The sequence below is a fragment of the Mytilus californianus genome, unplaced genomic scaffold (genome assembly GCF_021869535.1).
Source record: "Mytilus californianus isolate M0D057914Y unplaced genomic scaffold, xbMytCali1.0.p SCAF_7, whole genome shotgun sequence".
Classification (NCBI taxonomy): domain Eukaryota; kingdom Metazoa; phylum Mollusca; class Bivalvia; order Mytilida; family Mytilidae; genus Mytilus; species Mytilus californianus.
Window position 1 is genome coordinate 39140930 of NW_026262723.1, and position 144179 is coordinate 39285108.

General features: G+C 32.2%; 1 protein-coding gene across 11 annotated transcripts; it reads right to left on the reverse strand.

Annotated features, from left to right (window-relative positions):
* Nucleotides 1-7088: 7088 nt before the first annotated feature.
* Nucleotides 7089-53622, reverse strand: LOC127707990 (RNA binding protein fox-1 homolog 1-like). Of its 11 annotated transcripts, XM_052212777.1 has the most exons (13): nt 53219-53349; nt 49883-49909; nt 29804-30205; nt 27494-27559; nt 24759-24914; nt 21962-22015; nt 18707-18799; nt 15884-15947; nt 14660-14813; nt 14045-14108; nt 12788-12894; nt 12123-12189; nt 7089-11813 (listed from the first exon to the last, which is right to left on the reverse strand). In XM_052212777.1, exons 2-13 carry the CDS (start codon nt 49883-49885, stop codon nt 11769-11771), a joined length of 1275 nt encoding a protein of 424 aa, XP_052068737.1. In that variant the 5' UTR covers nt 49886-49909; nt 53219-53349; the 3' UTR covers nt 7089-11768. The 11 variants fall into 11 exon arrangements, with proteins under 11 accessions (XP_052068737.1, XP_052068729.1, XP_052068728.1 ...); XM_052212769.1 differs by lacking the exon at nt 49883-49909 and having other exon boundaries at nt 29825-30205; nt 53219-53622; XM_052212768.1 differs by lacking the exon at nt 49883-49909 and having other exon boundaries at nt 21962-22012; nt 53219-53622.
* Nucleotides 53623-144179: the final 90557 nt, after the last annotated feature.

The window sequence follows — 144179 nt, forward strand, 5'->3', positions numbered from 1 at the left end:
GTAGGCCGTACAAAAAATATGTAGCATTTGAAAATAATGCTGAACTAACAATTAGTTGCACACGTACATGTCTCGTCTGTTGTAATATCAGTTGATTAACCCCCAAAAATATTGAACTCTCAAGCTGAGTGTGGCCATTCCAATTTTCTAATAAAACATGTTAGATGCATGTATATAGTCATGTTATTTATTCACGTGCCGAATATTTTCAACCTATTATGTACAATTTCCGAGCTAAGCACTTAAATGTCAACTCGAAATGATACCAAGGTCGTATTGCAAATATCAGGCGGACAAAATACTCATTCAAACCAATCCATATACCTATTATAATTGACATGTCTCATCCTGATCAATGAAGCTTGAAATTGAGGTCAAGACAAAATGACATGCATTTTCAAGATCTAATGTAATTATGGAGAAATTGCGGTATATTTCTAGTAACTATGACCTTGACCTTTGAGGTATTGATCTCAATATCAATAGGGATTTTCCTCTCTTTACATGTTACTATATATATCAATGTAAGATTTCAATCTCATATGTATTTGATTTAGCATCCAGAAACCACTTTCTGTACAAATTATGGTCTATTTTAAGTATTTATGACGTTGATCTTTGACTTGGTGACCTCAAACTCAGTAGGAATCTTCCTCTCATTTTATGTGAACTCCTCACAACCAAACCACCTGAAAAATTTTGTGATCATCGAGGATTAAATTTCAACCTTAAAACTTGAACACTGCATGGAGTGTAAAATTGATGTCAAGGCCAAATGACGGAATATTCTCCTGGCAATCGAATCAAATAATATACCAAATGAGGAATAGAGAGTATCCGGCATACTCAGTCCTCTCACTAAAACGTGAAATTGAGCTAACATATTGACACGTAACAGTCAACAAATTGAAACATAATCCTAGCATCAATCTATATATTTAGTATTGCTACACTATCCTGTTAAAGAACAGAAGGTCTCATTCAGAAAACTTTCCCCAACCACTGATGTGTGCAATTGAAGTTATGGTCATTATGTCATATAACAGACGTACAAACATTCCTTGCAACCAATCTACATGCTAAAACGTGTTGACCCTCCGTGTATAGCTACTGAAGAACAGTCCTTATCCTGAAAACTGAACCGGACCACGTGAAGTATAGACCAATTACATTAATTTTGTCAGACGGATATATATACTCCTCACAACCAAAAATGTTGACCTAATATTTTAGTTCCTATATAAAAACAAGAAGATGTGATATGATTGTCAATGAAACAACTCTCCACCAGAGACCAAATGACATAGAATTTTACAACTTTAGGTCACCGTACGGCCTTCAACAATGACCAAAACCCATACCGCATAGTCAGCTATAAAAGGCCCCGAACTGACTAAAATAAAAACAATTCAGACGAGAAAACTAACGGCCTGGTTTATATACAAAACAATGAACGAAAAACAAATATGATGTACAGCAACAAACGACAACCACTGAATTACAGGCTCCTAACTTGGGACAGGCCAAACCCTCCCCCTAACCTGGGACACGTCACAGTGTAGTAACATTTCAACATAAGAACAAACTATAAAAATCAGTTGAAAAGGGCTTAACTTACCAGATCGATACAAAGCAGAACAAAATGTAACAAAAACACAAACCGGACGTGACAGGCTATTTATACATCCCCACAACAAAAAAGGCTCAAAGTACAGATTTGAGAGTAGTCGCAGTTACTGCCAGCTAGTTCCAAGCCAATAACAACTAATAAAACAAGAGGGCACACGCTGAAATGTCTCGCCTGTTTTACTTATTGAATTCATGTTGAAAGTCTGTGATATGAAAATAAGGTCACGGTGAGATGAACCATGCCAGACAGACATGTACACCTTACAATCATTCCATACACCAAATATAGTTGACCTATTGCTTATAGTATCTGAGGTGCGGACTTGACCACTGATCCATGGAATAAGGTCGAGGTCAGATGAACCCTACCTGACTGACATGTAGATGTTGCAAGGAACCCATATACCAAATATATTTTCCTATTACTCATAAGCAATGAGTATTTCACTTAACAAAAAATTGTAATTTTGTTCAAGCAGTCACTGAACCATGAAAATGAGGTCAATGACAATGGACATATGACAGACGGAAACTACGTAACATAAGGTATCCACACACAAAGCATGAAGAATCAATGTCTTCTACCTTCTGAAATATAAAAGCGTTAACCAAAAAGTCTACTGCTGCCAGATTGTAGTACATACGTCTCGCATACTGCAACTTCCGTCGCAGGCGAGACAGAAATCATACATCTAAGACTATGCATGGACAAGACCCTCCTGAAACCATGAGGTCAAAGTCACAAGCAGGCGAGACAAAACTCATTTTAACAGAATTAGGCTGTAGTAACAATGAAATGTACCAGTTGGAAGAACATATGCCTCTTAAAAACTTCCTGGTCTATCATGGATTGTTATGGAGAAACAACCATAACCTTCTAATGAACAATGAAAGAGGTCATGGTAATGTCACACCAACTGATGGACAGATACTACATTCAAGCAAGATTATGGTGCAATTTCCTGACAAAAACATACTCCATTTACAGCAAACTCATAACCTTAATAAAGAAAGGTTTTCAATTTATTGAGAAATAAACCTTCCTTTAACAAGAGAGCACATGCTGAAATGGATCGCTTGCTTTACTGTACATATCGAACGTTTTCAGATGAAGGTTTTACGTGTATCTCATAATCTTAACATTATCAAAGATCCCTGTAATTGAGATCAAAGTCGGATGAATCCTGCCAGACATAAATCTTTCAATATACCAAATACAGTTGACACATTGCTTATTGTATCTGATAAACAGACCTAACCACGAATACTTAGCATCGAGCAATGTACCATAAAAATGAGGTAAGATCAGTTGAACCCGTCAGACCCAACCACAAATACTTTGCATCGACCACTGTACCATGAAAATGAGGTCAAGGTCAGATGAACCCTGACAGACAGATATAAACACTTTACAATCATTCCTTACCCCAAATTTAGGTGAATTTTTGCTTATGGTATCGGAGATATGGACCAAAACCTAACTTTGATCACTGATCCATTTAACGAGGTCAAGTGAGGTGAACATGGTCTGGCAGACATGCAAACCTTGCAAAGATCCAATACACAAAATATAGTTACTAGTAGTTATCCAATTACTCATAAGCGAGAATCCATGCAATACAATAAAATATTGACACAAAGAGATGTCTCACCTGTATGCAATTTCGCTTAACCATGACTGAAGGTTTGTGGTCAAATCTCTGTCGAATTGAGATGTGCCAAAAATGCTTACACAATCGCATACCAAATATCACGGACTTATCATAACTGGTTCCCCTTAAACTGACCTCATCAAACTTTACATGTAGACTATACTAAAGTTCCCAAGTCAGTGATCTCTATGAAATGAGCTGTGGTAATGCTAATTCAATTGCATACCAAATACCATTAGTGGTTCATCTCAACTCACCTTATAACAAACATTTAAACTAAGCTAAAGTTTCAGACAATGACTTAGGGGACAAGGTAAAATAATCTCCATGGATGAGAGATGTGGTAGTGCTTATACAATTGCATACCAAATATCACAATGGTGGTTCATCTTAAACTGACCCAATCACTTAACCATTCAAATTAAGCAAGTTTCAAAATCGATTGACCATGTCTTATGGAAAGGGACAAAACAATTTCCATTGAAGTATGCAACTGCAGTTCAAATATCACCGACTTACCATTGGTGGTTCCCCTTAAAATATCCTAATCACAAACTATGCAAAAGTTTCAAAGTCAATAGACCAATACAAAGGGGATGAGACCAAACAATCTAAATGAAAATGAGATGTGCAAATGCTAATAAACCGCAAACCAAATTCATAAACTTTTCTTTACTTGTTTATCTTAAACTGACCTAATCACAAACATTTAGTTATAACAAAAGTTTCAGTCGATATACCATGACGGATGGGACAGGGCCAAATAATCTTCATTGATATGAGATGAAATGATCACTCATACAACTTAATACCAAATATCATTGAATTACCATAAGCAGTTCCATTTAAACTAATCAAATCACAAACTTTACCAAATGTCAATGCTGCATACAACAACAGCACACGTCTTGCCTCACGACTGTCTAGGGGAGACAAAAACTATAGTTTTCTTAGCAGTGGCTATACCATGCAAATGATGTAAAGGACAATGGGACAGACATAAACATCAGATCATAAGGCATCTGTATTACAAGGTATGAAGTATGAAGGTCTATCTTCAAAAATATAAAGCTTTGTAACAAAGTTGATGCCGCAGCTGACAGTGGATAAGCAACCACATGTCTCATAATTCTGCAAGTGAGACTAACATTGCTTACGTTATGCAAAACTAATCAGTGATTAGATATCCTCATCAGCAATTCTCAAACCGAATCCAAAACAATTTATAGGAACCACTTGTGTGTCAATATTTAGGTTATGAACACATTGTAACTGTCCAAAGATCATTTCAAATATTGTAAAGAGGTCAATTTTCCCCCAACTTTAAGGGCAAAACCTGATGGCAAGGTGCATTTTCACGCTTTTCCTGTCCTTGTTTCTGTTTTCCTTAAGAGATCATATGTACATTGAGGATGAATTTTTAGTGATTTCATTTGAATCGCAAAATATTTCCATTACGAAAATTTCAGACTTACCGTTATCTGACCACTGGAACATGACCGAGGTTAGACATCAATGAAAGATAACCAAATTCACAGAATTGCAAAATTTTGATGACTTAGATGGATGAACTGATCAAATATATGCAATTATTGCTGTTATCTTTGCTGTTACAGAACAACTTTTATTCATGTCTCACTTCTGAAACATTTATAGCAGGGCAAATCAAAAATATCTGTGTTTTGTTTTTTTAATGTCGTAATTACTTTTTAGAAGTTGTTTCTTAGTCTTGTTAGGAGGAGTAGATTGTTTTAAATGTTGGTGGAATCTTCACATAAAATGCATCCCCTTTCAGTTTTATGTTTTAAGCATTGAGGTTTTTCTATGACTGTCTTCTCAATGCTTATAATATTTTTTAAAGATTCACATGTTAGGTACCTGGTATGTTTGATTTGTTTTTTTCAGTCAGTTGAATATTTGGAGGCCGCCAAACAAAATTGACAACATGATGCAGTTAAAAAAAGCCATCACCACTGGAGCATGAAACCATGCAAACAGACCATGCTCACACTGCTATGGAACATGCCATTCTAGATAAAGCTCCACAAACTTATGCTGAAAAGTGCATTTATATATTACTGTACCTCTTCATGTCTATCATTAGCTTATCTTTGATCTTAAGTTGGATAATATGTATATCAACAAATTAAAAGGTCAAATTTCAAATAATTAATTTTAGAGGACTTTTTAAATGCGTCATATCTTGCCATGAAAGAAACAATTATTTTTTATCATTCGTACCTACATAATAAAAATTTTAATCAATAACTTTAAATCTTTTGGATCTAAAATGAAGATTTTTCTTTACTTCTTGATATTACAAGACTGGGTCAATTTATAGAAATACTAGGCAGGGGAAGTTAAGAACTGGTTTCCGATTTCAAAACACATTTGTTCCATCAACTTTATACAGTATCATTTTATGCAATTAAAAACTATTCCTATGTCAATTGCGCACCCAAAGTTTCCAGTAGTATTTGTGAATTACTTCTATATAATTAAGAGGGGAGCTGGTATGAAATCCATGTATTCTAATGTATGGTGCTTTCATCTATTTAAAACAGATGGAAAAAAAAAAAGAATCTTCTGACTTAAAAATGAATGCATCCAAAAATATCTACTTGCAAATCATAAGATTGACTTTTTTTATTATTTAACAGGACTTGAGATTGTTTATTTTTATTGTCAAACAAGACTTGCCCTGAAATTTCAGTATATTTTAATCTAGATCTTAATTAATCATGTAGATTTTTTTGACTACACATTAAAGTAAGCAAATTGAAAAATACTGTTTACCTAAGCCAAACTGCTTGGTGTTACTCTTGTATAAATCACTTGAATTTTTGTAAAACTTCAAGGAAAACTTAAAGAATATATATATTTTTTTAAAGTTTATATGTAATGATTAAATTCATTTTTATAAAATGAGAATTGTCCAGAAATACTAAAACATTAATTATTTCTCTTGGTGAAATGAAAACCTACAAAACTTCACTTTTGCTTGATTCCTAAATCGTTAATTATATTTGTTTGTTTCAACTACAATTCCAAAAGATTTTCATTATCTGATATATCTATTTTTATTTCCAATTTAGTTGTAGATTTGCAATATTAAACTTGAGTGTATTATAATCTAGAGGTTACAAATATAATTATTTATCCATTTGTTATAATTTTCTTGTTATTTTCTCTAATCAATCCTACAACATTGACACTAAGAGGTACTAATATATACATAAACACACATGCAACAGCAAAAGAAAGAATTCCAATATAAGCAGAGTTACTTTATCTAGAACAGCATTGTTCATTATAGCAGATTATAAATGGGAGTACTGCAAGGGGAGTTATTAAATGCATGCATCATTAATTCAATCTGATATAAACAGATTTCTCTTGTCAGTTTACTACAATAAAGATAAAATGCAAGATTGGTCTACTATTTTATGGTTCTTCAACTTAAATGTTTTGTTAAGCTAATTTTGTTAAACTTGATGACCTAGAATTCAAAGCAATGTACCAATGTACCATTTTTCCAAATTTTTAGGGGTAGTTGATGTTTCAAATGAAATATGGTCTAAATATGAAAAATAAAAGATTAGAGATCTTGACAATGAAATGAAGTCTACTTTTCTTTTTACATGAAAGTATTGACGAAATCATACATCTGTATGTGTTTTAATGCATAAGTACAAGTTCCAAAATGTATTTTTCCAAACACACGTAAATAAAGATTTTGTAAGTCTAAAGAACCATAACTCTATGATGACCGTAAGTCCATGCATTAGCAATGAGAATGCAGTGAGATAAATACACATAATGACAGTTTATTTGCATCTGGAAAAAAATCAAGGTCACACACAATGTTGTTAGACACAAAAACTGTTCAAAAGGTGGCAAAGAGGTTAAATATATATGTATATACATATACAGAATATCCATAGTGCACGAAAGAAGCTCTAAATCATATCTGTATTACAATATATAAGTGTGTGGATCAATTAACTTGAAGCTTGTGTGTACTATAATATCAATATTAACAAAATGCAAGAAAAAATGCCCTCAATATTATTCCTGTATGTATTCCATTCATGCAGGGCTCTGAGGCAACTCCACTCATTATATCAAGATTTGTCAATATTAATTTCTTTCATCAAGAAACGCTTACTGTAAAAATTTTGAAACGAAAAAAAAAAAAATTGGAAAATTATTTGTTCTTAAAATTCCATCAAACTGGTTAAATGTGTGAAGTACTCAAATCATATTTATACTTTACAAGCAAATTTATTGTCATTTTCTTTAACTTCCTTTAGCCATTAATTTTTTTTGTTGAAAACTAACTAGTTAACTAATACATTAAATATCATATACAAGTAAACTAAAAGCTATAACTTATTGCATTTATAAAATTTAATGAGTGTATTTCAAATTTCAAAATCACCTGGAAATTTATCAACTAAAAAGATAATGCTGACTTGTTGTGACTTCCATTTCTTGATAAAAAGAATTCAACACTCTTGATATAAGTTACACTGTGTATAAAAATACAATTGACAGTTCAAATATTTGATTACAGCTCATCATGCGTAGTTGTATTTCTTACTAGTAATCTCCCCTTAAGCCTACAAGTTTTTCTATTGATGGCAATTTATTGGCAGATGTGCTTGTATTTTATCAAGCTCAAAGGAACAAATCTAATCAATTATAGATAGTTTATTGATGGTGTTTAATGCCACTTTCTACTTTCAGCACACTTAGCTATATCATATATTGTGGAGGAAGCCAAGAGTACCAAGGGAAAACCGCAGACCTTCAGTGGGAAAACTAATTACAGATGATATACAAAAGTGTTGAATCATACTGTTGGAACACTTAATCCGATTTTGAACTCTCAATAGCATTTTTAAACATAGTGTAAAAAGTTAGTCAATTTCTTATATTACATAAACATCAATCATCAATAAATACTACATATATAAACTAAACAATAAACTGATAAATTTACACAAAAAAGACACAAAATGAATTTCAAATACAAGAGAGAAAACACACATGTCCTATAAAGAAAGTTATATAAAGAAGTAAACATACAATGGAAAATAAAGTGTTGGAATGTTACATCTAAATTCTGGTTATTTCATAGCTACAGAGAATAACTATCTCACGTCTAAATATGCGAAGGTTAAGTTAAAAAGATTTCATGCCAGAGAAAGATCAGTTCTCAGGTATAGGGATAGAAGCACAATCATACATTCATAATAACATGCTTATTAAATCTCACTGTAATCATTCCTTTATTCATGCTCAATCCCATCATGCCCCTGGACATGCCTGTAAGTACACAGGGGGCAGCAGCATCGGTTGTCTGCTGCCACAACAAGACATCAATAAAGTTAATAAAAAGAGACAAAACGGATATTAGACTATTATGAAAGGACATGACAAAAATTAGGAAAAAAAAGCAACATACATTCACACAAAGTATATATATATATAATGAGGAGTTAATGAATTGGGGCTTGCTAACTAGCACTTATCTGTTTGTGAGGTGGCTACATATGTGTTTCTGTTTATTTACATTTTTTTGCATCTTTGGGATAAATTGCGTGTGAGGGAAGGGAAATGAACAACTCAAAAACATTTTTAATTATGTTAAAAATTTTGCTGTATTTTGACATTTGCAGATAATATTTTGATTATCAATAAAAATTTGAACAATACTTCCAAGAGTCAAATGACCTTGTTAAGTGTAGCTCTATAAACAACATATGTAAAAATAAATCCAACAACATTATGAAACTGGAAGTACATACAAGTAAAATATAAATCATCCCAAAAAACAAGAGATTGCATTTAAAAACAAATAATATCAGATCGAGGGAAGGCTGTAAAAAGACAAGAAATGCTGTTAAAGGAAGTACCTACAATTGCGTTCGTTTTAAACAAAATTTGTTTTCTATTTTGTAAATTCTTGAAAGCTACTAAATAAACAGGATATTTTAAAAGAGGAACCTATAAAATAAATAAGGATCTGTAGTAAGATAATTGCGTATTTAGACTGTATTGCACATTTCTTTTGTATTATGCCAAAAAAACAAAAAATTGCTAATTATCATTTTTAATATGACATGCAATGCTTTTTTCTAAATTAAAAGTCCATCATCCCTGAGTCTTTTATTTTTCCCTATAAAAAAGTTTTGGATTTTTTACTGAAGCCTGAGCAAAAAAATTGTGTAAAGTAACTTTAAACTGTTTTTGCATGGTCTGAAAATTTTTAAAAAATGCCTTAAGTTGTACTATTAAAGTGGTTCCTTTGTTATATTTTTATTATATATAGTCACCACGTAATTAAAACATTCCAAATAATTTTATTTATTTATATCTATTCACCATGTTATTATAGAACACCAAATAATCTTTTTATCTATTTATATTTAATGACAACCTGTTCTCCACATAATTGGAAAATACCAAATAATTCAAAATGTGGTAGAACTCTTAAATGTTGTTTTCATCAATGTAAAACTGTGAAGTAAGAATACTGAAACTGTCTGTTATGGACCCTTAGTAGCACTTCCTGAACCCTGGGGAGATTCATGAACTATGACACAAAAAAATCAATAACCAATAATATAAGGGCAAGAGCATTTTGGCAAGTTCATTAACATGTTAAATATTAACTTTAAAGTGAACAATTTTTTAAATTATGATTTTTCAACATTTGAACGATTAAGAGACTAGCTTTCACTTTATAATACTCAGACATCACAGATTAACAAACCATTTATACATATACATCTCAGAACATTTATTCATCATACAAACTCACAAAGAAAAAATCTCATTCTCTCATTGGAAGAATTAATGAATTTAATTTCAACAAAATGAAGTATGACTTCTACCTCCTCAGTACTTTGAGAATTCTTCCAAACCCACATTTCAAACATTATAATATACCTTTTCATAAAGGTACAGTATATCTAAACAAAAAAAGTTATAATGAAAAATAGAACAACATAAAAAAATAAATTGCACAATAAATATGGTAAAATAAAGCACCTATATGACCTAGATCAGATCAAATCTACCAGTGACTTTTGAAAACAAACTGTCAACAAAGTGTGAAATGTGATGTTCTTGTTAACCAAATATAAGCAGCTATAAAACAATATGATTTATTTTCATACTTTGCTTTGAATCAAAATAGATTCATATCATAATGAAAGGTTTTCAAACTACAACAAAATTTTATCATTTTTAAAGAATCCATCATTTTAATTCAATTAATTCCATATCCAATAATTTCTCTATTCAAAATTTCAAATTGATTTTTCAAGTTTTAAAAAAAATATTCTAGCTTGTAAATTGAATATAAGACACATCACAGACTTCACAGTAAGCTGACAAAGACTAGGTGACTAATTATCAATATTTTATTGTAACCATCATTCGACCTGAACAACACCATGATGGAAGACAAATCTGTTTCATTTGATACCTTGTGACAAAAGTCTTAAAATATGGCTAGCTCCTCCCTCAGCTGCCATCATTTCAATTCTCAGTAATTTCATTAAGCTTAAGGAAATGACAGCAAGCAATGAATATTCAGTGCACTCAATTGATCTAATCAACTACTAAAAATGAAAAGTAAGCAATCCAAGATGGGGGATTGGGGCATAAAAATGAGTTCCTATATTACTTACAATATGAATAATGTCCAAATGTTTCAACAGTGATAAAACTATCCTCTCGTGACTTTATGAATCATCACTGCCCTCAGTTGTTTTATCAATGGTTGTAGACTAGAATCAAAGGATACAGGCAGTTGTGAAATTACTGAGAATTGAAACACATCAATATAATTCATGGATGAGGTAACATTGTGAAAATTGACTAGACATTTGTTCAAAATAAAGCTCACCACATGAGTATTTTTATACAGTGTCATTATGACTCAAATATTAATTCTGTGGCATGGGTAGTATATTTTGCGATTCTATGTAAATAACTGGAAAACAATTAAGTTCAACAACTCCTTTTTTGGAGCCAAATTTTGAATTAGAAACTATAACATAAAAGTTACAAAAAATATAAAGTATCAAATGTATGCTTTCTAAAGAACAAAACAGTTCAAAAGCTGCGTAGTTTTACTGAATCATTAAATTGCGTAGGGTCTTCATTCAGCACATTATTATTTATTACACCACATTTGTACTTGGTAATTAATGTAGCTGTTGTTCTCAATTTCTCTGCATGTCCCGATATCTACACAGAATCACAAATACAAAATGGAAGGTGAAATATAACATTGGCAGCATATGAGAATCTCAACAGTGCTTCAAGTTTCTTCAATAAATAAGTTAAACAATTGCAGAAAGCACCAATTCAGCACTGAAATATTAGCATTGCACTTCTCTGTATAATGGCTGTCCATTAACAATACTGTAAAAATCACCACAGAATATCCTCTTCATATGACGAGCCTTATCAGTAAGGAGCAAATCGCTGGTATGCTCCTCGATACACTGTTGCCTAAAGAAGAAAAAAAAACATAACATGTATTATTATCCAAGTTAGTTGGAACAAATATTTTCATCTATTTGTTGGGTATCTTGCTTTTCTCTGGAGTTACTTCCCTTCCACTTCTACAAATGTTTAACAATGAAAAATAAAAATAGGATGCAGCTTTTGTGTATTTGGATAGAGTTACTAAACACCCTCAAACACTCAAGTTTAATGCCTTTAACTGTGTACAACTGGCTTAAAGTAATTTTGAATAGTTGCTATATTTTTTTTTATATGAAACTTTAAAAATATGTTCTGTTGTTAATTTGTCCTTACCCCATAACCTGCTACTGGTCCAATACTGTGTCCCAAATATGGATCTGCATATTCTCTGCCTGTCAATCTACAAATGCAAACATTTTATATTCAAATATCATTTAACAGTTGATCTACTAGAAACATATTTGACAAGAATATTTGTTTTAAGGGGGGGGGGGGGGGGCAACCAGCTTGTTCTAAGATGTCATCCATCCATCAATCAATATATATTTTTTTTCAAATATATAAACAATTTTTGTCCTGTTATATTGTTTTCCTATTTGAATTTGTCAGTCATGTACATAGGTCAGAACCAAATAATTCAACTTGTTATTGTTTTTAAAGTCTATCAGGCAGTACATTTTTTTTTAGAAAATGAGATTATTTTTTTAAATAGTGTAATTTGATGCAAGACTGAACATAAACAATCAACTCTTTTACAGGTACTAAGGCGTGTATATTTGCCTGCATATTCTAGTCCTTGCAAAAGTTACCCATAAAGGTCTTCAAAATATCGTTGTACAATCAAACAGTCAGACTTCTTTTCTTAGTATTTTTGTCCTTTAAATATCATAAAAAAAAATTTCTATGCATGTAGATTATATGCAATGGTCAGTGATTAACATTGAACAACAGTAACTATTCTCCATAAATGTAAGATTTCTATTATTAAAATAAATTACCCAGGTATTGAAGCTGCAGTATATGTATTTCCTCCTAACATTTGAGCTGTTGCCATTTGTGGGATAGCTATCCTTGCACCCATTGGGTAGGGCTGTGTAGATATTATCTGAAATGTAATACAAAATTATTTTAGAGTTTGTTGTTAGAGGTTATTTTTCATTTTAGAATCTGTTGTAAGAGGATAATTTTTCATTTTAGAATCTGTTGTAAGAGGATAATTTTTCATTTTAGAATCTGTTGTAAGAGGATAATTTTTCATTTTAGAATCTGTTGTAAGAGGATAATTTTTCATTTTAGAGTTTGTTGTAAGAGGATAATTTTTAATTTTAGAATTTGTTCCTGCTTTGTCACATTGAACTGAAAAAAAAATAAAGTTAGTAAATTAGACAGAATTTATCTTGTAAAACAATCAAGTCAATAACAGAATTGTGAACAGATATATCATGTTAAGGAGGGGTATTTGCGAAAAATACCAGTCCAGAGAATGTTAAATTTCGCGAGCCGTAATGCGAGGGAAATTCATTCTCAAGACTGGTATTTTTAGCAAATACCCCTCAAGAACATGCTATATCTGTTTAATTACACCGAATGTTAACGTTCAAAAACGCATTGATGATCGTGACGTTACAAGCGTCCAGCCGGATAGAGTATTTTTTGGCAAATACCACGGCAGAGAGGGTAAAAAAGGCATATCCTTTTTGCATATACCCCGGCGGCATTAAAAAATGAACGATATTCATTTGATAACAGTAAATTGGTGAAAAATTCACTGGCTATCAACCAATCAAAACCCAGGATTCTTACATAAGGTGTAATTATGATGTAAATAAGATTTTATTCAATAATCATTTGAACAATATAAAATAAATATTACTAATATCAAATAGATGTTCTTTAAACAATTCTGACCAGTTGTGTATTGTTAAATATGTCTGCAGTGCCAGTAAGACATTTGAAATCTATCCATGTTTTAGGGACTTGGTGACTAATGGAAAATATTTGTTAACATTTTTCTCAAGAAATATTTATTCATATCCTTTATGACAAGAGATGACTTAGTTTTTTTTCTAAATATTTTGATGGGGTTGTTGAAATCTAGAAAGATTGAGTGAAGATAAACACTAGCAATTTTGGCAAAGTAACCAAACTGAATCACAAAGATTATAAACATCTGTCTAAATTGATAAGATTGGGAAATTTGGTAATTATGGACAAAGAAGAGATAAAGTAACTCCATGATATATGAGTGGACTCACCTGGTACCCTCTTTCAGCTGCTTGTGCGTATGTGGCTGCCAAATATGGATCTTGAATAAGTCCTCTGGAATTTAAGATCAATTTACTGATTATTACTTTTCAAAAAGACCTACATCCATTTTTAATACATGACCATCTTATTTCATAAATAATATACTGGGTACTGTAAATTAAGTAACTAATTCATGCATCTATTATTGCAATTTCTGTTAAATGTACAAAAATGTTAGATTTATCAATTTTGCTTTCAGAAAATGCTGCCAACAGTTAATGCAATACTTATTTAAAACGTCAGTTCTTATTAATGCCGTAATTTTTGTAACAATTGAAAAATTGCACAAATTTCTAAAATAACAGTACTAGTATAAACATGATAAAAAATAATAGAAGGAAATAGATAGTAAAGTTTTAAAGGCAAAGAAAAAATTTAAGATACTGTGATTATGGAGGAATTCTTCAATTTAATAAAATTTTAGACACTGAATCTGAAGAATTTTTTTAAACAAAGATTGTGTGAATCTTTTTCTTAATCTATGGGATACAAATTGCCAAAAGCTTTCCTATTTTATCAAAAACTAATTGAGTATTTGGTGCCATGGTTGTTGTTATACTTACCCAGCAAAAGGTAATGCTGTGGCAGCTGTTGCTAATTGTTGTGGCCGCACGGCGGCAGCAGCAGCTAGTGCCGCAGCACTATAAACCCCTCGATTGGCTATTGCTGCTGCTGCAGCCCTCCCTCTCGTTAATGCTACTCCCCGGAGTGCAGCAGCTGAAATATTGTTAATTCACATAAAAACAGTGTGATGGAGAAACAAAATAAAGAGCATGCTAGTATTGGTATGTGCATTTCATGTGTAAAAGAAATACAATATGCAGTCTTGATGACATCTATGCAAGAAACTCTCTATTTAGATTCAGGCATTACACATTATCAATCACAATGCTGCAATTTGCAACATGTTGAAACATACCGATGCAACAATCAAAAGTTGATAAAAAATTAAAATAGTTTATATACTACAGACATCAAAACACGTAGTTAAATGGAAATGGTAGCAAGATCTACAGGGAATTTTTATTTGTAAGAAAATGAGGCACATATGGGATAAGTTCAAAAAGTCTCCTATATCAGTGCACAAAGACTACAAGAAACATACTGGAAGTTCGTCTCTGCCAAACACAAAGTTTGAACTTAAAGGGGTCATTCTTGATGCATTGCTTTTAAAGTTAGTGTATTTCTGCACGATGCAGACTGGGGGTATAAAATGCAAAATTTCACAAATAATTTGTGGATGCAGTTTTTAGAAATTGTTGATACCCTTCTTATTCCAGACATGCCTTGTTATTTGTTTCCATACATAATCGTACCCACATTAATATGAACATACCCATCCCATGCCGGCCTCCTCGACTTAACACAATGTACCAGCATTATAAATTCCAAGCTAAAATTACTCTCATAATGCAGCATGCAATTACAGCAACACTTTACAAGATAATAAATAAAAGAAATAAAATAATACTGCCCACATTCATACACATTATATTTTCATGAAAATGTCCCAATTTATTTTTGTAATATCTGTAACTGGCTGAAATTTTAATAAAATAAACCATTATCATTTGCTGAACTGCATACTGCTTGAGGATTTGAACCTTTGGGCCTTGACGACTACATTTGTTTTGTAATAATTTTCTTTTTACATTTCCCATAAAGTTTACCCATTTTCATCTTTAATAATTTATCTGATATTTTTTTTCTTTCACACAAACTCAATCAGATATATATTTTTGAAGTCAAGGCCCAAAGTATAACATACTATATTTAGGGTATCTTACCATTTGGGATTGTGGGTGCAGCAACTGATTTTTTGGTCAAGACTCGGGCAGTGGCATTGTTAACCTAATTCATAAAATGGCAACACTTTAGAAAGCAGGTTGGATTATATTGACAAGCATAAACATTTTCATACAATATGTGAACATCTTCCAAATTGAACAAAAATCAATTTACAATGTTTTTAATCAAATTTCATTAAAAGATATCTTTTTATAACAGCTTTTGAACAGAATACACTTAGATAGATGAAAAAGTAAATTTCAATATCTTTCCTTTAAAATCTGCACTCAATGTCAATTTGGAAGATTATCTTGGCCTTTTTGTAATCCTAAATCAAATTCTATTTATCCAAGTAATCCCTTTAAAACAGACTTTTAAGTCTTTATTTGTTATCAATCGATCAATAAAAATAGAAACAGTCTATCTTAAGATAAACAATTGCTCATTTCGCTTTCAGATATATAATCTAAGACCTATTACATGTGATGAACAATTTTGATGAAACATTAACTAAACTTGATTGTTTTGATAAGTATAAAGTAAACAAAACATGTCCTTAACTTCATAACACTTCCCTTATATCAGAGAATTAGAGGCTTAAGTTTTCTACCTCAAGAAATTAAAAGTATATTGCGGGTGGCAAGACACAAAACGTTTCATGAAATTCACAATTACCATAAAAGGCCAAGATTCAGTTCACACTAAAAGAATAATAAAAAAAATAATACATAAAACTCTTTGACAGATCAAACTGCTGTTTTCTCAACATTTTAGTACTGTAGGAAATCATGATCTACCAAAATTTGAACAAAATAAGCTGTACACTAACCATTTAATAATTTTCATATAATTCTCAAAAAAAATGTTCTGCAAAACAGCAATTTAGAGACTCATGACAGATTTTTGGGCAAATCATATGTCTATGAACAAAACATCTGGTTAATAAAATATAAAATTATTACTCTTTTATTACAGCAGTATATCAGACTTGTTTTCAATCATGCATTCTTTTTGTTTAATTTAATGAATAATTAATGATTCTCTATTACAATCATTTCCCCAAAGGATTGAAAACCAGATATTTTGTTTTGCCAAAGCAATATTACATTTTTTAATACAAGTATAAATTTACAATGCCTAATTGGATTTTTACAGTTTTTTAAAAAGGGATTTTGTTCTTTCTTTTCTTTTTTTTATATAGAAACTCAACATCTGTAAACTTGATTAAAATAATGAACATCTGAAGATTACTGGTACTTCTATACTGACTAAAATTCAAACTTTCAAAGCAGATGTTGAATCTTTATATAACTACAGTCACATTGAGTGTGTGTGTATGTGTGTTTCTGTATTTATACATAAATTTGCATATATGCTAATAGGACATAGAGCTTGTTCAAGATGAACTTCAATTAACTGGTACGGCACCAAGTCAGGTTTTATGTTGAACATCATAAATAGGCATGACTCGATTCTGAAGAGAATGTTATACTGTATTTTTTTTTTAATTAAATTTTACTAATCAACAGTTTTTTGAAAGCAACCAATCCTTAATAAGAAATTTCCTTTTACTTGAAAATTTAATATATCTTTACAACATCTGAACCAAACATTTGCTCATGGAAATTGCTTTTGGATATGCAGAAATTTGTTTTGGTGTTAAAAAATTATAAAAATATTTACAAAATGAATGTTTTTCAGCGTTAGTAAGAAAAAGATGGTGAAACTTCCAGTTAGAAACCGAAAAAAAACCATCTGTTTGTTTAAGGATACTTAAGCAGTATTTCCAAAGTTACACACAATTATTTTATATCACATCTGCAATTTCCTTGTTTGAGGTCCTAAATGGTGAAAAGGGATATTACAGAGACATTTACAGTACAAAATTCCCTTCTTCATCAGATTTTATATAATTTGCTTAGACTATAGCAATGAGGTGTTCACCTACCTACCACCTATCAAGGAACACCAAATCTTTATCAAAGACCCCTATGGTTTGTAAAGCTATCAAGAATGAATAGTTCATAGTTTAGATTTGCTGTTTTTTGTAAGGGAATTAATATAGTTTTTAAGTATAATTAATAAAATAATATACAAATAAAACAGCATGAAGAAATGCCATATAGTGATTTCAGACCATGTTCTAAATAGCTAACAAACAAACGTAACATAGAACAGAGAGGCAAAACCGAACTTAAAAAGATAATAATAATAGAATACACACTCTGTGATCTGAATAGTACGGAGAGTATATTTGTAGCTACACGTTCCTTGCCAAAATGCAACGATTTAAAACACTGCCCGGGTGATACGATATCAAGAGAGCAACATTTCAACATTTTTAAGATATAAAGAAACAGAAATAAAAAATCCTTTGCATTTTACAGCCAAATTCTTATCTTTTTATTTAACATGGATTATTTTAGCTCTAATGGAAGATTTTTTTCTTTAAACATCAAATTTATACATATTTTTTCCTGAAATTTCCTTTCAGAAAACTTATTACGACTTTTGTTCATTCAATCATTATACCAAAGCATATTTTCTTTCCAAAATCATGGAAGAAAGAATATTGAAATGAATCCTGCAAAGAGAGTTCTAAATATGCAATCATGCAGTTTGGTGCACATTCTGTTGCTAATGAAGAAATTTGACATAAAAAGCATAAAAATTGTGGCTGTTGAAAAATGAAATGGTTTGTAAAGTATCACAAGATTAAACATTAATATAGACGGGCATTTCTTTATACTGAACAATAATTAAATCATTAAGACTTAGCAGTTTGTGTTGTGCTACCACATAATTGGACTATGGACATGCACCTCAATCTTTCGTCCCTCAACCACAGTGCCGTTCATTTTCTCTCGTGCTCTGTCTGCTTCTGCGCTACTTTCGAAAGTTACAAAACCAAATCCCTGCATGCATGAGGAAAATAAGGAGCATGCATTAAATTCGTGCAAAACAACATAATTTATGGCATCAATTAATTATCATAATTTTTTCATAATAATAAAATAAAACATGCATGACTTGAATAATAATCAATAATAGTATCATCTTAATGTATGAAGAACGATCTGTCCTGGGAGGGACATGCTAAATTTCTACAAAGCACTGACATGCCGTCATGCCGCGAAAGCGGACGACACCATTTGATAAAATTTACAATGGACACTTACATATATGACAAACAAACAAATAGTATCATGAAATTTTCTTAATAATAACTAACCAGTTGTGAAATTTATAGCAAGTTCCAATCTATGGTTAAGTAATGCTTGTTCTTGAGTTTCCATAAGATGCATTTATTTATTATACATATTACAGATATCTTATTAATGAATTATAATCCTGTGATTAATTTAAGACTGAAGTCCATACAAATTCAAAGGTCTAAAAGCAAAAATAATGCCCTTCTTTCTACAATACATGCATAACCTAAGTTTTGCTACTTAGAATTTATCCCTTTTTTAAAAGCCGGGGTCATTTTTAACAAGATTTCAGTAATTAGACACGTAAATAATCATTTTGTAGACAATAAATCAATCAGTTATATAAAATAATAGACCAAATCCTACAGTTCTGAAGTATACATGCCAGATTTGTGTTGGCTTGATGAAGATTTCGCTAGACAATTTATTCATAAAGGTCTTTTGTCTACTGGTGTGCATTGATTAAACCCAAGCCAAAATGATTTACTGATAAAATGTAACATCCCAGGATCAAAGGCTAAATATATATTCTCATTCCCTCAAGTTATTTCCATCTTATACAGATAACCAGCAGAAATATATTACAAATATTTTGTTTACAAGAAAAATAATCATAGATTGGAACGCTGCCATAGCTATATCACAACAGGTTGATTAAAGTTATATCAAAGCTGAGGAAACCTTGCCAAAATTTCTAACATCTTCTCTAATTTCTGATAAAATAATCTAAGATTCAAGTTCACTTCCCAAAACATAAGATATGATCAAATGTGCCTTGGATATCTTTCAAATAAGTTCCAAGATATTTTTCAAATGAATTTACCAAAAAAATACAATACTAAGTGATAATAGCTGTACGAATGAAAAAATGAAACATCTTAACACACGATTCATGTCAAATAAGTTGTTTTTCTGAATATGGCAAGTTTTCGCTCAACTCTTTTTGTTTTGCTTCAAGGACTTGTTTTCTAAAATATATATAGTTATACATATATCCAAATTAAAGCATTACATGTTACATAAATGTAGCTATATATCATAAATTTATATATTTTTGTGAGAAAACAATTACCTAGCAAGTCCTTCAGGCAATTTTAACTGTGCATCCTAACAAATCTTAATAATGATCTTAAAAGATATGAAATGAAATGACAGCATATACCTGTTAAAGTACGACAGACCTAAAAGTTTTAATTCTATTTTTATACTCTTTGGGAAAAAAAACAAGAGATTTCATGAGAATTTTTTGTTTGAAGTTTACTGTCTGTCATTTCATTTATATCAAATAACTTAATTGTGTTGAAGATGCATACCAAAAATCAACATTTTGTGGTCATGAATTCAATGTATAATTATTTTTGCAGTTATAAACAAAATTATCACATAGTGTTTAACATTATTTTTTGTATGTGTCTGTTTTTTTACAAGTCTGATGAAGACAACAATTTAAAAGATATATTTGTTTATGGTTTGTACAGCTGTCAAGATGATGTTTTATAAATATTTTAAGATCAGTAGAGCTGAAATGCTATTTTTTTCTTTGGTAAATGTATAAACATTCCAACAAAGACCATGAAAGTGAAAATATCAATCTATTCGTCATAAGTTCAAACTATTTTCTAATTTTTAACTTTTTCCCCCTTGCTTTTTAAAACATTTTTTTGTTAGTAAACTTTTTACCCTTCATAACATCATTCAAATATAGTACCTAAAAACCTCACTTAGTAAGCTAAATCTAGACAATTCTACAATGACGCAGACATACACAGGAAAGCCGGACCATAGGATACGTTTCTGGAGTACGGAGTAAAGAGGCATGCAGTGTTCATGTTTACCTGTCTTCATACACACTGGTCGGAGATTAATGGTCAAATTAAAAGTATCAATATTTCTAGTTTCAACTTTAAGGTATACAAAAATAAGAAAAGAGAAAATGATAAATATATATACATATATATATATTCACTGAATATTGTGCAGGTGTCTTATTCAAGTCTTTTTTGTCAGATTGAGGTATTCTTGACTTTTTTCTTTTTTTTCACATATATGAAAGCATTTTTTCTTTGTTTCTTGACTGCTTCTTTTGTTTTGCTGCACATACATAATTATCTTTATTTCATATCGGTGAAATGAAATATTTGTGTTCTTGACTAGCCATATCCTGTCAACTACAACTGTCTCTACCCTCTTTTTATCACCCCCCCCCCTCTAAATAAATGAAAAAATTTAAAAGGTTCTCTTTAATTGACAGACATTAAGTGGCAGTGAATATAGTAAATATAGCTAGTCTAATACTGTATATATATTTCTTTTTGTATGAGAAACCCTCTCAAAAGAATTTGAATAGAACCCACTACTTTCAGAAAGACTAGTAATTTAGAATGCTTCTGTAAATATCTGCAAAATTTCCGTAATGAGCATTGAAATATCAAATGGATGCTTGATTCCAAATCTTTTCCTGATAATTACATGATTGTGGGTCTATTACAACAATTCTTTTGAAAGGGCAGGAAACATAGATATGCATCTTCAACTAATTCCAATAATGTAATAAAGCATTAACTATATTTGAGATGAATCATCATATTTAAACGTTTTTATGACAATGTTTTATCTTTTCATCATCTTTTTTCTGTTAAAGATCAATTTACAAATAATAAATATCAATTATTGATTTCCATAATGTCAATTTACAAGAGTAACATTTCTATTTGATTCTTTTTCTCTTTTTTAATCAACAAAAAAGATATTACATTTTCTCATATTTTTTCTTTATCTTAAATATTTCAAGTTGAAACAAATATTTATTTCGGAAATTTTTCAAATTTCTATATGATGATTCTTCAATAAAATAATAAATCTTACCTTGGATCCCCTCTCGTTAAATATAATTTCCACGTCTATTATTTTACCAAACTGCTGCAAGGAAGAGAAACAATGTTAAAAGTCAAAACCAACAACATGTATTTTCCATTTAACTACAAGATAATTTGTTTAACTACATTTATTTTACTACCAATGTGATTTTACAGTTTAATTTTTCATTACCAGCATCATATCTGATCCAAGACAGAGGGAAGCAGTTACCCACTGCCTTTAAAGTCCTGCCCTCTCAAGAAAAGAAAAAGCTTTTCATTGCAAAAAACATTATTTAAATACTTGAAAAAGCTTTTAATCAATTTGTTATCTATAAAAATTATCAAATTGTCCCTTTTCAGGCAGTAAAACCTGTGCCATCTGCCCTAGCTAGAACATTTGTTGAAAAAAATAATGCTGAAAATACCAGGACTTCCATTTTTAAAATATGGTAATGTGGTATGATCACTGATTTAAGGGTTGAAGGTAAAAAGGAAGAGAAACCTATCGGACCACTAAAATCAACATGGTTCATGACTATTTCCAGAAAGAGCAAAACATCTCAGTACTCTATACAAGATTTTGAGTACAGTACCAGTCCTGGTAAAGTTCTTGGGGTCAGAGAAAAAATAATTCCTGCATTCAAAAAGCTTTATCATACTTTACACCATAAATCTTGAGGAAATTAATCACAAATGAAAATCAAAAAGATTTCCAATTTATTCAGTCAAGTATCTATTTCTTGTTTTCTTCGAATAGAAAATCTTTATTTAGCAAATGAAAGAACACTGATTGTTAATCAGAAAATATTCCTAATCATGGAGTCTGTAGTATCTCATCAATAAATAATCTGCTATTTGGCCAATACCAAACATTTAATGACATGTGTAGGTAGCGGGTCAACTTTAATGTCAACGTGATGAACACAATAAATGAAAATGGGTCTATGACATGTTGTTGAAATAAACTAAGTTACAGATATTGCAGATATTTTGAACAAAAGTCAAATTTCATGGACTTCCTTTCAAACTAATTATCTCGACAAAGACAAAACTAATAACTTTATGGTACTGATAAGGTTTCGACATGCAACCATACTATCACGACACTTTAATCCATTTTCTATCGATTTTACCAGCAGAAGATGTGATATAATTTAGATAGATCTCCTCCACAATTTTTTTAACCATATAATAATTGTTAGCTTTAGTGACTGAAAATGTTGTGTCCTAAGGGAAAAAATTTAAATGTGAAGAGTGTGTGTTATTATTTACGAGACCTAGGAAAATAATTTACACTCTGTTTTATTTGCCTCTGGCTTATGATGAAATTGTGTTGTAAAAATCAATATCTCAGTAACATCTGCTATTGAGGATTTACAATTATTTCCCCGAGTTACACATTAGGTCTTTCACTTCAACACTGTTGGAGAGAAATAAACACTTTTCTGGTCATAAACGGGCATGCTAATATGGAGATAAATGGTCATTAAAGTAATTACTTCCATTTTTTAAATGCCATCTAAATATATGAAGCTGAAGAATTAAGAAGATCATCTTCAAACATATCAAAGACAGAATTATTATTCAACCAGAAGAACATGTCTTCCATCATTTATATAATTTCTTTGAACCTGTGTTTAACATTTTCATTCAAGATTATATGAGATACACACATATTTTTTTTTGTCCCCATCTGATCAAATTTAGTATGTGTATTTAAAATAAATGGGGAATGTGTCCGTGGGACACAGATGATGCCCTCGCTTGCATATCATATAAAGTTATGAAGTGACGCTACCCAAATTTGTACTTGATCTGAGTTTTATGGTAATAAGTATTGTCTATAAGTTTCATAACATTTGGTTGAGGCAAACTTAAGTAAAAGAATGGAAATGAAAAATTCAGCAATTTTTCCATTTGTAAAGGGGCATAACTCTAGAATGGTTAAAGTGACACCACCAAAATTCAAACTTGATCTGTGTTTTGTGGTGATAAGCATTTTGTATAAGTTTCATAACATTTGGCTGAAGCAAACTAAAGTTAGAGAACGGAAACCAACTTTGGGACGTACGGACAGACAGAAGTACTGACAGACAAGGGTAAAACTTAATGCCCCCTCCGCTAAGGCTGGGGCATAAAAAAAAGGTTTTTCCTAAACACTGGTCTATATTGAATCCAGGGGTGAAGTATTTATCAACTACAGATATTTACCATGCAAGCTCAAATACCAAATGCACACGCATCGATAAAAAGGGTGACTGACCCTTTCCCCCCAAAAAAATGTGTCCCTCATTCCTAACAATCAAACTAATCAAATGTTTTAAGCTATCATTCAAATAAAAGGCTGATATGCAATAATAAATGGAGGTACATCAACGAAACAACAAAGAAATGACAGACAAATACACAGGAGAAAAGACATTATACACTCTAAAACTATGCTTTCTGGTATATAATAGCAGGACTAAATAAGCTTGAAAAATTAACCATCTCAACTGAAGAAATATTTCACTAGAAGCAGTGGTATGATCTATATATAACCTACGGCAGAAAAACAACCCATCAAATTCAGGTCAAATGTTATGATATAGTTCACCTTTACCTTATAAGTCATACTGAGTCAGTCATGGTACACCTAAGTATACTTAGCAACTAAGTGTTCAAGGTTGATGACAGCTGTTATCATAAGTTTGTTAATAAGTGTTTTAGCCTCAAGGTATATAAAATCAACATAAAAACATCATCAAATATATGACCGCTAAAATTCCCTAGTATTATCGTTATAATATCTTTTTTGTACCTACCCCTAATAAACTTTTTAAATCTGCTTCTCTAAATCTAAATGGGATATTTGACACATGGAGACGTTTAGGTCCCTGGCCATTCCCCTGTGATGCTGAAGATGTTGATTGGTTGGCAGAATCTGGTGATAAAGCTTCTCCACTCTCTAAATCTGTTTGCTGTAAAAACAAAATACATTCTTATAAAACAAACAAGAACTGTGACAGTATGTAGCTACTTGAACAAATAAATGACAGCTAGAAACCCTCAAGTGCTTCACTTAGATGTGTTGCCATTTTTTTTAATTAGAACTTAATGTTTTTGTGAAGTTCACAAAAGTCAAGCTTTTTTAATGGGGGATACAAAAACCAGGACCCTTATTGTCTGCAATTTGAAATAAATTCTATTAAAAAAGAGGGCAAGGTCATGTTACTGTTTTTGAGGATTTGATAAGCTACTTTATGGCTCTTTAATATGCAGGATAATGAATTTTGTCTATCAGACTCTTACTTCAAAATATATATTTTTTGTCCTTTAAACATCGTAGCAAATTGCAAGAAATTTCTAATCATCATATATTCTGCTCTACATGAAATTTTTTTCTCTCGAAAACCCTCTGATTTAAGCAAATAATGGAATCAAAGACATAATAAATCACGAATGTTATTTAGAATTAGATTGTCTTCAGGGATAGTTTCAGCTATGAAAATCGATAGAAGAGTCAAAAGATTTATTCTTCAACCTTGAATAAGTTTGCCATTGTGAAAAGTCATTCAAATATATGCTTTTTGGGGAATAATATTGTTTGTTAATCTCAAATTCCAATTATACTGACAGTATAGATATAGAATCTATACAAAACTATACAACGCTATGGCATAGGAATCCTACTTGTTTTTTATTTTTTGCAAATTCAAATTCATTGTTAAGATAAAATTGAAATAAAATGATCCCCACTTGCCATCTCTTGTGCAGAAAAAAAACATCAAACCAGATCATGTGTGAAAGATCAATGTGAACTCTTAACTGTAATTGAAAGGCAAAAAAATTGATGCTGAAGACTTTAATGGGAAAAACAGAATGGTTTTTATTCGTGGAGGATATCATTAGCCATCTTATAAACAAGACATTTAATCAATCAGCTTTTTATAGAATCATTTCTGTTATTGTACAAGAAAGACCTACACTTCCGCAATCAATAGAAAAACAGACAAAAATGACCAGAGACTTCACACTTATCCCATATTACAATATTCATGGTTCATTCAACTGTTTTGACTCTTTCTCTCTGTAATTATCCCATTATCAATACAAGATATGACTATATAGTACACACGGGGTTTCAGCTATTTTCTAGATATGAAACAAAATATTGTTCTGACATGCAAGCATTATTAAGTCATGTACAGTTATGACACACATGGGGAAAAGACAAATTCTAATCGATACCATTATTACTGGAAAATGATTTTAGTGCAAAAAATTTCCTGGGGAATACAGCAATAAACTTAGCACGACGAAAAGAATTAGAATTTAAGCAATACTAGCCAGCCAGCCAAAGCCAATCTGGCTATAATGTATGTTAGAAAGTATCCGCGCACCTACTGGGTCACTTTTTATATTGTGTGGAACTATCTTGTGTGTATGTGCTTACAAATAAAATAATATGTTAAACCTAATTTGCATATCTATATTAGTACAATCTATAGTTAGATCTATTTGTAATACAATATTCTAATTAATACATCTATATATAAATACACTTGGCAAAATATGTAGCATAATCCGTCACCAACATAAAACTGGAGCTAGCGCTAAAATAAAAGTTAAATGCCAAACTCCAACCTTTTAACAAAGATGGGACCTTAAGTGCATAGAGAATTTACAGATTTAAATCAAATTCTAAAAGAAAGTTATAAACATAACCTCCCTCCCTATCAAGAAGTTTGCAAAGGTATTTGTCCGAGTCTAGTGCTTGTAAAAGATTGGAGTGAAATATTATAATTCTGAAAGGCAAGTTTGTGCTGCAAATACTGGTATAATGCAGGATGAAACAAAATTTGAATGCCAGCAATTATTTTTAATTAGTATATCAGAATGTAAATTCCTGTCCAGACAACTTTTTGAACTTGTTATAATAATCAAAATGCAATTTCTGTATTTCTGCATTCTTATTTTGTTTGTTTAATTCTTTTTTTTTATCAAACACAATTTTTAATGTCCTGAGAATCATTTCAAATTGAAATCTTTTTTTTCAAAATCTGTGGCGAAATGCATATATCATGTATATCTGGCATACAAAATATATTTCAGTGTATGAAAGATTGGATAAAAGTTTTTTTTAAATGAACTAGCTATGACTAACAATTTTGGAAATAAGTACAGTTTCAGATGTTTAAATAGGGAAAAATTGTTATTCTGAACTTCTCTTTGAGCAATTTCAAATAATTTTATGTTATAATCAGCCATTTTATCCAATCTCCCTGAATAATTTGGAAGTTAATATGGAATTAAACAATGAAAAATTTCCCTCAATCTCTGACTTTACCACCACAGCTTCAAATGACAGATAATCTATACGGAATACAAATGTTTCCAATTAGGGATAAAATCAGTTAGATCTCTCAACCTTAGAAATAGTGACTTTTATAATTGTCTGCCTATATTTCATTTGATGAAATGGTAAACTCAGAGATAGTAGTTCAATTAATAATAAAATTAGATCATGCAATTATGATTTGATGAGTGATGATAAAACCTGTCCAATTCCAAGCTGCATTTCTTCATAGTGAGATGTTGGCATCAATATATTCAACGGCTGCCCCTAAAATATGATAGACAAACAAGCATGGTTAGGGTACATCTTGTGAACCAATGGTGTTGATAAAAATAAATGTACAAAAATGCAATATTCATATTTTTATTTTAAATGAGGAAAAAGACTTCCAAAGTGTTCCATAAGACACTGACAACTTAAAGAGGGTTAAGTCGAACTAGAGTCAAGCTCAGCAGGTCTTCTTTCCCCGCTGATTCTGTCAAGCCCATTCCCCTGGCTGTTGTTTTTCTTTCAAGACTGATGTATGTTGTATGTTTCTAATGTTTAAGACCAGCCATTGACTTTAAAGAGCAGACAATTGATGATTTTTTTCTGAAGAATTCATAGGCAATGGAACTGGGGTATAAAAATGAAGTAGTAAATTGTCCTGATATAAAAGTTCAACCCAACAAAATTTGTTCAACATAAATTTTCATTTAAAAGTTGAACGGTCAACGATCGTGAAAAACTGGTAAAATTTACTGTTCTCCCTGTTTGAATAAAAACTTTTTATTTAAAACATGTATAAATAAAAGGAAACTTTGCAGACAAAATAGCTGTACCTAGTATTATCCCAGGAAAATATCTTCCAAATTCTTGCTTTGTATGCAAGGGAAATGCAAGTTGTAATATTAATTTGACATGAAAAGATTAACCAATCATGATTCTGTATAAATTAATATTAATTTCATATCCTTATTTAACTGTTTATCATATCTTACTACACTATAAAATTGAAATGTATTCATTATTCACATAACTATATTGAAAACTCAAATGCACTTCAGCAAATCCTAATTTTCAGAGGTAATGAAATTACTAATTAAAAGAAATAATGAAATATTTGAAGTTTAAACCCATTTAAATGGATGAATGCATAAATGTTTGCATCTAACTTTGAATTATTGATTGAAATGTTAAAAACATTTTTCGAACAAAGAACTTTTTTGAATTTCTTGCACTGCACACGATTGCATTACCACTTAATGCTTGCTAATGAATCCTGCACTAAAAGCTACATCACAAGACTTCCTCTGGCCACTTGAGATTTTCCTGGTACACATGATACAAAATCATTGACTAAGCTTCTTAACACAAACAGATGGGTGAAAGACAAAAAAGATCAAGTGTTAAATGACTCATAGGTTTTATAAAAGGTTTCTTTTTTGTGTTAGATGATGGATTGTAATGAGACTATGGGAAAGACGGGTGAAGGTTATTTTCCATAAATGGACTCAGCTGTCAGTCTGATTAGCAAGTCCACACACAACAAACAAAACATTCTTTTTTTAGTATGATCACTCACATAATTGACAATCTGTATCAATTCAACATTCACTTTTGAAAAGATTTGACTACTTTTTTCTTTCTTCAAAAGTTAAAATCGTTCATTACCAAAAATTTGGTGTACTTTTAATCAAAAAGGCTCTAACAATTCCTCTTTTCATCTTACTTAAGCAGGAGATATCTCCCTCCATTTCTATAAAGGATGATCAAATTTAATATTTTCTATGAATGAAAATTTTCTGTTTTCAAGTAAAATTCTTTAAACAATCCTTTATTACAGCAAATACATGCTGAGAAGGGTATAACTCTAAGTATTGGTAGATCATCTAAATAAGATGAAAAGAGGGAAAAGACAATTAAAAGAATCATACAGTTTGTAATTACTTATTAACATAAATGTGCTAATCTTGGAAGCATGAAGTCATTTATAGACTTTGTATTTCCAAATCAATGCAAATCAAATTTTAAATTGTTGCATATTACTAATAATTTTTTTCAAAAATCAATTTCTAAAAGAGCCATTCCAAACACACTAAAATTAAAGCCAAAATGCATAGCCTGGTATGAAATTAAAACAAGTTTTAATACCAATTAATGCCAGCATGTTGACATTAAATCTTAGGTCAATCAACACCATTGTCAATTTATGTATTTCAGTTTGTTATATTTTGGCACTGATGACACATGATCAAATTTTCCAGGTGAACCAGTCCATGTGACAGTTATGTACATTTAATGCAAAAATTTAATTTCCAAAATGTTTTTCAAATATAGTTTTTGAAATATATTTTATACACCTTTGGAAAACTTGACCATGAAAGCCTTTTCTGTGTTAACTGCAAAACTTCTCCTAGTTATAATATAATAAACATGCAAAAACCTATGTGCTTTTGGGTTAAGTTGCTGCTACCATCACCGCAAATCTTCAGCACTCTTCATGCTAAGAAAATTAAGTAAAGAACGTACATTTATCGACCTGGCTCTTACCGTCTGCTGTTCAATCCCACCATTGGGAGTGACGGCAGTCGTGGTAAATGTTGATTGTTCTGTTTTTAAAGGTGATGTGCCTTCTGATGAAGCAACTGGCATGGTACCCTGACTAACGACTACTTGGGTATAATCCTGTAAACCTGCTTCTGTCAGACCAGGTTGTGTTAAACCTGCCTGGGCAAGACCAGCTTGGGCAAGTCCAGCTTGGGTAAGTCCGGCTTGAGCTACATGTAGGCCAGCTTGGGTTAGGCCAGCTTGTGTTAGGCCAGCTTGTGTTAGTCCAGCTTGTGTTAAACCAGCTTGGGCAAGGCTTACTTGCGTAAGCCCTGGTTGAGCAGCAAACTGGTATGTTGGTGGCATTTGACCCTGCACCATGTGCTGCAAAGAGAAAAATTAGAGATTATATTAAAATGGAAGTTACCATGGTTTTAAAAGTTTTAACCTTTTCGTCTAAAAAATTAGGATTAGAAAAATAAAGAGCTATTTATAACAACAAAAATATCTTCAATTTTGAATTATGTCAACGTACTTACATGTATAACTAAATATTTCTTCACATTAAAACTTAATAGAATATAAAATGTTGTCCTATCTTTCACACTTTAATATAGATAAGACTTCAAATGTAGTGTATTTAATGACGGTTTCCTGTTTTCCCTAGTTCATATAAAACACACTTCCTGAACAGGATAAGCTAAAACAAAATCCACTACATATATAAACACACACTTCCTATGTATACACAGATATAATATTCAAACAAAATTACCCACAGGCAACCTAAATACAAATATATATATTTACCATCATGGTGAGCGGAGAATATGCACAATTCATATGTAAATAGTCAAAGTCACAGTTGTCACAAAAACTGTTTCACAACACAATCATCTATTGTCAAAATCTACTGTTTTTGTTTTGTTTATAAACAATTTGCCAATTGCACTAGTGATATAAGATTTCTGCTGGAAGCCCTCATTCACAGAATATATTCATTACAAAATTATCATTTACAAAGCTACAAAATAGCTACCATTTGATAGCTGCCCAGCTCAATATTATCCAGATATCATAACTTTGCTAATATGAACACTCCCTGAAGATTATACAGAATTAGACACATTTTCCATCAGAATTCCCTATACCTAGTAGTAAAGGTCAGTTTATGAGGCTGATCAAGGCTTTTCCAATTTCAATAATTGCATACTCATAACTCTTGGGTTTTGGATGATATAAATTGCCAACTTGGCCATTTTTGACCTTTTCATTATGTTGTGACAAAGAGAAATGGACTTTTAATGAATATTGACATTTTTTTTTTTATCTGCATTTCAATTAGACATAAGGTTGCATCATTTAAGTTCTTAATTTGTTTAATTACCTATTTCTGTTTTTACATTTACAATTATTTAGGACAAGATGATACACAATGGATCATTATCTAGTTACTTTATCAGGTTTCATTCTAATATGGCTTTCCCAGATACTTCAATAATACATTCAAGTATTAGAAATTCCCAGGGCATTTTGTACATTATAGCTAGGAACAGAATCAAATTAGGTTTCAATATTTATGAACAATGCTTCCAGTTCAATGTGACAGAACATCTGTTAAGACAATTTGTAATACATTGTACATACAACAGATGCCCTTGTTTCTCAAAAAGGAGACACATCAACATACATTTCTAAATTTTGAGCAATGCTTTGTATCGCAAACTTCAATTGTTTTCTTTTTAAGTTATGTCCTACTTTTGGAAAGTAGTATTCTTTTATTTTTACATTTTATAAGTATCTGATAATATATGATATAATACTCTCATGTACACCTTATCAGTTATGTAAATTAATTCACAGATAATTATATATACAGGAAACATCTGTTGTACATTATAGTGTATTTAATGAGCTATCTTTTTATTAGGTTTTTTTTTATTAAAAAAAATATACAATATATTTCTGATCTGTTCTATTCCTCCGTGGAAAATAGTATGTTATTCAATTGATTATCTTGTAACTTTGTACAGAAAATGACTACAAATACCAAACTGAAAAAGAAGCAAATTTAAGATTTTTTTTGGTTTTAAGCCTAAAATATGGGCATCTTGTTTTGTATTACAATATAATAATTTTATTTGCAAAATACACCCATATGGGTCAAGCAAACACAAATACAAACAGGAAGGGGGGAGATATCAAGACATTTAATCACTCTTGTTATAAGGGAACAAAATAAAATAAACATGTAAATTGGGGAACATTTGAGAATCAGAATATTTTTTTCATTCATTCATATACATTTATATTTCATATCATACATATACAAAGGTGAGATGAAATCAAGTTTTTGATAGGCCAAGGAGTCAAAAAATGAAAATGCAAACCCCCTCGAGTCCCTCCTATATCTGGCCTGACTAGACAATTACACAAAGGGAAATGATTTTATGGCTTTTAGTCATTGATTTACATATATACCTTATTGGTTATATTAAGATCATAAATCTTTGATTTGTGTGTGACATAAGTGTGTAATTAACTAATTGTATTGATCTGTATAGATTGGTTTGTTTTTATCACTTTTGTCCAAGGAAATATTTACTTAATAACAGGATCAATTAGGTTATATTTTGTTTGACACAGTTTATATACAAAAGCTGTGATAAATAAATAATGAACTTGAAGATTAAGAAAATTGACAGATTATCAAACAACATTAATAGTCTATGAAAATAATTTCTTAAAAATTAACAAGTAAAAAAATATTAAGATTCTTATTCATCTGATGTGCCCTACTAAAACAAATAAACACTTCAATCATTAAAATAATTACAGAAGATAAATAATTGACCAAATGTTGCCTATAAACTAAGCATGGCAGCTGTTCGCAATTTCAAGAACAAACTTCCCTATTCTGCCATGATACATGTATCTGGAAAGTCACATACTTTCTGAAAAATCAAGCATCTACAGGGAAATGCTATGTTCATGAGAAGAAAAATGTTAAGTGACTCAAGTCCATTTCTTCCACAACAGGCATCAGTTTTTTATAATTGTTCTTAAACCTTTCTTCTAAAAAATCTGGGGTTTTAAGGTACAATGATAATATATAATAAAAAGATTGTACTCTTTAATTCTTTACTTAATAGTAAATACAGATATATTATAATTGACCAACATTAAAAAAAAACAATTCTTACATTTTCCCAAAGACTAAAATATTAAAAGTGAAATCTGTTAATGAAAATTAAACTATTTTCTACTTTAATTGAAAATCCCTTTAGATCATTTTAGTTATTTAAGGAGGTCAACAAAACATAAAATAATGGAGTCTGAATGGAGGAATGTTCCTATTTGAATTTTCTACCAAAAAAATTACAACAGATAATGAAGTACATCAATTACGCATTTAAATTACAACAATGTCTGATAGATTACTAAGTTCGATGACAATTAAACTAACAATCATCAATCAAAAGACACAAACCTGTTTAATGTGAATTGGATTGGAAATCAATGCTGTACTTCCTAAAACCATTTTAATGTTTGTCTTCAAACTATCTGCTAAAATTTCTGTTTTTCTCCCAGTTTTAAGAAATCACTGTAAAGATGCTGAATATTGACCAATCAAAATCTTTACAAACTGATTGCTGCTGACCAGAAAAGAACTGATGAAAGTCAATAAATAAAGATGACATGAACTTCCTCTCCTAAATTCATAATCCACAGATATAAACAAAAACATTCACACCCCAGGGGGTTCTAATAAACAATGTCAATAAACACACTCCCAACAGTTCAACTCATCAGCAATTGCCTGACACAGTTACATATGAAAATCAAACAGATTTGACAGGAAGGCTTTGCCCCTTAATAAATAATGTATACACATCAACTACATGTGACAGCACTCAATATACACAAACATACACAGATTTTTCACACCCTATATTACACTTTACCACTTTATACAAATAATGTTTTGTTCATTTTACTAAAAATCTATTTTTGTTACTTGTCATCAGCACTTAATCTAATGGGAGTATGTTTCCATGGAAATGAAATCTCTGTTGAATAAAATTTAGAGCAGCTTAATAATGGAAATTTATTGATAATATGATGATATAAAAATTAAAATACAACATAAATATGTATCTGATTAAATTATAGCTTTGTGACTTAATTATGCATGAAGATTGTGACTAAATTTTTGTTTGTTTGATGAAAATGCAAACATTCTGCCTTAAGCTGACTGCTTATCGGGATTTGTACAAAAATAAGGAAGTCACTAACCACTTATTTACTTTGTACCTAGATGTGTTATATCAATGCAAGACACAAGCTTTTTATGCTTGAAGCTAGTCCTACTAATCATATTTATCATAAAAATATAATACTTTAACATATTTGGTCCATTATTTACCAGCATATCATGTATAAGACATTTAAGATTCTTTTTCTTTTCTTTTTCTCAAATAAACTCATACCCATTTTTGGAAGGTAAAAGCAAATTTTTAAGAAACAGTGTAATTTAAAAGAAAACTATAGATTCAGAAATTATTGGGAGGTTTTTATTCATGCAAATAATGCAACTCTGGGAGTATCAAAATAATAACTTTCATTCTGATAACTGATACTAAATGTATCTGTATGCAGATTTTCCTGAATTTGCAAGAATTAATCTCTCATTTTTGTCTTTTCTGCATAATTCAGTCATACCAGTATATACATGTATATCATGTACATGTGGTACACAAAACAGTATGTAGATGATACATGTTCTGTTTATTCCAACTAAATCTGTCATAGACTACAGAGATATTTCCTACACCTAATCTTTACATGTCACTTTTACTTATTTACTACACTGAAACTTCTTTCAGTTACATAAATCATTATGGGATATACACCCAATTAAAAAGTCAAAATCATATTCAAGTTGTTGACAGTCAATGAAAAAGGCTCTTCCTGAGACATAAATACAACTGAAGTCTTCAGCTGAAATTTTATGTAATATAAATAATGAAAAACCTCTTTCTTGGACATAAATTCTACAAAAGTCTTAAACTAGCAAGTTAGACAGCCTCAATCAAAACTATACACAACTTAACTTTTAACTTTTGTGCTTTTCTTTTTGGAATACTTTTAGGCTGACACTGTAACTGACAAAGAAACTTGTGTTTTTCTATCTTCAGAACAATTTTCTGAACATTTATGAATTTGACAGTAAAGAAATAGCCCTTTATGAACATGTATTTCAGACCTACATGCCTAATCTATTCATTTGAATAGCAAATTGAAGCTTTGGTGAACAGTAATTTCAGTGAAATGACTATAATCATCCCATTAGCTCTACCATTTGATGCAGGGAGTAATAAATGTAATGTCAAATCCTTGTATAATCCTAGCTGAAAATAATATTTTAATACACAGGATGTTGATGTTATAATCCCTGGCCAAAATAATTGTTGACACATGTTCTCCATTAATGAAATCCAGCAATAATATTCAAAAATAGCCTTTTTCCTTATATGTAGCTAATGTCTCTTATGACGCCACCGACAAATATAGAGTCAAAGCCTGAAGTTTTTTGTTTCCCTATTCTTTACAGATGTTAAAGAATCAATATGAAGTATTGTAAAATGAAACTCTTCATTTTCAGTTTATTTACAGTACAACATAAGCCCACACCTACCATCATTCCCCCATGAGTATGCTGGTATGCATGAAGGACATTCAAAGATCTGTTATAACTGACAGTGTATTGGCCAATATTAGAAGACAATATATGAAATATCTCGGTTTGCTATACATGTACTATTCTGTCCTATTCAGTTTTCAGCTCTTCAAAGTATGAATTAAGTTTTGGATTTTGAATTATTCTGGTCTTGATCATCACTAAATGCACTAATTGTACAAAATTGCATCTGGTGCAGTAAAATTGGGACAGGTACATACATCTGTTAACATTATTGCAACTTGTATATCAACCTCCAAACATGTCAAGGAATTTATAAAAAGTTATATTTGACAATGAGATCAAACTATGTGATCATTTATCATACTTGATATTGTTTTTGTTGTAAATTTGAAACCATGATGGAATGAAATTCTGAAAAAGCAAAAAGTAGGTACACAATGTTATACAGTGTAATTAAAAGTCGATTTATCTTAATACTAAGGATTATTGTAACTTTTGTAAGTGTGACTAAAACTTTTATTTATAGAAAATAATGTTTTCAACCTTTTTTTTTATGGGGAAATAAGTACATGTACTCTATCCGTGTTGCAAGACAATTGACATTTTCCTGTGCCAGAGTAAGTAAAAGTTTTAAATGTCAAAAACTTATTATTATTTACAATTCTTCCGTCTGTAATTATCCTCATTTTTTGTAAACAAAAAACGTAATTTTTCTATTTATAAATTTGTGACGTTGAATCAGATTACAAACCTGAATTCTGGAAGTGGCAGTACAGAATGTATTTGGCAGAGGAATCTTCTTCGATGATTGAGATAATATAGCCATGTACATGTTTATCAAGCCTGCCATCATTCCTATCTATTCCATTGATCTTATACACTCCTGATTTTTCTGGTTGCCATGACAACCTTCATCAGAAATCTAGTGAGCTTTAGATTATAAACATCACACATGATGTATGTCACCTGCATTTTAAGTTAAAATTTTTTGAAGAGGAGTTCATTTCTGTACAAAATATACGAGTACAATATTTCATTCTTATTTTCATTTAAAAAATAAATTTGAGATGATGTGTACCGAAGTTTTTTAGATGATTTATAAGACCTTGTTAACAGTTCTGTCAATGTTTAAATATAGATGTTAGCTCTACTGTGAAAAATTCATTAGCCACAACAATGGAAATTGCAGTAATATATTAAGTAACAGCGTGGCTAACTAAAAATGTTTTATTGTTTTTGCCAAACTGCAAAAGTACTATCCACAAAACAGAACATTCCCATTTGGCCATGTAGCAATTTTATGTCTGGTTCTAACACAGAATTAAAGTCTTACAAATAGATTTCCAATGTATATGAAATAATCCAGACCATTATTGACCCTAAACCCTCATAAGTATTATTCTGTCTTACAGAAACTTGACAGGACGGGGTTAGTTTTTCAAATGTTTAACCCATTTTGTTTTATGAATACAAGTACAAGAACACAATAAAAAGTTGAAATTATTATAACCAACAAAGAAGCCCTCAAAACAGAACTCTTCACTTCCAGAAAAAATTCAAAACTCTACAGAACACAACTTTGAACCTTAAAATTGAATGTCAAATAAGTATAATCATTTTTAAAAAAAATCTTTACAAATCTTTTGTTAGTTCAAACTTGACATCTGCTTCCATCTTGCTGGAATGTTTTTGTGTATGTGTAACACGTGTCATAAACAACAGCTTTAAAACTACACAGTCAATACATATATACATCTATAAACAATGTAAATAATAATGAAAAATATTACCAAAGGTTTAGCGCCAATGGGAGCTCCAGTCCACATCATTTGATTCATATTCATTTCGTCTAAAACTTCACATACGTCAAAATTTTGAAACTTCCACATATACCAAGGTTCAGAATAGCATCTGGTTTAAATTAACCATTTTGCTCTTCCTTGGGTCATATGATAGTACCACGTCCAATGAAAGGGGGTGTAGATAAGTAAAATCTGACTAATAGGGTATACCAGAAGTTCTCAGATATAATTTAGATACATTAAAGCCAAATTTTATGATTAGTATGCTAATTAAATGGGTTTTTGTGATGTAGCTAAATGTCAAAAATGATTTTATCAAGTCAAAATTGCAGCAATTTGCATATAAATGATGGAAGTAACTTCATCATAACCAACCTCTGAAATAATGGCATCTTCTGCATTTATCAGAAAATTGTTTCTGTCATGACCCCATGTTGATTTTCTTCAGAAACCTGATACCCAGTCAGGTTTTATCTTGGCATGATATCACTATCTGTATTTATTCAACATCTTTTACACACATACCCACAAATCTCTGTTAATTGCTTCCCAATCATTGTTTTTTGATGGAAAAATCTTTTGATTTACTTCAAACACTGGATACATTCCACATTCCTTATTTTGGACAGGAGAACCATTTCCAAAACACAAGCAGACGACAGTCTGCACATGACAAAAAAAGTGAAATCTACATCTTGTCAATCAAAATTTTAAGGTCAATTCTTTTAAAGTGCATTCTATCATGTCTATTTCTTATGACCTTTGTTGACATTTAGGTTACAATAAAGATTTAAAGGTTTCAGCTTAATTACAAAGAAAATGAAGTTTTATTAAAGAAGAAAAGCTATTTCTGGTTGAGTAAGAAAATAAGATCAATTTTAATTGAATTATCTAACTAAAGTAATTGAAACTTTCAGCTTGGCTAAAATCAATGTCGACTTGTTTGTTTTGAAAATTTTAACCTTACATTTGTTTATTAAATGTCAAAATAAGATACATTATGAACATGAAAACAAACACCATTGTTCAAATAAAAGATTGTTGAAAGAATATAGTTAAAACACACCCAAGTATCCATTTTATATGGGAAATAAAAAATTATCTTTAGAAAATTCAGAATATTTTAATTTAAAAGAGACTGATTATTTAAGGGTTAGAAGACTGAGTGTGATAGAAACATGGCATAATAATGAAATTTTCACAGGAACAACATCTTTCTAGTCTTTCACTCTGCATTTACTTGAATACTAAAACAAAAGTTCATCTGAACTGTACAATACAGCTTTGCACACTATGTAATTGTATGTCATAAAACAATGACATTGTATACATTTGTTTACAGTAACTTCCTCAGAGTCAACTGCACTTTTCACAGATAAAAATATTTAAACAAAATTCACAAAAATAAGTGTTAGTGAGCTACCATTTGATTTTTATGGGGGGGGCCTAAGATGAAATTTGAAAAAAAAAGGCAGGACAGGAGATTTGAGTTAAAAAAAAGGCAGGATGAGACACTTGCAAAAAAAAAAAGGCAGGATGACAATTTAGGTAAAAAAAGTCAAGACAAACTTTAAAAAAAAGGCAGGACCGTATAGAATGAAAAATAAAAAGGCAGGACAGAGATAACAACTAAAAATAAAGGCAGGACAAAATTTTTCATCCTAGCCCCCACCCCATAAAAATCAAATGGTAGCTCCCTTAGGGAAACATTCTAGATTAGTTTAACTTCAAGAAGGGACTAAAAATAAACTCCAACTTGAGGTGAAAGTCAATGGAGATCTTGCAAATTACCTCAGAAAAATCAACTGTATCTATGATCTTGACACTACTTTCTTATCAACAATGACTTTAAACATTCGAATTCATAACAAGAAAGAAAGACAGTTTTCTCTCTCAAACAATATTATAACAACAGGTCTTTGACAAAATGCATTTTTATACAAAAATTCTCATATTCATATAGGTGCAAAGTTATATATAATCAATTATTGATTTGCATAAAGTTTTTCAGTACATCTTTTGTTATATATTGTAACTTAATCACCTAAATCAATCTAATTTCCCAAGAACTAACAAAACTATCAATTTCATAACTCGTATAATGAGTTTAAATTTAACAATCAAATTTTTATCCAAGTTCTAATTTGGTATAAAAGAGTCTAGTTGGGTTTATATAATTTATGGTAATAAGCACGAGCCCCCTATTCAAGCACCTGTCGATCCAAAGAAAGATACCTATGAAGTACTATGAATTACTATACAAGTTTTTTGTGTATTTAAATCTGTAAAGTTAGTCAGGGGTCAGTAATCCATTTTAGAGGATGTTTTTCCAGATCAATGAAGGTCTACATATCTACATCTCAAGACAAGAAAAAATTCAGTTATCTATTATCTATACAAGACAAGATTAAAACTAATGAAGATATTTAATTTATTTAAATAATTTTAGATTAGGAACAGACACATTTATCAATCATGAATGCTAGATGGCAAAGGGGTTAAGATTAGACAAGAATTATACATGTACAGTAAGTAATGATCCATGTATCTTTAATTAACCTAGACCCACATGGAAGTACTCTTGCAAATGAATACATGCAGTTATGCAAACTCATACATATATAAATATGTGCACAAATGGACATTTGAAGAGGTCATATAGTAAACAAATTCTACAGCTAAAGAGAAAATCATGGCCAAGGTGCCTGGTGTATTTTTCTAAAACTTTGAAACTCAGTGTTTGACAGATCTAGACCATTTTGCAAAGGGAATACCACTCCACATAAATATTGCATTGAATATTTTACCACACTTCTGTTAGAACCTAAGGTTTGTTAGTCATTTTTTTTTTTTGCCTGGCAACTGGCAAGCGGTCTAATATTACATTAATCAGTTATAGAGCCAAAGAAAACCTGCATCCAAGGAGGAGTAGGTCTTGTAAAACTTCATCACTCTGTATCCCTTCATAGAAATATGATCACTAAAATTGGATTTTGCAAAATTCTTTTTTGTAGAAGGGCTGATGTCATACTAGTTGTGATTTTTAAGGTTCAGGATAAAACTCAACCACTTTTGATTAATTCATAATGTTTATAAACCATAAAATGACTAACATGAGCAATGAACTGATGAGGACAGAAAGGGAGGCAACTGCATACCAAATTTCACAGCTTAATTTCCTCATAATTTAGCTAAATATAATTTCAATGGGTTTTTAATGTTATAATTCTCACAATTTGAAGCCATCGTGACAAATTAAATACAGTTTAATGGCTTTTCTTGTAACATAAAACATGAAGACTAGTGCATGTGTAATTATTTTCTTCAAATTGAAAAAAAAAAACAAAATACAGAGTACCAGTATCAATTTTAGCATTTAATGAGAATAACATTTAAGGAAAGCCTATTTACTAGTCTACCTGCATTTTTCTGACCCATTAAGTCCAAGTCAATGAGATAAACCCAAAATCCTATCTTTACTGATAGGGTTATTGAAGAAAATTTACAGGTAAAATGTACTAGAGATTGACCTACGGAAAATTGTCACCTGTACAACATCGTCACAGTCATCTACATGGTATAACTTTCACTTGTATAACCTGGGGCTGTTTATCTACATTTACACCATATCATTACTGCGCCATGTCTACTTTCTTGCTAATAAAATGCCTATCTGTTGTGCAAATACAGTCAAGACTTCCACTGAAAAGCCACGATCCACCCTTTCCCCTACTTGAGCTTGAGCAAACAACGGCACACACTCTTCAACTAAACATCAATAGACCTAAATCTCTCAAGTTTTCACCTTAGCAAATTAATGATTGAATAAAAAACCCGGGTTTCTTATCTAAATCGAAGTTAAATCTTTGAAAAACAAACATGAAATTAGTTTTCAGATATATTAAACAAACAAACTTTGATCGTTTCTTATGACAATGAATTCTTCATTAATTAAATCGGGAAGAAATTGATGAATGTCTCTTTCCCACAATAACCTCCATTGTTAAATCAATGTTTCAGCTTCATCAAAATCCTAATCACAGGTAAAAATCTTACCTGAGAATACATTGGCGAAGCGAGTATCATCCTCTCAACACTATGATGTTACCATTATAAAACATTAATCCATATCCTCTATTATAAATTTAACACGTCCCTGAATTTTCACCAAAAAACGAAAAAATATTGTCCCTTGAAGTCAACCTGTACTGTATCCGTCCATGATTTATCAACGTCAACAAATGATGTCGTTTCAACAATGCAGATCGTTTCACCTGGATGGGGGACACAGGTAGTAATGAAAATCTTTCACAACAATACTTAATAGTCGGACCCGGTTATCAATAAAAGTGGCTTGACCATAAATATATAACAATTCATATAGTTAAAACGTAGGTAATAGTGAAAGTCTCAAACCTTTCTCTCCAGGATACAGGTAAAAACGACAAATGGCAAACAGGTAACACAGATGACTAGGTTGACAGGTGTAAAATTACCAGAAACCGATCAGCCGCGGCACAATAGATCTTTAATTGATTACCATCCTTTATCAATATTGGTTTTATGATCAAATACTATAGATTTTTGTAAGAGATAATTGCAAAGGTCAAACCTAATGAAGACTTTAATGTGTCATAAGGGGAAACATAACTGTAGAACAAAAATTGAACAGGAAAAAAGAGTTCATGACCTAAAAGTTAATGTTTAGCAAATTTTTTTTTATCATCATGTACATCTACATGCATAAAAAAAACCTCCACTCACATTTATATACTGGTTTAAGTTTCTTACTACTTCAAAGACTAAAATTTCAAGACTATTTCAAATTCATGTGGTCAGAAAAAAAACCTGAAAAATTAATTTAGATTTTTTTTTCACATAAAAAGAAAGTTCACATCTTAAACACAAATAGACTTACCATCATACTTCTTATAAATGTCCTGTACAGTCCTTCCCACAAAACTTTCAGTATTCAATTATCCACACACACTCATAGAAAATAACCTACTCCCATGTTTGTGAGAGAGAAGGGGCCATTTATCACTATTATTCCTCAAAGGTATATTTCCATCTGATATAATTAATTTATTAAACACTATTCCTTTCAAGTTGAACAACTTTGCCTGACTGGCAGTACATATATCTTATGGGTGGTGACATACTAGCCCCTGGTCATACGATCATCTGTCAACAAAAATGGCCTATAAATACTGCTTTGACACTGCTGATACATTGCATGCATTCGTTAAAAATTATATTATCAAATGGAAAGAGTTCCTTTAGAACCCCTCTTATTCATGGAATAAAGATAAACATACTTAAAAGGGGGTTAAAGCCTGGTTTTTCTTTATGTCCATTGTTGCTAAAGATGTATAGCCATTGTTTTGCTCTTTAAAATGAAAAAAAATATACTCTAAATCCTGCTTTCAAAACTGTTGTAATTGAAATATTTATATACAGATGGCTTTTTTTTTTTAATTCAGTTTATGATTTAAATTATATAAAAACAATCACCTATAACCCAAGAGTATTTCAATCTGTTAAGGCTACTGTTTATAAATAAACATTCATAGAAAAAACTAAAAACAAAGCTTTGTTGATGTTTACACCATGCAAAAATAAACGTGACTAAAAGAACATGCCTATCATCAAACCATGTTTTTAATGGCTTTATCTGGAATTTTCTTTTCCATGATTGATGTGTTAATCTCACATTGGAAAAAGTAGGAAAGATAGAAAAAAAGACAATCTCATCTTATTCTAAGCAAAGAAGGAGATTTGTATGCATGCATTTCTACAATTATAGAATGAGATTTTATTTTCTTTTACTTAAACATGATAACATTAGGTTCAGTATTTCATATTACTTGACCAAAAGCTCTATTCCATTTAAAATAAATTAATGTCTTTAATAGATTTAAAACTTTTAAATATTTTCCCATTTAAATGTACAGTCCTTAAAGAAAATTGTTTCATAGTTAAGAATGATGTATACTTAGCTATGTCTAATTAAATTTATAACCTATTTATTTTCTGATATTTATACGAATACACACAATTTGTGTAGAAAGTTTTTCAACTACATGATTTTATAATGCATTCTCAATTTAAATTGTGCTCTGTGAAAGATCCTAAACTGGAAGTGTTTACTCATATAACTATGTCTTGTACTAAGTCAACACTCCAAAAGTGTAATTTATTGCTTTAAACCATAAACAGCCTTTATTTTTTCATTATAAATTCATAATGCAATGGCATTGTGTGGCAGGTCTGTACAAGTGCCTTCTAAATTTAATAAACTATAACTGTTAATAATAGTCCAATTATGATATATTTATTTCATGGGGAATGAAAACAAACACAATACTGGGTGTAAAACACAAGGGATTCTTTGATTAAAAGTTTATACCACCACAGTAACAAATGAACAAGAGGCTTTTATTCTCAATATTAAAGGACCACCACAAATTTAAAAGCATCATTAATGCATTTCTATAATTTAAATTTTAATTAAGATTAATTAACATCCTTTTGAATGCTTACTGATTCAACAAATAAACTTAACTTAAGTTGATGATGTTGGAGTGTACTAAGGGAGGCAACTCTTGCATGATAACTACTGATTGTGTTTCAGCATCCAAGGGACGTTATAACTGAAGACTTGAGTAAATATCTCAAAAATTTTCACATTATTAATTTTTTAGAGCTTCAAAGCAATCTCAGTTTATAAAAATTGATTTATTTGATAATTTTTTTAAATAACATTTAAATGACTGTATAAATTATGATATTGGTTTACTCACAGAAAACTAATTGATCCAAATATCCAAGTAAACAAATACATAAAATACTACTAGCGATAGTCAGAAAGTTCAACTGGTCTTTTCATTTCAGTTTATATAATCCAGTTAATTTTACATACCAAACAACTTACAAGAGAATCTATTTCAAGATTCTAAAATCAACAGTGTAAAATCATACCTGCTGAAAAGGTTGAGTTTTAATTTTAATTTTTATATCAAAGAACTCAAAAGGACAAAAAGTAAGTGTTTCAATATAAATAAGATCATGACCATGATTGGAAACAAGTTTCAAATCTCCTGCAAAAAAAATATGTTATACAAACTAAACGATTAGAAATAGTGTTTTAAAGTTAAACATTCAATATTGGAAAAAGCCAATCTGTGTAGAGAAGAGATTAATCAACTATTTATTTAGGGAAAATCGTTTATCACACTATATTTACATAGCTTACACTTAAAGGCTATTAAATACAGACGATTTTTGTAAATGGGAGAGAAAGTTTTATCAGGCTAATCTGAACATGCTTCAATGAGGTATACAAACACTGTCAAAATTGTGACTTTTAATCTGTCCCAGTATTGTGTATTTGTACAAGTCATACATTGTTATGAATAAAATAATGACACTATTATATGCTTTAAATAGTGAAATCATAGACAAAACAAATTCTGATTTTAAATATTGATACAAATTTCCCAACCATAAATGTTACAAAGGTCCTATTTATACATGGTACGGAATATAATGAGGGATGCAAAACAATAGTTAAGACATGAAATGAGTTCCAAATGGCATTCAACGGAAAAAGTGAAGGTCTTTTAGGTTAATTTTATAGGGATGTAAAAAGTGTGTGTGAATGGAGGGGGAGGGGGATGTTGTATCCAACATATGGAGAAAATGATTCCGATTTCTATACTCCAGGATTACCTTGGGGGTTGTTTGCATATGATTAAAAAAATACACGCAGGAAAAACAGTTCTAACTTAAATACATTGTGGACACTTCTCCATCTTTGAAAGCATACAAAGAGCTTTAAATATTTATTTCTGTTATTTTATGTCGTTGGATTACCATCTTGATGTTTACCCAATCTCCATTTAAACACATACCACTATTATACAAAATAGGGCTTACTGTTTTCTACAGACACTACAGGTCACATCTAAAAATGATAGTTTATCACCCTCTTATTCAACAAAAATCCATAATCTTATCAACTGCTAAACTTCAAGCGTCAACGTCAACGCTATAAAATATGCAAAAACCCAAAGATAGAAACTTTGCCTACACCTTTTTATTGGGTACTGAAAATAACAGTAAAACACTACTTAACTAAAGACGATATTTACGAGCGAAAAGATCGAATGATTAGGCTGTGATCATAAAAATCTATGGTGATTCCACATTCTTGAATCAATACAACGGAATTATAATTATCGGAATGGAACACATTAATCAATGGAGATCATACTGTATACTGTTTATCATTAATAAATAATGCTGTAGGGATCCCTAGAGTCCTGACATTACAATACTGTAGCTTAGATTTAAAAGTTGGTGTATTACCCAAGTTAATAAGCAAATATCTTTAACATACAGACTAACTGTCAGATGAGCTTGATCAATACACATTGCACAATTACCCATAATAGAACGGTAGATCACTATGTCATTAATAATGCTACTGTACTGAAATTTTTTATAAAACATAATTAAATATAGGATTTAATTATTAATAAAAGGAGGCTGAGTTCTCTAAAACTTAATTAAACAAACCTGTGCTTTATACATGTACATTACATATTTATGTAGTTAAAATTTATTATGCCGATTGCTTTTTTGCAAGATATTTAATGAAATAAAATGCTCCGCTGGGGTGCAGCTTGATACGACCGCAGAGGTCGAACCCTGAACAGTTGGGGCAAGTATGGACACAACATTAAAGCTTGATACAGCACTGAATTTGGATTGTAATTAAATATTTGACACAGCATAGGTTTCTGACACAGAATGAATGTGGTCTAAGAACTTAAATTTTTTTAATTTACCTATTAAAACCATATCATTATTATTTGCTTTTATATGTAAATCAGAACAAACAAATTTAAAATGGAAAATTTGAAAGAAAAAAAAGGGAAAAAAAAAATCCCCCCCAAATTTTTTGAACCCCCTTATGATTCATCACCCCCATACTCAATCCCAGCCTTCCCTTTGTGGTATGGTACCTTGCAGTACAATTTCAGAGAGATCCATACACTTGAACACAAGTTATTGTCTGGAAACTAGAAAAATGCTTGTTTTTTGGCCCCAAATTCCAAAACATTAAGGGAAATTACCCCCAAACTCAAACCCAGCTTTCCCGTTGTGATATGGAACCTTGCAGTACAATTTCATAAAGATCCATACACTTACACACAAGTTATTGTCATGAAACTAGAAAAATGCTTGTTTTTTTGCCCCTTAATGGCCCCTAATTCCTAAAATTTTGAGGGAATTACCCCCAAAATCAATCCCAGCCTTCCCTTTGTGGTATGGTACCTTGCAGTACAATTTCAGAGAGATCCATACACTTGAACACAAGTTATTGTCTGGAAACTAGAAAAATGCTTGTTTTTTGGCCCCTTTTTGGCCCCAAATTCCGAACCATATAGGGAAATTACCCCCAAACTCAAACACAGCTTTTCCTTTGTAATATGGAACCTTGTAGTACAATTTCATAAAGATCCATACACTTACACACAAGTTATTGTCCTGAAACTAGAAAAATGCTTGTTTTTTTGCCCCTTTATGGCCCCTAATTCCTAAAATTTTGAGGCAATTACCCCAAAAATCCATCCCAGCCTTCCCTATGGTACCTTGCAGTACAATTTCAGAGAGATCCATACACTTGAACACAAGTTATTGTCTGGAAACTAGAAAAATGCTTATTTTTGGCCCCTTTTTGGCCCCTCATTCCTAAACGTTTTGAGCAATTACCCCCAAACTCAAACCCAGCTTTCCCTTTGTGATATGGAACCTTGTAGTACAATTCATAAAGATCCATACACTTACACACAAGTTATTGTCATGAAACTAGAAAAATGCTTGTTTTTTGCCCCTTTATGGCCCTAATTCCTAAAATTTGGAGGCAATTACCCTCAAAATCAATCCCAGCATTCCCTTTGTGATATGGAACCTTGTAGTACGTACAATGTCAGAGAGATCCATACACTTACACACAAGTTATTTCTGGAAGTTACAAAAATGCTTATTTTTGGCCCCTAATTCCTTAACTGTTGGTACCATAACCCCCAAAATCAATCCCCACCTTCCTTTTGTGGTATTGAACCTTGGTAAAATTTCATAGAGATCCATTCACTTAAACTAAAGTTAGAGTGTGAAAACCAATGTGTCTTCGGACGACGACGACAACGACGACGCCAACGTCATACCAATATACGACCGCAAACTTTTTTTGCGGTCGTATAAAAATAAACCAATTTCATGTTTGCCTGCCATTGAAGGTAATAAAGAACATTTCCCTGTATTTTTTTACAAATATAAAATAATTGACATGACTGACCAAAAAGTGAATGTCATCTAAATGCCATTAGGTCAGTCAGAGAAAAGTCCAAGAAATCAGATTGACTTTTGCTCAATATCCAGCGGCAAACACCATAAATCTGAATCAGTGTATATATTTATAAGGCCACCCTGAACAAATTCTTTGTATGATGTTGCCTAGGGTTGGATAGGCAGGAAGGCTTTTTTTTGCAAACAAAATAAGTTACATTTTTAATTTTATACAAGAAAATAAAGTTAAGAGTAGGAAAAAATCTTTAAAAAAAAAATTGAAATGATTAGTGTCATAAAATTTTTCAGGTAGGCTGCTTTATAGGTGGGTAGGTTACTCAGGCAACATGGGCAAATCCAGACAGTTTTAAAAGGGGGTTCCAACCCAGGATAAAGGGGGCTTCCAACCATATGTCCCCATTCAAAAGCATTGATCGTCAAAAAAGGAGGGGGGGGGGGGGGGGTTCCAACCCCCCTGGATCTGCCACTGGGCAACATCAAACAATCTTAATATTATTTTTTGGCCTAAAATGTATTTTATCAGGATTATGTAATTAATAATCAACATTAAAACATTACGAAAACTTCCTGGTAACTTTTACTGGAACAGGAAACTTGTATGCAGTAGACGGTGATCTCATCAGTAATCTTGAAAAAGATTTTTGTTTCACTTATAAACAAATTCATGACATACAAATTAGAGTTGAATGTAAAATATATTTTTCATCTGTCACTAGTTAATTGTGTAAACTTGTACCAGTCACTATGTTGTAATAAAAACAATCTAAATTGAACATCATGCATGTGAACTGCAGACATCAAAAGACTGAGGAATATTAAATATAATAAAAAAAAAACAATACTAATTAATGCAAAATAGAAGAATTGATAATTTCAGATTTCACCCAATCTAGTTTTAAAGCTTGAAAAAAAGATGGTAGAGATGAAAAGATTGAAAAAAAAAATCAAAATATGAATCATTCAAAAAAAATTATCACAACATAACTACAAACAATAGTTTTACTTGTAAATATATGTATATTAATGACACCAAATTCATTTAAATGTACTAAAATCACAAAAAATACAAGCATGCTCAAACAATCTGTTCTGCATGCAATAACAGTGTACTTGTACCTAAACTGTTAGCAACACAAAAGTTTTCTCATTCATAACACCTAGTTCCACATCACCATTTGCAAAATTGTTCATTGTACATACACATTTGGGAAAAGGATCATAAATTTCGTATCTAAACTTACAAAGATTGGTGACTGACAATTCTTGACTGATACATGTATGTTCATATTATAAAGGACCTGAATGAAGTCTGGAAAGAAGGGAAATGTACAATTAGCTACACCCATGGTAGGCAAAAGTACAGTTGTTTTTTTCCTGTTCTTCATCTCAACACCACAGTCATGACAGTGAGGTCTTCAATTTGGAGCAAAACCTCTCAATGAGTCAACATGAAATTAGTTCACAACAGCACATGGAAACTAGGGTCTCTAGGCAAAAGTTTAAACTGTAAGAGGATCTAGAACTAAAGTGTGTAGGCCTTCCATGTGTGGACATGCTGTAGTACTCATCAACATTGCTCCAGATATGTGGGAATATAGTTGGACATATGAAGGTCGCTGGTCTTTGGAGGTGTATGGAATTTACCTATAAGAAAGCTCTAATAAAAAGCCAGAGTCCACAACCAATCTAAAGAAAAGAATACTTGACCAAAATTTCTCTGGCTCTCCAGGTTATGGATTAAGCAACAAACCAACAAAATGTACTCATACAAAAAAATGTAACAGAAACCGGATGTGCCCTATATATATACATGTGTATATGCGTTTAGTAATTCAAAATTCAATCAAACTTCATGTTTTGAAAACGGGGAGAAAATTGAGATTCTAGAAAAAAAGGGAAGAAATTATAACAAACTATTTGAATCTCCACTTCTCACCTTCACTCTTTTGAAAATTACTTGCACAGACAAACTATACCTGTACAAGTAATATATAAATATGACACACTGTTGACATTTTCATCTAAACTACAGACATAACAATTAATACTGTGCAGTTACATGTACTCAAATGTGTATGTACAATTGTTTTAGCTTTCTGATGTGGAAATCAAACTTGCAAGCTAAATAGTTGACATGCTATTTTGTGAACCAATGTTTTTTTTCTACCATTTGCTTACCATAAAACTGAATCATACAACAGAAGCCTGAAAATCATATGTTGAAAATAAATATATCAACTCAGACTACAATACAAATATATTTTTATGTGGGTGTAGTACATGTACATTTTGCAAATAACTTTATCCTGAGCGATCTATAAAAATAACCATTCACCCTAAAAAAAAGACGTTTTAAGTGATTAACTCTGACAAACTTATCATGTACATATATGGATATTGAATCTAAGGATGGGAAGTTAGACTCAGTGAAGCACTTGTTCCGTGCGCTATGCTTAAATTGATTTGTACATGAAGCATTGTATTTCAAAATTACTGTTGATTCAGTGAAAATTTCATTGCATAAGGTTTCAGAACAGATAGAAGATTGATCCAGTGAAAAATTCATTGCCTGAGGAATCTTTTTCAGAACAGAAAGAAGAAGGGAGCATTGTCAGATCCCTATAGCCAATGAGTGACACAGGATCTATATAATATTTCAATTAAATTGAACTTGATACATCATGTACATGTATGTAGTTAAATATCTTTAATAAAAACATCACTTGACACAGGTATTGAAGTAAAAATTTTGTAGCCAATATATAAAGTTCTATACAACTTGTCAAGAAAAGCAGAAATTTTAGTAGCCCACACCATATTTTAGGGGTCATTGACGAGTGGGCCCCTGCTAATTTCAAACCCTGTGACAACTAAATGTATCAGGATTCCATCAAAAATTTAATGTATACCCTTTTGGGATAATTCCAACCATTGCTGGTGTTGCATCTTGTAATAAACTATGATGACATATTAAAGAGATAATATACATTTACAATGTAGGAAAGTTTATTCTCAAATGCACGTTGAAAACTACTGCTACATGTTATTGTATCTGTTAGGAATATTCATCATGTTGATAAAGACTGCACACCCACTAATATATGTTTAAAAGTATAACCTTTAAACTTTAAATAATTATATTTTTCACTTCAAAAAATATTAATAATTCAACTCACTCATGCATTTGGGATTGCACAATGAAAACTTAGATTAAAAAGTTAATAACTTTCTACTCGAAATTTTATTATTAAACTCTGCATTTGACAATATTGCCTATGTCTTATCTAAATTCAGGTATTTGGTACATGCAACAAAAGTCTTTGTGTGTAAATATTTTTAGGCCTAACACATAAAGGGTCGGTAATGAAATATTTTCTATTTCAGGGATTTTCCAACCCTCATTTTGGGCCCCAATCCCAAAGAGAAATATGCTCTTTTTTTCCCCAATTTTCAGCTCTAAAATTCCCAATCGTATAAAGACATCGTAGCGAGATTTTGTTGGTGTTGTATCATGGTTTTTCTCTCGGGGGGATGTCCCTAAACCCCCTTAGCAAGTTACACACGATGTGCCCTCCAAATAAAAGGACTAATATATTTTCCCCAAAGCCAACATTTCATGAACTTTTATTCCCAATTGCATCGGCCCTGGGCCCCTTCCCATAAGCACTAGGAAAATCACTGCTATTTTGACCTAAGCTGTTTTTTATTCAAGAAGGGACCCAAAAATTTTTTTTTAATTTTGTGTGTACTGAATTTAAAAAGAATCAGCAAAATAAAAAATCCTACCTACTTATTATTCTAAATGAGAGCTCACTTAAATCATATTTGTTTTGTTTGGCCTAGGGTCCAAAATGCTCTCGAGTCTTTACCTATTAGTAATAAAAAACAACTGAATGATTTTCACTAGTATGATTGCCAATTACACAACTAGCCAACAAAGATGTTAACAAATAAGCCATCCAACGACCTTCAATAATGGGGAAAAAAAATGAAGGTTAGCATAATAGTCTATAAAAGGCCCAAATTTTCCAAAATGTGAATTCAAAAAGGGAAAACCAATGGCCTTATTTATACTACTAGAAAAAGTTATTCTTGTGTGGAAAATTACCAGGCAGATACATGTACATGTACATGTAGTATGATTTTTTTCTAATTGTTGAAGGTTTTCAAAGAGTGTTGATCCAAAGGTTTTGTCCACCAAAATTTTGAAAAGGACAGACACACTTTTGTTTTTTTGCAATAGAATTAATAGTGAGGACCAGTACATGTAGATCAAAGAACAAGAGGGAAAACAAGATTTTGAGAACTCCAACTATGACCTTTAACTGTTTATATCCACGTCATTTGAACTCTGGTGGATACAATGCATGTCTCATTGACATACATACCACATCTCTTTATATTATGTAGTGAAAAGAAACAACACAAACTTCCAATTGGGGAACTACATGTTTTCCTAAAATATATAACAATCCCTCAATTGTGTAATAATTTGATTGGTATTAAACAAGAAAACTGTTTAGCACTCTTCACTTAAAAAGGCACAAATTTATAAAAAAAATGGAACATATTATCATGTTAATTATTTTGAGTTTTAAAATGAAAGTAGCCTAGAAAAATGTTTTTCTGTAGTTTTCAAAGGCTTGTAACTTCTCAAATAATCAGATTAAGACTATTTTTGTTTAGGAAATGCTGCTGAATTTATCATGTATATGTGCTATTTCAAATATAAGATGTATAAAAAAAAAAGTGTTTTAACATAGAAAAATATCCTTCTCTGTGTTGGAACACTAGAAAGTATAATTACATGTACATCATCAGGCAAAAGAAAATCATTTGGGGAACTACTCCAATTTGACAGGCTGTCCTATATATGCAGTTGTTTAAATTCGCTACATTTGTCAATCATACCACATCTCCTTATTTTATACTCATACTTTGGTATGTTTTTATTATAAGTTTTTGGAAATCACGCTGGTCAGTAAATAAAAACCTTTTTCTAAATGCTTGAATGTATAGACTCATTCATGGACATCTGCCGCACACTTCCAGGGGTAAGTCTGTCTATATTACAAAAACTGTCATGTCAGGCTTACAAAATGTATTTAGATGATGGAAAATGTTATTAAACAATATTCCTTTTAACATGATAAAGTAATGATCAAACACACCTTACAAGTCAACTTTACAATAAGGAAATCTTTATTCATAACCAAAAACTCACTTCAAAATGATTAAAATAATCTGCTCAAAAAATTAAAGGAGAGGCCATTTCATTTTTCTCTAAATATGTTTTCATTTAAAACATACATGTTCTCCTTCTGGCTAGACAGGAGTATATAGTTCTACAAAGTGTTTCCTTTTTTCCCTATATTATAAAGAATATGTGTTTAATAAATCAATTTTATAAATGTAGTAGACTTACCTGAATCATACCTGTGTGAATGACAGGTGTTTCACTTGATTATCAATATTTTATCAAAACATAAACAATGGCACATGGCGTATACTCACCTCACGATTTCCTTCGTTTTCTTTGTTGTCGTCTCTTTTCAATTGACATCCATTAATGAATGATGGTTGTGCGATATTGTTTAATTTACAATTATAATCTGTGATGTACATTTTCACGGGTTTATCATTTGCTATCAAAAGTCCAGTTTCAGAAATTTGTGTGGCTACTTCCGCCATTTTCAATACAAATGAAAATGTTTGCTTATCAAATTTAATCACGCTCCAAAGCCCACGATAATGTACTGTATCTCTCCTCGGGTCACCTACCAATATAATAATTTATGTTACATTTAAATGTTCAACAATGTTTCATAGTATTTACTAAAGCGCAAATTTTACGTTGACAATGGTCGAGTAGTCTGTTCTTTTGGGCGATCAGCTGCTGCATTTGAATAAAAACCCGGATGTCATCAAGTGGTTTTGTTTTACAACAGTGACATCTGGCGGGAAATATAGAGGTGATGAAAACGAACATTGATTTTGCAATAAACAATTTTATAGTTTTGTTTAAATTATATAATGTGTTTCTATTCTGACATTTATGATAATAACGACCTTTTTCTCTATACAGTAGATTTATACTATGTGATGGTTTGCAATGTGCAACTCTTGAGTGCGACTTCACCGGGTTTTTTATTATCTAAATTTTCACCGACAGTAAAAAGATACAATGCATGAAATTATATATTACATTTGGGCTGGGACTATAATAGTCCTAGATTTGGGAGTAGTATACAATATAGTATGTCCTAGGTTATATGTCATGTATTATATGTCTCTGTTCCAATATGTTGACAATGTATTTTTGATCTCATCTTCCAAGAAACACCTTTAGCTTAAATAATTTTTTTTTATGCTTAATGCATTAAACCAGACGTCAATTACTTATTCTGGTAAAGCCGACGTTTAAAGAGAGCCGACATAACTTACACTGCAGAATAAAAAAGGATGTGAATTCAAAGTATATAGTACCAAGGATTTGTATAGTAAATCCTTGATAGTACTATTTAGGTCCAATTGAAAAAAAGGTGGTGACACTCAGTTTTTATATCTTAAAAGCCTGGTAGATTTTTCTAGAATTTTAATAGAATTTTTCTAAAGCAGTAAACTATACTCTAGAAAAATTGTATTTGATTTATTGTTCAGTGGCGGACCCCCTCCCCCTTTTTTTGACGATCAATGCTTTTGAATGGGGACATATGGTTGGAACCCCCCTTTTTATCCTGGGTTTGAACCCCTTTTAAAAATGGCTGGATCCGCCCCTGTTGTTATAAAGAAATCCTCATCTCTTATTCATACATGGTCCATAGCTGTTCTCGGGTCATTATAAAAGTTCGAGGTGCGCTCGAATTGCACTACACATTTTACTGTACCCTGCTAGAATAATACATATTTTTTTTCACAAACAGGTTTTTATACCAGTTAACCAAACTGAATATTGCTTTACTTTAGAGGTAATGAGTCAGATATAAAGCTAAGGAAATCTTAATGTGAAGGGTTTATTTCCTACAAATTTTAATTACACGTATACCAAAGGCATTTTAAACATTTTAGGATATAAGTGCTCTTTCCGTTGTAGATCATGGAATTCTAAACATACTTCCTGTTTTTGTACAAAGGCCGTAAGTTTTAAACGAAGAAAAATCTTAAAATAATCCTATACACTAACATTTTCACGCATTTTAAGTTCTTCCTAAACTGGACAATGGCAGCCAGTGGTGAACATAGGAAGTTTACCGAGAGGGGCACAAATTATGGAAAATAACTTTTTTCTTACTTGACAACTTTAAATCCGTATTTGGCGTTCACAATTTTAAGCGAGATTTTCATCTATCAAACTCTTCAAAAAAAGACATTTATAAAATAACAGCTGACAAGCCCTGTACGCTCTGCAGGTGCATGTGTCCGTAGCCTTCTTGTTAAATAATGGAGTAAATTTACTAGAATCGATCAACAGTAAGCAACACGAGAGATACCACAGCACAGTGTAATATAAAAATAAGAAGATGGAATATGATTGCTAGTGAGACAACTCTCTCCACCAGCGACCAAATGATGTAGAAGGCTAGCAACTATAGATCACCGAATGGCCTTCAACAATGAGCAAAACCCATACCGCATAGCAAGCTATAAAATGCCCCGAAATGACAAATGTATATAAAACGATTCGATCAAATGAAAAAGTTCCCTCTATAAATTTCATGTCCAAACATTAAACGACGTTGTTTATTATTAAGTCACAATAATTAATTGTAGGTTCAATTAAATAATTAACGTTTTAAATTTCACGAAGCATTCATCTTGCGTGTAAAACACAAAGATACACCTGTCTGATAATCTAAAAGGTGATCAAAGATCGCATTGATTAGGTACATAAGGATACTATCTTGACTTTAAAAGGCCGTAATAGATATACTTTGTGATTTTAAAGAATTTTAAACTTGTATCAAAGAGACTCTCTTAATACTTATCTGCATATACATGTACAATAAATTAGAAATTTTCGTTACATATTCAAATGATTTTGAATATAATATATCTTATAATTTATGAATCATTTCTGAATTTGAAACTTGGTGTAACTTTGAACGTACTTTTAATTCAAAATACTGCGGGAGCGTATTTTTAAAAAAATATAAATATTCTATTATATGATCACCCGTGGAAACAATTTGTTTCAATTATTTAGCTTTGGCAAGGTTGGGTCGGAAAAAAGTATGAAGAATACTAACTATACATGAATACATGCCTGAGGGTCTGTATGGGGTTTACAAATAAAGAATAATGGACAAAAAGGATAGCATAAAGGGTAACAAAAATACAGAACAGACAAAAATAGAAAAAAGAGTTATAGAGAATGATGGGGTGTTAAAATATTTTTGAAGAAATAAGATTTTAGAAAATAAGGGACAATATAGAGAAAAATGCGCTACACAATTAAAGAATAAAGTAATGAAGGACACCTTCTAGATCCTCATATATGCGATGAGAAAGACAATCAACGATTACCACAGTGATTATAATAAATAAAAGACAATAAGATATACAATAGTCAATAACACACAACAAAAAAGTAAAGATTGAGCAACACCAGTCCCACCAAAAACTGAGACGTTTCCCAAGGGTCAGCAAATCCCTTTCCACCAGTGACACCGCCATGTATGTTACCCCTTTTAGTAGCATCGGCAAACGTTTCTTGTCTCACACCAAGACACACTATAGTGTCAAGGCAAGCTATCCTGTAATTCCAGAAAATCTCCTTGAAAAAAGATATTCGAAATGGCGTTCATTTATATTTTATATGCCAGACAACCAATCCGTCTTATCTTACTTTTTGAAATCCTCGACATTTTTCATGGATTATTCTTAAGGTATTATTGGTGTGATACATCTCATCCGTATTGCAATATACGGTATCTAAATCAGAATTTTCTCTGGTCTCAATCTGAAACATTTCAAAAGACCGAACAAGGGTGTCCGAAAGGACGTACACTCTTTTAACTTTCATATCTCACTGTCTTTGATGGGTCCGTATCTGCACTATTAGATATATACATTGTACCATTGTATGGGCCAGTGGCCGTCCACAATTTGCACTCTTCGTCCCTGCCGCCCACATGACAGAACTCACCTATTGCATGTAGCAATTGTTTTAATAAGCTTCTGGTCCTCAATATCCATGAAGTAATTGTCACTCGACGTCAAAATTAAGAAAGAAACATCCGATCATATCTTACTTTTTGAAATCCTCGATTTTTTTTTGTTGTCGTAATTAAATCAAAAGATTTTAGATAATATACTTTTGGATAGTACCGGACTTTTGGGGAAAACGACAAATGGCGTCCGAAACTTTGAAAATGTCATGTTCTATAATGGGTAGCGAACAACTTTCGATCCCGATGAGTTCTGAAATCCTAGGCATCTTTTGGGGTACTTCAGTAAATTCTGATATTATCGGATTCCTCACGAAAATATCATACAGTCCGAAAATGGCATCGGAATCTTTGAAATACGACTAATTATACACGGATTTGTTGGAATCGTCAATATGAGATTTTCGTTTATAATTGTTTTGGTTACAACAAATCGTAGATATGAGATGGGACTAATAGTCCCAGATATGAGTTATGAATCCGTATAAGTCACTTTTAAGGTTTTTTTTATATGACATAAAACGTTATTCAAAAGGTTGCTATATGCGAAAAAAAAAGAGAAACAAAACAACCTACACTATACGAAAAATACAAATCGTTTCTTATATCAGCTTTGCAAGACCCTTTCCAAATTAATGTACCATTGGTATATGTAAGAGGGTCAAGAAGGGGTTTACAGAATAGAGAATAATGGACAAAAGGTGCAGAATAAAGGACCAAAAAATAAAGAATAGAGAGAAAAATAAAGAATAGAGAATAAAGGGGTGCTAATATACAAAGAATGGAGAATGATGTGCAAAATAGATAAAAAAAAAATAGAAAAGTCTTGTGTATAAATGTCCATAAATACAATGGCTATAAATGTATCACGCGAGTGTTTTCTATTTCAATCGTTTTTAGGCATGCCTTTAAACAAGAGAAATCATTGGACTATGCGTACACCTGCTCATCTATGTACTAGAACAGTTGTCTCATTGAAGAAATAAAAGTATTTAAAATGTACGTAATATTACTTGTAACATACAAGTATACACACGTACACAAACATACAGAACGTTGCGGAAAGGGATTACGAAGCAAATCGACCTAGCATCCCTAAAGTCTGTTGACGGTTTCTATTAAATTAGCTATATCACATTGAATGTTATTTGTATTACTACACAGACAAATATTTTCACACTTAAGCAAGTAACTATGAAATCAGTTTCATAATAGGACTGAATTAATGGAAATTCTTCCGGTTTAAATGCAAAACTATGGATACGAAAACCCAAGAGATGAATGAACTTAAAATATTTATATACTAGTAATGGCTTATGGAAAAGAAATTGTATTATCCATTTACTTTGACATTTTGTTGTTGTAATTGTGTTAGAATTTGTTTTAGCTACCGATGCAAGTTTCAGCCTGAGTGTACTTTATATATATATACTCGTTTATTTCATTTTTTTTTGGTTGAAAACGCCAAGCTACAAGAGATGTAGTTTATACATTCAATCTACTTTCTTGTGGCGAATGTAACTCTTTTCATATCGATTTTATTATAACCAGCTATGACCACGCCAGGCAATACGATGTTTGTCGCGCGAGGAACAAAATGTGTGTCGCGTGAGGAACATGATGTGTGTCGCGTGAGGAACAAGATGTGTGTCGCGTGAGGAACAAGATATGTTTATCCTTCTGGATCACCTGATACACTCTCGGTTTTAACAGGAGCTTAAACCCTCACTTCATTTATAGTCGACCTTATTTTTATTGATCTTTAGCTTTATTAACACGGATGATTTCCATTTTTTTTAAATATGCTGGTGGCCTAGGAGTGGACTGAAAAGTGTGAGAGGGGGGGGGGGGGACTTTTGAAAGTGGAGAGCAAAAAAAAAGCTTTTCTATTATAGGAGTAATTCTTCTTTCAATTTCATTTTTATTTTAAATAATCTCTTTTTTTTCCCCAAGAAGTTCCCATTTTTGAAAGCGCGATCGAGGGAATCAACCACGCAATGTGGTCCAGAATGATTACAATGAGAATACTGTTTCGGCAACTGCAAAATCTCCATTCTTTCTCTCTATTCACTTATACATATCTGTTGATATCATCTTCTGAATATATACGTGAGATGTTTGTCACTGAACGTTTATCAATTAACAACAAACCAATCAACAAATTATAAAAAATCCAAATGTGGAGAACTTTTAAAATTCAACAGTGAGTGCTGTTAAAAATTGAACCATGAAAGCAGCTTTTCACTATACTTTGTAATATTACTTCTACAAATGTATCCAAGCTTATCATATTTGTCGAACTACAAGTATAGTCAGTGGTAGTTTGTAGTATTTGTATTTGCCCATCTCAAAGATTGTGATACACCGAATACGCTGATGTCATATATATCAAGCGTATAGAGATAAGCTACTATATATGATAGAGAACACTGAAGAAAAAACTACTCTATACAGATTGTATTGGAGACGAGATATATGGATTTTCTTTTCCGCCAAGACAAAACAAACTTGTGGATACTAGTATGTCTTTTCCCCAAAGACAAAACAGCGTATAGAAATACCTTTTCACCATAACAAAGCAATGCATTGAACGTTTTCCCGCCAAGACAAAACAACTTGTTGTTTTATTATACTTCATGTCAAAAGGCCAGATTTTGATTGGTTAATACGAGGGAGACAATTTACTTTACTACACTTCATATCAAAATGCCAGATTTTGATTGGTTAATACAAGGGAGACAATTTACTCTATCCCATGGCAAATAATCTATGTATAATAATAATTTTTTACAAGTTAGATTAAATGATAAATTAACAGATAAACTTAAAGCTAACATTGGAGTTAGACAAGGGGATAATCTAAGTTCTAATCTTTTCAAGATTTTTGTCAATGATTTGCCGTGTATTTTTGATGATAACTGTGTACCAGCTGAAATAGGAAGTACAAAACTTAATTGTTTAATGTATGCCGATGATGTTGTGCTTCTTTCTACTAGTCAAACAGGTTTGAGTAGATGTTTAAATAAATTAGAAGAATATTGTAAAAGTTGGTGTATTCAGGTTAATCTTAAGAAAACAAAAATTGTAATTTTTAACAAAGGTGGTAAGATGATTAAAAGTAACTTTTATTTTAATGGTGAACCAATTGAGAATGTTAGAAATTATAAATATCTAGGTGTTATTTTTTCTGCTTCTGGAAGTTTTCTACGGCTAGATATGATTTGTATCAAAGGGGATTCACTTGAAAAAGCTTTTTTCAAGTTAAAAAGTACTTTCGGTGAAAACATCCCAAAAATTGATAGTTGTTTACATATCTTTGACCATACAATAAAGCCAATTTTAACATATGGCTCAGAAATTTGGGGAACTTGTACTTTTAATTTTTCAAAATGTCAAACAAACAGCCCCTTTGAAATTGAGAAAAAATTTAGTAAGTTTGATTGCGAGAACTTAAGTTTAAAGTTCTACAAATACATTATCGGGGTAAATAAAAAGTCATGTAATTTGGCTGTTATGGGAGAGTTAGGTCGTACTCCATTGCATATTGAAATCATTTGTTCTATTCTTAAATTTTTACAAAGAATTAATGGTTTAGAAAAGGATCATTTGTTAAAACAAGCCCTATTCTCAAGTATTGACACTCACAAATGTAATAAGTCATCTTGGTATTCTGATATTGTATATATTTTAAGATGTATTGATGTTGATATGGAAAGTTTTGACATTGAAAAAGTTAAAAATATTTTGATTAGTAGATATAGGATTTACTGGAAAAATACTATAGAAGATAATGCAAATGTTAAAAAAGGAAAATTGCGTACTTATTCTAAATTTAAAAACATCTTCAAAAGGGAAGCATATTTATGTCAAATTAATAAATTTCAGTATCGAAAAAGCTTAACTCAATTTAGAATCAGTGCTCATCAGTTAGCTATTTAGAAAGGTAGATATAAAAAAAATCGATAAAGATAACAGATTTTGTGGGCAGTGTAAAAATATGCAGGTTGAAGACGAGTTTCATTTTTTAATGGAATGCACTGCATATGAAAAGGAACGGAATTTTATTCTTAATGAAGCATGCATTCAATGTAAAAACTTCCCTTTTATTTCAAAGTATGAACAATTTAGTTGGTTAATGTCATGCGAGTCTGAAAATGTTAATATGTCAGTGTCAAGATTTATAAGTACTTGTTTTGAAATAAGAGAAAATTTGCATTCCAGTAATTAACTAAATATACATGTAGTATAGTGCTGTTACAGTAGTTTATTTATTTTTATGTATTAGAGAGGGTTAATATTCTATTTTATTTATTTTCAAACACCATCTGGTATGGAGTATAGTTATTTAATCATTTATTTTTTATGTAATATATCTAAAAAATTACTGTATAATTAATACTATATATATATATGTATATGCTCGGAACCGGGCCCTTTAATTGGATTCAATAAATATTCTTATTCTTATTCTTATTACCCTCCACGGAGACGCTTGCTCAAGTGTGCGCTTTAAATACGGATGATTGTTATGTATAAGACGACATAGTTTATCACTTTGAATTTGAAATTTAATACACAGAACATTCAGTATAATAAATTAAATAACACATATCTGAGAGGGTGATAGAGCAGATTGTTACCCCTCGAAAAGACATTGTCAACCTTGGCTTCGCCTCAGTTAACAATGTTTTCTCGGGGTAACAATCTGCTCTATCACCCTCTCAGCTATGTGTTATTTATATAATGTCTTTTCATCCAAGACAATCAGGGGCGGATCAAGCCATTTTTAAAAGGGGTTTCCAACCATATGTTCCCATTCAAAAGCATTGATGGTAATAAAAAGGGGGATTCCAACCCCCGGACCCCTCCCCCCTGGATCCGCCACTGACAATAAATAAAACATCTCGTGGATATGTCTTTCCGCAAGACAAATAAATTAATGTATTCATTGAGAACCCAATAATTTAAAATAACCATGCACAAGAAAAGAAAACAATCGTAATCGAATCAGTATGGAAACAGAAACAACAGCGGCGACAGTGCTGTAACTTCCATTGAGGCAGTGAGGCAACAATAGATTATGGACCAAGAAAGAAAAAAACATAGATTGAGAAGGAAAAACAATATACATCGTGTATTCCAAAGAATTGAGTGAAGATGGTTGCAAACATTGACACAAGTATTAATCATTCGATTACCTCAATGGTAGAGTACAAGGTTAAGTTGAATTTTGTTTCATAAAAATGACAAACAAAATAACAAAAACCGGACAGTTATGCTTTGTAAAACATTAAAAATGTCTTGATGAAAATACAATAGAAGCTATAAAACTTTATAACTGACATGATGCTTATTTTTTTTTATTGACAAAATTTTTTTTTACGTTTGGTGGACTATTGATTGGAGATAGTAGTAGTCTGCATCTCTATGGGAACAATGTGTTCCTCTTATTCGCCACAACATTTTCCTTTATTCATTTGAGACAGAATTCATACTTCGTTCAATTATACATCCATGTCACTTGACAAAAACCCTAAGCATATAAAGTTACAAGAGTATAGTATTAATTAATGCGTGTTTTCATAATGGCTCTGTTATATGTCCAAGGTCTGTTATAATGGTCGAGGATGTCTGCAATGGCACGAGGCAACGCCGAGGGACACTACAGCCTCCAAAGGCCATTATCACTGACCGAGTACAAATTTGACAGGGTCAATTTGAAAACATCCATTTCGTAATACTTTTATTAACCAAACCGTCAGTGTGTAATAATTAACCAAGCCAAATGAGTTTTTTTTTGTTGAGAAATTGTATATAATTATACCAAATGCAATGTTAAAAAGAAACTTTTAAAGTGATGTGATGGACTAACAGGTAAATGTAAAGTATAGTTTTGTTGTTGTCCTATTCAAATCAATTTATTGCATACAAAATATGATTTCATTTTGGATTTTAAAACTAAAAATAAAATAAATTGATAGACATCGTTGAATGTAATATGTAATTATTAACTTGACAACTATGTCAAATAAGATGTCATGATTCTTGGGAACTTTCAATTTCTTGATGTTTCTTTCCCCCAGAAATGTATTTTAATTGATATCAACTGAAAATTCGTAACAGCCCTGATTATACATAATGGCCCTAGCTGTTTTTGTCATAATGGCCCTGTTTTTTTCATAATGGCCTTTTTTTTATATTTTTTTTTAAATGGCCCTTTTTTTCTTTTTTTTTTAATAATGGCCCTGTTTTTTTTATAATGGCTCTGTTTATTCATAATAGCCCTGTATTATGCCCTGTTAGTCTGTAATGGACCAGTTTTGCTTTTATTAATAAAGGGGCAGTTTCAAATATAATGCACTGAACTGGTTCATAAATAGATATAATCTTTAATATCACCGAATCTGTAAAGCAATATGTCCTCCTTTTCCAGTTTCAGTCGAAATTCCTGCCCTTCACCCTGGTCTGTCCACTATACAGAGCCTATATATAAATATATATCTATACTTTATTCTCTTTCTGAATATGCATGAAACATTTGTCACTGGAATGTCGTCTGAAAATGATGTGAATGATTTCGACCTTGATCCATCCACTCCTAAGCCACATCACAGTCTCTGAACCGCACCGAGGCCTTAACTCTCAAATTGTTTGCCTCACTATAACTAAGGGTAAACTACGTCACTGGACGGGCAGACTGATCTTCTAATTGCGGGTATCTAATAAAAAGAATTGCTAGTTAATTAGCTTATACTTCTTGTTTTTGAATTATAAATCAAGTTTGGCATATAGACATATTTACTCTTCTTGTCCCGTCTACTTGAAGACTATCCGTGAAATATTTATATATGATCAGTAACATAAAGGGGTTACATTAAGGTTTCTTTTTAAATTTGATCGAATTCTTTAACTGTTAACACCTTTTATATAAAAAAAACCCAACAAATTCTTCGAAATGATAAGGCCTTGCTAGTCTTTTTTTCCGTTGAAATGTATTTCGAAGCTCAATGACGTATTTACAATGGTTCAACAATATAATCCCACCCTTCGAATGTAAAGTAAAGGCTATGGACAAAAAACATACATTTCATGTGTTTACTTCCAGTATAAAAAGATTGAAATAAAGTCAATATTTGTTGTAATATTTTAGGGATGACAGGAATAAGATATGATATTGACCTTTAATAAAATCATTGTTTTCGTTTAGATTACAAATACTTAAATATTTACCAAAAGTCTTCCAATGAGAAATCACCGTGTACTTTAAAGATTAGAACAATATTGTTAAAGATTTTCGGTTAGTTATACATGTATGACTAAGATTAACATGGATCATTTAATGGTATATCATGCATTTTTTATTCACCATAAGAAATACATGTACGAGTTATCGTTTCATTAAACATCTAGAAGAAATTATCTTAGATAAATTAATTAAACAAACCGTAAAAGGGACATTAGCTGTCAAATTCATGTTCTCCGATTGGATTCAAATTCTCATATTTGAATTATAAAATACTAAAATGTATATCCAAATTACAAAAAGTCTAAAGTTAACGATTAACAATGCATGGACTCGATAATGTGTATCAGCATTTCGTGTGTATTTTTGTCTAACGTCATCTAATTAATCATCTACTGCCAACGGTCATTTAACCCGATATAAACATATATATAAATATAAATAGATAGTGAACACGTGCAATTGTATTTCTCTAGGTCTGTTTGATTTCATATTGTATGTTAAATAGTATGTTTTTACCTGTATAAGAATGTTTTTTTTGTGGATCAGTCAACCAAATGGTTCATCCTTTTTTGACTTTCAATGTTGACATTCTTTTCCTTTTAATAGCCTAATACATGCGTAACCCATCTTCAGCTAAGGGATTAAATTGAAGGTAAGATGAATACGGATTCAATGAGGTCAACTTATTCACTTGGGAGTGAATAATTCATCAGCGATGATTCTTAACTTATTTGGACAAAATTGAACCAAACTTGCTGCTAAAAGCAAATTATTATTTCACCTTTTCACTTCCATTAAGGATGTATTCTTCTAATGTTTCAGTCTCGTTGAAATCTCGTTCGGGAATTATTTCCAAAACATGTGATACAAGTGGAAAATATCAATGAATTTAAAAAATATTATAAATCAAACTAAACTCTGTGAAAAAATTGTGTACTTACAATAAGTGTTTTTTGAGTATTGACATTTTCAAATTTTATAACCAATCCTGTCAGTCTTATCAGCCAAAATGTTGAGAAAATAGGTGAGGGGTACAAAGAAATGATTTTACCAAAAATATGTACATCCCATATAATTTTTTTTTTTAAATTCTTAGATACGAATTTTTTTTCAATCATAAAAAAAAATTACAAAATTGAAAGCATGGTCAATTTGACACGAAAGCAACAAATTTTATAAAACTTTCAAATATTAACACCAACCTACAGTTTTTGAAAATATATTTATTCAGTATTCAGATTGGTCCACTTCATCTTTAGTGAAAGTATGAAAAAAAGTTTAACTGTGATTTTTTTTCATGATAATAACCCAAAAAATGGATAAAAATGTTTTGGCTCCTCAGAGGTGCACATCCTTAATGATTGAACTAACAAACAAATAATTATATTTTATTTTTTTTATATCTCTTAGCTAATGCCCCTTTAAAGTAGATGAAATCCAATAGGCGCTTTTATAATTGCCGCTCTTCATCTTAAAAACTGCAGGAGCTAGAATCTTCAAGCAAGACCAAAAACACTCCCTAATGTTAATTTTGTTGCTGATCCGTAATAATCTAGCTCTTTAGCGAGTAATGTTTCCATACCATAGAATCTTTATAAAGGAAATACACGTAAGGGAGCAACCATTTAACTTCAAGGGGGTTATGGTTTTTTGTTGGAGTCAGAAAAATTTGCTAATGCCCCTTTAAAGTAGATGAAATCCAATAGGCGCTTTTATAATTGCCGCTCTTCATCTTAAAAACTGCAGGAGCTAGAATCTTCAAGCAAGACCAAAAACACTCCCTATTGTTAATTTTGTTGCTGATCCGTAATAATCTAGCTCTTTAGCGAGTAATGTTTCCATACCATAGAATCTTTATAAAGGAAATACACGTAAGGGAGCAACCATTTAACTTCAAGGGGGGTTATGGTTTTTTGTTGGAGTCAGAAAATTTTTTCGCGCAAAGCGCGATCAATTTTATTTAGTTTTTCAACGCTATTAATCAAATTATTTTTTTCAATATTTAACACTATAAGGTATGGGCAAAAATTTGGAATCAGAATATTTTTTTTTGTCTTCTGCTTGACCAGAATATTTTTTTTCATCAAATTGGGGATCAGAATATTTTTTAGTAAAAAACCATAGTCCTTCATTAGTAATGGAGGGATATTAGACATACTGATTTGCTCATTGTTGCCGGCCGAACGGTGACCTATTATATACTTGTTAACTTCTACGTTATTTGGTCTCTGGTGGAGAGTTGTCTCATTGGTAACCATATACCACATCTTCTTATCCTTACATTTCATTTTCAATGCACACACCTATCATATGTCTACATCATATACTTTTCAATTTCACCACATATTTCGTCAAATATTCTCACGGTGAATTTTTCATCAATTCTTAGCAACATTTAGACTTTCTGAATGGTCCATATCTTGGATGGAGGAAGATTGAGACTACTATAACACGTGTCTTATAGTAGTCTCAGGTATATAGGTATCGTAACGGAACTAAAATTGCTATAACTTTGGAAAGTTCCTTGTGAAGGGTATTTCTACCAAAGGTTTCTGTCTTTATTCAATGCAGGGCCCTTTCAAAAAAAATAGCACAGAAAAAAGGAGGGCGGATGGACGCATAGAAAAACAGTCATAAATGAAAAGTTGCGGTCCAATAAATGACTTGTAAAACTATCTTTTTAAATCTGATAATTTTATAAAAAAAAACATATGTCGATAAATACAGCATATTTCCATGAGTATTTGAAAAAATTGTAATAACTCTGTTCAATATTTTTGTTTACAGAAAAAATACAAATCAAAGATTAATACTTTAACAAATCCATATTTTTTCTATAATTTTATTATGTTCATGCAGAGAAGCAAGTAACACTTAATTGCTTTAAGATCTCATTTTAATTATTAATTGGCGTGATTTTAAATCACTTAATCTTAAAAATGAATGAAATATTGTAAGAACTTCAGTGAAGTATGAAATTAATTTCATGTGTTTTGGTCTATTCTAATATTATACTTGACTGGATTTTATAATTTTCAAATAGGAATGAATTATTGATGACCCAACAACGGGAACATATAGAATAATATGTAGTTTCGTTTTTGATACTGACTATATCATGTGGAATATCTAGACAGCCCGAAGGACGAGTTTAGATATTCCACATGATATAGTCATTATCAAAAACGAAACTACCTATCAAAACTATATAAACAGGAATGTTTATGCATAACTGTCTTAATTGGGTTTTTTAAAATCTAATATAATCTCTTCAGTCACTGATTTTTTTTTTGGAAAAATAATGAACACTAGGTGTCGTCGAACCAGTCCATGCGTTGCATGTTATTCTGAAAGTTTTTTCCTGTTTAAAGGAGTAGGTCCGGTAAGGGCCGATTTTGGCCTCAAAATTCAGGTTCATCTGATGAAAGATTTTGGACACTTTTTAAATACTTAAATGACTACTTCAGTCGATTCAATTAGTGTATGTGAAAGATTTGAACTGATTTAGTTATTAAAGACGCTCAAATTCAAGCTTAAATATGAAAAATCAACAAATATGCCATAATATGTCACTTTTCAGATGGTTTTTGTCAAAAATGAAAGTGGCCGCATCCGTGTTATATATGTTATGTATTATCATCAAATACAACTAACATTTAAATATTAAGAATGAACACAAATGCGGCCACTTCCATTTCAGAAAAAACTAACCAAAAGGCTAAAATTTCGAAGATTTCAGTAATTTAGCATGACTTAATGATGCTAGTACCCGATACATGTGCATTGTTTTGTCAAAAACAGCCCATATTTATGTAACAGAAGTATTCTTCTTTCCAATAAATAGCTAAAAATTTACATTTTAACAATTTTGTAAAACTGCTATATTTTGGGGCCAAAAAAGCGTCTTACTGGGCCTACTCCTTTCCTTTTGTGTCTATCATATCAATCTATCTTTTTCTTCCGGTGACTTGACCCTGCTCGACGGTATGTACATCTTACAGTTATTTCACACACCAAATATAGTTTGCTTTTTACATTAGTATCAAAGAATAGGACAACAACAAAAACTAAACATTGACAAATGAACCTTGTAAATGAGGTCAAGGTCAGATGAACCCTTGCCTGACGGACATGTACACCTTACAATCATTCCATACGAAATGTAGTTGACCTATTGGTTATAGTATCTGATATAATGAATTCTGACCATATAAATTTAACATTGAGCACCGACCAATGAAATGAGGCCAAGGTCAGTATAACCACGTCTGACGGACATAAAGACCCTTCAAGGATCCAATATTTAAATCAAGTTTAAATGAGAAATTTACGTGACAAAACACTATTTTATTGAGCAATTGCTGAACTGTGAAAATGAGGTCAAGGACATCGGACACATGAAGTACGGAAATTTTCGAATATAACATAAGCATCTGTATAGAAGGTATAAAGTTTCCAGGTTTTCTACATTCTGAAATATAAAGCTTTACCAAAAAAAGTTTTCGCCGTCGCCGCCGGATATGCATCATTATGTCTCGCATTCTGCGAATCTCAGCACAGGCGAGATAAAAAACAAAGAAAAAACAAACACACAGACTTATCTTAATTTGTATATTTTCAGTGCTTTATTGTGAAAGATTTATGATAAATGTTGTTATGTTGAATTCTAGCAAAGAACATTCTAAGGTCACGTACCCTCTCATGATATGCTTAACGATGTCCGACTATATATAAAAAGATGTGGTATGATTGCCAACGAGATAACTCTCCACAAGAGACCAAATGACACAGACACAGTTAAAGAAATAGAACATTGATATCTATGTTTTGATCTATCCAATGATAGTTTCTTTTCTATTTTCACACTATTTGTCTTGATAAGGGAACCGCATCGGTGGTCTAATGGTATCGTGTTCGCCTCGAGTGCGAGAGGTCGTTGGATCGAATCCCGAATCCCGGCCGGGTCAAACAAAAGACTTTAAAATTGGTATTTGCTGCTTCTCCGCCAAGCGCGTGGTATTAAGGAGTAAGAGCAAAGACTGGTCGGCTCGGAGTCAGAATAATGTGTCCGGGTAAGGTGACATGCCTTCCTGCGGACAGTTACCTTGTGAACTAGCACGTTAAAAATCCGGCTCAGCGTGTCGGTATAGTACAAAGCAAGGTTACTATTCATATTTCATGAACATTCTCGTCCTGAATATGCATATTAACTTGCCGCTGGACGTTAAGCAGCCATCCATCATCATCACCATCTTTACAAGGACCGAGTTAGAGCTTGTCACACAGACTCGGTGCTAGTCCATCGTGTCTATTTTATCGAACTCCTTTGATTGATTGCTGTTTGACGTTTACCACACACAGCCTTGAGAATAACGTAATCAGAAATCTATATATTAATAATAGTACTTTACATCTCTCTTTTAAAATAATGATAACTAACGTTTAGATTTACTCATTATCATTTGCGCGAGTAGAGTAACTAAATTTCTTGTTTTGGTAGAGCGGACCCGAGTCGAAGCTCAACTCTTATATATTGGCCACATACTGAGACAAGGTATCCGGTCTGTATTTCGAAGTTGGTCACATTGATTCAGAAATCATATACTATCAGTAAGCGCTAGGTAATTCATTCTTGCATATATTTGATGTAAGGGCATTAACTGTGATGTTATCTACATACTAGTTCAGTAAAAGTTTAAGAGTACATACAATTCAGGGGCGGATCCAGGATTTTAGGTTAGGGGGATGCAAACTTAAAAATTCGCCGATCGGAGCGAGGCGAATATTTTTTTGAGGTAAAATTATCGAAATATTCTTTATTAAGCTGAGGACAACCCATGCTTTGCAAATTTTAGGGGGGGCGCACGCCCCCGTCTGAATCCGCCCCTGCAATTACAATTCTATTTTATCTAAGTACAATTCAATCGCATTACTCTGTACAATTACTTTTTCAATTTGATAAGAATATAGCATACGAAATCTTTTATCACTATAGATTTATCCTATTTAAAGTGCACTCTGATACAATATACATAATATAACACCACAATTACAATTCAATACATCAGCAATAGTATACTTTATCAGCCAGAAACACTAACAATATTCATACAAGCATATAAACATACAAAGAAAATATAAACTGTAAATTAATCTTTCTGAAATCTGAGGTTATTATAATTTGTTAAAACAACTTATGTTTCTTTTTTTTTTTGTCATTGTTCTATTATGTCATTGTATAAGTGGCAGTTTTTAATGTAAAAAAGCGGAATTCTCATTTAAAAGTAGAATGGTATGTGACGTCTACGTATACATATACTTGGAAATCATAAGCAGGAGTTGTTTCCCCTAGTCCTTAGCATTTATAAATTAATTAAAAGTTAAAATGTATATTCAAATCTGTGTAAGTGTCTAGTGCTACATGTAGATTCAGTCTGCATGGATTGTTCCATAGATCAATAACAAATTGAATTCAAATATATAATGTAATGATAGCCCAAACGCGCTGCTTAAAAGTGGCGTTAAAACACAAATAAATCAAATAAAATATTATGTAATGATGTTTTGATGACTGTGCATGAAATTGTGTTAAAACAATAAGCATAAGTTGCTTATAAATATATATATCATTTCCAGAATAAATACCAACAATTATGCTAGTAAAAATACAAAATTCTGTGGAAACCCGTATCTCGCCTGCGACTGCTGCTGGCAGTGTTAAAGTGTGATGTTGATTGCAAAAATCAAAGGATATGTATAATAGTAGGCTTACTATAAAAATCCGTGTAAAAATTAAATACATTCATCTATAAAATAAAAGAAAAATCGAGTTTTAAAACTATTTCATGATACCGAAGAAGTGTCGGTCGAAGCTTAATAACATTCCATGACAATCTCCCATACAGACAGAGTTGTCGTCCTTTCTTCCTCAATACAGACAGAGTTGTCGTCCTTTCCTCCTCAATACAGACAGAGTTGTCGTCCTTTCCTCCTCAATCTTGATTGAGGAGGAAAGGACGACAACTATGTCTGTATGGGAGATTGATCCCATGAAGGTTTAACAAAATTGATTTCTTAAAAAATTTAAACCAGACAATATGTTATTATTAACTGCAAAAGAAAACCCCTTAGTTAATTTATCAGTAAAATGCGGGAAGGATATTCAAAATGTTTTTCCGACATTATCTTTTAATCATAACAAAAGCTTCTGTTCTAGTTTCGTAAAATTACAAGGAGGTTTGGTAAAGTTATTGAATCGGAGAAACTTTAACTTTTAACTGTATCTTAATTTTAACTGTAAAACCATAAGTCCATTTATCATTAAAATACGGAAAAACATACAATTATCTTTTAATCATAAAAAGCTTCTGTCCAAATTTTATAAACTTCCATGAAGGATTGACAAAGTTATTGATGTCTAAATATCTCTAAACACAGACTGAATCTAAATGTTGACGATGACGACGACGCTGGAATGACGGATAACTCTGTCTGGCTTCCGCAACAAAATATCACAGGCTTGACAATAAAAAGGGAGAGTTTGTAATGTAACAAAAACAGACACAATGCCAAGCTATATAACGAAAAGGGATCTGGATACAAGCTAGGTACAGTTTATGAAATTCCGTCTCCTACTACAGGTTATAGCCGGGAATTTCCAAGTGGTGATTAAACAATATATGTATTATGCACATGGTCTGCAATATTAACACTTAACATTTTATATCAACTAATCATTGCTGAACATTAATTCTAATTCCCAAACACAATTTAATCTGCCAACTAGAACTTAAAGTATGAGTGACAACTTTTCATTGTAATACTTTTTTAGAACGGTTACGGTGTTTTCTGTTGTTGAGAAGAGAATCATAGTCTTTTAGTAAAAAAGGGATAAAGATTAATTTCACCTGGCATTGTAATCAATTATAATTCATGGTTTTACAGAAATTGGTTCAACAAAGTCATTAAATGAATCTCATCAATAAAATTCTAAGACTTCGGTATAGGGAATATAACTTTAACTGCAATAACAACATGAGAGTAGTAGTTACCGTTCTTGGTCTTATTACATATATCTAGGGACCTTCATCCTGTAGATACGGATTAATTATATTTTGGCATTGCACACGGTCATTTGTTTCTCAGACTGTGTATGACGTCTTGACATCAGTCCGTTGGATGTGCACTGATTGATACTTTAGCCAGGAAGATTGACATCAATCTGTTGGATGTGCACTGATTGATACTTTAGCCAGGGAGATTGACATCAATCTGTTGGATGTGCACTGATTGATGCTTTAGCCAGGGAAATTGTCATCAATCTGTTCGATGTACACTGATTGATTCTTTAGCCAGGTAGAACATATTTTATCTATTTGTTGCAATTGACTTTGAACTTGCTGCGATTACTCTTATATTTGTGCTTTGCTTTTTATGTTAGGTCGTGCGTTGACTTATTATTGCTTAATCCACGTCATTTTAACTCTGACGGAAAGTTGTCTCAGTGACAATCAATCTACTTCTCCTAATGGTGATATTAATAGAATCTCATTAATTAGCAAAACGGGAAAATTCTAAGACTTTGGTAAAGGGGAAATAACTCTAAATGCAATAACAATATGAGCGTACTAGTTACCGTTCTTGCACCTGTTACACTTGGAATGGGATTAGTGTAATAACAATTTTTCTGTGTGGTCATGATATTGTCGCTCTTTAATAACAATAATAATAATAACATCTATTCGTCTTAAACAAGGACTTATAACTAACATACGTACTTGTCTAAAATGATGCAAAATCACATGCGATTGAGGCATGGACCATCGTTTTTCCTTTATTTGTGTTTAAGATTTTTTGTAATATCTCAACTAAATTAGAACTTTTACTCAATCATATGAACTTACAATAACTGAAGTCTTATACGTGGTTCCTCTGTAATATCACAGATACCAAATAGGCCTGTGCGTAAAAGGGGGCATTTCTATCTACTAACATAATAATAAAGAATAAAGAATATTTAATTTTTATTATTTCAATAAAGGGTTCATTGATGGACCACGTGACGTTCACTTTAGCAAACATTACAATTTGAAAACACATTTTTGATCCGTTGGATGTGCACTGATTGACGCTTTAGCCAGGGAGATCATAATTTATCTATTAGTTGCAATTTGCTTTGTACTTGCTGCGATTACTCTTATATCGGTGCTTTGTTTTTATGTTAGTTTTTTTTTGTGCTTCATACCGATCTATTGAGTTAGGCCATTTGCAAGTGACTTTAACATTTAGTTCTGATGTTGTGCAGTAACGCCACTGTGAGGGTTGAGCGCAAACATGTTTAACCCAGCAACATTGTATGTGCATGTCCCAAGCCTGGAGCTTTGTTATTTAGTGGACGTCGGTGGTTCATGTCTTTCATATTTGTTATTCGTAAGTTATATTGTTTTATATTATGCCTTTAGTTTTCTCTTTTGAATTGTTTCACATTTTTCATTCCGGGGCATGTTATAGCTGACTAAACGTTAAGCGTTTTTCTCATTGTTGAAGTCCGTGCGTTGACCTATGACACCTATTATTGCCTTTTCCACGTCATTTTAACTCTGATGGATAGTTGTCTCATTGACAATCAAACTACTTCTAAAGGTTATGTCATCATGGAAGTATTATATTGACTAATATTTCCATGGTTATATCAATTAGCAAAACGGGATTTTTTACGACTTTGGTAAAGGGGAAATAACTCTAAATGGAATAACAGCATGAGAGTACTAGTTACCGTTCTTGCACCTTTTACACTTGGAATGGGATTAGTGTAATTACAATTTTTCTGTGTGGTCATCGTATTGTCGCGCTCTTAAATAACAAATAATAATATCTATTCGTCTTAAACAAGGACTTGTAACTAACATACGTACTTTTCTTAAATGATGAAAAATCACATGCGATTGAGGCATGGACCACCGTTTTTCCTTTATTTGTGTTTAAGATTTTTTGTAATATCTCAACTAAATTAGAACTTTTTCTCATTCATACAAACTTACAATAACTGAAGTCTTATACGTGGTTCCTCTCTAATATCACCGATACCAAATAGGCCTGTGTGTTAAAGGGGGCATTTCTCTCTAAAATCATAATAATAAAGAATAAAGAATATTTAATTTTTTATCATTTCATTTAAGGGTTCATTGATGGACCACGTGACATTCACTTTAGCAAACATTACAATTTGATTTGAAAACACATTTTTGATCCGTTGGATGTGCACTGATTGACGCTTTAGCCAGGGAGATATTATCAATCCGTTGGATGTGCATTGATTGATACTTTAGCCAGGGAGATTGCCATCAATCCGTTGGATGTGCACTGATTGATACTTTAGCCAGGGAGATTGCCATCAATCCGTTGGATGTGCACTGATTGATACTTTAGCCAGGTAGAACATACTTTATTTATTAGTTGCATGTTTAACCCAGCAACATTGTATGTGCATGTCCCAAGCCAGGAGTCTTGTTATTTAGTGGATGTCGGTGGTTCATATCTATCATATTTGTTATTCGTAAATTGTATTGTTTTATATTATGCCGTTAGTTTTCTCTTTTGAATTGTTTTACATTTTTCATTTTGGGGCATGTTATAGCCGACTAAACGTATAGGGTTTTTCTCATTGTTGAAGGCCGTGCGTTAACCTATTATTGCTTTATCCACGTCATTTTAACTCTGATGGATAGTTGTCTCATTGACAATCAAACTACTTCTCCTAATGTTTATGTCATGGAAGTATTATATTGACTAATACTTCCATGGTTATATTTAATAGAATCGCATTAATTAGCAAAATGGGAAAATTCTACGACCTTGGTAAAGGGGAAATAGCTCCAAATGCAATAACAACATGAAAGTACTAGTTACCGTTCTTGCACCTGTTACACTTGGAATGGGATAAGTGTAATAACAATTTTTCTGTGTGACCACGGTATGTGCCTTCTTAAATAACAATAATAATAATTATATCTATTCGTCTTAAACAAGGACTTATAACTAACATACGTACTTTTCTTAAATGATGCAAAATCACATGCGATTGAGGCATGGACCACCGTTTTTTCTTGATTTTTGTTTAAGATTTTTTGTAATATCTCAACTAAATTAGATCCTTCTCTCATTCATACACACTTACAATAACCGAAGTCTTATACGTGGTTCCTCTCTTATATTATAGATAACAAATAGGCCAGTGGGCATTTCTCTCTACAAAAATTATAACAAGAATAAAGAATATTTAATTTTTATTATTTCAATTAAGGGTTCATTGATGGACCACTTGACATTCACTTTAGCAAACATTACAATTTTATTTGAAAACACATTTTTACAATAGAACGAAATATAAACTGTACATGTATTTCATCAGAACCATAAGACCAGTTATCATATTCCGTATCAACTTCATAAATAATACATGATGTTCTTGAAGTATACATTCTAGGTACTGACGTTGTTTATTATCTTAAATACGTGTTATAGTGCTCTTTTATTTGTCTTTGTAAATTATTAACCTTTACTGTTTAGTCCTTTTCTGGTAATATCCTTTAGACGCGGCTCGGTTCTTATGCACCCCGCCAATTTGTTGTTGTGCTGTGGTCATTTTGTGTATTCTTGTCTTTCATTGTTGCTTATGTGCTTTGTCTATATACCATTTTGTTTTTCTTTGTTGACATATTTGTTTGTTTTTATAGTGATTAAGATTATAACACAATGTTGACTGCTGTACCCCTATTTTGACATTTTTACCTTTTTTGTCTGTTTGTTTTGTTCACACATTGTTTTCAATATCATGGAATTTTATGCGACTGACATACAAGTGAGATATTTAGCTAGCTATAAAACCATGTTTAATCCACCATTTTCTACATAAGGAAATGCCTATGCCAAGTCAGGAATATGACAGTTGTTTTCCGTTCGTTTGATGTGTTTGAGCTTTTGATATTGTCATTTGATAAGGGACTTTCCGATTAGAATTTTCCTTGGAGTTTTTTTGTTATTTTACTTTTTTCAAATATAAGCATTGTACCTGTATACTAATTTCGTCTATCTTACCATTTGCTAATATAAATTTAAGTTTATTTTAATACAAGCAGATTTTCATTAGTAAATAGCCATATTTTTTACAACATTTGAGAGGTCTGAAAAATTATGACATATATTGTTTATTTCTGAATAGTTTATCCATTATGATACATCAATTGTAACACGTTAAGAGCATACGATGTATTCAGTTTTGATCCCATGGTGAATTTTTGACGAAAATTTGCATACAAGCTATTTTTCACCTAGTTAATTCAAATATGTTATAATAAATATACCTTCATGTGGTACTTTTGGAGAAAAACGGGGTCGAAATTTTTGACATTTAGTGGAAATTTCGGCTTCTTGGACATTTCAATCCTTCGGAAAGACATACCTAACTTTTTTGTTTGAAAAGATAAACGCAAGCGGATTTTTGTAAAAACCTTTTGAATATTTTCTCTACATAAGTTGGCTTTGAATTTGTGTAACAGTTCTTAGTAAATAAATCATTTAATAACACACATTTTTCTGATTTTAGTAAAAAAAACGGCATTTCTTTCTGTATATCATCGGTGATTTGTTTATAAAAATTGGCACAAATAATCTTCACTCATAATCAAACCAAATGTAATTTTTAAAAAGATTGGTCCATGAACTCTTTTTCAAGTTAAATCAGTCTGAATGATAAAAATAAGTTGAAACATTTTATAGCGACGTCATCACCTCCCCTGTAACTATATCGTATACCCTTAGGTAAATAAAGAGACAGTAGAAACCAAGGGGCATTCGAAAATCATATCTCCACACCGTAACTTGAACTATAAACGACGAAATGACAACATTATATAGAAAACTAAAGACTGAGCAACACGAACCCCACAAAAAATCGGGAGTGAGCTCATGAAGAGTAAGCATTTCCTGCTCCATATATGGCATCCGTCGTGTTGCTCGAGTAAGTAAAATCCGATAATAAATCGCTTTCGGTAAAGTGTGGACAACTTATTAATAAATGTAATTGATCTTCAGCAATTTCTATACAAAGCTTTTTAGATCTTACTAAACATATGACGTTTTTGAAAGTGCGACATAATTGGTGTTTCATATCTGTTCATTCAATAACAATTCCATGGTACCCCCTCCCCAAAAAATGAGTTTAAGGTACAAGAAAGTGAAAACATTTATAATGGTTCTATTCAATGAATAAAATACATATAAATCATAAGTCTTGGATCAATTATGGCATGCTTACATGAAAATTAATTTTACCCATCTCATATTTACAGTGTCGAATTTCCTTGAATATTTCTCCTTTGAGCAATATAAAAACTTGACTTTATTCAAATTTCTGTACCCTCCCCTTAAGAAGAATGCATATAACTATAAGGGAGCTACCATTTGATTTTTAGGGGGGGGGGAGGGGGCTAGGATGAAATTTGAAAAAAAGGCAGGACAGGAGTTTTGAGTAAAAAAAAGGCAGGATGAGCAACTTGGCAAAAAAAGGTAGGATGACAATTTATGTAAAAAAAGTCAGGATAAACTAATAAAAAAAAAACAGGACCAAATAGAGTGAAAAATAAAAGGGTAGGACAGAGATTACAACTAAAAAAAAATGTAGGACAAAATTTTTCATCCTAGCCCCCACCCATAAAAATCAAGTGCTAAGCTGTTCTCAATTATCTGTCCATACATGCAAACAATTTTATACAGGTAGAACCTAAAATGACCAAAATAGTCCTCATTTACTTCTTGAAGTAGATATGGGTCTAAAATAAAAACGATAGAATTATTTCGCACTTTGCCAAAATGTTGTTTATATCATCTTTCTAAGTTTAAAACAAATATAGTGGATACTAAAATGTATGCGTTGCGGAGATTTTTTTCAAGTTGCTGGTTGTTGACAATTTAGCAAAGATTGTACTGCTTGGAAAACTAATGTTGTGTGAATAGAAAGTAAACTAGACAATAGAATAAACAAAATATTACGAGAAGATATGTCTTATAATGTAATTTCAGGTAATAGAAAGAAAAATTGGACTAACCGAACATGTTTTCTTACTACAAAACAGAGTAGGTAAATTGTCTGTGCATTCCTTATAAAATTAGATTATCAGAGTTATTTCCCTTATAACACCAAGTTGATAAAAAAAATACATTCTGTATTTGTAAAAACTGTCGTATTTAAAAAAAAAAACTTCTTCTAGTCTTCTAACATATGACTTCGAATTCTTATTCCATTTTTAACGTTTCCATGCTGATTTTTTTCATTTTTCATTTTTAGAATGTGAACGTGATGTCACAGTGATAGTAAAAACAGCAAATATAAAATTTAAAATAACAAATAGCAAAATAGAAAAAAGAAATAATAAGAAAATTTCAGAAAAAGAAAATATTGCCGTGAGGTAAAAAAATTATAGGACTAATCTTCATCTAGGTGAAAAGTCTTGAATTGCACTTCACTCTCATAATTTTGAATATTTCATTAAAGATCTAGATCTGCTGTTAAAAAAGTTTTAAAGATCAAGATGGCGGAAGATACCCGACCTTCCTTAACAATCGATGAGACTAATATGCCTTCAAGCATGATAAAGGAGTAGGCCCGGTAAGACACCTTTTTGGCCCCAAAATATAGCATTTCTACAAATTTGTAAATATGTAAACTTTTAGCTATTTATTTGAAAGTAGAATACTTTTGGTACATACATATGGGCTGTTTTGACAATACAATGCGCAAGCATCAGGTACTAGCATCATGAATTCATACAAAATTACTGAAATCTTCACAATTTTAGCATTTATGCTAATTTTTAGACGGTTTTTGTCTAAAATGGAAGTGGCCGCACTTCTGTTCAAGTCTTAATATTTTAATATGTGTTGTATTTGATGATGATACAAAATATATTTGAAGGTTGAGACTGAACACGAATGCAGCCACTTACATTTATGACAAAAAACATCTGAAAAGTGACGTGTTATGGCATATTTGATAGATTTTTCATATTTAAGCTTGACTTTGAGCTTCTTTAATGACCAAATCAGTTCAAATATTTTACATAAACTAATTGAATCGACTAAAGAAGACCCTCAAGTGTTAAAAAATGTCAAAAATCTTTCTTCACATGTTAATCAAATTTAAGGCCAAAATTAACCCTTACTGAACCTTCTCCTCTCAACAAAAAGAGTTACTGTTATTGAATTATCTCCCCTTATAAAATGTGCGTTTTTACAAACGTTCCTTCTTATTAGTAATCAGATTGATTTTTCCAACAGGACTATAAAAAAAAGTTGCAATATGAAAGATATATTCATATAGAAATAAAAAATCAAGATTTTTTATAACTAAAATGACTATAATTGATAAGAAACTATAATATCATACCTCGGTAATGTATTTTAGTAATACATATTATATTTTCTGTGAAAATTTTTGGTCGAACCGTACAAATGTAATGTTTGTGCTAAAGATTTTTATGAAACTTTTGAAGGACGCTTGCATAGCCATGCAGGTTTAATATAGACCTTGAGGAGAGCTTAATGAATACCATTACAGTCCTGTGCGCCACTTGTTGGAAGATAATGTTTGTAATACTAGTAGGTATTTTTAATAAGATGGATCAAACTAGTTAAAAAAAATAATACTGAATGCACTTTATTTTGAATACAGGGTTTGGAAAGTAATGGGTTGTTGTAAGAATTTGGTGTGATTCTACAGTTTTCGTAATAAAAGGCCATGTGAATGGAAAAAAGGCCGCATAATGACCCTATCTTTTGATTATTGCATTATAGATTATAGATGGGACTACGTTTGTACTGTTATAAATGATATATGAAAGCAAATGATTTCTATAGGTAAAATAGGTATTATTCTAATTTAAGAAATAAGTTTGCATTGAAGTCAATGAGAGTTTTTTTACTGAATTTACCCCTATAATGCGTTGGAACATGGTTCAATTTGGATTATCTCCCATTTACAAGAAAACAAGTATATTTATACGACAAAAAGATATGAAAAAAGTGTAAATATCTCTCATTGTGGTGACTATGTCGGTTTATTAAAGCAGAAGTTTTGTTCTTTGGATGCAGATACACTAGCACGCCCGGCCTTTTGATCGGAAACACATTTTCGCATCGCTACGCGTCTGCATTTCTACCGTTTCATTATGGGCAATTACGCCACCACTTTCCTCGGACCATGAACCGCCCCTGATTGAAGTGTTCTTGTGACATATAAAGCTAGTAAAAAGTATGGTACTTCACGAAAACATAAACTTATTTTACACCAAACTTCTAAAATAAGTCATTCTCCTTTGTAATTTAAGATTAGCAGAAAATGGAAATATTATAATATGATAAAACCATTCCAGAAAATAAAGGTTAAGGGTCATAGATAAGATTTTCCATTAAAATTACCTTTTCAACTAGTGTATTTTCTTCCCAACATGTGCACTTCGGAAGAATGAGACCATGGAGCTTTTCTCGGCTTACTCATTCATGATGATCGTTTTGAAAGCTTGAAAAAAGAGTTGATGGAGTGTATCCAATCATAGGTTGGTTCTGTAAACTGTGGCAGGGAATTTAGATTATACAATAGAGAAAGGTATGTTCGCTTGAGCAAATATTTTACCTCCTAATGTTTTCGGGATACCTCTTTTAACGAGGTTTGGTATCTTATGATAAACGATGATAATCATTTAATATTTTCCTCAACAAAAACCCTTAAGCTAAACATATATCAAGAGGGGAGATGGTAGTTTGACGCTAAGGGGACGACCATTTTATATCCGGGTGGAAAAGGTGGGGGGTTCAGGATTGATCATTAGTTTCATCTGTTGCTACGCTTGTTTTTTCCCGCGTCATTTATCCCCCCCCCCCCCCCCCCCCCCAAAAAAAAAATGGTCGTCCCCTAATCTAAAAAGGTTAAATTAGTCCGTTTTGTCTGACGCTATAGTGTGAAATGTGACAACTTGGTAGAAGATTATTTCACAATGATATAAATCACAGCATCTCAATCACCAGGAAAACCTCCAGCAATGCATTTAAAAATCGGTTTAAAGAATAATTTTCAACATTTATTTTCCCTCAAACTATTTCTAACGCATACCATTTGACAAATCTCTGTTCCCTAGCAGACATCAATGATTCTTACTGGAGTTGCACCTCACTTATGTTGACCCTGTAAGCATGTGACACATCTATCTTATTCACAAATTGAAAAACGACTGAACAACTTTGAAGTTTCGAATTTCCAGCTGAGCTGTATGCAGATAAATGCGTTTTGAAGTGCACATTAAAAGAGCTAAATAATATTTAAATGTAAACAAACATATATTTCATTTGAAAAATGATAAATAAATTTTCTGATATTTGTTTTTGTATGGGAATTCCTGCAAGTTAACATTTTTAGCCAAACTTACTAATATTTTTGATACATTCGTGAAATTTCTGCATTTTTCAATTTTTTATGTTTTTTTTTTCAAAAAACATTAAGATTTAACTTTTGGTGCCGTGGTTATTTTTCTAGATTAATTATAAACAAATATATTTTCATAAAAAAAATCCCCTTTTACCTAAGTTTCTAATTATGCCCCATCGGATAATTTGCTTGCAGTCAAAAAATTAAGAAAACAAAAAAATCCTGAGAAGTTTTTTATTTTAAGGTTATCCTGGTTATACAAATTCTCAACCAGTTTTCTAACTAAAACAACTTTTAAATCCTAAATCTGAACTTTTGACAGCAAGTGGTGTACTTAGGTCAGGTTTATGAATTTTTGTCAGATGTTCGGACTTCTTGGATTTTTTCCTACGATACAGGGTAAAATATTTTGTCCCATATCACCGACTTTTCTTTTCACAAAAGATTTCAATAGCTCATAAAAAGGTCAATACCAAAATTTAAGTAGATTCTAGATTTTACTTCTTACGATATGAGACCCAAATATGCCAATACTAAATATAAGGTAAAAGTCCGAGTCAGCTTTTTCCCGCCATAACTTTTTGTGTTTTATGTTTAAACTTGGAATTCTTGGCTGTTGTGTTAATACTGTGTTATATTTTGTGTTTTTTTACTTGAACCATATGGGTGTATTTTGCAAATAAATTATTATAAAATGTATTATGAAATTAAGGAGATGTAATATGATTGCCAATGAGACAACAATTGACCAGAGTTCAAATGACGAAGATATAAGCAATTACAACTTTTAAGTCGCCGTATGGCCTTAAACAATGAGAAAAACCCATACCGTATACACATTCAAACGAGAAATGTCTTTATAAGAAAAAAATGATTTGAAAAGCGCACTATATACCGATTTTCATGCGCACGACGACAGTTTCTGGCTCAACCTTTAGTATGATAGAGACCAAAAGTTATTAGGCCAAACAAGCAAAGAGTATCAGGTTGATTTCATAAACCTGAAAGGGGGGTGCTTATTTCCCAAGTCCCGCCTCTTGTAATTTTCTTCACTTTTATCCAAGATCCCATTTTTACCCCTATGTTCCACGTCCCCACTTTTTTACCCCTGTATCCCAAATCCGCACTTTTTTAACCCTATATTCCAAATCCCCACTTTTTTACCCCAATATGCCAGATCCTTAAAAGCGTGTCCTTCCCCTCAAACCTGTATTGCTGCTTGGCTAACAGTTTGATATTCTACCTTTGAATTATGATAACTGATTAATAGCACTTATATTATGCTTATATTATCCTGTAAAACCTGAAGACATTGATAAAGATTAGAAGAAACATCAAAGAAACAGTATATAGTACAACTTGTGTATTAAGATTGGACAGTTTATTATTTCATGCACAGTGTACCTTTTATTACATCCTACCAGAAGTAAGACCCATGCATGTTGACGTTATTCTGCACTCAGTTTAGCCTTTTACCGGTGTTTGACACTAGATTGTAAGCAAGTCAACGATCAATCAATCAATTCTTTGACATTTCAAGTAACAAATGCCACTTTGCAACGGTTCCATAGTCGAAAAAAGCGTTTTTAATGTCGAGTAGCGATATTTTCTAATACATATGAATTGTAAATATGCAGACACTTTATGAGAAAAATTTTGTTTTTGGTAATGACAAATATGTTTAATTTATACAAATACCAATAGATTTTACGGAGCAACCATTTAACTTCAAAAAGGGGGGTTATGGTTTTTTGTCTAAGTCAGATTTTTTTTTTTGCGCGAACATTGTTTTTTAGTTTTTTGACGCTATCAATCAAATTAGTTTTTTTTCAAAATTTAACACTATAAGATATGGGGAAAATGTGGATTCAGAATAATTGTTTTTAACTTCTTCTTTTCATCAATCTGAGGATCAGAATATGTTTTAAGAAAGAACCATAACCCCCCCTCTTTTTGAAGTTAAATGGTCGTTCCCTTAGTCCGAAATTACTTCACGCGACATAGAGTAGAGTTTTATGAATAACTATTAATTAATAGAGTCTGAAATCGGCTATTACCTGCCGTTTAATGCATGTCGTTTTAAGGAAAAATCAAGGGCATCTGTTAAACGAGAAACAGGGCTAGATTTCTTTATGGGTAGATAAACTGTCAACATACTATCGTCTAAAGACACAAACCACAATTAAGGTGGTACCCAACACCTTGACTAAAATTAATTTGGCTCGTTTAATTTTCATAAAATTTTGACAAAATGTTTACTTTGACCCTTTGACAAAAATATAAAAATTTCAAAAAATTTGAACCAACCACTTTATCAGAAAAATTTCATTGGTTATATAGCAGTTTGACAAACACTAATTTTGATCATTGAGAAGCTTGATATTTTTTTAATAATACAACGTAATTAAAACGTTTAGCTGATTTTTACAGAGTTATCTCCCTGTAGTGTTAGGTACCACCTTAAGTCCTGAAATATGTTCAATAGTAAAATAATAGCAAACGTTTATGTCCGTGGAAAAATTATGTATTATGGACTTGGACAGTGGTAAATACAGTGCAATATTAATAGGGAAAACCAAAATTTATCAACTGTCAGTCAAATTCAGTAAGGATCCGTCTGAAATCCATTTAATTGATAAATTAAATAACACTCATTGTTACCTTGTTGAGATTTTGCTTATAATAATTGAATTCTCTAATTATACTGCTGTATTTTACCAAAAGGAAACTTCGTTTGAATAAATGTAATATTAACAGCAATTACCGTCCTTTTCTATATTGAGATATTTCTGTAAACCACGGGAAATCAAAGCAAAAATTTACGACAATAGAGAAGATTTTCCTTTCCATATTTTTAATTTTCCTTTTTTGAATGGTGATGTTCCTTTTGCCCCTTCTTACCGTGTATATAGTTCACAACTTGTATGTCCATGTATGTAAAGAAGTTTTAGATATGTTTAACTGGTAAATCATCAAAGTCATATGAAACGAGTTTCTTGTTATTATAATGTTAAGGAAATTATTAAACCAATACATGCATATCAGAGGCGGATTTAGTGGGAAGGGGGGAGGGGCAGGATGACCCCCATCCCCCTTTGTGGGGAAAATTTAGTTGATTATTTAGGGACCACTGAAGAATGACTGGAGCGGCCCCCCTCTTATGGTAGTCAGTGGGCCTCCTTGTGAACATTTCTGGATCCGCCACTGCATATATATTAAACTTAGACCTCTGTGCACGTTTTTTGTAAACATTCATTACGAATCCATAACGACAACACCACTTCATTCTGTGATTATTAATCTACAACTTTTTGGTGCTAATTAACTTTCGGGTTTTGGAGCCGAAGTTTGTTGATCGTTACCTGTTATATAAAATACATTCAACTTTTCTGTTTAAATTTGAAGTTTCATATGACTTTAAGTCAGGGATTTATCAACTATAAGTTACTTAATATCTTTACTGAATTCTTTCATTGGTTCAAATATTTTTTTTGAACTGTGGCTGTAACTGTAGAATTAGTACCAAAAACTAAATATCACTTCCTAATGTCTTCGATTATGCTGTATATTAAGCACGTAAATTAAGATACAATCCTTGTCAACTTATTAATCCTTAGAACTTAATAAACTTATTCTTAAAGGATATAATTCAACACGATAGAAACATATTTGAATATAGATTTTATCGATACTAGCTTTGATTTTGTTTTGGATAAATTAAACATATTAACTAAATATTGATTGTATTAAATTTACATGTATTGAAAACCTATGGTCCTTCCCTGTCACTATATAGTATGTTCTTATGTTTAGACATTGCATAAGGTAATGATTATCTTGGACTGTTTATGACGTCTTTACACTAAATCCATTGGGGGTGTACTTATTGATACTGTAGTCTGGGAGAACATGATTTATTTGTAGCTGTTAATGGCTTTTAACTAACTTTAACTAAATTTTGGAGGGTTGAGCGCTCACAAACATGCTTAACCCCTCTACATTCTGTATGTGCTTGTCCCAAGTCGGGAACCTGTAATGCATGGTGGTTGTCGTTAATTTCTATCTTCTAGTTGTTTTCGTTTATTGTTTTGTCATAAATGCTTTAATTCACGACACTTAGACTCGATTGGATATTTGTCACATTGGCAATCATACCCATCACCTTATTGTGTATCATGTACACAATTTCAGCGATCATTATTTGCCATTTCCATCTAACCTGTTATGAAACTTATGAATAGATGCCGATGTTTCTTGTTTTTTTTTTTGGAAGGCATTATTCCATATTATCGTAAATCTTTTCATATGAAAGAAATATCGCATTTCTATGAGAAAAATATAGCACCAGTAAGTTTGTCATGACAAAAAAAACATTGCTATTCTATTAGAAAAATATCGCACTCATATAAAAAATATAGTATAATTATCAACCATTTACACGTGATTACGGCTTAAAATGCGGCAATAGCCCACATTGAAAGTGCATCACACTGTCTTTGTTACGATTGCCATAGTATTTGAATACTTAAAATTTATAGGTTTCATTTATTCCTTATGCATATTTTATGGTATAAATACAACATACGTGGAAAAACATTTACACAATGCATGACAAAATATACAGACGTTTGTTATGTTAAATACGCCCCTGTTTTAGAAATGAAAAACAATTATTTACAAAAAAAAACCTCTTCATTTCCCACAATCATCGCGCATCTCGTTTACAAAACTGAAATATCGCGCTACTCCACACCCGAAACGGTTTTCTCGATTCGCACTTTCCATGACTGATAGCCATGGGTTATGTCAAAAGTAACCATTCGAAAGTGCAAATACTATTTAACCAGTTAAAAAGCCGATAATAAATGAAGACTTGTACAAAAATTTATTACGGGTGGTCAAAAATTGTAAATAAAACCCCTCATTAATACAAAACCCCTTACTTGCGCTTGAAATTGATTAAACGTGTTTTTGTTGTATCACTCGTTCAATCTCTCCCGACAAAGTGTTCCAATGTAAGATTTTGTAACGTACTTTTCGTACATTGTGACAATTCAATTTTCTTTTCATATCGGATAACAAATTTATAAGTTTGTCTGGTAGCTGACTGTCAGATTTATCGATAAAGTCAACTGGTACCAGTTTATAGAGGGACCAGTAATTACCTGTCATAGTTTGATAATTGATTTCGAAGTATAATGTTCCGAAAGTTTAAAAGTGAATAAAAAAGTTATTGTAGATTGATATCGAATACATATCCACGTTAAAGTACAAGCTATTGTTCAAGTTTGATAAATTGTTCCACAAGAGAAGAAAACACCATTTCAATCAACAATAAAGATTGATTTTATACAAAGTGTTGGGGACAAGCATCACATTTTATAATATGTTTTTTTTTTAATTTGTGGTCACGTTTTGGATGTATAAGACTGGGATATAGTAAATATGGTCACTTGGAATTCTTCGACTTAAACACAGGCCAACAAAGGGAAGTCCGTTTGGCTGTACGAAATGTTAAAAAAATAGTCACGTTCGGTCTGATTAAGGATGTTAAATTCGAGAGTGATTAACTCTTGCCCGGAGGAGGGGACCGTAGGTAGAGTTTCGTAAGGCATAATTACTGCCTCTTTTAAAAATACACTAATTTACCGAGTGGCAGTCTCAATTTAACACCGTTCGACCAACTTTCCCTTGTCACCATCTTAACGGTGTTTATATATCTCAACTTGTACGATTCGCTCGTGTATGTAACAATGTTTTAGATTTTAACGAGAGAAATTTATGTATTACTGAAAAATTGTTACACCAGGGTTTTCGATTTCACAAGCTAGTCAAAACATTTGCTAAATTTTATCATCGGTATAGGGAAATCATTCGTAAATATAGCTCAACATGCAGACTTCTTATACGTTCAGGTATTTCACATCCAATTTTTTATGGAAATATTCTTTATAAAGCACAAAAATGACAGTATTCACCTCTGAAGCTAACAAAACCTTTAAATAGACTTATTAAGAAGGGATATAGTTACGATACTGTTGTCAGGTCATTAAAGATTGCATATTTTGGCGTTAATATTGATTCACTTATAGGGTCTTTGCATCGGCACTAAACACATTTATTTAAAAACCAGTTGTTGGTATGACACGGGTTATGTTCTTCTCATATATGTTATAATGGTATGATACTTAACCCCTAACGGGAAGGATTGTGCCTGATATTCATATGATGAAGACATAATCTTTCAATCAGTTTAATTGAAGTCTGGAGCTGGCATGTCAGTTAACTGCTAGTAGTCTGTCGTTATTTATGTATTATTGTCATTTTGTTTATTTTCTTTGGTTACACCTTCTGACATCAGACTCGGACTTCTCTTGAACTGAATTTTAATGTGCGTATTGTTATGCGTTTACTTTTCTACATTGGCTAGAGGTATAGGGGGAGGGTTGAGATCTCATAAACATGTTTGTCTTGTATTATTTTTTATTTTTAATTTTAGTTTCTTGTGTACAATTTGGAGTTTAGTATGGCGTTTATTATCACTGAACTAGTATATATATATTTGTTTAGGGGCCAGCTGAAGGACGCCTCCGGGTGCGGGAATTTCTCGCTGCATTGAAGACCTGTTGGTGACCCTCTGCTGTTGTCTGTTCTATGGTTGGGTTGTTGTCTCTTTGACACATTCCCCATTTCCATTCTCAATTTTATTTGTAAAACCTGTTAAATTGTTCTGCCTCGAATATGCATGAACTATTCGCCACTGGACGTTTAAGTAAACAACACCACCAATATGTTGATTAATTAACAAAACCATCTTCTCCCTTGCGACTGAGCCCTGCATGACTTCAAATAGAAGAGCGGTATCTGTACCTGTTTCCAAGCAACATTGTCTAGGTTTAGATTCTCCCATGATTCATATGTTTTTGGTATCAACAAGAAGTCACATCTGGTCAAACAATTAATCATTTCATCTGTAGCGGATGCTGGATGAAATCTGGGATTCCCTCAAGTTGAGGCATTGGTAAACAGTTTAATTCGTTAGAAGCCAAGATTTAAATCTCTGGATTATGATTTATGTCCGGATTGCGATATTTTAAAACACTTCGGAGATAAAGTTGCTTTTCGCAGTGCAAGTCGGGTCCTCAAATCAAATCAAATCAAATCATTTTATTGGTATAAAATACAAATATTAGGTTGTTACCAAGACAAACATGACAATATTTACAAACATTCAATTTAAAAGTCAAACAACATTCATAGTATATAAGTATATCATATATTTAGATATTTTGGATGAGGTGATACTTTTCCAAATTTGAAAGTACAATTATGGTATTCTTAATGATATTGTTATAAAATATAACAAAACAAATATATATGTAATGAAAAAAGAAAAATAGAAAATAATCACAAATTTGTATTACATAATTAGTTTTTCTTGTCAGCTAGGCTTAAGTTAGTACATATTAATCATTAACCCCATTAACAATAATTTTAGTTATAACAGCCCATAGGTCAAAGTAAACAAACAGCACCCTGGTTAAAGAGGAAAACAACGATAAGACAAACAAGTCCACAAATGCGTAAATGTGAAATTTTTCCTCATCAGACATTTTGTTGAAAGATGGGACTATACTCTCTTCTTCCTGAAAAATGTTTTTGCCTGCGTTTTTCTAAAATTTGACATTTTAAAGCAAAATGATATTCATCTTCAACCCCCTTTTTACAGAGGGGACATAATCTTTTTTCAAGGGGTAACTTACGGTGTCATCTCTGTTCTATATTTAGATTGATATTATTTAATCTTATCTTAATAAAATTAGATATCAGGTATCTGTCTAAATCTATGATTAATAGAAATTTTTTTAATTTGTAATCTTTTTTAACTTCCTGTGCGTTCGTAGTTTGTTTCCATTAGGGTTACTTTGGTCATTAAAAAGACTGTTTTTCCAGAAATCTATATATCTTTCAGCTAATTTGTTCCCTACGGCATTAATCAGGCATTTTTTTGAGAAAGTATTTTGATTTTCCCATACATGATTGAACCCTATTTTTGAAACAGCATTTTTCAGTTTGGCTGCAAAACCATTATGTAAATTTAAACTACATTTATAGGCATTTAAAGCATAACTTTCTTCTTTTGCATTTATCAAAAAGGCACAAAAGCCTTACAGCATCAATAGCAATTGGTAACATACCTATTTCTGCTACTAAAACTGCTTTATTTACACCAACAAATATAGCAAATTTTATTTGAAATTTTGATGGCAAAAATGATAAATATCTACATTCAAGACTTGAATTGTTTTTAACTATCATATCAAGTGCCCATATTTCACTGCAATAAAGTAGTATAGGTTTCAAAACATTAGTTTGATATTCAACTTTGAAAGAGTCCCAGAGGGGGCCCCGACAACATTTTTCGACCATAATGTAGGAAGGATGGGCTCCTTTACCTTAAATCGTCCCCTATATCTAGCACATATGTTAGTCTGTCTTAGAATATGTTTTTCTCTTGGTCACTTTATAGGATAGCATTCGTACTAGTATGTTGCGGCTATGGTTGCCGGTTAAGGCCATTTCGCGTTTTAGCCCCTCATATTCTATAGGGCGAAAACGCAAAATCGCGAAGTCGAAAACGCGAAATATTTTTTCTTTCCGATTTCGCGTTTTCGCCCTATAGAATATGAAGGGCGAAAACGCGAAATGGCCTTAACCGGCCACCATATGCGGCTGATACAAACGTACTTATTGCATAATATGGTCTCTTGTGTTATTTTTAGTATTTTCAAAGTAATTTGGAAAAGTATATTGAATAATTCTTTTAAGAATATTTATTATAACCTCAAAAGTCAAATTGTAGATTGCATAAAGACCGTCACATAAAGCTATAAATTCTCTGTGTCAAATTCTAATTAAGCAATGAAAATGACACACAATGTGTGATGTCTGTCTACACAAAGGTTGTTGTACTAAGACTATTATGAAACGGAAAAATTATAAAAAAAGGATTTACTTATTTTTTTATAATGGAAGAACCATTTACTTGACATTATAAAAAAAAAAACCAAAAAAAAAACCACTCGAATAAGATTCAATTATTTCGCTAACATATGAAAAGTTGTTTTTTTTGGATTCTATATACATTATTTACTTTTTGATTTGTCATGCTAGTTTGATTCAAACGATTTAAGCAGAGATTACCATTTAAAACAAAAGAAATATGTTACCAAACAATAAAATGTTATATTTTTTCTCTTGCAGATAACACGTGTTCATGGCATAACTTCATCAGGTATGCTTGAGATCAAAATTTTAGAGCAAAAAATATAAGAAAAATGACTTAAACAGTTTGTCTGAGGAAGTTGTAAAATCAGTTTTCGCAAAATAAACATGTTATGTCATTTAGGAAACCTTTATAGCTTGCCCTATAATTGTTTACTTTTTACGCATTGTGACTTGGATGGATAGTTGTCTCATTAATTGGCACTCATACCACAGTTTCTTATCTATATGTATTATGATAATACACGTATACCAGTATGTTAACTTTTTTTTCAGATACATGCATGAATGAATATTTTTATAACATTTAAAGCAGGTTACCAAAAGTTCGTTAACGTATACAGATCGAGGATCGAGACAATACCCTACAAAAGATCTATTAGTGGTCAATAAAGTTTACTTGGGAATAGAAATGTGGTTACTCTTTATCTGCTTCCGACCGGCAGTAAAACCATTGGTAAAGTGCGGCGTCCGTTTGGTTGTGCGGATGTTTAAATTATCAATTCAAGCCGCGTCCGGTCAGAATGGTTAAATCCGATGACTCGTGCTGCAGAGAGAGTGCCAAGCTCTCTGCACGTTGAGAATACCTACAGCAACTCTTTTAGGGGGTCCGTAAAAGGCCTGTTACAAGGCTTTATTTAAGTTCCTATCCAATTTACCTTCATTTTCCAGTGGCAGTCGAAATTTCACGCCCTTCTTTCCAGTCGACCCCTATTACAGGAGCTAGATACTGTATGTATTGTTAATGTGTTCTCATTTTGAACATGCATTACATATTTGCCACCTGACGTTAAGCGACCAACAATTAACAATCGACCATGTTATGTATAAGTAATGTTTTCTGGCAAGTTTTGCGATGTAAAATTCAATTGCATATCATAGAACTTAACAAAGACGTCAGTTTTACACTAATAACGAGTACAACCTGATACGGTTTGTAATACACTAAAATTATAATTATATAAATATGGAGATTTATTGTTATGTAATATCGTTGACATTCTAATACTTCTAAATTATAGATAACATCTAGAGTAAAATTTGATTATTGTGCCATATTCCATTAAATTTGACATGATATTGCATATATTCTGACATATCTGGCTAGCAAATCAAATTAGAAAATTCATTCGAACATATGATGATGATGGTTGATGGCTGCTTATTAATATGCATATCCAGGACGAGAACATGTTAACGTAATATGAATATTAAACCTGTTTTGTACTAGACCGACACGCAATGCCGGATTTTCAAGAAACGTGCTAGTTCACAAGGTACCAGTCCGCAGGAAGACATGTCACCTTACCCGGACACATTATTCTGACTCCGAGCCGACCATTCTTTGCGCTTACTCCTTAATGCCGCGTGTTTAGCGGAGAAGTAGCAAATACCGATTTTAAATTCTTAGGTTTGACCCGGCGGGCTTCGAACCCACGACCTCCCGCACTCGAGGCGAACACGCTACCATGAGACCCCTGAGACGATCTCGAACATATGAGTATATCCCTAATTTTAAAGTAAACAAGTCGTACACCTGTTTCTGAGTGAGCGAGATACGCCTACCCTTCCAGAGCTCTTTACATAGCTCCTGGTTTTATGAAAGATGTATTGATGAAGACTTGGTAAATATTCTATAGATATAAGAAGATGTGGTATGAGTGCCAATGAGACAACTCTCCATCCAAGTAAAAATTTATAAAAGAAAACCATTATAGGTCACAGTACGGTCTTCAACACGGAGCCTTGGCTCACACCGAACAGTAAGCTATAAAGGGCCCCAAAAATTACTAGTGTAAAACCATTCAAACGGGAAAACCAACGGTCTAATCTATATAAAAAACGAGAAACGAGAAACACTTATGAACCACATCAACAAACGACAACTACTGAACATCAGATTCTTGACTATGTATATTCAGGGTGTAAACAAATTCAGCAATATATGAAACTTTTTAATAAGCGGAGGAGGGACGGGACTAAAATGAAAACCAATTTGTATATTCCAATGGAAAAGCATGAAGTGTTGAGCAAGGTTGCCGAATTAAAGACACTTTTGTACCTCGAAAAAAAGGAATCCGAAAGGGAGATAACGAGTACATGGGGTTCGCGAAACGACAAAATGTACTCATTTAGGCGTACATCATACAATAATATTCTTAGAAGACATTTTCTGTTAATGTAAAGAGGCAGTTTAACAACTGCAGCGACTGTTCTTGAGTTCATATATGAAATTTACGTAAGATATTTGCCGGGTTGCACAAAATGCACTTATTTGATGTCGAGTGGGAGGGGGAAAAAATTAAGAGCCTCCTTAGTTTGTAAAATGTTAGTATATACCTCGAAGATGTGCATATCATTCTGTTTAATCTGACATTTGGAAATTTATTTCAGATTTCACGACGGTCAAAATTATTGCAGGATGGTTGATTCCGATTTTATGTTATCAATTTCTCCAGGAGATGGTCAACTCAGATTTTCAACGTTTTCGATGGAGGGTACCAATATTAATCTCATTCTCTTGTCCTAAGGACCATCATCACGGTGATCTTACGCTATTGATTGGTGTCGGTCGTCGGTCGTCCGTCGTTACTTTTTTAAAAAAGATTTCCGAGTCCTCTGAAACCACAAGGCCAAATGTTTTGGCAGTTGAAATGTATGGCATGTTCTCTACAAAAAAATGTTTTTCGTAAGGAGTTTTTGTCCTGAAATTATGATTTTTACCAATTTTTGAGTTCGGGTTATACTGCAGTTATTGTCCTGAAATTATGATTTTTATCAAATTTTGAGTTTGGGTTTTAATTTTAAAAACTACAATATACACAATACACACATAAAAACTTAAACACCTAGACAAGATCTACAATTAAACGTTATTCCATTTATCCACCAGTCACGTATCGGCCATTATAAAACAACGCATGTGCTAGATCAGTTCCTGATTATCCGCCAGCCACTAGATGTTCTTTGGTTAGCTATTGCTGAACGACAAACTCATCCATTCTAGTTCAACGTTGAATAGAAATCACCTTTTTTGCGTTAGACAATCATCTGGATGCACTCCAAAGACCACATAGTCGGACGGGTAGTGTTTTGTATACGATGATGTCAAAGGACCCTGTATGTGTTGGGTGAATGAGCTCAATATCCTCACCAGTCTTCCTGCAGCTATCGACGACTTCGTCAGACCTTCTTGTATTAGTTTTCATCGACATGGCTAGCGACAATCGACTTAGCAATTATCTTAAAAACTATATAATAGATTAAAAATTAATTGTAATTAAAAAAAATGGTCATTTAGACAAAATTTACCAGAAAAATCAAGTGATGGCAATCGTCAATTGACTCATTTTTGGGGGGGTTGTCCTTACAGATTTTGACCATTGTTATAAAAATAATTCGCTAATATGGATTAAATCTTATCACATCTTACACAGTGTTTGAAAGATAGCTGCCACTATCTAACGATTTTAATATTGCATATTTTTTGCTAGCTCCTAGGAACTTCTATACGTACTATTTATAAAGACTTTCAAATCATAAATCATTGGTATTCTAGTCATGCCATGTGATTCTTTGTCCCATTTTGCATTTATGCGATACGTGCCAATCAACTACTGAACTACAGTTACTGACCTTGTAGATGCAGTTAGGACGATTTAATATACTTGTACAAGGAACAGCGTCACTATTTATTCTAAGTTAAAATTAAAAATAAAGAAACTAGAAAACGGTCCAAAGTACGGACTAGACCCATTTTACATCAATATGCAGTCAGAATAACACTACGAACTTTATTTTAACCATAAAGAAATATATAGACAATATAGATATGATCACCACCTATTAACGTCAAATAAATCAATAAAATGGTCTCTGGGGCCCGAATAATGTGTCCGGGTAGGGTGACATGTCTTTTTACACTATGAAATAGCACGTTAAACAATCCGACTCAGCGTGTCGGTCTAGTACAAAGAAGGGTTTATATTCATATCAAATTATCATGTTCTCGTCCCGATTATGCATTAGATTTGTCACTGGACGTTAAAAAGGCACCCACCCATCCATCCATCTTCGGTTTCTTGTATCCATTTTTAATTTGTTTTAGTTACAACTGTAATTTCACACTTTGACCATGGAAGTATTATATTGTCAATATAATACTTCCATGCTATGACTGATATAAACATATAAACTGGACCCCTGTTGTATTCACTAATCGCTACACTTCGGAGCGGAGATTTAGATGGAATGGCGGACCAGTTTAATAAACATACATATGTTTATAGACTGAACGAGTTTAAACCTTAAGTTAAGACACAGCTTTTAAACCATAATTGCAATTTTTATCATATTTTTTTTTCTTTAATTCAATTAACATATTCCTATAAACCCGTCTTGAACAAACTAGAGTTTTAATGCTAATTAATTCAGGATTCTAGTTTGTGCTGTTACATACAATTTAAATAAAAATAGAAATTTGTTTAAAATATCTTTGAAAGCTGAAAAAATATTCAAATTTTAGAATTTAATATAACAATAAAAGAACTTGCTGATAACAAAATTTTCAGCGACCGGTTTGAACGAGTCGATCCACTAATTAAACGAGACGTTTATATTGCAAAGCGAATTCTATAAATAACAACCGTGACTAATACATAGATGACAATAGAAGAAAAAAAAATACTTCATTCAAAGAGAGTTACACAGTTATTAATGCGACGAAGCCTTCAAATATAGACAAAATATGCAAATGGAATACATTCGTACAAAAGTACAAAAAAACCCAGAAACATCGAAATAATGAAGTAAAAAATGGACAAAGATAAATGAAGATTTTTACGTGACACCAAATTAACCTGAACTACATGTAGTGTTGGTTTACAATATTAGATAATACGTTCAGACAACAGACAGTGTATTTTAGATATCAAATGTCGCGTACCTTCGTAAATCGATCAAAAACGTACGAAAATTGACACAACGTTGAAAATGATACAAAAGTCGTTGACACGTAATAGAAGGGGTGGTTGAGCCTTTTTAAAAAATAACACATAGCACAGGTGTGAAAGTCTATGAATTTCTACCTCAGATCATATCTAAACAGTTCACTTTGAAGTTAACAATACTGTTTTACAAATTACCCGTCATAAAGATTTATTAAGTATAATAATTTATGTAAAAAATAAATCCGTTGGTCTGAAGTTTATAATTTCACGGTATTTAAGGCAAATAATTGATTTCAACGAATTGCACTCCATGTCTTTAGTTTTTAGAAGTAAAATGAAGTAAAAAGTCAGTATAATACTTCAATGGGATAACCAAAACAGAATCCATGCCGGGATAACCAAAACAGAATCCATGGGATAACCAAAACAGAATCCATGGGATAACCAAAACAGAATCAATTGTATTACCTGTATAATGAAATGGATATAATGCCTATACCAAATTTGATGTGTATACATTCCATCACGTTCGGTATGTACAAGAAGACAAACATCAGTCTACATAACAGAAAAAAACTTGTATTGTTCGTCTACAAGTGCCATCAAGACGACAAAGAAAAAGTCCTAATAATTGTAAAAAAGACTGCCAGAGTTTTGTTGGCACCTAATGGCAGCATGTTTGACGTTGAGAGTGCCTGAGGCATGTGGAACATTCCACTTGTTCTTTGATTCCTCAGCTAACGGTCTCCACTTCTCAATATTTGTTGGGGACAGAATGACCTCGTTATTGAAAACCTATCTGATGGCACGGCAGACCTCAGGCACGAGCATATTGATGGTGTTGTGTGCTACTCTAAACTGATACTGAAGAGTTGGATATTTATTACTAGTTGCCATGAATCGCAGCGTTATAGCCAATGTAAGGCCGGGTTCCAAGGCTTTCCTACAGTTAGTGTTTGCCTTCCTGATTCTTGGACCAACTCTTTGCAACAACTCATCAAACAAAGCTGGTTCAATTATCACAAAGTTGAAGAAGGAAAGCTCGTCTTAAATCCATAATTCATTCATTAGCTGATCCCAGTCTCCAAAATGCAATCTCCATTCAGCAGAAAGCCATGGCCTGAACCAGACAGTCCTACGTCTCCTCATTCTCTTGTTCCTTCTCCTCCTCATCAGGGCCATTGCCATCTGAACTTGAAAGATGCCTTGTTGACTTTGCAATAGGACAAGGTGTAGTACAGCTTGATAGTACATTTTACACGAACTTCTTCGTCAAAAGAAATATGAAAATGAGAGCAGAGGCCTACAAACTTCCCATAAATATGTAGTAAACGTCCGCCGATGATGACAATGTCGTGGAAATAACGCAGCGCAGACTTGATATACTCGTGGTAGCAGCGTGATTCTAGTATGATGCGATCTTCTATCGCATGGCAGCATCCGAAAACAGTCGAATGATATCGTAAAAATATCGGGCTCGCAGTGTGGTTTTTCGTGGCATGATCGTAGTGGGAACTTAATGTTGACGCAAAGAGCGTGGCGCAGGCACAAGAGGACGGCATGGTAACGCAACGAAACATCAAGCAAAGCTATTTTGTGCTTAGTGGGAGCGTAGCAGTGTTGTATTAGACTTCACACTAAAGACCGTAGTTTTCCATTTTTTTTACGATTCCGCTTCGACTGTTCAGGTCGTGGAGATGGTAGAGAGCGTAGTAGACTTTTCATCAAGTGTGAAGGGACCTTAACATTGATATTTTTGATTTGGGGATTAATTTAAACACAACTAGATATGTATTGCTATGCATTTATGAAAACATTACGGTTACATACTTTTGATAGCACGAACTTAAATTTTTGCATAGCGCAAAGTCATATGCTTTTCTCAGACTGATTATGACATAGATATATTAAATCTGTCGGACGTGTACTGATTAGTCCGAGGAAACATGATTTATTTATTAGTCGTTAGCCGGCTAGTTTATCACCTGTCACCCGCCTGTTGTTGAATACTGCTGTTGGTCATTAGATTCTTAATTTCATTGTGCTCTTTTCAGTCTTTTGTTGACTTTTATATTGACACCCCAAAATCTATAATACTTTTTAAATATTGTCAATTGATCATACAATAACCATTTAATGTAAATGTATTGTCTATTTGTATTAGTAATATGACATTCAAAAGAATATTCAAGAATCACAAATGTTCAATCCTTAGACAACTTCCAAAACTTGAAAAAAAGGTGTGCGTGGAACCTTTTAAAAGAAAAAAATATTGATACAAAATTTGTTTTTTTATTGGGAACAGTTTTTATGTCACAATATGTAGAAGAAAAAAAAATGGTATTTTATATTTTTAATTTGTTTTATAATGAATACGAATAAAAAATAACAACAACAAAAAACGACACAAGAAAATAAAAACAAAACAAATGAATAATAATGCAAATTGTTTCTCATTTAATTTGACACAGAAGAAAAAAGTCGGAACAAATACGGATCGGATCTGTTTGGTTTGGAATATTATATATATAACAATTGTTCGACACTACAAAGTACTACCGTATTTAAAGGTTATGATTGTAAAATTATCTTGCTGTTCTTCTCAGTCAGGTGTCTCGGTCTTGCCAAAACATGTTTTATTAGTTTAAACATATTTTATTTGCTTAAATATGCAAAAGGGATAAGACACAAGTTAATCAAACTTATAAAGTCTTCTCCCATGAACAATTTATTACAATAGAATATTTACAAAGCATGCATGCAAACTATACATTATATATATTGGATATGTAAAAAGATGATGTGTGGTGATTTGAATGGTTGTACACAATATACATGTATATGCACTTTAGTGTGCTATATTAGACAATTAGAAACTTTTTTAACTTTTTAATAAATTCATGTACATTCATTAAAATTCTTTCATTTTCATCATTAGTAAATGACGAATCACCGGAGGTTAAGATGTTCAAATTTAGTGGAGAGTTCTCTCTTGTAACCAGTTCACATTATTAGATAGTTTGATTCTTATATTCGCATAATTAGGACATTCAAAAAAGAAGTGATATGAATCTTCACGCTAAGCACCACAGTTACAAGACGGATCTGAAATGATATTTACAATGTTAAGATCATAATTCAAAAAAGAGGTCGAGCATCCAAGTTGTTGAGTTTACGATTGCCAAATTCATGTTTAGGTACTTGGGCTTTTGAATTCAGTTTTAAGATTTTTTAATTCGGTTTTAAATTTACCTAAAGAGTCAATGTTGCGGGTCACCACATTAAGGTTATTCCACAGTCGTATCATGAGTTGAAGGTATGAAGGATTCTTGGGTCAATGAAAGTCTACAAAAAGGATATATTATATCATTCCCATTACGTAAGGGGTAAACAGCTGTACTTTGGATTGTTGGTGGAATTAAATTGCAAAGATAGGCTGGTGCATTATTATTTTGAATATTATAAAATAATTGTAAAAAAAAAACAACATGGGGTTCCCGATAACCCGAATGATTCAGTCCCCCTGTGTACTGTAGTGACGTCATAGTTATGTTTAGACAGAAACAGTCACTGGCCAGGGGACAAATAAATCAGTCTGTGTTGTAAAGTTCTCTGAATTACATTTGCACTTGATACAGTATTCGACACAGTTACATAATCACTACATAAACTTATCATAAATCATAACAGTGCATACGTTTATATTACATGTTACAATTGACCATACTAATTATTCATGTACACGATAAATTGTTACAAATGACCGTACCAATTGTTCATAGACTGTTTATAAAGTCCTGAAAATATCGAGTCGGGACCAGTTCTTTTTGTGCATCAGATATAACCGAAACATGAAGATCGCCATCGCCTTTCTCCTAGCAATGTGTGTTTGTGCCACGCTTGCGCAGTTCGAAATGAATTTAGGGCAAATAATGATGATGCAGCATGGGATGACAATGATGCAACAATGTGACAAGTGTAAAACATGCAACTTGGCGTTTAAAAGTAGTGAATTTTGCGCAACTTGTAAAAATAGTACAGTAGGTGTTTGCAGGTTTTGCAATAATAAGGACTTGCACCACTGTGAAACAACCTGTGTGACACAGTGTGGCTACTATATTGTACAGTGATATTCTGTTGGAAAGTTAAAGGATTGAACTTTATGTATCAAATCATATTCATCTGTATGAAGAAAACGTTTGAACTACTTGTGCGCCACATGAAATGCGTATGTTGTGCTTGGACTCTTCAAAAGTTGTAAAACAACATAGTTAGGTTTGTTTAACATTCAGTTACTTAAACTTTGATAAAATTGAAATGTTCTGTGCTATCTGATGACTTGTGTGTTACTGAGCATCGTATTATAATTTAGGTTTGTGACAACATCTTTAAATGTGACGTACCTAGCAGGACTGGAAGATTTTCTAATTACTATTGTACTTCAATAATATTATAAGCAATTTGTGATAGTTTTCTTCAACCATACCAAACTAGATACTTCACAATGGACAAGGAACATGTGTATGTCGAAAAGACTGAAACGCTGTTGGACTTTTATATCACCATGTTTCTCATTAAACACATACCGTTTTAAACTTTATCATATAATATCATTGATCAAACGTCCAACTACTTTGTAGCCCGAATAATTCAGTCCCTCCCCGTGATCGACTCTCCCACTCGCGAGCCATCGTAGAGCAGTGGAATATAACGACTGAATTATTTGGGTTAACTACTTGAGTGAAAATTATAAAACATTTATGAAATATAAAAGTTTATAAAAAATCATGGTTGAATATTTTACGGGTCAATCATTTCAAACTATTTAATTAAAAATTATAAAACATTTATGAAAGATAATAATTTATAATAAATCAAGAAAAAATATTTTTAAGGATGCATCATTACAAATTATTTATAAATAAGGGGAAGCATATTGTCAGCTTTTCGAATTTTTTAAATGAAAAATTAAACTAATCTAGTTTAACCTTTTTTGTCGTTTCAAAATCATCCTTGATTGTTAATCTATTTTTTTAAGGGTTGATAATGTGAAAGGCATTGGTCTTGAATCTTTCAATGCTGAAAAAGAACTTTCGGAAATATGTATTTGGCATACGTACTTTTGGATACTATTCATTTCTTTTTTAAATCGTTAATAAAATAGCATTTAAACAAAAGTAATTTAGTCTAGGTTTCTAGGTTTAAAACGGTCAATGGAATTGAGGACGAAGGACTTTTGATTAACTGAATGTTATAACTTGAAATTGGTTCCTTATTTGTTATTATTTGTATTTTGTATGTCACAAGCAGTACTTTATATGTTTTACGAAAATAAATATTATTATTCTAAATCCGTTGGTTGTTTCCTGATTGATATTTTAGTCTGGGAAAGATTATTTAATTTAGCTTTCAGTAATAGACTATTTTCATAAAACCGACTATTGACTCCACAGTATATAATTTTTCGACAGGTTAGCCACTCCGTGGTAATACATTTTGGTACTGAGACAAGTAAAAGCAACTATATATATATATATATATATATATATATATAAAAGAAAAAAATCAGACTTATAATCGGTGCATTTAGGGAAAATATTAACTGTTTTCCGATGATTTTATCTTGTAAAGAAAACATTAAAAACAGTAAATTTTCCCCCATTTTGCACAGATTGTAAGCTTGGTTTAACTTCTTTTATTTGCTTCTGCTTGACCGAGTACCAGAATTTCCAACCGCAGAGTAGGTAACCTGAACGAAAATATATTACATTTAGGAGTCAAAATTCAGTAATATGAAAATATTATATTGTGAGTATACTCTAATATCAGTTCTTTGTGAGTATACTCTAATATCAGTTCTTTGTGAGTATACTCTAATATCAGTTCTTTGTGAGTATACTCTAATATCAGTTCTTTGTGACTTTTTTCTTTTGTATTTATGTCGATTTAGTGGGTCAATATGAACATTAGAAGATATGGTATGATTGTCATTGAGACAATTCGCCACGAGAGACCTAATGATGTAGGTTAGTAAATATAGGCCACCATACGTCCTTTAACAATGGACAAAAACCATACTTTATAGAAAGCTATAAAAGGCCTCGAAATGACAAATATAAAACAATTCAAACGAGAAAACTAACGGCCTGATTTATGTACAAAATAATGAACGAAAAACAAATATGATATACAGCAACAAACGACAACCACTGGATTACAGCCTCCTGGCTTGGGACAGGCACATACATACTGTGGCGGGGTTAAAAATGTTAGCGGGCGACCAACCCTCACCATAGGTCTATTCTCATCTTGTGTTTTTACACCACTGTCTTAGGTCAGGTAGATGATTGACTTGTAAACATATGTAACCCAACCGCATTTACCGGTGTCCCAAGCAATGAGCAATACGTCAAAGAATATATTGAAGCAAAATATCAAAAGAATAAGCATTGGACTTTCTTTAAAAGTGTAAATTCTCCTCTTTCTGGACTCAGTGATGCACGGCGTGTTCGATTCGAACGCATCAACGTCCGGATTCATTTGTATCGGGGTCATACGGGGTGAAAATGATACAGACGAGAAAACGAAGGCCTGATTTAAGTACAGAAAAAAAACAATATGATATACAGCAACAAACGAAGTTGGTTTATGTTAAAAGAAATAAAACGAGTTTAAAGTTCTTTTTTTGATAACCCGAATAATTCACTCGTCATATTCTGATAACTCGCGAGTGAGAGAGTCGATCACGGGGAGAGACTGCTTTATTCGGATTATTTTCATGCATGAAAATGTATGATATGATGCCCGTTCGCACAACACGTCTTTCTATATAAACCCTCATCAGGTTCGCTCGAGATAAAAAAGAATGGAAGGCCAAAACAATAAGCACACGTGTTTGGTTCTCTTCACAGACCTGACTTAAGATTTTAAAAATGAGGACACTCCTCTTAATTCAATGCGGTGAAAATGAAAACAAAAACCCATATAACAACGAGCTATCAGAATATGACAACTGTAAGAAAATTTGGTTAGTGGTGAGAATGCGGTCAAGGTTCTTACGCCCTGAAACTGATATCTGTTCGAAATTTACCTTCTGTTGCCACTGTTATTGGGAGGATTCATCTAGTAACACCACATCTGAATTTGGGTCTTCACATGTTTTTGCCTGTTTTTCTGTATATATAAATGATCCAAACCACATTTTTAATAAAAGATTTTCAGAAAAAGTATGTTAATATTATTTTAAGATTATGGAAAAAACTTAAGCAAACATAAGAGTATTGACCAATTTACCTTATGAAGGTAACACAAGTCTTATTTTTGTCGAAAATCATCTGTCGATAATAAACTCATCATCGATACCAGGATTAAAATTTTGTACGCCAGACGAGTGTTTCGTCAACAAAAGACTCATCAGCAAAAATTGTGTTCTACAGTGTATGAATCGCCTAAATGTCTCAATTATAGAATTTTTAAAAGAAACCATTGTTTTGAAAAATATTTAATAGAACTTCCTACAATTGAAAAGGGCAGGTTTTGGGGAATAGCAATGATAGAATTTGTGATATTTGTGACTGTAACTCATTAGATGACGAATTTCATTATTTATTCCAATGTTCTTATTTCAAAAACGAGAGGAAAATGTTATAGCAAAAAAATGCACTACAAATCCAAACGTTGATAAATTGCATGCTTTATTTTACTCAAGACAATTATGATGTTATTTCCAAAGCTGCAAAATTTTGTAAAATCCTACTTTCTTTGGTAAAATGATTGAAGTTACTGTATATTCATACATTTATTCAAATATGATGTTTATGATTACATATTATGATCGTGTTCCATATATTGGAAATGCCTATCATGTATATATGTTAACTTGTTCATTGAATCATAAAATTGAGAATGGAAATGGGGAATATGTCAAAGAGACAACAACCCGACCAAAGACCAGACAACAGCCGAAGGCCACCAATAGGTCTTCAATGCAGCGAGAAAATCCCGCACCCGGAGGTGGTCCTTAGCTGGCCCCTAACTAAAATTGTGTGCTAGTTCAGTGAAAATGGACGTCACACTAAACTCTAAAACATATAAATGAACTAAAATTAAAAAACATACAAGATTAACAAAGGCCAGAGGCTCCTGACTTGGGACAGGCGCAAAAATGCGTTGGGGTTAAACATGTTTTGTGAGATCTCAACCCTCCCCTATACCTCTAGCCAATGTAGAATAAAGAAACACATAGCAATACGCACAGTAAAACTCAGTTTAAAAGAAGTCCGATTCCGATGTCAGAATAGGTAACAAAAGAAACTAAGCAAAATGACAATGATACATAAATGAACAAAGGACTACTAGCAGTTACTGAAATGCCAGCTCCAGACCTCAGTTAAACTGATTGAAAGATTATGTCTTCATCATATGAAAATCAAGTACAATCATTCCCGTTAGGGGTTTAGTATCATACCTATTTTATTATATTGTGTTAATTTATGCTCAATTGTATTTGTTCACATACCCTGGTTAAATGTCTTGAGAAATAGACGTGTTAGGAAAGGGGTTTAAATACTGCGCTGATGTTAAATACCAATACCGATACAAGATTTAAGTGTGGACTTTCTCAAAATGCAATTGCATTGAAAAGTATCCCGGAGTTGTGTGATTGATATGAAGCGAACGGTTAACGTCGACTCCAATTTTTTTTTAAGACGTGCATTGGCCTTACGTAGATCTTCATACATTCATTTGTATTTGTTTGATTTGGGAGTGCAAAACAAAACTTAAAAAAAGTATATATGTAAGGGTCAAGAATGGGAATGGCGGATTCTACGACCACAAGTCCAAATATATACATTAAATAATATGAGTAGAATATGTAAGGTTGTCTTGCTGGCGCATCGTTTTAATGTTCAAGAAAACCACTTTCCACGAGTCGTATGTGATTCGTATTGTCTACTAATATCTGGGTAGGAATGCAATGCATGGACAGAAGGAAGAAAGAACGGACGGATTGACCCATCCAACCATCACTATATACCGTCCAATTTAGAAAGCGGAGAGTATAGTGAATATTAGGTTGAACAAAATGAAGGAAATTGCCCGACATATAATTTAGCAGGCTTTGCAAGAGGTGAAAACGAATATTCCATTTTCAAAATATCCTTCTGACCCAAGGATAATAAAATTAACTTCTCCATATGAAAGTTTAACGCCACTTTCAACAATATTTCAATTTAATCGTGATGTTCTGTTTTGTTGGTGGAGGAAGTCGTGATACCAAGAAAAAAATACTTCCGACCCTTCACAGAAATGTAAATTTAACATGCTTGAATAATGCCCAAATGTGGTAATCTTTTAAAACTTAATTCGATATCCTCTTCTGTTCGAAAAACTAACTGACAAAAGTTGATAGAAAGAAAATGTCAGTTAAAATGTGAATAAGAATAATTAGTTCACACATTTCAACGGGATTTTTTAGGTATTGTCCCTTTTCAACATTACATTAAATTGCCAGAGTGACCTTTCTAGATAAAATAAAAAGATAAAGATTGTCAAATTGAAATAGCTTTTGTTTCATTCTTTTATTTTTTTTAATTGTCAAGTACACAAATTTCTAGGTTTTTTTATTAGAATTTCAAGCTACACATTTCTCTAATCTAGAAAATGATTTAAATTAAGGAGATGTGGTATGATTGCCAAAGTAGACAACTATCTACCAGAGACCAAATGACGCAAATGTTTGCAACTATAAGTCACCGTATGCTGTATCTTTGTCATATGCTGAGATATCAAGACATATGAGGATCTAAAAGGAGCTACTGCTTAAAACACTGTTAATAATAATGCAAGAAAGGAAATATCAAACAAAGGGCCAGGTTTGGAGAAAATTTTAATATAATTTCGTAACTTGCATTTTTTAACTGATTTTGCAGTTTTTCATGCAATCAAGTTTTTTTTTGTATTACTGTGACTTGACTGTAAGTGTTGCTCTCGACCTATTGCAGTTTATTTGAAATTCTTATAAACATTTTCATAATAAACAATTACGTGGAATTAAAGTCTGGTAGGATTATAAGTATATGCTTTATTTTATCGCCTTGCACTTTCGTGACTTGACTGTGGTTTTTGCAGCAGTTTGATAAGATTTCTGACCAGCTAAACAGTTTGATTTGATGAAACAAATTGTAATTTGGTCAGAATTTGATTTATGTAATTTGTTCAGAATTTTGATTTAACTGCTATATGTGGAGAGCAACACTTAATCAAGTCACAGTAATATCCTCAGCAGACAAGCTCCAAAACTATGTCTCAGATTTCTTATATTATTTCCTATTGCAGGATAATGACTGGATCATTTCGTTCCAATGACCTTATTAATGGCAAATATTCAAATATTTTCTATCTGGACCTTATATAAAAAATCTGAGATATAGTTTTGTAGTATTTTAAGCTCTTTGTGATTGAAAAAAATACATTAGGTATCTCTTATAATGGTAATTTTCGAATGAGGATGGTGTATTTGAATTGTCTACCAGATCTGAAACATGCAGGTAATTGTGATTTTTGTAACTCTTTTGGAAATGCTTCTAAACTATCTCTTCTTTAAAATGGTAATTTTAAAATTTGTCTTGATAAAAAAGACTTTTAAAACGACAAAGCATAAGACCATCCGAAATTTATGTCGTCTATACATTTTATATGAGGAAAAAATACATTTTAGGATGTTACGGCTTTAAAGATGTTCGTCTTCTTTTGCAAACACAATTGTTTTTGAATGATAAATTTTGTTTTGATTGAGTTTATAGGTCTCTGTGGATTTTTAGTACAATGTTACTTTGCACAAAAGAAAGGCCGGTTTGAATTTTAGTCCATATTTTTCCGAGAGAAAAAAGTTTATAAGATTTAGAGGTCAAACCATCATTGTCACTAGATTTGATGTGTATTAATCATTCGCTGCATTTTGATGAAAAGTTCGGAATGACTGTCACCGTGACTAAAAATGAAAATTTAAAAAATAATCAAAATAATATTTGTCCCTCTTGTTTGGTTGCTGTCGTACTGATGATTACCCACAATCCTCGTTCTTTTCATAAAAATTTCCGTTGGCGACAAACTACTACTATCTGTATCACTATACTTATGTTTTAACTCCCTTTAAGGTTTGTTTTTGTTAAGTATCCCATTAACCATAAAAAAATAGTGCTGTAATGATTTTTAAAAATGGAAGGGTTGACCCAAGAAATATTCAAACACACCTAGTTATCTTACTTGGTACAAAAAGTGGATTGCGTCTTGCCCGTTAACAGTCAGAATTATATTTCGTCAAAATTATCTCCCCATTACGCCACCAATGTTTTCAATCGTAAAAATGGAAGTCAATGTAGGGATGACGCGCTGTCAATTTAGCTCTTGAAAACCGATAAATTTATCCACATAGCATCATTACGATCCTCATATGCCAGTTGTATTTTAAAAGACAAATGTATCTACTAGCTATTAAGCATCGTTTAATGTACTTGTAAGGCCTTTAGTCAACTTAAAATACTGTCTGATTGGTTGTCGGGGAGGTTTAATTTTCGAAAGTTCAAAAACAAAAACAAAAATCTAATATTTCGTGGAAGTACAGACTAAAAATTTATAGACGAATTACCCTAGATAATACACACAAAAATGGATTTTTTCAAAGTTCTGCATTTTTAAAATCCACTTGTAAAGTCTGTCGTCAAGGGTTTTCAGTTAAAATTTGTTATTCAAACACACCAACTCTGTTGTTGTGACTAATTAGAAGGTATTTCACTTGATCCATATATTTCATTTTTAAGCACTGTGAGTTTTTAATGTTATTATATCAACCTGTAGCCTAAACATATTATGAATATAATAGAATCTGATGCGTAATGATGTATTAAATATGTTTGCTTTATACGTTTTCAAGACAAAATAGTCAACTCAAACACACCTGAACATAAAGGGGTGTACTCGACTTTCCCTTTTCGATAACATTATTGCCCATTTTTAAGATTTTTTCCCAAAAAACTTTTGCTGCATGGGGCAGAAATGCAAATTAATGCTTTAAAAAAGATCAATCTTTTATCTTTCTGTGGAATTTTTATCGGCGGAATTTATGCTTATACACAAAAAAGATCCACATGTATGTACACATACCACAATCGACTGTTTTGTGAAAATTTTTCTTTAATTTAGAAGTTAACAAATACCTCGAAGCTCCATACTATAAAGTAAGTAAAAACACGTATTTAAGATGCATAAAATCCTCAATTATGCACCTACATTAAACTTTTAAAGCTCATAGAAACAGATGTAAACAATTTAAATATACCAACTTGGCCTTTTTTACCTTCTCTAATAAAGAGTTCCATTTCTTTTGTTTAATTTCAACTAGTAATCAGTCTGTTAATAAGGTCTTTAACTAGAAAACAAATTATATAAAGTCATTGCCATTGTTATTTGTATTTGTTATATATACAATTCAGTGATTATATAAAGGTATATATATGTAGGAATTGCATAGCAAACTTTTGATGAATATGTATTTTATGTACACATACTGATTACTGGCAAGTGATTGACATATGAATACAAAATGGAATTAATAAACAAAACACGTTTATCGTTTCAAATATTAGAATTAATTAGTACATACAAAACAAGACATTTATAGCCAGTTTGTGAGGCCAATACATGTTTTATGGACGAGATGATAATACATAGATTGAGAAGACGGTTGATATATGCTTTTATAGACATTATGAAAATATATTGATTGAGGAGGTACATTTGTTTTTTTTTATACCAGGTGAAAGTATATTGACCGGCAAATAAACCTCCTCCGGTCATAGATCGATATAAAAAGGCTAAAATTGTTTTATTATATTAACATATTATTCAAAGACTATGACTTACTTTTTATATAAATGACCATTCAACATATTCTTTGTTTTTGTCCATTTCTATTCTTTTTTGCAGTTATGTTTTAATATGGGCTACCTCCTCAGCCACTCTTTGGTGCTTAAACAAATTATTTCCAATAGTACCCACACTGTCATGATTACCAGGGAATTGCTCGTCATGAAATTTAATAAAATCGTTTCAAAAGTAAGTCCATTTATATTTGTTCACTTATAAATCGTAAAACAATTGTTTCTCTAGAAACTTTTTCAGGAATTATAAAATCAATATAACAGAAAAACAAAGGATATGGGATATCCATCCATTACACAAAATCAGTACACGCAAAGCAAAAAAATAAAAAAAATAAAAACACAAAAAGCAAAGGAACAGCGCTTTTATTGCTGTTCTACATCTCAAAGTCACAGTTAGGCCTTCAACACAGAGCAAAAACGGAGCATCACGGAGCATAGCTGGACTACCAACAGAAATCTACCAATATCATCACATCCTGAATTGTGCTTTTGGAATTATTTCAGAAAATGAAGATAAATGATAGTTTCGTACAATTTAGGAAGTATGTTGCCTTCCACTATTTAGTGGAGTTCGTGTTGCTCAGTCTTTAGTTTTCTATGTTGTGTTTTGTGTACTGCTGTTTGCCTTTTGATCGATTATCGTTTTTTTGCCATGTCATTGCAAGTTTATTTTTGACTTGTGAGTATGAATATCCCTTTGGTATCGTATGCCTCTCCTCTGTATGTCTTTTGGGTTGTTTGTTGTTTTTGGGATTCGTTCTCATTGACGTAAGAACCACATCTCTTTTTACTCATAAAAATATCCGGAAAGATTGGTACAAGCGAGAATACCAACATTAGACCTATTAATATTGTGAAGATATACATTTTTTTGAGAAAATTAAGCCATATGATTCGTGCTTGTTTAGAATAAGCAACAACCATCGATCAATGTTTAGAATCATGTTTGGGAAGGCCGTGATAAAGTTAGGCCAACAAAAAATATGCTCGTTTCCTGCGTCCTGACAGAAAGAAATAGGGGAGGTTAATCCAATGGTTCTATTTTTTTTTTTAATATTTAGAACTGACTATACTTGAAAATGTTCTTGAATTAACGGTGCTTCACCATAAAATGTTTGGACTTGGATGGTGCTTTACTAACAGTATTCATGCATGTATTATGCATAGAATCACACGTTAGGGGTAGTCCAAATAATTATGACATCTTGAAAGGCTATTATATTTTTTTTCTTTGACGCCTTACATCGACGTCGCAGGAAGGCGTCAAAGCAAAAATTTAAAACAGCCTTCCAAGACGTCATAATTATTTGGACTAACGTTAGGGGCTGCCTGGAACTGTCTTTCGATGCTTAGAGTAATGCAATTATGAAACTTTTTTCATTTAAAAGTTACGTTTTATTTTTTTAAATACAAACACTCATTCTTTTGTGTTTTAAGGAAAGCTTAATTAAAAAAAATACGGTATAAAAAGAAACCATAATCAGAACCGAATAAGTTGACCCGGCGATCATACTTTTTCATAGTTCATATTGTATATAAATAAACCTATGTGATCTTAAACGTAAGTAATGATTTTATCAATATGAAGGTTTTTTTCCACATGGATTTATCAAGTAATTTAAAGATCATGTACGTCCTTGCCATTTAAAAAATTTTCGGGTATCCGTCGTTGCAATTCTTCTTTTGATAATAACACTTACAACAAGAGGGTGTCTAATGGTCAGTAGTCCTATGTCGACATGTAATATTAATATTTTGTGATTAACTGTAAATTTATTGATCCTCAAATGTTAAAATCCTTCGAAATACTATTGGTTTCAAGATTTGGCACAATTTTTTGGAAATTTTGGTGATTAATTGTCTTTATCTTCGTTTTGATTCGAGCACAACTGATGAGTATTAAATAGGCGAAACGCGCGACTGTCTACTAGATTATAAGCCTGGTTATTTTAAAGAGCTTTTATAGAGATTCTTCCAATCAACAATCCTGTAAATTTTCAAAAAAATTTCGTTTGAATTTTCAGAGAAGATTTATGAAATTTCATACATCATTCCTGCCCGTTTAATTTTACAATGGCCTGGTTCTTTTACAGAAGAAAATAAAAAAAAATGTGATTTTCCATAAAATTTCAATGATAACTATGTGTCACTAATGCACCATGTTTGCCATCCAATCAACATGAAATGAGGATAGATTCTAGAGTGTCTCCAAATAATTAACTCTAAAAATCGCCTTGAAGTTTCAGAGAAGAAGGGTTTTGAAAATTAGCAAATCAAAATATAAGATGGTCAAGTTTTTCGTTTAGTCAGAATCAAACGAAGAACAATTGTGGAGGACCTTCCGAGCATTATTCCTGCCAAACGTGGTTAAAATTGGTCAAGTAATTTAAGTGTGCAAAAAGTTTACAGACGATTGATTGTCGACAGATGCCAAGTAATGTCAATAGCAAAAAATGCCAAGTTGACCTAAAACTAGCTTAACCCCGTGCTGTCTATAAATGTGAAAGGTCAAAGTCAGGAAGCCAGTTATTTGTTGTCATTTATTACATATCTGCAATACTGGACTCGAAAAATGTGATGTTTATGGCAATTTGTTGAGTTTCTTTTCAGACAAAGTACACGTAATTGGACGGTACAAAATGTATTTCGGATTTTTATGAAATTTTGTATGTATTTAGAACTTATTGAACTACATCTAAATAGCGAAAAATTGGTATATGTAGCATTTAAACTTTTAAGAAATACAACTAACTAAAGAGTTAGGAAATAGTTCTATAATGTACAAAGCAGAGAAAAAATGAAGTTTTTACCTTAAATTTCAATTTCTCGAAATTCTGACTAAAAAGGATTGATTAAAATGGTAGGTTATTGCTGTTTAGTAAATTATGGTACTAGATGTTTGATGCCCAAAAAAGCATGAAATAAATGTAATGACAAGCAACCCCCCACCCCCAAAATAACGACTATATACGTACATAAGAGAAAACGAATTGATGGAGAGGTCAGAAAAAGTAAACGAAATATTCGTTCGACATCCAGGAGCAACACCTCTCTGAATCTTACAATTATCAGCGTCTCTTATGAAAAAATATGAAAAATATTGGCGAAATATTTGTTACAGAAAGTCGTTAAGGTGTAATTTCTTTGCAATTAATCGATGATGATGATAATGCAATTTCTGAAATGACAGATCCTCTTGAAAAGGTATGTTCATTTAACAAAGTCCTGGCTGTTTGGATCTTCCTATACATGTATATTATAATAAAATAAAAACTTAAAAAATTTGTGCGTCCGAAGAGCTTGTTTGGACTAATTCACCTTCTAATAAGGCTCAAAACAAAACATTTGAAAGCCAGGGATACGTAAATATCCTAAAACGTGAGGGGCAATAAATGACACAAGGAGGGGAGGGTTGGTGCCTTCCAACATGTTTAACCCCGCCACATTCTTTATGTGCCTGTCACAAGTCAGAAGCCTGTAGTTCAGTAGTTGTCTTTAGTTCATGGAAGTTCGCTACTCAGTTTTAAAATAACAAGCTTTTCATAACACTAGTGTATATTGATAGGGGATAAATAAAGGAACCAAAGGAGCAAACAAAATATATAGGTCAATGTGCTTGTTTTCAAGATATTAGCCATTGAAATTTTGGCGGGAAAATGTTTTCTCTTGACTTTTCATAGCTTTATCATTGACAAGTAAAAAAACTATTAAAAATAACAAAGATTTTGTAAGACTTCTACAGATGGCTTATAATTATACATGTAAAAGATTTATAAAAAGAAAAATGGGGGTCAATGGGCAAAAAAAAATTAATGCATTCGAATGGATAAAACCAGAGGATTCCGAAAATCTGACAAAAATTCCAAAATATGACAAGCGAACATCCTTAATCAGGGCGTTTGTTTTCTCATTTGAATTATTTCATATTTTTCATGTCGGGGCCTTTTATAGATGACTATGCGGTATTGGTTTTTCTCATTGTTGAAGGCAGTAAGGTTGTCTATAAGTGCTTACATCCACTTTATTTGATTTTTGGTGGATAGTTGTCTCATTGGCAATCATACCACACCTCCTTATTTTTTATATAAACAGAGTAGTCAATGTCAACTTATGTCAACGTATATATATAGATACCAAGTACATTTGCTTTCGAGGTGACAAGCCCAAATTACATTGAACTCTTTGTACAAGTATATAATTCAGTTGTATTGTTTTTTTTTCATAGTTTGGCATGCTTACAATGTATATTTATTTGTTAATGTATACTTGTCATCCTAATGTAGCACCTTACGTGTGCATCAGCAGTAAATCAATTGTCTTGTCTTGTCTTGCCTTTGTAAGAGAAACTTGTATATTTTTAAAAGATATTAAGAAAGATCATTTCTTTTACCCTCATTTGCATCTTAAACCAATAGATGAATTAGTCCCGGTTTTAATCGAAAGCTATGCTATATTTTGTGATCTTAATTATGTATGAAAACCTTACTCACCACAAAATCTTTTATTGTGTGCGAAGGTAAATTTATAAATAAAAAGAAATCGGGGAAAACTGAACGACATCACAGATTGTCTACTTCCCAAAAAAAAAATAAGAAAAAAGGAGCTTTTTAGAGGCTCTTACTCTACTGTTAAAATATAATTCCGGCTTTAGGAAAGACTTCTGTATCTGTTTTGAAATCACGCAGATAATGCCAGCCTTGTATATTTCTTGTTCTAGCTGACCGACCATTACGAAAATTTGACGCACAGCTATTTTTTAGTAAAACATGTGATCAAAACGTTGTTGCGATGGTTCAACTGGTTACAAGAACAACGATAAAAGGCAAAATAACGTTTTCACTTAGTTTGACTAAAAAGAATACTTAGATCTAACATTTTACTCGCTACTTAAATTCCTTCAATTGTTATATTATCATGGATAAATGACGATTTTTAATGTTCCCACATAAAAAGGGAATGTTGTTAATCACCACGAAAATTTATTTCCATTGCAAGAAAAAATTGTTTTATTATACCCCAACTCGAAAAGGGGGTAAATGGTGATTCACGTGTCCGTTTGTTCATCCTTCCGTGACAAGTTTAGTTTTCGGATAATAATTAAAGTATCGCTTGACCAAATCAGTTCTGCTTTGTCCAGCATTTCTTATGCACAATACTGTTTCTACACTTAATTTTCGAGAGAGAGAGAGAGAGAGAGAGAGAGAGAGAGAGAGAGAGAGAAAACACTCGAAAAACATCCTTAGTCTACTAGTTTGGATGTCTCCTGCTGGTATATTCATAGCCCATTATCTTAGATGGAATAATTTATACCGAATCCCGATATACTGATAATTTGTACTTATGCATCCCGCCAATGTGTTGCGCTGTGGTCTTTTTTTGTATTCTTGTCTTTCATTTTTGCTTATGTGCTTTGTCTATATGCTATTATGTTTTTCTTTGTTGACATATTTGTTTGTTTTTATATGATTAAGATTATAACGCAATGCTGACTGCTGTATCCCTATTTTTGACATTTTTACTTATTATGACTGTTTGTTTTGTTCACACATTAATTGTTGTCAATATAATGAAATTTTATGCGACTGTCATAGAAGTGAGAGGTTTAGCTAGGTTTAAAATCAGGTTTAATCCACCATTTTCTACATAAGGAAATGCCTGTACCAAGTCAGGAATATGACAGTTGTTTTCCATTCGTTTGAAGTGTTTGAGCTTTTGATTTTGCCATTTGATAAGGGACTTTCCGATTTGAACTTTCCTTGGAGTTCGGTATTTTTGTTATTGTACTTTTATATATATATAATATATAAGTTTGGGGCGTGTTTTGAAACTGCTACACCAGAGATAACTGTTTATTTATACATCCCACGTGGACTTACAGTCCATTCAACCCACACTTATGTGTATAATACTTAATTAATAGTAAGCGCGCATGTCACTTATTAAGTATATATATTTTACGAACATTACCTTTCGATTGACATATTTTTTAATCCTTTGAATTCCCTGGTCAGCTAGCCAGTTGTATCATTTCAGCGGAAGCATGAAGGTCGCTATCGTCTGCTGTGTAATATTATGTGCTTATACCGTTCTTGCGCAGTTTGAGTTCAACATGGGAGTTGCTCAAATGATGATGATGCAACAGAAAATGACAATGATACAACAGAGATGCAACCAATGTGGAATGTGTGACATGGCCTTTAAATATTGTGGAATTTGTGAGAATGGCAATACAAGAGGTTTTTGTCAACACTGTCAGAATATATACTTTTGTTATACATCATGCATCACAATGTGTGGTTATCAAATTTCGTATGTATAGGGCTTTTCGTCATTAACTTTTGCGTTGACTAACTACTCTCTTGCTTTTGGTAACCAGGAATCTTCGTTCTTATATATTACAAAATTTAACATTATTTCAACCACTGCTAACCAATGAACTTGAATGGCTAGGAACAGGTATTTTTTTTTATCTCTCTCACGAAAACGAAGTATGAAAACAGTATTGTGCAATGTCTCATCTTGTGTAATTAATGATTAATTCAATACAGAACTAGTACCAGATCTTTCAAATGAAGTACTAGTAACTTGTCTACTACACGGCAAGAAATATAACAAATCTGGTATCCGTGTGTAAATCATTATATGCACAACAGTTGTTGCCAGTCGGGATCGTTATACAGTCAGCTTCCTTTCAATAACAATTTACGAAGTATTTCATTTTCTGTGTATAAAGATGAAGATGAAGTCGAGGAAGATAATAGTTTAAAATGTCTCAAGTAAAACAATTCCAATATTTGTTACAATTGGTGTATGCACAAAAGATCTCTGTACGAGATGGGGATAGTGCTAAAGCTGAGGTCATTCCTGATCTACAGAGCGAAGAAAGGGAAAGAGTATTCTAACACTGACGTTCAATCAAAAACTGTCATACATCGAATGTTAGAATGTCGAATGAAACGTTCATTTATAGTTGAAATTTAGCTTATACGTATTTCATAGAAGGTAAGGTGATACAGACACTTAACTTCATGAATTGTATATTTATTATTAATAAAAATGAGTTAAAGTTAAAGTAAAAAGATTGTTTTATTTTTGTTACAATACGAATTGATATGATTTATAGTCGTATATGCACCTACTATTCATCTTTTGTAGGGGGCATAGTTTTTTTTCGAAACCCCGTCCCCAATATTTTCAACTTTCATAAAAACAAAAATCCCCCCCCCCCCCCCCACAAAATGCAAGAACAAATTTTTTAAATCAATGTTTTTTTTTAAATTTATTTTTCACATCCTTTTTTTAACGAATTATTTTTTCATCAGAACTTAAGAATCAAATAAGTTATTTAAAAACACCGTGTTCCTCACCTTTGCACCACACGACTTGTCGCATGATGAAGTAGGAAATTTCATCTCATCATTTGTATTGCCATTTATATTTAAAGATGAGGATATTGCCAACACTCACTGGCCCAATCTCTGAGGCATCTATTTTAAAGCAATTTTCTTTGTCCGGGGACCACAACTTTGCCTTTACTGAAAAACATGCGGAAAACTGAGATTTTCAAAAAACGGGAAGCTCAATAATTCTTATTGTGTTCTTTTATTCATCCTCAATTTTGTTTTTATTTTACTCCTGGATTCACAACAGGTTTACAAAGTCCAAACTTTGACTTTGGGATGAATTACAAAAGAAAAGCACAGTTGCTTTTTTAATTGCTGTTATGAAAAGTGATTTTGTGTCATGATCTTATATACCATGAATCCATGTCCTTTACTTACCTTTATCTTGCCTATATATATATGTATATATATAAGTCTAGAGATTTGCACAACGATACTAATATAAGATGGTATTATACGAAGATGTTGTTAATAAATCGTGTTGACAAATATTTCGGCTTAACAAATAGCCTTCTTCGGTGTCAATTATTTTAAAAATACTGATAATATGTATAAAAATAGCTCAATATGTATATATATATATACATATACGATATGTTTTAATCTAGGAATTAAAGAAGATGTGATGTATATGTAAACGAGATAGTAATCAAACGACAAAAATACCATAAAGACAACTAGAGGTTAGCAATAGACAGATGTCCAGGCTATTTGCATAACAAATTATTGAGAAAACTGAATTAGACTTATTTAATGTAAATGACTTTACTAGAAAGTCAACGCAACCAGTGCAGACACATTCTGTGTCTTTCTTTAAAATCAATGGCATGATGCTTTGCAGCCTATAATACTTGGTATCAAGTAGGATTTCTGTATCGTGTTCGCTGTGCTTTATTCAAGGGCGTTGTTTTTTGGAAAGACATAAGAATAGATGATACGAAAAAAATCATAGAGCATACAGTATCATGCTACCCATTCCTTTAACATGCGTCCATTTCGCTGAACTAGTATATATATACACTATTGTTTAGGGGAAGCTGAAGCCCACCTCCAAATGCGGAATTTTCTAGCTGCGTTGAAGACCCATTGGTGGCCTTGATCTGTTTTTTTTCTTTTGTCGGGTTGTTGTCTCTTCGACACAACCCCCATTTTCCATTCTCTATTCTATTAAACTTTTAAGGGGTTCAAAAGAGTTTTACTGGTCAATGGACCTTTTCCTTATTAATTTCACGTACAGGTACAGTGCATAGTAATCGACAAAACCTGTTCTTGACTACCTTTTGACAAGACGAAAAAGGAAAGTCAAATGCCGAAACTGGTGAACAATATTTTTTAAATCTGAGCATGAAAATAGCAGATGATGTTTTTTACACGTATAACATTAGATGAACAAAAAATTCAAACTGACGTTCCGAGATACAATATAAAAGGCTATTTTTCAACCAAATTCCACGTGTTCAAAACTAACAGTAAACTCGTAGTAGCCCACAATGCATTGTGGTTCATTGTGTCGATTGGTCGTTTTCACAGGTGCGTGTTGACATTTTGTATTTAGGAAATTACTATTCAAATGTATTCTGATGTCAAAATTCTAGTACAAAAATGTCATCTATGGGTCAACACACTATCCTGAACTGGCGACCATGGACAATTTTTCTACTAGTAAATCTAAAACCATTAATTATACACATTTCTCCATACATTTTGATATACGCATAAAAAGGAAGCTGGTTAACCTTTAATCTGTTTTTCAGGTGTGTATATTTCCCAAAATCTGTCGCTACTATAGGTACTTTGGTACAGGACTATATTTTTTAGCCCTCCCTTTTTTCCAAAATCCGTTTTTTTTTCTTTTCAATTATTTTTTGCCTTTTTCTGTGTTATATTATCATAAATATACTAGAAATAACATGTATTTACTATCACTTTTTGGGAAAAAATGGGGGAGGGCTAAAAAAATCGCCATGTCCCCAGGTATCTATGCTATACCCGTGTCTGTAATGAAGTTTTAGAATTTTCAAGGAATGTAATCTATTTTTAACTGGTAAAGTAAATTGTATGGGAGATATTTAATACTTATATTTTTTCATTGCACAATGTCATGCTTTTCTCAGATTGTTTATGACGTCTTTACACTACATTCGTTGGATGTGTACTGATTGCTACTTTAGTTTGGGAGAAGATGATTTATTTAGTAGTTTCTATTGGCTTTGAACTGGCTTTTAGTAACTGCGAGTACTCTAGATTGGATGAATCTTTTGTCTTTATGTCAGTCGTTTTTGGTGCTTCGTGCCGGTCTGTGATCAAAGCATTGCCAACTACTTTTTTTACAGTGGGCTATTTTGTTGTGCTCTTACACCACTTTCTGAGGTTAGGTAGAGATTAGAGCGCTCATAAACATGTTGAACCCCGCCACATTATATATGTACATTTCCTAAGTCTACGTCATTTTGACTCTGGTGAATAGTTGTTTCATTGTAAAGCTTTTCACATCTCCTTATTTAATATTATTATATTTTACTTAACTAGGTTAATTATTCATAACGGCCGAGGTTAAAGATAAAGCAGTAGTAAAAATTTCACAGGAGATTATGATGGATGGTGGTCTAACGTCCAGTGGCATATTAAATGCATATTCAGGACGATAACATGTTAATGTGGTACAAATATGGACCTTGCTTTTGTAAGCGATTAATTAGTCCTAAAAAATGTGACAAGACTTAAGAGTTGCTAGTAGTTGTAAAGGGTGTATGATGGGTGGTGGTCTAACGTCCAGTGGCATATTAAATGCATATTCAGGTCGATAACATGTTAATGTGGTACGAATATGGACCTTGCTTTTGTAAGCGATTAATTAGTCCTAATAAAATGTGACTGGACTTAAAAGTTGCTAGTAGTTGTAAAGAGTCTATGGTTACATACTTTATTACTATGTTTTATGAAATTTCACAGATTTATTTTCCTAGGTAAACCATGTCAACAATTTTGCTAGGGAAATTAAATTACTTGAATGTTCTGAAGAAGAAAAAAAAAACGTTTAAATATAAACAATGAAACTCGTATTAAGGATACAGTGAAAATGAAATTAGTATTGAACTCATTTTTAATTTGAATTTCGACTTTAATCCGAAATTTTAACTTTTAAAATCTTGATATTTTGACTTTCAAAAAAAGTTAAATAATGATTTGATTTTCACTTTGTCCCTAATACGATTGAAAAATAATCATTTAGAAATAAACAATGGAATGTTTCTAAAGAATCGTAGTAAGGGCACAGTGAAAATGAAATTATAATTGAACTTTTTTTCTTAAGTCAAAATTTAAACATTGAAAATCTTAAAATTTCGACTGCAACTCGAAATTTAACTTTTAAAATCTTGAAATTTTGACTTTGTTCCTTATACGATTCCGTAGTATTGTAGTGTGTAAATATTTTTGGCAGGTGTACATTAAAATTTTATCATTGCCATGTTTATTTTTCTTTATAATTACACCGGAATTATTTCCCTACCAAAATTGACCTTTTTATGTTAATAACTTAGAAACTTAAGTTTCATTATCTACCATTGAAATAGTCATTACACAAATCAAAAATAATATAAATTTTATTTTAAATGGGTCTTGTTTTCGAAGCTAAATTGATAACAAGGATTTTTTTTAAAGTTTTTATTTTTTCGTTTTTTTGTATAATTTGTTCATTTTTGGAAGAGTTTTAATATTTAAAAAATCGTCCTGAATATGCATGAAACATTTGCCACTGGATGTTAAGCAAACACCGATTAGTGAATCAATTTTGATATAATATAAAGGATTTTTAAGAAATGAAGTTGTAAAGGGACATACTTTTTTCAAGTAAAACATGGACTTTTATTACTAGGAAAACTGTTAAATTGAATTTTTGTCGAGCCTGCGACATTTTGTCGCTGAAGCGAGACATACAGGTGTCAGACCACCAATTCACCCACTCCAATTTAGAACGTATGTAAAAGTAGCCCTTCTCTGATAAAAACAGTGCTTTTGACGTCATTGTTTACTTAAACTAACCAACAAATTTGCAGAAATGAAACTTTTGTTGAAAGAGAAATATATGTAGACCATTTTGAACCAAAATTTACTTGTCCATGATATTGCACTAAATATTGAGGATGAATGCGCTCCATAGTATACTTATTTAAGATTTCCAGAAAACCAGGGGTTAATTTTAGCAGTACTTTTATCCGAACGTTAGTATTTCGCTACAAGACTTTAAACATAGGTTGAAAATTGGCATGTAGAAAGGCGATACACGTACAATTCATGATATACCTAGTTTCTATGAGGTTAAACTTACGGTAAAATATTTAGAAAGCTGTGAAAATTGCAAAATATGGTTGAAAAGATAGGGATTTTGAATTGGCGGTCTGACACCTAATATCTTACATGCCATCTTTATGGAACGCCACAGCTGTCTTATGTGGAACTCTGATATTACTTTATGTTGTTTTATTATTACTTGATGATATTTTGTCTTTACTTAATATGGTTTTGACATTACGTAATGATGTTTTGATATAACTCAATATGGAATAGTCATTACTTAATGATATTTCGATATTACACGATATGGTTTCGTATTGACTTGATATAGTTTTGTCATTACTCAATATGGTTTTGTAATTATTCGATGTGGTTTCACCATTATTTAATGTGGTTGTGTCATTAGTCAATGTGGTTTTAACATTACTTGATGTGAATGTGACTTAACGTTATGTAGTTGTTTCATTACATGATGTGGTTTTGTTATTTTGTAATGATGATTTGCCTATTCTTTATATGGTTTTAAAATTACGCAATGATGTTTCAAAATTTGACGATTTTACACTACATGATGTGTTTGTTTCATTATTTGATGTGGTCCTGTCATTCTTTGATGTGGTTATCCCATTACTTGATGAGGTAAAATCACGTGACCAATTCGGAAAAACCTGTTCTATTTTTAGATAGATTTCCATGATGTATGTGCCTTGGATGCGTGTGGCATTCCATCGAATTAGAGTTCAAATTAAAGTCCGGGTTACTGTTTGAGTTCAACTTTGAGTTAGTCTTCGATTTCGAATTCAAGTCATTATTAGAATTAAAGTTTTAGTTAGCATTGAGTTTCGAGTTGGACTTCGAGTTTGAGTCACATTTAACTGAGGTAGAGTTCTAGTTACAACATTAAATTTGAGTCACTTTTTGAGGTGGAGTTTGAGTAAGATTCGAATTTAAGTCTCATTTAGATTAATTAAGATTTTGAGTTGAAATTCGAGCTATCTTATATGAGTTCGTAATTAAATTTTCTATCGCAGAACAAGGACTTTTGCTCGGGCTTCCGAAAAGAGGGCTCCGGGGTATGCGTACAAAAGATAAACAATGTTACAGTATACAAAACGCAACATAGAAGTTGAAATAAAGTTAGATGTGGTGTGATTGACAATGAGACAACTATCCATCAGAGTTTAAATGCAGTGGATGTAAGAAATCATATATAGGCAACCGTACAGCCTTCAACACACCGTATAGTCAGCTACAAAAGGCCACCATGCAACATGTGAAAAAATTCAAACGAAAAAACAAACGGTCTTATTTATAAATAAACAATCTACAAAATAAATGACACACATTTATACAACGACAACAATTGAACTTCATGCTCCTGACTTGGGGCAGGTACATAAAGAAAGTGCACGTGGCGGAGTTTAACATGTATGTGAGCGCTAAATCCTAACCTTACATCGGACTGTTACAGTTGTGAACAGCACAACACGAGAAAAAAATGTAAACTAGACAAAGTGATGCCCCCGCACTCAACTCATTTAACCGCTTATACCCCAAAAATGACCAAAAAAAAGTTCAATTATCTCCCAAAAGAACAAAAGATAATAAAAATAAAAACCCTGACCACATGCACACCTTCAATATATGTACAAACAGACAGTAAAGAGAAAACTTCCTATGATTCAAACTGTAGGAGGAGTTATGCGGAATAACTATATACCCATAATGGGACGGACAGACGGACGGACGGACAGGGGTAAAACAATATGCCACCCCTCCCAACTTTCACACAAAACAGTTTCATTTGGCTGTTTCAATAGATCGGTATGACTGGGTAATATAAATCCATCGGGGTGATCTCGGATGCTCCAGAAAGGCACCCGTCGTGTTATTCGAGAAAGTACAAACCCAGTGATTTGGTTTAATTTGGTAGTTTACATTCAAGGAAAAGATGACGGTTTTAAGGTTACGACCACTGGAACATGTCCGACGTCACATATGAAACAGATATTCCAAAAAGTTTATTTTTCAATTAGTGCGAGGTAGATCAGGGAATTCAATTGATTACAATAAAAAGATTGATATTCGTATAAGTTCAAATGATCATTTACGCTAAAAAAAAATCGGAGAATTCTTATTTTATAGTATTGATGCTTTTTCGCTTAGTCCGAGCCCCCCTTCCCCCGTTTCTCTCTAACTTTAGTGTGAGTTGATTTGAAGTGTTTCATTTGTTAACAATAAAGTTCAAGTCTTTTGATTTGTGTCGAACCTGCGACATCAATGTAGCGGCAGTGAGACACAACAAACCTATATTTCGTCGTCGATAGTGGCGTCGGAGTCTCCATCTCCATTTTTTTTATTTCTATTGAGTTTAACCTTTCATTATACATGTTACTAAACATGTATGCCATGTATATTACTTTTATAATATCATACTGGATTTGTTTACCTCGAATATTGTATCTGTATTTATATTGTATGTTTCTCTGTAAACTTGTATTTAGTTTTTAGAGAATAAAGTATCAATCTATCTATCCATAGATCGTTAGGTTTCTAGTTTTTTACATTTTTCATTTCGGGACCTTTTATAGCTTACTATAAATAAATAAATAAATAAATAAATAAATAATCTTTATTTCAAGAGGATAATCCCATTAGTTAAAACTAATCTTCCTGAGAGTCTTCAAAATAATAATAACATATTTATAAGTACATACAATATTATAATGATATATTATACACAATATACAATTGTATCTAGATAATAATGAAAAAGCATATTAATTTGCACAATTGATGAAAAATTTGTAACATTTTGTTTTAAAAGATACAAGTGTATTACTCATTTTTATTTCATTTGGTAAACTGTTCCATATTTGAGAACCTGAATATGTAAATGTTTTCTTTAAACAGTTTGTTTTTGGTTTCGGAAGATGTAATAGTTTTTCATCAGCCGAACGTAAATTATAATTCTGATTACCAATAAAATGAAAGTTTTCTTGTAAATAGTTAGGAACCATATCATTTAATGATTTAAATACAAGTATTGCCTTTTGATATTGAATGCGTTTTTCCACATTTAACCAGTTTAAACTATTAAACAACAAACTGGATGATGTCATTATGTCAGCTTCTACTTTAACCCTAGCAGATTTCTTTAATAATTTATTAAGTTTATTTATTCCACTTTCATAGCAACTTCCCCATATATTGCAACAATAATCAAACAATGGCAGAATATAAGCATTAAAATAAATAATACGTATATGCATAGGTAAATATTTTCTTATCTTTTGTAATAAATTGATTCTATTTGATATTGTACATGACATTTTATCTATTTGCTCATTCCAATTTAGGTTTTTGTCGATATATAAACCGAGAAGTTTTTCACAATCTACATTCTCTATTTGTTCATCTGAAATTTTGATATCTAAACTGTTCCCAGTTGAATAAAGCCTCTGTTTTGAACCAATAATCATTGATTTAACTCAATGGATAGCGATACCCATCCAAAGCACATTAAACAAACGATATATTGAAATCTGTTTAAAAATAGAACATATTTTTTTCCGAATTGGTCACGTGGTTTTACCTCTTCAAGTAATGGGATAACCACATCAAAGAATGACAGGACCACATCAAATAATGAAACAAACACATCATGTAGTCAATAGGGTATGGTTTTTGCTCATTGTTGAAAACCATACAGTTTTGTTTTAGTTAAGTAAAACCGAATTAAACTGTTTTGACATGATAAATTTGTAAACCTCCATGAAGTGTTTTAAAACTTGTATAGGAGTTATTCCTCAATTTCAAGAAAAAGCATCTACAGAAAAACATTTTTTTTTTTTACCGATAAATGTATAGAGTAAATGTAAAGCCGATCAACATGACGCTTTTACACTTACAGCAGCAATATCAGGCGAGACACGGGGTTCCGTGGAATATTTTACAAATTTATTACAAAAATACTGCTTCCGTTTGAGAACTTAGGATAATAACAACAGGACCAAGTGGTTTGGGGATATCCCAATTATGTCCGAAATACTGTAAACTTTTTAATACTTTTTTTCTTATTATTGTCGGCCGTTCCCCTTTTTCATACCAAATAACTCTGAACAACCACTCGAACAGTTGAATAAAGCCTCTGTTTTGAACCAATAATCATTGATTTAACTCAATGGATAGCGATACCCATCCAAAGCACATTAAACAAACGATATATTGAAATATGTTTAAAAATAGAACATATTTTTTTCCGAATTGGTCACGTGGTTTTACCTCTTCAAGTAATGGGATAACCACATCAAAGAATGACAGGACCACATCAAATAATGAAACAAACACATCATGTAGTGAAAAATCGTCAAATTTTGAAACATCATTGCGTAATTTTAAAACCATATAAAGAATAGGCAAATCATCAAAACGAAATAACAAAACCACATCATGTAATGAAACAACTACATAACGTTAAGTCACATTCACATCAAGTAATGTTAAAACCACATTGACTAATGACACAGCCACATTAAATAATGGTGAAACCACATCGAGTAATGACAAAACCATATTGAGTAATGACAAAACTATATCAAGTCAATACGAAACCATATCGTGTAATATCGAAATATCATTAAGTAATGACTATTCCATATTGAGTTATATCAAAACATCATTACGTAATGTCAAAACCATATCAAGTAATTAAAAGACAAAATATCATCAAGTAATAATAAAACAACATAGAGTAATATCAGAGGTCCACATAAGACAGCTGTGGCGTTCCATACATCTTCGTTGTCGGCGTCGTCGGAGGTGTCAACATTTTTCTAAGTTCAACTTGTGCTTAAAAATATTTGAACATTAATATCTTTGTCAAAACTGCATGGTATTTTACAAAATTTGGACAAAAAAAAATTTTTTAATCAAAAGAGCGCAACTGTCAAATCATTTTTCGTACTTTTTTATATTTACTCATAAAAGGACTTAGTTTTTTTGATGCAGTTACAGGGACTGCTCTGGCTCAAAAAAAGTTGGAGCCAGAAAAATCGCCAGCTGCTATATTTTGTCGCCAGTTTTGAAAACTTGGAACCAACTTTAGAGCCAGCTAGAGTCTTGATTTCCTCTACTAAAATTGAAACCATGTTCAATTTAAATTTCTTATGCACTCATCCTGCACTGTACATCATTTAACATGTTACACTAAGGTAGTTATTGCATAGGGTTTATATACATGGAAAAAAAAACATGTGTACTTTTATTTTCTTTGACAGTATTTCATACGTATACGAATAAAAATATAACAATAAAGATTAAAACAAAGCATCTGTTTTTCCACAAAATAGCATATTGTATGTTTTTATTTGAACTTTTATGTCTCCAAACAGTGACTAATAGGACTTATATAATGACTATTGATCAATGTTTCTGTCCATATAATTAGCTTATGGTCTGTATATTATACAGAATAGAGAATATGTTTTTAAATTAAAAAATAAAGAATAGAAAAAATGGGCAATTTAATGAAGAAAAGAGAATAACGGGTGTTTAGATATACAGAATAGTGAAAATTTGTATAAAAATTAAAGAATACAGAAAATGATGACCCAAGCACCCTACCCATCCTCCTACAAAGACCCTCTTAACTTTGCCTATAACTCAAAAGACCTCCTAAACATATAAATTCTTAAGTCAGAAGTATGTAGGCATATCTTCAGTAGGTATCTCTATACTAGGAAAAATAAAATTGAGTTATCTTTCTTAATTCGGGTGTGCTCCTTCTTCGGAGGATTATACCTGTTACCTGTTACCTATTCTGTAACTCCCTCCTATATCAGGAGAACCACCAATACTCCAGATCGGCGTAAACTCCCTTATAAATACGTTTAAAAATCTTCAGTTGATTTCAAAGGTAAAACTTTTAAAGCTTAAAAAGAGATATAATAAAAAAAAAACTCTTCTGGGGTATGTGACCCTATCACAGATATTTACATGAGCCATCGTACACGTTTAGGCTGATTCATCGCTTCTATATACACATACATAAAGTAAAAAAGTTCATTCATTGTTAAAAGTCTAAAATGTTCCTCAATTATATACACATCTGTTCATTATCCAAAAAAACCTTGATATGTTCTCTACAAAAATAGAAACTACCTCTCCAAGAGAATTGTCCGTTCTTGAAATAAACGGTTTTACACAGTACGCAGTAGAAGTACGATAAACAATGGCAGCCGGTTTTGTTATTTTCGAATCAAAAGTGAGGGCAGGCAAAGACAAATTACGTCTGAATTTGATATTTTTTTACGGAAAACAAGTAAAAAGATGTTTTTTAACAAGTTGATGAGTCTTCTGTCAGTTACGATTTCTTCATGAAACTACGGTAAACGTTGCAAATTGTGTGTGAAAATTTCTTCTAATGAAAAGACAAATGCCGACTGACCGATTCTATTTGAAAGAATTAATGTTGGTGATCATTAATGACCCATCCGATAAACGGATTACCTTTTACAACAGATTATGACACCTGTTGTAACCGTTGATTAGCTTGGGGTCGTAAACAAAGTTATAAACTTGTCGCCAGCTAACAATTCGTACTATTTATTTTTTTACTTTTACCAATTTAAATGAAGATCGATAATGATACCGTTACAGCCAATGTCGCAATTTGCGATTTTTTATTTCATCTGGCGATAAAATACGGCTGCTGGCGATATTTCTGGCGCCAACATTTACTATGTCAAATTTTTCATTTCTTGACTATAACGGTATCATTATCGATCTTCATTTAAATTGGTAAAAGTAAAATTTTTAAAAATAAATTGTACGAATTTTTACCTGGCGACAAGTTTATGACCTTGTTTACGACCCCAAGCTAATCAGCCAGAGCAGTCCCTGAGTATGTATTTAGGCTGCCTTATTTGAGTACACGAAAATACCTCGGTTATAACATTATAAAGACATCGCTATGGTGTTATTGTAGTAGGGACGAGTGGTCTAAGTAGTCAACTATTTTAAAACATTGTTAGAAAACTACATCTCTCAGTTTTTTTTATCTTTTAAATCTGAGAAAAAGAACGTTTTATATTATTAGAAAAATATTTTATATAAGACAATCCTGTTATTAAAGCAGATGGCCATGCAGAAATATTGTATTAATTCTAAACTATAATACTAGTTGATATGTCATAGAAATAACATATTAATCTTTTGTTGAATTGCTTTTGATATTGTTTTAATTGACTACATGTAACTGTTTGTTTGTGACACCAGGTACTGTCTGGTGATTTTTTATCGTACATATTTGAATAAAATTTTATCAAGAAAAAGTAGTCGACCTACTGTATCACTAGCCAGTCAACACTGAGGTTGTGAGTTCGAATCCCGCACGTGGCAGGTGCACTCGACTCGAATCTTAATGTACTAGGATTGTTAGTTTTCCTACCGAAGGTCGGTGGTCTCTTCGGGCACTCCGGCTTCCTCCACCAATAACTACTGACCGCCACGAAATAGCACAATGGTGTTGAAAGTGACGTTAAACACCAATCAATCAATCAATCTAATTGTAGTAATATCAACAGATTTAGAGAAGTTTTAGGCCAAACATCTAGTTGTAAATGTTTTGTAACCGATATCAGTGTACCTTTCAAAGTTATATGCGTTACAACATTGTGGATATTTTGATATACTGTTTTTTACGATTGTAAGTACTTTCTTGTACTTTAATGAAAGTTGTAATAGAACTTTCTTTTTCAAGATAATTCTTCAGTTAAGTAATTTCCATATTAAGTTTGTAAATGAAGATTCTTATTTGCAACTGAATAGTAATGGCTTAATTAATTTATTATTGGAGATAGTTTCCTGAACTTAAGTTATTAAATTGTTAATATTATCTCATAACATACTGTTCCTTTTTTGTTAAAGGAAGCTCTTTGGGTTGTTATTACTTAATAATTGGACATAGATTTAATTTTGACTTACCTGGAATATCATTGGTTAAAAGCGAACACGTGATAACCGCTAAATTGAATATAATGTCAGTGGTCGTATGTATTTCATTTTAAATACACGGTTAGTTGTAGAGTTACGTTCCTTGAAAACAAACGGTGTTGTTCTCACATTTATATACATTGTTAGGAAGCTACCATTTGATTTTTATGGGGGGGGGGGGGGGGGGGGGGGGGGGGGGGGGGGGGTAGGATGAAAATTGAAAAAAATAGGCAGGACAGGAGTTTTGAGTAAAAAAAAAAAGGCAGGATGAGACACTTTGCAAAAAAAAAAGACAGGATGAGACACTTTGCAAAAAAAAAAAAAGGCAGGATGACAATTTAGGTAAAAAAAAGTCAGGATAAACTAGTAAAATAAAAAGGCAGGACAGAGATTACAACTAAAAAAAATGCAGGACAATATGTTTCATCCTAGCCCCCCCATAAAAAGCAAATGATAGCTCCCTTAACATACATAATTGATTTTTTTTCATGTTTTAAAAAAAACATGTCTTAGAGAAGCTGACTTTCTCACTGTAAATAATTGAATGTTTCTATTAACGTGATATCAAGGTTTACAACTATACGTCTAAATCCCCCATATTATGATAGTCGGTAAGATAAATTCGTTACACAGTGTGCTAGTGACCTAATACGATATATACGGGGTCAGTAAATTCCATATGTGGTGAGAGCGAATCTGAATAATTGTTCACTATTGCATGTGGAATTATTGCATTTTGATGACACGTCTAAGACTACCCAACGTGCTTCATTCAATCACGTCCTTATTCCAACGAGTAACACAACGGGTACCACTAGAAGAGCAGGAATTGCTCATCCTTATGGAGCACCAGAGTTCATTATCCTAACGAGTTACACAACGGATACCACTAGTGGAGCAGGAATTGCTCATCCTTATGGAGCACCAGAGTTCATTATTCCAACGAGTAACAACGGGTACCACTAATGGAGCAGGAATTGCTCATCCTTATGGAGCACCAGAATTCATTATCCCAACGAGTAACATAACGGATACCACTAGTGGAGCAGGAATTGCTCATCCTTATGGAGCACCAGAGTTCATTATTCCAATGAGTAACAACGGGTACCACTAGTGGAGCAGGAATTGCTCATCCTTATGGAGCACCAGAGTTCATTATTCCAATAAGTAACACAACTGGTACCACTAGAGGAGCAGGAATTGCTCATCCTTATGGAGCACCAGAGTTCATTATTCCAATGAGTAACACACGGGTACCACTAGAGGAGCAGGAATTGCTCATCCTTATGGAGCACCAGAGTTCATTATTCCAAAGAGTAACACAACGGGTACCACTAGAGGAGCAGGAATTGCTCATCCTTATGGAGCACCAGAGTTCATTATTTCAATGAGTAACACAACGGGTACCACTAGAAGAGCAGGAATTGTTCATCCTTATGGAGCACCAGAGTTCATTATTCCAATGCGTAACACAACGGGTACCATCAGTGGAGCAGGAATTGCACATTCTTATGTAGCACCAGAATTCATTATTCCAATGAGTTACACAACGGGTACCACTAGTGGAGCAGGAATTTCTCATTCTTATGTAGCACCAGAATTCATTATTCCAATGAGTAACACAACGGGTACCACTAGTGGAGCAGGAATTTCTCATCCTTATTGAGCACCACAGTTCATTATTTCAATGAGTAACAACGGGTACCACTAATGGAGCAGGAATTGCTCATCCTTATGGAGCACCAGAGTTTATTATTCCAATGAGTAACACAACGGGTACTACTAGAGGAGCAGGAATTGCTCATCCTTATGGAGCACCAGAGTTCATTATTCCAATGAGTAACACACGGGTACCACTAGAGGAGCAGGAATTGCTCATCCTTATGGAGCACCAGAGTTCATTATTCCAATGAGTAACACAACCGGTACTACTAGAGGAGCAGGAATTGTTCGTCCGTATGGAGCACCAGAGTTCATTATTCCAATGCGTAACTCAACGGGTACCACCAGTGGATCAGGAATTGCACATTCTTATGGAGCACTAGAATTCATTATTCCAATGAGTAACACACAGGTACTACTAGAGGAGCAGGAATTGCTCATCCTTATGGAGCACCAGAGTTCATTATTCCAATGAGTAACACAACGGGTACCACTAGAGGAGCAGGAATTGCTCATCCTTATCGAGCACCAGAGTTCATTATTCCAATGAGTAACACAACGGGTACCACTAGAGGAGCAGGAATTGCTCATCCTTATGGAGCACCAGAGTTCATTATTCCAATAAGTAACACAACGGGTACCACTAGAGGAGCAGGAATTGCTCATTTTTATGGAGCACCAGAGTTCATTATTCCAATGAGTTATACAAGGGTTCCACTAGAGGAGCAGGAATTGCTCATCCTTATGGAGCACCAGAGTTCATTATTCCAATGAGTAACACAACAGGTACCACCAGTGGAGCAGGAATTGCACATTCTTATGGAGCACCAGAGTTCATTATTCCAATGAGTAACACAACGGGTACTACTAGAGAAGTAGGAATTGCTCATCCTTATGGAGCACCAGAGTTCATTATTCCAATGAGTAACACAACGGGTATCACTAGTGGAGCACGAATTGCTCATCGTTATGAAGCACCAGAGTTCATTATTCCAATGAGTAACACACGGGTACCACTAGAGGAGCAGGAATTGCTCATCCTTATGGAGCACCAGAGTTCATTATTCCAATGAGTAACACAACGGGTTCCAATAGTGGAGCAGGAATTGCTCATCCTTATGGAACACCAGAGTTCACCGACGGTTTAGAGTGAGATACATGCTGTTCGTTCTTTAGTTCTCTGTGTAGTGTTTTGTTAATATCTTTTCGTCGTTTTTCTATTTTACCATGGTGTTGTCTGCATATTTTGGACTGATTATTTGTTATTGCCCCCTTCGTACATTCTCTCACTACAGATAATATAACAGTTATTTCCGATATATACACATACAAATTACAAAGTGAATAAACTCATCATAGATACCAGGACTAAACAATGGTTTAATTCTGGACAATACACGAGCTACTTATATTAAAATTTACTTTACTAGTGTACGTGTACCTGCTAATACGGGATGAATCATATACTTATACAAGTTGGTCAGTTGTACTTTTAACGCTATATATAACGTCAATATGTATAAACGTACATGATCGTATATGCAATAGTATAATAAAAGGCATAAACATACACTCATCACAATAATAAATCATTATTAAGCATTTACTTTTAGACCTTTTTATTGCAATTGTACCAGAAATACATAGCCTGTATAAATTTCCGTCTTATATCTGGTTTCGTAAAACTGAAACATCTCCATTAGAAATGAGGACTCTTGTCGTCTGCCTCGTAACAGCAGTTCTATGTTGTGTTGTGTTTTGTCAGAATGACGGACAAAATGAAAATGAAATGAGCGAAGGACAAATGATTTTACTACAGAGACGTATTAATCGGATATATCAACATTGCGAAAAATGTAAATCTTGTAGCATAGGCTTCAGATACTGTGGAATATGTAATAATGGTAGTTATCTTGGCTTTTGTCAATATTGTTCCGCTAGATACCATCACCATTGCACGACTACGTGCGTTACCACGTGCAGGAACAGAAAAAGAAACATTTTTATTGAAAACCATGGATAGAATGGATCATCAAAGGATTACTTTAATTTGCTGTACACCACTGGATCACTACGAATACCTTCAACTAATACTTTACGAGAAGATTTTTTTAGTGACAATAACATTGAACCTGCAATTTATTAAAAATGTAATCGTTTTTTGATAATCGTTCTTTTATATTAAAACTGATTTTTACTTGCGATGGGAAATCCGAATTTCCTCATTTTACTTCAATGACAGCAGCCATATTGGATCCATTATCAACTGTGTATGTCACGCTGCTGACAGGTATCGAAGCGTTTGGTGTATGCTTATCATATTTTTATGGTGAAAATCCTATTTTATTGTGTAAAATTGGAGTGGGCTATGAAACAGATAAGTGAAGTTGAAATTTTTACGTTCGACTTATACCTACTGAGACCATTTTCTAAATGATTTTGTAATTCTGTAAATGACCAGAATGGTTATCACTTTAAAGGTTCCAATTTTACTGCACCAGATGCTCATTTGGACAATTAAAGTGTCTTATGTGTTTCAATATTCGAAAACCACAATTTACGACCAACAGGTTTACAACATGCCGAAATGGAATTACACTTACTGTAAGTTGCGTGCATTTATTATTGCTATTGTTGAATAATGGACACGCATACGAGATCAACTCTTAAGATTTCGGGAAAAGCTGCATATACACAAATAATGTAGTCAAAATTTGAATTCGAATATTTTTGCGAATATTTCATTTCATCTCGCCTCTAAGTGAAGCATTTTATAGAAAAGAAAATTATAACACTATCTTCGGTAATCAATTGGATTCAATTACTCAATTACTGGTATATCTATTTTATAATCGACACCTTTCAGATAAATAATATTTGTGTTATCTTTAAACTAAGACTAGATACAGACATTTGGTTTGAGTTGCATATAGTTTCATGTTAAAATACAGAGATGAGATATAATTGCCAAGCGGCACCAAGGAGCAATAAAAAGGAAGAAAAGATGAACAGGTAAAATAAGTGGAAGAAAATTCCATGAGGTCAATCAAAACCATAATATGAAAAAGACAGACAACATCATGGCTAACTTCAGGCCAAAAGAAAAACAACCGTTACGGCTCACAAAACATTACACGGAAAACTGAAGGTTGACCAACACGAACCATACCTAAAAAACGAAGAAACATTTACGTGCTCTGGAAGGGTAAAGATTTTAAGTTCCCAAAAAGGGCTTCCGTCATGCTACGCATGTTAAGGCTATTGATGAAACATATCCGGTGAATATCATAACACAATTGGTGATTTCAAAAATGTCTTTTCAATAACTAAAATATTACAAAACTCATTGGAACATGTAATTTTCTAACCTTAGTGCATGACCGAATATGAAATTTTGAAATGGATATACTTTATTTGTGGACAAGATCGTTTCCAACAGAACAACAGAGGAATTGGAAAATAAAATAGTACAGATACAAATATTACTAAACCATAAGCAACAAAAACCTCCTTTCAAAAGAATGGGAATGAACTCTTCGTGTTGCACATGACAAATACAAATCCGGTCACAAGTCACTATCAGTTTGGTCACACACGAGAACATATCTATGGGCATCAATGCAGTGGCGGATCCAAGGGGTGGGGGTTTCCGGGGGTTGGAACCCCCCTTTTTTTGACGATCAATGCTTTTGAATGGGGACATATGGTTGGAACCCCCCTTTTTTGACGATCAATGCTTTTGAATGGGGACATATGGTTGGAATCCTCTCCCCTTTATCCTGGGTTGGAACCCCCCTTTTAAAAATGGCCTGATCCACTCCTGCTGTGACAGATATTTCATAATGCATAACCAAGTCATGACAGCGTCCGAAAATCTTCCAACTTTACCATTGAGAACCTTTTGTTCAATAGCTTTCTCATAATCACCAACCCTATATCAAGGAAATCATGATAGGAAACGTATGCCCTGAAATAGTATATCCACTGCGAGATGTAAACTACGGATGCATGGAGGAGGAACTGCTGGAATGTTGATTCATGGAAGAGGAATGTTCTCAATGGGAAAATTAAAAGGATCTCACTTGTTGTAAAGTTTAGTTCTTAAACGCCCCTAACTGTCAATTTATAGATGTAAGTCAAGATGAGAAGCATAATCAACTACTAGTATATCTGGTGTATTTTTTAGAAGTTATATGAGGTAGATCAACCATTTTGATTTTATTCCGTAAGGAGATAATATCTACATAGCGGAACATGAAGTTAAAGAATAATACTGACTTTTTTTCTTTCTACTTTGTGAAGTCTGCCTCATACGAATAAAGAAACAATTACACGAGAAGAGGGCACGGTTGGATCCCATAGGGATACCGGCTGTCTGTTGACAAATATGTCTACCAAACTAAACAAATACTAGTTCAATAAAAAATTTAGAAACTTAGTATTAGAGAACTTTTTGTTTGAATCGGAGTGGATTCATTTTGCGATTTATGATTTAAGCCCTTCCAAAAGAAGACTTTTGTATTTACTGAGTTGGGTATAATAATTGGTCTATGAAATAAAATTGAGCTAATTATTTCAACCTATTTTTTAAGATTTCGAAGAGTTAGGAATAATTGGGTAAATTCCAGAACATATTAGTTAACTTATCTTGCTAAAAAAAAACTAAGTACAAAGAAACCCTGATATTACAAAGTATACAAATTAATTTTAACACCATTGGAGTTAATAATATAATAAGTATATTGAAGCATACGTATGACTTGACATATTTTGTACAACAAATAAGTGGTGAACGGGAGAGTCGGTAAACCTCTTTTAATGTATAGCAATTTCCTTCAAATTACACGATCTTTGTTCCTATACCAAGAGAAAATAATTAAATCTTATATGAGTAATAATCTATATGAAAGTAGTCATATTCATTCTTACGAAAGTGTCGGATCGTTATGAAAACGATAAAAGTACAAATACAAAAAAAATATACATCTAAAGAGTGAACAACAACACCAAATAAGTAAAAAAAAATAGAATATCAAGCAATAAATTGGACTACAAATAAATATGTAGGTATGTAGGAGTATTCATGTTATTGCTATTTTACAACTTATCACAACATAAAGAAGCTAAACATTCTTGTTGGACAAGAATATATATATAGATAGATATAAGAGTTTATAGAAAACTATCAATCGTCATACTTGATAGGTACCTATCATATAGAATTGACAATACTGTACAATAAGAAAATATTATAAAAGTCTAACGATTTTGCAACGAAACTGATAAAAAATTATAATATACGAAGAAGATGAAATACTATCGTATTGACAAATATTTCGACACAACAAATAGCCTTCGTCAGTGTCAATCTTTTTCAAAATGCAGTGATGCAATAGTTCTTTTGTGTTTATACACTTTAAAACGTAGTTGTACATGTAAATATATATATATATTATTTACAGCTAAAATTAAAACTAATGAACACATCTAGAAATCAAAATTGACATTTCTTTCTGTTGAAGTCATTTGGATAAAACTTCTTTATCCAGAATCTTTCCCAATCCTCCCGCTGGGCATTATTCCAGTGAAAGTTCTTTACAGCTAGCCAATGCATTTTTCATGGCGGGTTATGCATGTATAGCAGGAGTTGCTATCTCTGTCTACACAACTGGTCTCGCTCCGTTTGAAGTTCGTTCGATTCCCTTGGGTTTTATATTTGATCTTGATTTGTATATTATAAATGGATTTATGAAATTTAAACATCGGTACATGAAAATAACACTTATAAATTTCATGTTTCCGAAACACTTTTCTGAATTTACTTTCATCAGGGATGTACAAATACGTAGAAACGTTAAGAGCTAAATGACCAAAAGGGATATACAAGGAAAATAGAACCTTAATCAGTTCCGGTAAACTACTGGTGTCTTTAATTTCTTACACAGGTGAATACCTTTTCTGAAGAATAAAAACCGCACACATTATAATGATCTGTAAGCGAAAGAACTTTTAAAATTCGATAAACATATAAAAGTATCTTTAAAATTCAAGACAAAGCAGCACTACCTAGCAAAGCTGATTGTTGACCATTGCAAAATCTATCTCTCATTTAGATTTTTCTTATCTGGACAAAATCCAGTTAAATCATTTAGCTATGTTGCTAATACAATCGACCTTGACGATATACATTCACTGACGAACCAACCATTGGATGAACTTGACTGGAATTAGACTCTGCTAGTATCTTACATACATTTAATGTTCATTCCATAATATTATCTAATAATAATGTTAATACTAATAATAAAAAAAGATTTATCAAATTGTAATATAAAAATCCACCAGTAATGCACAATGTTGAAGATTGAAATCAATAGTAAATTTAGTCTGAAAATACGATCTTTCTCAATTGTGAAAAATACAGAAATAGACACTCCATCACAGACCAATAAATATGCTATATCTGTCAATGGTTCTATAGTAATTATTATCAGATAACACATGGGCGATTGATATACATGGAAAATTAACAGTCATTGATGGCTATTCAATCTACCAATGCAATGACATATTGTCAATTTTTCAGAATGCATTACAAGAAAACATCTTTTTGTAATTTATGGTTTCCATTCTTGTGTTACGTCAGAGTTACTTGTAACAATTGTAATATTAGTTACTGATCGCTTTACATATATGCATTGATAAACTCGAATTGTTTTGATTTCAGCTGATTCTCCAAAAAGTGTATATCGAAAATTGGCAGGTCTGTTCACCTGATAGTGAATTTTAAACTTAAAGATAGAACTGCGAGAAAAAAAAACCCGCATAAATATTCTAAGGTGGTATTTGGAAATCTTAGATGGTATAACGGTATTAAAGAGACATTAATAAGGGAGCGGTTTTGGAACCCACATTTCGTGACTATAAAAATAAGGAGATGTGGTATGATTGCCAAAGCGACAACTATCCATCAGAGTAGAAATGACGAAGATATAAGCAATTATACATTACGCCGTACGCCTTCAATAATGACAACAAAAAAAAACCCATACTGTATACTCAGCTATATATAAGGCCCCGACACGACAAATATGAAGCACTTCAAACGAGAAATCTAACGCTTTAATTTGCAACAAGACTCTTTTCGAAAAATTAATACGACAGACATTAACCAACGACAATCAATGAATTACAGATTTGGGACAGGCACATAAAGCATGTGGAGGGTCAAACATGTTTGTGAGTGCCCAACCCTACCCTAACCTGGGACAATGGTAATTCAGAGTATCTGGACCACGGATGTTTATTGTTCATTGTTTTTGTATGTCTATTTTCCTTGATTAGTCTAGTGTTGTTTGAGGGACGAAAGGACTTGAGCCGTTTCATTTTCGGGAATTCGGGATAAGACCCCCTAATACCCCTTCTTATTAGTTGGGATCTTGTGTACTGTCTATCTGTCTATATATTTTGTTAATTTTTGTTATCCTTTATACACCTAACAGAGACAGAGAAAGTATGTTGATACTAAAGTAAACAAGAAGTGGAAAGCCAGCTGTCCTGCACGTTTTTTTTTGGTTTTTTTTATCAATTGGGTGCAATTTTGCAGAGGTAATATTACAAAGGGTAGACGTTTATATGTCAATGGGTCATAAATCTTTATCGACTGTTAATATGTTTGTAAAAACTGTGTACTGATTTTTTTGTCCCCTTTACCATGTTTACTAAAATTTTAGTGTCAAAAATTCTTAAGATTGTGTCCCCCCGCGCCCACGAATAAAAATATCTGTTGAAAGATCAAGCTGCTTAACACCTAGTAAAAGTTAAAGTCAATCAAATAAAATTCACTTGTTCACTATGTAGCCTCACCACCAGATAAAGGCACTCCCGAAGCAAAAAAAAACCAAAACAAAACAAACAAAACAATGATAGCAAAAAGTATCACTTATATTCCCCGTACAATAATAATCCTTTTCGCCGTACAATTTATTTGCTTTATTTACATAAATTTCTCTGAAAACAATAGTTTATTTCGAAATACAGTGTTGTTCCAGCTTAAATATGATATAAATTTGTTCTACGAAAACGTAAACTGAATAGTTGAAGGATAAAAGTGTTTTAACAAGGTTGAACTCGTCACATGCTTCTTTGAACAGGTACCACCCGGTCTCATTCTGACTGTTTGAAGAGAGAGTAGCCAATTACGGATCATTATCAGCCCTAAATAGTAGCTACATTATTAGGAATCAGTACCACAAAACTTTGCTCGTCAGTAAAACGTAGAATATAATGAAAATAAGAAGAATTTGACCGGGTGATGCCACACAGTGTTATTTATTTTTTCATATCTACTAATGTAGCTTGTGTTTGCCTAATTGTTTGTCCCAGTAATAACTGTTCTTATATAACAAAAGCTAGCAGTTGCAGATTACTTATGTGTTTCGTTCTAATTCACCTACTTAGACCCAATTATATATGAGGGTCTGGATGCGGTTTACAGAATAGAGAATAATGGGCAAAAAGTGGAGAATAAATGGCAACAAAAATAAAGATTAGAGAATAATGAGGTACTAAAATATAAGAATAGCGAATACTGGGGTCCTAAAAAATAAAAAATAGCAAACCATGGAGTACTAAGATAAAGAATAGATAATGATGGGCAAAAGAGATAAAGAATACATAATAAAGAAAGGAAGGACCCTCAATTATGTCCCGAACAGTTCGGAAACAAATTATAATGTGCATCTTCAACAATGAACAGTCTCAAAAGTTGTAGACTAGAATAGATTTCATGACAAAAAGCTCTTTATTGTTGATCTGGTATTGCTGATAATTTTTTTCTGTTTAGAGTTTCTATCTAATTCTTTAGTTTTTACCCAAAATACAAAAGAGGGCAAACAAAAATCGTCATTTAAGAGCGATCATTCCTATACAGATAAATATCCATCCAAGCCACAATGTGTAAAAAGTAAACAATTATAGGTCAAAGTACGGCCTTCAACACGGAGCCTTGGCTCACACCGAACTAAAAGCTATAAAGGGCCCCAAAATGACTAGTGTAAAACAACAATCCAATCAGAATCATTACAGTCACGTCTCAGTCATTACAACTGAACGGACGTGCTGGGTCAGCTCTCCTTTACCCGCTATCTTCGATGAGGGTTTACTGTTAGATGGATCAACGACTTACTACTTTCGATGACAGAAACCAATCCAACGCTGTACAGACTACGTTAAGCTATAATCCGCGTAGGGCTATTTCCCGCGTCAACATACACTCCAAAACCCATTATGGATGGGGGAGTGGTATGCCGAGTGACGTCCGAGGGACCACCATTTCACTGTCTCACGACTTTGGTCCTGATAATGCTGCCTGTCATCGTTAATACTACGTCCGAGACTCATCTACCAGTACTTCATCATCGAGGTTAGCGGGCTGCCAAGCTGACCAATCTGGCCCTGAAAGCAGCCGTTGTGAAGACATAACATCAAAATAGTCAACAAAAGAAAAACCAAAACAACTCACAAAACCAAGATGGCGGCCTACCAAAATGGCGTCCTCCACCTGTTCTAGACCGATGGCACAAAATTATTTAAACGCTCACCAAACGCCTTCGGGCATCGAGCCGACCGTGCGAGGGATGTATATCCAGTCAAGGTCGTAAAACACTTCCAGTAGTGTAAAACAATTCAAACAGGAAAACCAATGGTCTAATCTATATAATAAACGAGAAACACTTATGAACCACACCAACAAACGACAACTACTGAACAACAGGCTACCAACTATTTCTGCAAAATTTGGCTTTTTTGTAGATATTGTCTTGCTGATAATTTTTGTTAATTAAAGTTTCTATCTATCTTTTATAGTTTTCAAGATAATACGCAAAATCGCAAAAAAATGGTAAAAATCGTCACCAAAGAGCAATAACTCCAATAACGAGTCGACTGGAAAATTCCACCATAAGACTTATTTGCAGAACTTGTCTTGCAGGTCATTTGTGTTTTTCTAAAGTTTCTATCAATCTATTGTACTTTTTTAAATATTTGGCAAAAACGCAAAAAATGTTAAACATCGTCATCAAGGGGCAATAACTCTAACAAGAAGTCGTCTGACGATTTCGGCCCTGTTTGACTTATTTGTAGATCTTGTCTTGCCGATCATTTTTGCTATTAAAAGATTCTCTCTATCTACAAGAATTTCAAGATAATAGGCAAAAAAGAACAAAAAACAGGATAAAATTCGTCATTTAAGGGCAAAACCGCAAATAAAAGTTCGTCTGACAGTTTTTGGTGTAAACAGGCAATAGGAAGAGCTCAGCATTCTGAACATTTCTGCTGCTGTCAGCTTTTCTCCATTTATACCGGTTTTCAAAATAATAGACAAAACTTGCATTTAACCCTATGTTATAATTTTAGCCATGTCGGCCATCTTGGTTGGAAAACGTGGTCATCGGACTCATTTTTTAAAACTAGATATCCCAAATGATGATTGTAGCCAAGTTTGCTTAAATTTGGCCCAGTAGTTTCAGAGAAGAAGATTTTTGTAAAAATTAACGGATGCCGAAGGACGACGACGACGATGGTCGCCAAGTGATGAGAAAAGCTCACTTGGCCCTTTGGAGCAGGAAATCTAAAATTTACTTCTTACATTTTGTACATAATATAGAAGAGGTTAGTTGTGTTGTGCTGACTTTTTAACTAAATACTACCTTGATCTGATGACGTTTACACCTTTTGTATTTGACCGATATGTTAGCGGTATATAAGTCCTAGCACAAAAAGTTCATGGTTACCTAAAATAGAATTCAATATTTGTATTGACCAAATTAGGGCCTCAGGAGGGCATATACATTGTAACACATAATTAATATCATTTTCAACATTTGCAGAACAATAATATATGCAATCTAGACAATAGACATGGCAAAAAAAAAAAACACCCCAAAAACTAAAAAAAGAAGAACATATATCATTACGTCCGATGTCAGTTATAAAAAGAACATATATATAGCTTGCTGTTCGGTGTGAGCCAAGGTTCCGTGTTGAAGGCTGTATTTTGACCTATAATGGTTTACTTTTACAAATTGTGACTTGGATGGAGAGTTGTCTCATTGGCACTCATACCACATCTTCTTATATCTATAAATATATTATGCTCCTGTACTAGAATTTTTTTAGGATAACTATCTAGTTGTAGACAATGAAATAATTCAGTATTTAATGTTTTGAAAAAAATTGGTATATGTAGGTTAGTCTTTTATTATTTCCTCCAAAATATGTTTATTTTTCAAGAAAATTTGCATGGTGACATGGACTTTTATCATGTTTATTACTAGGAAACTTTTTGAGTTTAATTATTTGACGCTTCAAATATTACTTATAAAATGATTAATAATTTATATTGTCTAAGAAATTTTGAAGGGACTTTTTTTAACTTTTCAAATTTTCAATTTTATTGAAAAAGTACTTCATTTTCTGAAGAGGTTTGATATAAATTTAAAAATCTTCCAGAATATGCATGAAATATTTGCCACTGGTTGTTAAACAATCAACAATCTAGCAATCATATTTGAAATAGTATAAAGGATTATTTTTAAAAGCAGCTGTTTTTTTTCAATTAAATTGTTAACATTGACTTTTATTACAAGACATACCGTTATCCTGGTCTTTTGCTTCTTATATGTAAACAAAGCCAGAAGCTTCCTAAGTCAACTAGTTATTTTTTTCAAGTTTTGCAAGAAAATTAAGTTTCTGAACAATTTTTCAGTAAAAAATAAGTGCAAGACGTATTTTCCTAACTACGGACTCGTTTTCCTAAGGGTTTTTTGGCACTCTTTTTCTGTGTTAGGGAAAAAGTAAAATAACAAAAATACCGAACTCCAAGGAAAATTCAAAACGGAAAGTCAAAGAACGACTATTTAACGCTAAGGGAGATTACTGTTATTTTCTAAAATATATATATATTTTTTTTTCCCAAAAAATTTTTTGACCAGGGAGAAGGAAAACAAATCTGATTGAGAGCTTTTGCCATTTAATTTAATGTGAAGTTCTTTAAAATGTTTTTTGCGAAATTTTTTTTTTTTAAATTTGAAGCTTTCGAGGTACGAAAAAAAGCATTCAAAATGAAAAATAAAAACATAGCACACCCTCAAAGTTAAATGGCCGTTCCCTAACACAAATTCAACAAATATACTGAATAAAAAATCGCCTGTCGGCATAAAAAATGCATAATGTACCGTCTATTCCTAAGGGAGGGACGAGACCCAGGTGCCGTGTGCAAAAACTTTTCTGGTCACGTAGTTCGATTTCAGCTTCCTTTTGACAATTTTAAATATTGTAAAAGATCGCGATTTGTTCATGTTTTAATTTCAAATATTCTAATGCAATCGAGGAAACTATAGCAAGATTTAACATGGAAAGATTTATTGATGATCGAAAATAACTTTTACATAAAAAAAATTCAATGTATATTTTACTTCTATTGGGTAAATTGTATCTAGAAAAACTAAGTTCCGCAATTGCAGGAATTTTTATTCGAGTTCTGTAAAAATACAAGACGCAAAATTTTGTTAATATTTCGTTAGTTCGCAAGTAAAAAACATCGAAATTTGTAACAGTTAAAGAATATTGTTCAAACAGCCTAAAATATAAAAGGTCTCCTTAAGTCACCATCCGTTGCTGCAAAATAAGACGCTAAAATACGATGATGTTCGAATAAAATGTCCAAATGTAGTTGTCAAATCCGTGAGTAAATGCGTAAAACTTGCACACAAAATCCATTTATTGTGTATTTTAAATATTTTCAAGATAAAATGAAAATATTCACTAAAAAAGAGTAAAATAGCTTTTTATTTTTTCAATTGTGTGTATTTTTTGTGTATTGGTCGGATTCGTTCTCTATTGTGTTTTCTCATGTTTTTTTTCTTGATAATTGAAGAAAGAGTCGAACATCTATAATTTTGTATTAAATAAAGTTTTGACTCGAATAAAAGCTCGTGTCGTCACTCCTCTGGTCTATTCCTGCATGATCATATAATATTCAATGCGATTCCCCTCTCCCGGACTAAGACTGTAGTTTTTTCACAGCCTTGTCCGTATTCCCGCCTTTTTGAAATTTAACATTTGTCCATACCACTTTTTGTTGTTCGTGTGGATGTAAAATTGTCCTGAGTTTACCCCCAAATCTACGGAAGCCGGTTAGTGTCAGGCTGTAGTTTTATTTTTAATTCGTTTTAACGAGTTTAGCCAAGTTGTTATAACGAGTTCGATAAGCTAACTCGTTATAACAAGTAAGCTAAGCCGTTATAACGAGTTAGCTAAGTCGTTATAACGAGTTAGCTAAGTCGTTATAACGACTTAACGACTTAGAAATAAAACTACTTGACGCTAACCGGCTTCCGTACAAATCGCATATTACGTAACTTATAGAGTTTGTTGTTGTTCTAATTTACATAAATTTTAAAAAGAATTAGAATCTACACATCATTTTTGCTGCCAACTGGGATATCCATCTAGTTTTATCATCTCACGTAGATACATATTTAAAAAGTCGACTTATCTTCTGGATCTACTAACAGTGTGTCGGATTTTGGGTTTAACCCATTTGCTCATCTACTAAAATGAAACCCGTTATGCATTTGATGCCAAGTAAAAATGTTCAATGTATGAAAGAACGACTATGACAGAATGAGAAACCTTAAATGTTCAGGAAAGGAACAAAGGTAGCAATTAGGAAAATCAAGCTTATTTATTAATTAATTTTTCTTAAAAATCCCATGACATATACCCCTCCCACCAAAATAAATTGAGAAAATGGAAGAGGAAGAGAGAAAACAACTTCATTAAAGAACCGTCTTACAGAAAATTTAATAGGTAGATAGCATCATGCGGCTCCTTTTTTTTATCAATGTAACTGCAAATGTTTTGTCAAAGACGGAATACATCCTTGTAACCTCTAAATTATCTTCGATTTGTTGATTTCGTTGCAGTCTGGCGTTTTTTGGCATTGAATTTCTAAAATGTCGTCTAATTTATTTGTTATTTTCTGTTCTG

What these genes read in the sequence shown, in the direction of transcription:
- LOC127707990 (XM_052212767.1), bottom strand. Translation starts at nt 53,395, where the DNA reads ATGGCGGAAGTAGCCACACAAATTTCTGAAACTGGACTTTTGATAGCA. An exon ending in TTAACGAGAGGGGATCCAAG is followed by an intron (nt 18,800 to 21,961) that starts GTAAGATTTATT and finishes TCATGCATGCAG; the next exon opens with GGATTTGGTTTTGTAACTTT. An exon ending in CAGCTGAAAGAGGGTACCAG is followed by an intron (nt 12,895 to 14,044) that starts GTGAGTCCACTC and finishes ATTACATTTCAG; the next exon opens with ATAATATCTACACAGCCCTA.